General features: G+C 38.1%; 3 protein-coding genes across 7 annotated transcripts; 2 read left to right on the top strand and 1 right to left on the bottom strand.

Moving 5' to 3' along the window:
• Positions 1-32,676: 32,676 nt before the first annotated feature.
• Positions 32,677-93,863, top strand: LOC103543037 (fibronectin type III domain containing protein 3C1-like). 3 transcript variants are annotated; one of them, XM_070605796.1, is made up of 28 exons: positions 32,677-32,784; positions 34,562-34,643; positions 47,295-47,411; positions 48,101-48,223; positions 48,554-48,629; positions 50,104-50,180; positions 51,500-51,776; positions 52,389-53,402; positions 60,365-60,417; positions 60,754-60,896; positions 62,736-62,795; positions 63,155-63,293; positions 63,825-63,878; positions 63,993-64,114; positions 64,195-64,369; positions 65,103-65,189; positions 65,425-65,563; positions 66,181-66,249; positions 66,674-66,792; positions 71,685-71,790; positions 72,479-72,585; positions 72,792-72,905; positions 73,883-74,032; positions 89,548-89,822; positions 90,176-90,388; positions 90,830-90,996; positions 92,260-92,381; positions 93,084-93,858. In XM_070605796.1, exons 3-28 carry the CDS (start codon positions 47,331-47,333, stop codon positions 93,420-93,422), a joined length of 4,401 nt encoding a protein of 1,466 aa, XP_070461897.1. In that variant the 5' UTR covers positions 32,677-32,784; positions 34,562-34,643; positions 47,295-47,330; the 3' UTR covers positions 93,423-93,858. The 3 variants fall into 3 exon arrangements, with proteins under 3 accessions (XP_070461897.1, XP_070461895.1, XP_070461894.1); XM_070605794.1 differs by lacking the exons at positions 32,677-32,784; positions 34,562-34,643 and adding an exon at positions 46,579-46,642 and having other exon boundaries at positions 93,084-93,863; XM_070605793.1 differs by lacking the exons at positions 32,677-32,784; positions 34,562-34,643 and adding an exon at positions 46,579-46,642 and having other exon boundaries at positions 47,295-47,417.
• Positions 93,864-111,911: 18,048 nt separating this feature from the next.
• Positions 111,912-135,411, top strand: TAF9B (TATA-box binding protein associated factor 9b). Of its 3 annotated transcripts, XM_070605801.1 has the most exons (8): positions 111,929-112,300; positions 112,907-112,988; positions 113,312-113,448; positions 113,525-113,659; positions 114,421-114,496; positions 117,260-117,370; positions 121,615-121,698; positions 135,317-135,411. In XM_070605801.1, exons 1-7 carry the CDS (start codon positions 112,250-112,252, stop codon positions 121,662-121,664), a joined length of 642 nt encoding a protein of 213 aa, XP_070461902.1. In that variant the 5' UTR covers positions 111,929-112,249; the 3' UTR covers positions 121,665-121,698; positions 135,317-135,411. The 3 variants fall into 3 exon arrangements, with proteins under 3 accessions (XP_070461900.1, XP_070461902.1, XP_070461901.1); XM_070605799.1 differs by lacking the exons at positions 121,615-121,698; positions 135,317-135,411 and adding an exon at positions 118,279-120,336 and having other exon boundaries at positions 111,912-112,300; XM_070605800.1 differs by lacking the exon at positions 135,317-135,411 and having other exon boundaries at positions 112,159-112,300; positions 121,615-121,907.
• On the bottom strand, positions 124,174-143,332 carry PGK1 (phosphoglycerate kinase 1). The gene is made up of 11 exons (XM_070605797.1): positions 143,117-143,332; positions 137,150-137,200; positions 134,039-134,194; positions 133,778-133,922; positions 130,193-130,296; positions 129,430-129,549; positions 127,207-127,321; positions 126,776-126,955; positions 125,397-125,574; positions 125,013-125,111; positions 124,174-124,660 (listed from the first exon to the last, which is right to left on the bottom strand). Exons 1-11 carry the CDS (start codon positions 143,179-143,181, stop codon positions 124,620-124,622), a joined length of 1,254 nt encoding a protein of 417 aa, XP_070461898.1. The 5' UTR covers positions 143,182-143,332; the 3' UTR covers positions 124,174-124,619.
• Positions 143,333-144,179: the final 847 nt, after the last annotated feature.

Raw genomic sequence — 144,179 nt, 5'->3', positions numbered from 1 at the left:
GTGAAAAACTGAAAGCCATCCTTCTGAGAACAGGAACAAGACAAGGGTGCCCACTCTCACCGCTCTTATTCAACATAGTACTGGAGGTTTTGGCCAGAGTGATAAGGCAAGAAAAGAAATAAAAGGTATCCAAACTGGAAAGGAAGAAGTGAAACTCTCACTGTTTGTGGATGCCATGATTCTATATATAGGAAACCCTACAGAATCCACCAGAAAACTATTAGAATTAACTACAGCAAAGTTGTGGGTACCAAATCAACATACAAAAATCAGTTGCTTTTTGATACACTAATAATGAACTAGCAGAAAGAGAAGTCAAGAATACAATCCTAGGGGCCAGCCCGGTGGTGCAGTGGTTAAGTTCACACATTCCACTTTGGTGGCCCAGGGCTCACCAGTTCAGATCCTGGGAGCAGACTTATGCACTGCTTGTCAAGCCATGCTGTGGTAGGCATCCCACATATAAAGTAGAGGAAGATGGGCACAGATGTTAGCTCGAGGCCAGTCTTCCTCAGCAAAAAGAGGAGGATGGGCAACTGATGCTAGCTCAAGGCTAATCTTCCTAGAAAACAAAATACAATCCCCTTTACAACCACAACAAAAAGAATAAAATATCTACGAATAAATTTAACCAACTAAGTTAAAGCCTATAACCTGAGGAAAGCCTATAAACTGAAAATTCTAAGACATTATTGAAAGAAATTGAAGAAGATATAAAGAAATAGAAAGATATTCCATGCTCATGGATTTGAAGAACATAGTTAAAATGTCCATATTACCTAAAGCAATCTACAGATTCAGTGCAATTCCAACCAGTACCCCAATGACATTCCTCATGGAAATAGAATCAAGAATCCTAAAATTTATATGGAACAAGAAAAGACTCCAAATAGCCAAAGCAATCCTGAGGGCAAAAAACAATGCTGAAGGCATCACAATCTTTGACTTCAAAATATTATACAAAGTTATAGTAATCAAAACAGCATGGTACTGGCAAAAGAATTAACGCGAAGATCAATGGAACAGAATTGAAAGACCAGAAATAAAACCACACATCTGTGGATAGCTGATCTTCAACAAAGGAGCTGAGAACATACAATGGAGAAAGGAGTCTCTTCAGTAAATAGTGTTGGGAAAACTGGACAACCACACACAAAAGCATGAAAGCAGACCATTATCTTATGCTATACACAAAAATTAACTCAAAATGGATTAGAGACTTGAAGGTTAGACCTGAAACTATGAAACGCCTAGAAGAAAATATAGGCAGTACACTCTTTGACATCAGTCTTAGCAGCATCTTCTCAAATACCACGTCTACTCAGGCAAGGGAAACAAAAGAAAAAATTAACAAATGGGTCTACATAAGACTAAAAACCTTATGCAAGGCTAAGAAAACCATGAACAAAATGACATCCAACTCGACAACAAAAAACAATCAACTCGATCAAAAAATGGGCAGACACTATGAACAGACATTTTTCCAAAGAAGACATACAGATGGTCAACAGGCAGATGATAAGATGTTTGACATCGCTAATTATTAGGGAAATACAAATCAACACTACAATGAAATATCACCTTACACCTGTCAGAATGGCTATAATTCAGAAGAAAAAATAAGAAATGTCAGAGAGGATGTGAAGAAAAGGGAATGCTCATACACTGCTGGTGGGGATGCAAACTGGTGCAGCCACTATGGAAAACTGGCGACTTCTCAAAAAATTAAAAATAGAAATATCATACGACCCAGCTATATTACTACTATTTATCCAAAGAACTTGAAATCAACAATCCAATGAGATTTATGTACCCCTATGTTCATTGCAGCATTATTCACTATAGCCAAGATGTGAAAGCAACCAAGTGCCCATCAATTGATGAATGGATAAAGAAGATGTGATATATAGATGTGGTGTATACATATATGGAATACTACTCCACCATTAAAAAAAAGACAAAATCGTCCCATTTGCAACATCATGGATGGACCTTAAGGGTATGATGTTAAGCAAAATAAGCCTGACAGAAAAAGACACACACTGTATGATTTCACTCATATGTGGAAGATAAACAAACACAGGGACAAAGAGAACAGATCAGCGGCTACCAGAGAGGAAGGGGAGTTGGGAGGTGAGCAAAAGTGGTAAAGGGACACATACGTATGGTGAAGGATGAAAATTAGACTATTGGTGGTGAGCATGATGCAGGCTTTATAGAAACTGATAATAGCATACACCTGAAACTACAAAATGTTATAAACCATCATGACCTCAATAAAATAATTGGAAAAAAAAAGACACTCAAAATAAAGGGAAGTGTCCCCAAGCAATAATAATCATAACAATGGTGGTTAACCTTCAAAAAAACAGCATAGAATACAATACACAAACACAAACTAATGAGTACAAGTAGAAGTGGGGAAATCTAAATAAGATTAATGGATTGTATCCAGAGTAATATCTTGATTGTGATATTATACTGCAGTTTTGCAAAATGTGGCCATTGGGGGAAACTGAGCAAAGTGTTTAAGAGATCTCTCTCTATTATTTCTTACAACTGGATGTGAATCTACAGTAATCCAAACTGTAAAATTCAATTAAAAATAGAAAAAATAAATATTTCTTAAACTTAAATATGTATGTTGAAATAAAATGGTAACTTTATGAAATATTAACAATAATATAGGAAATTTCCAATGGGTTATCTTAGAATATTTGTAAGTTTCACTTAAGTTGGAGGGTATTTTCCCATGGAAATATTATCATAAAGTCATGTTAGATTCCTAGGGTATCTCAAAATGCTATTGAATTTATGAGAAGGCTAAAATTCTGTGATTTTGCAATATAAAAATAGTAGAAAACAGCACTGCAATACATATAATTTGAAAAGACAAAAATGTCAATGACATTTTTCACAGAAATAGAACAATCTTAAAGTATGTATGGAACCACAAAAAACTCCAATAGCCAAAGCAAACTTGAGAAAGAAGAACAAAGCTCAAGACACCACACATCCTGATTTCAAACTATATTATAAAGCTATAGTAATCAAAACAATATGGTGTTGGCATAAAAAACAGACACATAGATCAATGGAACAGAATAAAGAGCCCAGAAATAAACCCATACGTATATGGTCGATTAATTTAGGATTAAGGAGCCAAGAATATCCAATGGGGAAATGACAGTCTTTCCAATAAATGATGTTGGGAAAACTGGACAGCCACATGTGAAGGAATAAAATCAGACCACTATCTTACACCATACACAAAAATTAACTCAAAATGGATTAAAGATGTGAACATAAGACATGGAACCTAAAACTCCACAGATCCTGGCAGTAATTTTTTTTGAGGTATAATTTACATACATTATATTAGTTTCAGGTATATAACATAATGATTAGTAATTTGTATTTATCGCAAAGTGATCACCACGATAAACCTAATTAATGTCCATCACCGTACATAGTTAACAGAATTTTTTTTCTAGTTATGAGAAATTCTAAGATTTACCCCCTAGCAACTTTCAGATATGCAATATAGTATTATTAACTACAGTTGCCATGCTGTACATTACATTCACATAACTTATTTACTTCATAACTGGAAGTTTCTACCTTTTGACTCCCTTCACCCATTTTGCCCTCCCCCAACACCCCACCTCTGGCAATCACCAATCTGTTCTCTGTATATATGAGCTTAGTTTGGGGGGGGTTCTTTAGATTCCACCTCTAAGTGAGATCATGTGGAATTTTTCTTTCTGTGAGTTAATTCTCAGCATAATGCCCTTAAAGTCCATCCCTGTTGTTGCAAACGGCAAAATTTCATTCATTTTAATGGCTGAATAATAGTCCATTGTGTATATATATGTATATACCAAATTTCCTTTATCCACTCATCCATTGATGGACATTTACATTATTTCCTTATCTTGGCTATTCTAAATAATGCTGCAATGAACATGGGGGTGCATATATCTTTTAAAGCTAGTATTTTTGTTTTCTTTGGATAAATAAACAGAATTGGAATTTCTGGATCATATGGTAGTCCTATTTTTAATTTTTTGAGGAACTCCCATACTGTATTCTATAGTGCTAAACCAATTTACGTTCCTACAAGCATTGCACAAAGGTTCCCTTTTCTGCACATCTCCACCAAGATTTGTTATTTCTTGTCTTTTTGACAATAGCCATTCTATCAGGTATGAGGTTAGATCACTGTGTTTTAGATTTGCATTTCCCTGATGATTAGTGATATTGAGCATCTTTTCAGTGTTTATTGGCCATCCGTATGTCTTCTTTGAAAAAATGTCTATTCAGATACTCTGTGCATTTTTAAATTGGATTTTTTGGTTTTGTGCTATTGAGTTGTATGAATACTTTATATATTTTGGATATTAACCATTGATCAGATATACGAGTTGCAAATATTTTCTCCCATTCAGTGGGTTGACTTTTCACTTTCTTGATAGTGTCATTTGCTGTACAAGACCCTTTTAGTTTGATGTAGTCCCACTTTCTTATTTTTGCTTTTGCTGCCTTTGCTTTTGGTGTCAAATTCAAAAAATCATCACCAAGACTGATGTCAAGGAGCTTACTGCGTATGATTCCTTCTAGGAGTTTGATGGTTTCATGTCTTACCTTCAAGTCTTTAATCCCTTTTGAGTTTTCTTAGGGGGGCAGGTATTGTGTAAGATAATGGTCCAGCTATATTCTTTTGGGTGTAGCTGTTCAATTTTCCCAATACCATTTATTGAAGAGATTATCCTTTCCCCATTGTATATTCTTGGCTCCACTGTTATAATTAATTGACCATATATGCGTGGATTTACTTCTGAGCCCTCTACTCTGTTCCTTTGATCTATGTTTCTGTTTTTATGCCAATACCATACTGTTTTGGTTACTATAGCTTTGTAACATCATTTAAGATCAAGGAATGTAATGTCTTCACCTTTGTTCTTCTTTCTCAAGATTGCTTTAGTTATTCAGGATCATTTGTGGTTCCATACAAATTTTAGAATTGTTTTTCTATTTTTGTGAAAAATGTCACTGGAATTTTGATGAGGATTGCGTTGAATATATAGACTGCTTTGGGCAGTATGGACATTTTAGCAATATTAACTCTTCCAATCCATGTGTATGAAATATCTTTCCATCACTTGTGTCTTCACTTTCTTTCATCAATATCTTGTAGTTGTCAGAGTATAAGTCTTTCACCTCCTTGGTTAAATTTATTCCTGGACATTTTATTCTTTTTTGATGCAATTGTAAATGAGATTGTTTTCTTAATTTCTCCTGCTGATAGGTCATCATTAGTGTAAAAAGTGCAACAGATTTCTGTATATTGATTTTATATCCTGCAACTTTACTGAACTCATTTATTAGCTCTAACAATTTTTTGCTGGAGTCTTAGGGTTTTCTAGATATATCCTGTCATCTGCAAATAGTGACAGTTTTGCATCTTCCTTTCTAATTTGAATGGCTTTTATTTCTTTTTTTGCCCAATTGCTCTGCTAGGACTTCCAATACTATGTTGAATAAAAGAAGTGAGAGTGGGCATCCTTGGCTTCTTCCCAATCTTAGAAGAAAATCTTTTAGCTTTTCACCATCGAGTATGATATTAGGTGTATGCTTGTCAAATATGACCTTTATTATGCTTAGGTATGTTCCCTCTATTCCCACTTTTTTGAGAGTTTTTATCACAAATAGATGTTGAATTTTGTCAAATGCTTTCTCTGCATCTATTGTGATGATCATGTGATTTTTATTCTACATTTTGTTAATGTGGTGTATCACATTGATTTGTGGGTTTTGAACCATCCATGCATTCCTGGTATAACTCCCACTTGATCATGGTGTATGATCCTTTTAATGTGTTGTTGAATTCAGTTTACTCTTAGTTTGTTGAGGATTTTTGTATCTATGCTCATCAGGGATATTGTTCTGCAATTTTATTTTCATGTGGTATCCTTGTCTGGTTTTGGTATCAGGATAATGTTGGCCGTATAAAATGAGTTTGGAAGAAGTCCTTCCTCTTCTATTTTTTGGAAGAGTTTGAGAAGGATTAGTATTAATTCTTTGAATGTTTTATAGAGTTCACCAGGGAAGCTCTCCGGTCCTGGACTTTTGTTTCTTGGGAGGTATTTGATTACTGATTCAATCTCCTTACCAGTAATGGGTCTGTTTGGATTTTCTATTTCTTCATGATTCAGTCTTGGAAGGTTGTATATCTAGGAATTTATCCATTTCTTCTAGGTTATCCAATTTTTTGGTGTGTGATTGTTCATAGTAGTCTCTTACGATCCTTTGTATTTTAGTGGTATATGTTGTAACATCTCCTCTTTCATTTCTACTTTTACATGTTTGAGTCCTCACTGTTTTTTGGTAAGTCTAGCTAAAGATTTTTCATTTTGTTTATCTTTTCAAAGAAGCAGTTCTTGATTCATTGATCTATGTCTTTTTAATATCTATTTTATTTATTTTTTCTCTGATCTTTGTTATTTCTTTCCTTTTATTAATTCTGGGCTTTATTTCTTCTTCTTTTTTGTAGTTCCCAGAGGTGTAAAGTTAGGTTATTTTTTTGAGATTTTTTTGTTTCTTGTGATAGGCATGTATTGCCCTGAGCTTCACTCTTAGAGCTGCTTTCGCTGCATCCCATAAGATTTGGTATGTCATATTTTCACTTTCATTTGTCTCAATGTTTTTTATTTCATTTTTTATTTCTCTTTTGATCCACTGGTTATTCAGTAGCATGTTGTTTAATCTCCACATATTTGTGAATTTTACAATTTTCTTTTTGTAATTATTTTCTAGTTTAATACTCTTGTGGTTGGAAAAGATACTTGATATAATTTCAATCTTCTTAAATTTGTTAAGACTTGTTTTGTGGCCTAAAATATGATATAGCCTGAAGAATGTTCCATGTGCACTTGAGAAGAATGTGTATTGTGCTGCTTTTTGATGGAATGTTTGTATATATCTGTGAAGTCCATCTGGTCTAACTTTCATTTAAGGCTGATGTTTCCTTATTGATTTTATGTCTGGATGATCTATCCATTGATGTAACTGAGGTATTAAAGTCCCCTACTATTATTGTATTGCTGTCTATTTCTCCCTTTAAGTGTGCTAATATTTGCTTTACACATTCTGGTGCTCCTATGTATAAATATTTATAAATGTTATATCCTCTTATTGGTTTGAGCTCTTTGTCATTATATAATGCCCTTCTTTGTCTCTTATTACAGTCTTTTTTTAAAATTCTATTTTTTCTGATATAATTATAGCCAATCCAGAAAACTAAGAAAACCATCATAGAAAACTATCTAACTGAATTGGTAGTCCGAAATACAGGGGATGAGAAACAAAGGAAATGCAGGAGAACTGGAAAATGAGCAATAAAATGGCAGCATCAAGCCCTCATATATCAATAATCACCCTAAAATGCAAATGGATTGAATTCTCCAATCAAAAGACACAGAATGATGAGATTAACTAAAAACCAAGACGCAACAATATGCTGCCTCCAGAAAACACATCTCAGCTCCAAAGAAAAGCATAGGTTCAGAGTAAAGGGATGGAAGACGAAACTCGAAGCTAACGGCAAACAAAAGAAAAAAGATGTTTCCATACTTATACCAGAGAAAACAGACTTAAAGATAAGACAGGTAAAGAGAGACACAAAGAGAGGCAGTATATAATGACAAAAGGGACACTCCACCAAGAAAACATAACACTTATAAATATCTGTGCACCCAACACAGAAACACCAAAATACATAAAGTAACTATTAACAAACCTAAAAGGAGATATTAACAACACGATGATAGTAGGGGACCTCAACACCCCACTTACACGAATGGATAGACCATCCAGACATAAAGTCAACAAGGAAATAGTGGAATTAAATGAAAAACTAGACTGGATGGACTTAACAGATATATAGAGAGAACATTCCATCCAAAAACAGAATACAAATTCCTCTCAAGTGCACATAGAACATTCTCAAGGATAAACCATATGTTGGTAAACAAGGCAAGCCTCAATAAATTTAAGAAGACTGAAATAATATCAAGCATCTTTTCCAACGAAATGCTATGAAGCTAAAATCAACTACAAGGAAAAAGCTGGGAAAGGGACAAAGATGTGGAGTCTAAATAACATGCCACTGAATAACAAATGGATCTTTAATGAAATTAAAGGAGAAATCAAAAAATATCTGGAGAAAAATGAAAATGAAAATGAAAACACACCATACCAACTCATATGGGATGCAGCAAAAGTGGTATTAGGAGGGAAATTCATTGCAATACAGCCTCACATAACAAACAAGAAAAATCTCAAATAAGCAATCTCAAACTACACTTAACAGAATTAGGAAAAAAAGAACAAACAAAGCCCAAAGTCAGTAGAAGGAGGGAAATAATAAAAAAGCAGAAATAAATGAAATTTTTTTAAAAGACAGTAGAAAAGATCAGTGAATCTAGGAGCTCATTCTTTGAGAAGATAAACAAAATTGACAAACCCTTAGCCAGACTCACTAAGAAAAAAAGAAAGAAGGATCAACTAAATAAAATTAGAAATGAAAGAGGAGAAATTACAATGGATACCACAGAAATACAAAAGATTGTGAGAGAATACTATGAAAAACTTTATGCCAACAAACTCGACAACTTAGAAGAAATGGATAAATTCTTAGACTCTTAAAACCTCCCAAAACTGAATCAAGAAGAAGTAGAGAATCTGATCAGACCAATCACATGTTAAGAGATTGAAACAGTAATCAAAAACATCCCAAAAAATAAAAGTCCAGGACCAGGCAGCTTCTCTGGAGAATTCTACCAAACATTCAAAGATTTATTACCTAATGTTCTCAAACTATTCCAAAAAATGGAGGAAGATGGAACACTTCTTAACACATTCCACAAGGCAAACATCATGCTGATACCAAAGCCAGACAAGAACAAAGCAAAGAAGGAAAATTAGAGGCCAATATCACTGATGAACATAGATGCAAAAATCCTCAACAAAATACCTTAAGGGTATGAGGTCAAGCAAAATAAGCCAGACAGAAAAAGACAAACACCATGTAATTTCATTCATACGTGGAAGATAAACACACGGATAAGGAGAACAGATTAATGGTTAGCATAGGGATGGGGATGGAGGATGGACAAAAGGTGTAAATTGGCACATATGTGAGGTGATGGATAAAAACTAGACTATTGGTGGTGAGCATGATGCAGTCAATACAGAAACAGAGATATAATAATTTATACCTGAAATTACACAATGTTATAAACCAATATGACCTCAATAAAATAATTTTTAAAAAAAGAAGAAACAGAGAGTGAAGTCAGCGACATGGTGGACTAAGCTCACCCAGGACTCTATCCCCTCCAAACTACAACCAAAATGGAACAACTGAATTTCAACCAATAACTCTAATAATACAGAGATCATCAGAGACCCACAGCAACCAAAGGATGGAGGGCGGAGAGGCTGGAGCCACCCCTGGAGGAGCTGGAACAGGGTAAGAGAGAACTTCACTCCCTCCCCTAGAGACTGAGATCGCTGCTGTGTGTGAGGGAAGGAGTGGAGGAGGGGCCACGTGTCTGCGGGATCATCTAGGACTCCCACCACCCACCCAAAGAGTGGAAATCTGCTAACGGGGGAAAGCTTTCACATGTGGGGACCCCATCAAGCCAGGGCCCTGGGAAACCAGGGAGCGAGAGATGATCGGAATCCAGGTCTGCACGTGAGAGAAAGTGCCCCTCCTCCCCCAACCCACGCTGCGTGCCTCCATCACAGCTGAAGGCAGAGGGCTCAGAACGTGTGGCTCTCGACCCCATCTAGTGGCAACAGGCTGTAACTGCAACCAAATAATAGCATCATGTGGGAAAACTGCTCCTCTACCATTAAGCAATTTATAAAAGCTCCAGACCAGGAGGAAAACAATAAAAACACAGAAGTAAGTCCTGAGGACTTGGAAATAGGTAAACTAAGTGAAAACGAGTTCAGAGTAGCTATCATCAAAAAACTCAATGAGGTAAAGGGAAATATAGAGAAACAAGTCAACAAGTTCTGGAGTTACTTCAGAAAAGAGATTGAAACTATAAAGAAGAATCAATCAGAAATACTAGAGATGAAAATACAATGGCTCAGATAAAACAGAATACAGATTCCCTGAATGCACGTGTAGACACCATAGAGGAGCAAATTGGCATAATCGAAGATAGACAGGCTGAATGGCTCCAGACAGAGGAAGAAAGAGAACTAAGAATTTAAAAAAATGAAAATAATCTCTGAGAAATAGCAGATTCAATGAGGAAATCCAATTTAAGAATTATCAGAATCCCTAAGGGCATGGAAAAGGAAAATGGAGAGGAAAGTGTGCTTAACGAAATTATAGAAGAGAACTTCCCAAATCTAGGGATTGAGGGAGAAATGTGTGTGGAGGAAGCTTTCAGATCTCCTAGATTTGTCAATGTAAAAAGACCTATTGCAAGGCATATAGCAGTAAAAATGGCAAAAATGAATGACAAAGAAAGAATACTCAGGGCAGCACGACAGAAGAAAATAACCTACAAAGGAACCCCCATCAGACTTTCAGCAGATTTCTCTACAGAAACATTACAAACTAGGAGAGAATGGAATGACATATTCAAAACTTTAAAAGATAAAAATCTTCAGCCAAGAATACTCTATCCAGCAAAAATATCCTTCAGATATGAGGGAGAAATCAAATCTTTTCCAGACAAACAAAAGTTAAGGGAATTTGTAACCAAAAGACCTCCACTACAAGAAATCCTCAAGGAGGCTCTCATACCTGAAAAAAGAAAAAAATGGAGAAAGGGGCCACAAACCACAGAGTAGGGAGACAGATAGAAAGAACCAGAATAGGATAGCAAATATTCAACTATAGCATTAGGATAAAGGGAAGGAAACCACCAAAGCAAAGATGATCTTATCACCCTAACCACAAACACATAACACGAGTTTCAATAAGAGAGGAAAATAATAATTTAGGAGGGGAGGAGGAAAGGGACTAAATCAATCTAGGCCAAGTAAGAGACCACCAGAAAATGGACTATATTATACACGAGATTCTAAATACAAACTTCAGGGTAGCCACTAAACTAAAAAACGGAACAGAGACACAAAACATAAGTAAGGAAAAATCTAAGAAACCCAGCATAAGAAATTGCAGAAGTCAATGAGTAGGCTAAAACACACAGGACAAGAAACAAAGGTGATGCAGGAAAACTGGATAACGAGTGACAGAATGACAGCATTAAGCACTCATGCATCAATAATCACCCTCAATGTAAAGGGATTGAACTCTCCAATAAAAAGACACAGAGTGGCAAAATGGATTAAAGAACAAGATCCAACAATTTGTTGCCTCCAGGAAACACACCTCAGCCCCAAGGACAAACACAGTCTCAGAGTGAAGGGATGGAAGACAATACTCCAAGCTAATAGCAAACAAAAGAAAGCAGGTGTCGCAATAGTTATATCAGACAAAATGGATTTCAAAATAAGGCAGGTAAAGAGAGACACAGAGGGACAATATATAATGATCAAAGGGACACTTCATCAAGAAGAAATAAGTTATAAATATCTATGCACCCAACACAGGAGCACCAAAGTTCATAAAGCAACTATTAACAGACCTAAAGGAAGATGTTAAAAATAACACAATAGTAGTAGGGGATCTCAACACCCCACTCACATCAATGGACAGATCATCCAGGCAGAAAATCAACAAGGAAATAGTGGAGCTAAACGAAAAGCTAAAACATTTGGACTTAATAGACATATATAGAACACTTCATCCAAAAACAACAGAATACACATTCTTCTCAAGTGTGCACGGAACATTCTCAAGGATATACCATATGTTGGGAAAGAAGGCAAACCTCTACAAATTTAAAAAAAATTGAAATAATAACAAGCATCTTCTCCAATCATAATGTATAAGGCTAGAAATTAATCACAAGAAAAAAGCTGAGAAAGGCACAAGGATGTGGAGACTAAACAATACACTATTTAACAAGCAATGGATCATTGAAGAAATTAAAAAAGAAATCAAAAAATACCTGGAGACAAATGAAAATAACATGACATATCAACTCATATGGGATACAGCAAAAGCAGTATTAAGAGGAAAATTCATCACAATACAGATACATCTTAACAAACAAGAAAAATCCCAAATAAGAAATCTTAAGCTACACCTAACTGAATTAGAAAAAGAAGAACAAAGCCCAAAGTCAGCAGAAGGAGAGAAATAATAAAAATCAGAGCAGAAATAAATGCTATTGAAACAAAAAAAAAAGGCAGTAGAAAGGATCAATGAAACAAAGAGCTGGTTCTTTGAGAAGATAAATAAAATTGACAAACCCCTAGCCAGACTTACAAAGAAAAAAAGGGAGAAAGTTCAAATAAACAAAATCAGAAATGAAAGAGGAGAAATAACAACAGACTCTGCAGAAATACAACAGATTATAAGAGGATACTATGAAAAACTATATGCCAACAAAATGGATAACCTAGAGGAAATGGATAAATTCTTGGACTCCTACAATCTCCCAAAGCTCACTAAAGAAGAAGCAGGCAATTTGAACAGACCAATGACAAGGAAAGAGATTGAAGCAGGAATCAAAAGCATCCCAAAGAATAAAACCTGAGTACCAGATGACTTTCATGGGGAATCCTACCAAACTTTCAGAGATGATTTAATACCTATCCTTTTCAAGCTATTCTAAAAAATTAGGGAGGATGGAACACTTCGTAACACATTCTACGAGGCCAACATCACACTAATACCAAAGCCTGACTAGAGCAGCACAAAAAAAGAGAACTACAGGCCAATATTGCTGATGAACATAGATGCAAAAGTTCTAAACAAAATTTTGGCAACCCGAATTCAGCAATTCATCAAAAGGATCATACATCACAATCAAGTGGGATTCAAACCAGGGACAGAGGGATGGTTCAACATCCATAAATCAATCAACATGATACACCACATCAACAAACTGAGGAATAAAAACAACATGATCATCTCAATAGATGCAGAGAAAGCATTTGACAAGATCCAACAGCCATTTATGATAAAAACTCTGAACAAAATGGGCATAGAAGGGAATTACCTCAACATAATAAAGGCCATATATGACAAACCCACAGCCAACATCATACTCAATGGGCAAAAACTGAGCACCATCCCCCTGAAAACAGGAACGAGACAAGGATGCCCTCTCTCACCACTCTTATTTAACATAGTACTGGAGGTCCTGGCCAAAGCAATCAGGCAAGAAAAAGGAATAAAAGGAATCCAAATAGGGAGGGAAGAAGTGAAACTCTCGCTGTTTGCAGATGACATGATCTTATATATAGAAAACTCCAAAGAATCCATTGGAAAACTTTTAGAAGTAATCAACAACTACAGCAAAGTTGCAGGGTATAAAATCAATTTGCATAAATCAGTAGCATTTCTATACTCTAATAACAAACTAACAGAAAGAGAACTCAAAAACACAATACCATTCACAATCGCTACAAAAAGAATAAAATACCTCAGGGTGAATTGAACTAAGGAAGTGAAAGACCTATACAATGAAAATTACAAGGCCTTTCTCAAAGAAATGGATGATGACATAAAAAGATGGAAAGACATTCCATGTACATGGATTGGAAGAATAAACATAGTTAAAATGTCCATTATACCTAAAGCAATCTACAGATTCAACGCTATCCCAATCAGAATCACAATGACATTCTTTACAGAATTAGAACAAAGAATCCTAAAATTCATATGCGGCAACAAAAGACCCCAAATTGCTAAAGCAATCCTGAGAAAAAAGAACACAGCTGGAGGCATCACAATCCCTGACTTCAAAACATACTACAAAGCTACAGTAATCAAAACAGCATGGTACTGGTACAAAAACAGGTACACAGATCAATGGAACAGAATTGAAAGCCCAGAAATAAAACCACACATCTATGGACAGCTAATCTTGGACAAAGGACCTGAGGGCATACAATGGAGAAAAGAAAGTCTTTTCAACAAATGGTGCTGGGAAAACTGGAAAGCCATATGTAAAAGAATGAATATTGACCATTCTTTCTCACCACCCACCAAAATAAACTCAAAATGGATCAAAGACCTAAAGGTGAGACCTGAAACCATAAGGCTTCTAGAAGAAAATGTAGGCAGTACTCTCTTTGACATCAGTATTAAAAGGATCTTTTCAGACACCATGTCTTCTCAGAGAAGGGAAACAATAGAAAGAATAAACAAATGGGACTTCATCAGGCTAAAGAGCTTCTTCAAGGCAAATGAAAACAGGATTGAAACAAAAAAACAATCCACTAACTGGGAAAAAATATTTGCAAGTCATACATCTGACAAAGGCTTAATATCCATAATGTATAAAGAACTCAGACAACTCAACAACAAAAAATCAAACAACCCGATCAAAAAATGGGCAGGAGACATGAACAGACATTTCTCCAAAGAATATATACGGATGGCAAATTGGCACATGAAAAGATGTTCATCATCGCTGATCATCAGGGAAATGCAAATCAAAACTACACTAAGATATCACCTTACACCCATTAGAGTGACAAAAACATCTAAAACTAATAGTAACAAATGTTGGAGAGGTTGTGGAGAAAAAGGAACCCTCATACACTGCTGGTGGGAATGCAAACTGGTGCAGCCACTATGGAAAACAGCATGGAGATTCCTCAAAAAATTAAAAATATAACTACCATACGACCCAGCTATCCCACTACTGGGTATCTATCCAAAGAGCTTGAAGTCAGCAATTCCAAAAGTCCTATGCACCCCAATGTTCATTGCAGCATTATTTACCATAGCCAAGATGTGGAAGCAACTTAAGTGCCCATCAACAGATGATTGGATAAAGAAGATGTGGTATATATATAGAATGGAATACTACTCAGCCATAAAAAAGAAAAAAATCATCCAATTTGCAACAACACGGACAGACCTTGAGGGAATTATGTTAAGTGAAATAAGCCAGATAGAGAAGGACAATCTCTGTATACCTCCACTCATATGAGGAATTTAAAAATGTAGACAAAGAGAACAGATTAGTGACTACCAGGGGAAAGGTGGGGTGGGGTGTGGGCACAAAGGGTGAAGGGGTGCACCTACAACACGACTGACAAACAATAATGTACAACTGAAATTTCACAAAATTGTAACCTATCATTAACTCAATAAAAATTTTAAAAAAGAAGAAACAAAAGAGACCAAGTCAACCAAAACATACTGCACAGCAAAGGAAACTATCAATAAAATGAAAAGGTAACCTACTGATTGGGAAAAGATACACACAAATCATACATCCAATAAGGGGTTAATATGTAAAATATATAAATAACTCATACAACTCAACAGCAAAAAAACAAACAACCCAATTAAAAAATGGGCAGAGGATCTGAACAGACACTTTTCCAAAGAAGATATACAGATGGCCAACAGGCACATCAAAAGATGTTCAACATCACTAATTATTACGGAAATGCAAATGAAAACCACAATGAGATATCACTTCACACCTGTCAGGACGACTATTATTAAAAAGACAAGAAATAACAAGTGTTTGAAGGATGTGGAGAAAAGGGAACCCTCATACACTGTTAGTGGGAACATAAATTGGTGCAGCCACTATGGAAAATAGTATGGAGAATCCTCAAAAAATTAAGAATAGAATTACCATATGATCCAGCTATTCCATTTCTGAGTATTTATCCAAAGAATACAAAAACACTAACGCAAAAAGATATATGCAGTTTTATATTCATTGCAGCATTATTTACAACAGTCAAGACTTGGAAACAACCTAAGTGCCCACTGATAGATGAATGGATAAAGAAGATGTAATGTACATATACAATAGAATGCTACTCATAAAAACGTAGAAATCTTGCTATTTGCAACAACATGGAGGGACCTTGAGGGTATTATGCTAAGTGAAATAAGTCAGATGGAGAAAGACAATTACCATTTGACTTCACTCATGTGTAAGATAAACAAACAAATGAACACATAGATATGGAGACTGAATTGGTGGTTACCAGAGGGGAAGGGAGTGGGGGGAATGGAAAGGGCAAAGGAGCGTATGTGTATAGTGATGGATGGCAACTAGATCTTTGGTGGTGACCATGATACAGTCTATACAGAAGTCAAAATATAATGATGTACACCTGAAATTTATATAATGTCATAAACCAATCTGTCCTCAATAAAAAAAAGTGGTATGTGTATATATATATATATATATATATATATATATATATATATACACACGCACACACAATGGAATACTACTCAGACATAAAAAAGATGAAATCTTACATTTGTGTCAACATGAATGGACCTTGAGAATATTATGCTGAGCAAAATAAGTCAGATGGAGAAAGGCAAACATTATTTGACTCACATGTGGAAGATAAAAAATAAAAACATAGGGGCCAGCTCTCTGGCTGATTGGTTAAGTTTGTGTGCTCCGCTGAGGCGGCCCAGGGTTCAGATCCTGGGCGCTGACATGGCACCACTCATCAGGCCACGTTGAGGCGGAGTCCCACATCCCACGACTAGAAGGACCTGCAACTAAGATATACAACTGTGTACGGGGGGGATTCAGGGAGATAAAGGAGAAAAAAAAAAAAGATTGGCAACGGTTGTTAGCCCAGGTGCCAATCCTTAAAAAACAAAAACAAAAAAAAGGAAGATTGGCAGCAGTTGTTAGCCCAGGTGCCAATCTTTAAAAAAAAAATTTTTTTAATAAAAAAAATAAAAACATAGACACAGAGAACACATTGGTGGTTACCAGAGGGGAAGGGGGATGGGGAGGGTGAAAAGGGTAAAAGGGGACATTTGTATAGTGATGGCTGGAAACTACACTTCTGGTGGTGAACATATGTAATGTATATAGAAGTCAAAATACAATAATGTATACCTAAAATATATATGTTATAATCCAATGTTACCTCAATAAAACATAATATTTTCCAAAGTGAGCAATTAGTATTGAGCTTTTATCATGGGCCATTTTATTTAATTTTCATAGTAACCTGTGATGGGTATATAATTATTATTTTCTAGGTGAAGAAAATAACACTAATTATTAACCTTGCAAAGGCAATACCACCAATAATTTGCAGAGCTAGAATTTGAACCCATACCCATATGACTAACACCAATGCCTCTGATTTCTACTACATGCCTTTGCCTTCAGAGGGGGTTAGCTGCTACTCAAAAGCTTAATAACGTTAAGGTGATAATCTTGAGAAATAATGAAATATAAGGCAGAAAATCTAGATAGAAGAACAGCTGGGAGGGTCATGAATGACAAGCAGGATTCCTAAACACTTTTATCAAGAGCTACTTTGCATTTTCTTACTGTTATTCCACAAGAGAAATAAGGGGTGTAAACACCAAGTTAGGGGGCAAGGGGTCTTGAGTGAAGCAGGTAAGAAGTCCTGGGCACTCTCCTTCTCACTGGTAATCCAAGCAAGTCAAATAAAAGTAGGTAGATAAGATAGACAGCAGCAACTTCTAGTTAAATACTATTTAAAGCACTAGTTTTTATTTCTCTTTGAGATGATATTCCAGTAAAGATTTTTCTCAAATTTACTGCATGTTGGAGTGGAGATTATATTCTAAGATACTCTACTCAAAGTCTCTTAAGAAGATGTAACATAAAATTCACTCATACAACAAAGATATATTGATCACCAGCTCTATGTATGATATTCTATGCTGGGTGTTATTGGATGTACAAAGAGAAAAAAATATATAGTCTTTGCACTCAAGGAAGGGACATAGAAAAAAATATACAAAATGGAGAAAACAGTATACAAAAAGTAGTTTATTATATTTACACAAATAAAAGGTGGAATACAATTAGTGCTATGAGAAAGTCAAAGCAAAAAAATTCATTATTACAGTAGCAATCCTGAAATGTGATTTTTGTTATTGTGTTTTGTATTTTTTAAGTATTTTCTGTAATCTAGTTCAACACTAGTGGAAATAATATGCAGACAAGTAAACAAAATCCCTCAAGTTTAAACTTGGACATAAATGGTAAAAGTTTGAGTTAGAGTGGCATCACCAAATACTGCAGAGCAGAAAACTCCAGGGCTCTGTCCCATCCAAAACAAAAACCAAATAAGCTAGCAAACTCTGCCAGAATCAAATTTTGCAGAACTGTAGAATTTATTCAAAAACTTAGAACAACCAAGGGAAAGTGTAGTGAGGAAAGAAGCTACTGCAATCAATAAGGGAGCACTATGGCATTTTAAATTTATGCCTACCATCTCCCACCCCCTAGTTTGGCAGTGGCCATGAAGACAGCAGTCCATGCTCCTGATGCAAGTTACTAGTGACAGAGGAAGAACTACAGGTCTTATTTTCAAAAAATTGTGGGTATGTGTCTTGAACTATCTGGTGGCTTGCTCAATGACCATTAGAAAGTCTTGCCTTTGCTTCCACTGACTTGGACCAATATTAGTACTGTGGTGGCTTCTGGGGCAGGTTTTGTCAAAAACATTTTAAGGCAAAATCATTGGACACAGCAGCCTGGGAGAGGATAGACCAGTTGGGACAACCAATAGACAGACCAGAAAGCTTGGGAATGAAGAGGTTGGAAAAAGACAAAAGAAGTGGAGGAAAAGGAGCTTTTAAACCTCTAGTGTATACTAGAATATCAAGAATGTCACATCCATACCCAGGGCTGAATACACATTCAGAAAAGGCTTGAGAAGAGCCTAGCTTTCATCTATGACTGACCTTTAGATTCAGTGAAAACAGGAAATAAATGCTAAGGCACAGTTGTAAATATCCTGGCTAAGCATTGAAAGAGTGTCTTGAGGCAGAAACAATCTGTGAAGAATAGGTGAGTATTTTTTTTCTCTTTTTTCTTGTCTCCAGACATTTAAGAAAAGTATTTCAAAGCCTAGCTGACCACTAAGATAACAGAACGTTGACTTCAGTGGCCACACACAATGAAAAGTACAGAATTTAAACGAAGGGCTTACAAAAGACACTAGAGTAACAAACAACACACAATAAGAAGCAACAACAAACCCAAGGGAGAGAGAAGAATCTGATGTCCATAATATGATTTCAAGAGTAGCCACATTATAATATTCAAAATGTCCAGTTTTTAAGAAAAAATTATAAGGCATACAAAGAAAGAGGAGAGTATGGACCAGTCAGAGGAAAGAAAGAAGTTAATAAAAGCCATCTCCAGTGAAGCCTAGGCATTGGACTTACTTGAAAAAAACTTTAAATCAACTGTCGTAAATATGTTCAAAGAACTAAATGAAATGAAGAGAATGATGCCTCACCAAATAGAAAATATCAATGAAGAGCTTATAAAAAGAAGTCAAATAGAAATTCTGGAGCTGAAAAGTACAATAACTGAAATAAAAAATTCACTAGAGGGGTTCAACAGTAGATTTGAGCAGGCTGAAGAAAGAATCAGAGGACTTAATGATAGGTCAATTGAGATCGTCCAATCTGAAGAACAGAAAGAGAAAAGGGTGAAGAAAAATGAACAGAGGATAAGAAACCTGTGGGGCACCATCAAATACACCAATATACACATAATTGGAGTCCCAGAAGGAGAGGAGTGAGAAAAGGGATAGAAAAAATATTTGAAGAAATAATGGCCAAAAACTTCCCAAATTTGATGGAAGACATGAATAAACACATCAAGAAGCTCAATGAACTTCAAGCAGGACAAACTGAAAGAGATCTATAACTAAACATATTATAGTCAAATTGTCAAAAGACAAAGACAAAAAAAGAATCTTGAAAGCAGCAAGAGTGAAGCAATTCATCACATACAAGGGATTCTCAACGAGATTATCAACAAATTTCCCTTCAGGAACTATGGAAGCTAGAAGGCAGTGACAGGACATATATAATGTACTGAATAAAAAAAACTGTCAATCAAGAAATTTATATCTAGCAAAATGATCCTTTAAAAATGATGGATAAGTTAAGACATTTCTAGATATACAAAAACTAAGAGAATTTATTACTAGACCTGCACTACAAGAAATATGAAAAGGAATCTTGCAGATCAAAATGAAAGAATACTAGACAGTAACTCAAAGTCATATGAAAAAATAAATAACAGTAAAGGTAATAATATAGGTAAATATAAAACTAGTATTATTGCATTTTTTATTTGTAACTCCTCTTTTATTTGCAATGAGATTTAAAAGATGAATGCATAAAAAATAATTATAAATCTATGTCAATGGGTACACAATGTATAAAGACATAATTTGTGAAAATTACACAGGGAGTAATGGATCTATAAAGGTGCAGAGTTTTGTGTACTATTAAACTTTCATTGAAAGTAATTCAAACTTGACTGTTATAAAGTTAAGATGTTAATTGTAATCCCTAGGGTAACCATGAAGAAAAAATCTTTAAAATCTACAAAAAAAAAGGAGATCATGAAAATTGTACACAAGAAAAAACAATCTCAAAATAAGGCTATAATTTAGTAATTGAGAAACAAAAAAAGATACAATATATAGGAAACATGTCAAATGGCAGAAGTATAATCCTTACTTATCAGTAGTTACTTTAAATTTAAAGGATTAAACACTCCAGTTAAAAGGCAGGGATTGGTAGAATGGGTTAAAAAAACATGATTCAACCAGATGATGTCTATAAGAGATTCACCTTAGATTCAAAGATGCAAATAGGCTCAAGAAAGGATGGAAAAATATATTCCATGCAAATAGTAACAGAAATAGAGCTGGTGGGCTATACTAATATAAGACAAAATAGACTTTAAGTTAAAAATTGTTACAAGAGATAAAGAAGGATATTATAGATTTTTAACAGGGTCAGTCGATCAATTTAATCAATCAATATAATTTATCAATTATAAATATATATACACCTAAAAACAGAACTCCAAAATATATGAAGCAAAAATTGACAGAATTGTAAGAATAGACAGTTCTACAATAATAGATTTCAATATCTCACTGTCAGTAATGAATAGAACAACCAAACAGAATATCAATAATGAAACAGAGTACTTGAACAACACTATAGATCAATTAGACCTAACAGACATATACAGAACATTCTACCTAACAACAGCAGAATACATATTTTTCTAAAGTACACATAGAACATTCTCCTGGATAAACCATAGTTTAGGCTGCAAAAAAAAAGTCTCAATAAATTTTAAAACACTGAAATCATGCAAAGTATCTTCTCCAACCACAATGGAATGAAACTAGAAATCAATAACAGACGGAAAACTGAAAAATTCACAAATATGTAGAAATTAAACAACACGGACTTAAACAACCAAAAAATCAAAGAAATTACAAGTAAAATAAGAAAATAATTTGAGATGAGTGAAAATGAAAACACAACACACCAAAACTATAACAGTGCTCAGAGGAATTTTTAGCAGTAATATCTATATTCAAAATGAAGATTCCAAATCAATAACCGAACTTTACACCTTAAGTAGCTAGAAAAAGAAGAGCAAGCCACACTCAAAGCTAGAAGAAGGAAGGAAATATCAGAGATTAGAGCAGAGACAAATAAAATAGGGACTAGAAAAAAGAGAGAGAATCAACACAACAAGTTCATTTTTTAAAAAGATCAGCACAATGACAAATGTTTAGCTACGCTGACAGAGGATTGAAAGAGGGAACATTACTACACACCTTACAGAAATACAAAGGATTATAAGAGAATATTTTCAACAATTGTATGCCAACAAATCAGATAACCTAGATGAAATGGAAACAAACTACCAAAACTGACTGAAGAAGAAATAGAAAATCTGAACAAACCTATAACAAAAAAAGAGATCGACTCAGTAATCAACAAATTCCCAATAAATTGACATCACCAGATGGCCCCACTGGCTAATTCTACCAAGCAAAAAAAGAGGAGTTAACACCAAGCCTCTCAAACTCTTCCAAATAATAGAAGAGGAGGGAACATTTCCTAACTTATTCTATGAGGCAAGCATTACCCTGATATCAAAGCAAGACAAAGACACCACAAGAAAAGAAAACTACAGAGGCAGATCTCGTCAAGATGGTGGTGTGAGCAGACGTTAAACTCGTCTCCTCCCACGAACACAACCAGGTTACAACAATTTTTGGAAGAATTACCCTGGATTGAAAACTGAAAGCTGGATAAGAAGAACCCCCACGACAAGGGACAGTCCTGATGAAGGCAGAAGAGGCAGTGATTACTGCTGGAGAGGAAAAAAGCCACCTTTGGGAGCAGCGGAGCTTCTCACCTGGCCAGGCACGCAGCCCTCCCTGGAGTAGTGAGGTCCGGAGCGGGGCAATATAGCTATAAGCATCCTTCAGACTCAGCCCAGCCCAACTGAGAGGGGGGTCTTACTGTCTGGCTTTGCTGGCTATTGACTGCAGCAGGGACACTCCCAGAAAAGCTATCATCCTAAAGCCGAAAACACCTGGGTCTTAAAGGGCCCACGCACAAACTCACTCATTACAGCAAACTAAAATCACCAGAGAGAAGACTGACAGTCCTTTGGTGAAACAAGACTCACCTGGTGGGCTCTGGGGGCATCTTGGTGAGAGGATGATCCTCTCTGGAGACTGAGACATTGGTGGAGACCATTATTCTGAGCTGGTCCAGGTGTGCTGATACGACACTGGTGGGGGCCATTGAGGTTCATCCCTTGGGCTGTTAGCCCAGGGGTCTGCCACACCCACTAGAGCACAGATTTAATCCAGTTCAGCCAGGGCAGGCAACCTGCCCTAGGGGCTGGCCCCACCTAACAGCAAGCCCTCAGGCTACTTTTCAGCCTGCATTGACTGGGTGCCTGGATCCTCTACAGGCAGGCAAGGGTGTCTGCCTCTGTGGGGCAGGGCCTGTGTGAGGACCAGGTGAACTGTGTGGGGCATTGGTGGAGAGGTAGGGGCCTCTGCAGTGTGGTGTCGGGGCATGCTCCAAAGGGTTGAGAAGGGTGCACAGACCAGGACTGTGTTGACAGTGTATGTGGTCCAGATGGGGGTGAGGCTTATCAGCAGCAGAAGACTTGTGCTTCACAAATAGCCATGAAAAGGATCAGCCCCACCTTCCAAAGCCTGAAACAACTGAGTGCCCCCATGCCAAGGGCTAGCCCCACTCAGCTTCACTCCTAAGAGAACTGACAACAGCCTTGTTGGCCTGAGGCCTATCACAGCTGTATGCCCCTGACCCTAGCAATCAGCTACACTGGGTACCAACGCAACTAAGGGGAAAACTGCAATAAGAGACTGCTGAAAGACTTTGTAGCCAACAGTGCTATACGCCAACAAATTGGATAATCTATAAGAAATGGATAAATTCTTAGAAACATACAACCTTCCAAAACTGGGCCAAGAAGATGTAGAAAATTTGAATAGACCGATCACCAGTAAGGAGATCGAAACAGCAATCAAAAACCTCCCAAAAAATAAAAGTCCAGGACCAGATGGCTTCTCTGGAGAATTCTACCAAACATTCAAAGAAGACTTAATACCTATCTTTCTCAAACTCTTCCAAAAGGTTGAAGAGGAGGGGAGGCTTCCTAACTCCTTCTACGAAGCCAACATCATCCTGATACAAAAACCAGATAAGGACAACACAAAAAAGGAAAATTACAGGGTAATATCACTGATGTACATCAATGCAAAACTCCTCAACAAAATACTAGCAAATCGAATACAACCATACATTAAAAAGATCATACATCATGATCAAGTGGGTTTCATTCCAGGGATGCAGGGATGGTTCAACATCCACAAATCTATCAACGTGATACCACATTAACAAAATGAAGAATAAAAATCACATCATCATCTTAATAGATGCAGAGAAAGCATGTGACAACATACAGCATCCATTTATGATAAAAGCTCTAAATAAAATGGGTATAGAAGGAAAATACCTCAACATAATAAAGGCCATATATGACAAACCCACAGCAAATATCATTCTCAATGGAGAAAAACTGAAAGCTATCCCTCTAAGAACAGGAACCAGACAAGGATGCCCACTGTCACCACTCTTATTTAACATAGTATTGGAAGTCCTAGTCAGAGCTATCAGGCAAGAAAAAGAGATAAAAGGGATCCACATTGGAAAAGAAGAGGTGAAACTGTCACTCCTTGCAGACGACATGATTTTATATCTAGAAAACCCTAAAGAGTCCACTAAAAAACTTTTAGAAATAATAAAGGAATACAGTCAAGTCGTGGGATACAAAATCAACATACAAAAATCGGTTAGCGTTTCTATACACTAACAACAAAGTAGCAGAAAGAGAAATTAAGAATACAATCCCATTTACAATTGCAACAGAAAGAATAAAATACCTAGGAATAAGCTTAACCAAAGAGGTGAGAGATCTATACACCAAAAACTATAAAACATTGTTGAAAGAAATTGAAGAAGACACAAAGAAACGGAAAGATATTCCATGCTCTTGGATTGGAAGAGTTAACATCGTTAAAATGTCCATACTTCCTAAAGCAATCTATAGATTCAACGCAATCCCTATCAAAATTCCAACAACATTTTTTACAGAAATAGAACAAAGAATCCTAAAATTTATATGGAACAACAAAAGACCCCGAATAGCCAAAGGATTCCTGAGAAAAAAAGAACAAAGCTGGAGGTATCACACTCCCTGATTTCAAAATATCCTACAAAGCCATAGTAACCAAAACAGCATGGTACTGGCACAAAAACAGACACACAGATCAATGGAACAAAATTGAGAGCCCAGAAGTAAACCCACACGTTTATGGACAGCTAATATTTGATAAGGGAGCCAAGAGCATATGATGGAGAAAGGAGAGTCTCTTCAATAAATGGTGTTGGGAAAACTGGACAGCCACATGCAAAAGAATGAAAGTAGACCATTCCCTTATACCATGCACAAAAATCAACTCAAAGTGGATTAAAGACTTGAATGTAAGACCTGAAACCATGAAACTTCTAGAAGAAAACATAGGCAATAGGCTCTTTGACATGTCTGAGCAGCATATTTTCAAGTCCCATGTCTGAACGGGCAAGGGAAACAAAAGAAAAAAATGAACAAATGGGACTACATCAAACTAAAAAGCTTCTGTACAGCAAAGGAAACCATCAACAAAATTAAAAGACAACCTAACAATTGGGAGAAGATATTTGCAAACCATATATCAGATAAGGAGTTAATATCCAAAATATACAAAGAACTCATACAGCTCAACAACAAAAAAACCAACAATACAATTAGAAAATGGGCAAAAGATCTGAACAGAGATTTCTCCAAAGAAGCTATACGGATGGCCAACAGGCATATGCTAAGATGCTCAATATCATTCGCTATCAGGGAAATGCAAATCAAAACTACAATGAGGTATCACCTCTCTCGGGTCAGAATGGCCATAATTAACAAGACAGGAAACAAGAAATGTTGGAGAGGGTGTGGAGAGAAGGGAACCCTTGTTCACTGCTGGTGGGAGTGCGAACTGGTACAGCCACTATGGAAAGCAGTATGGAGTATCCTCAGAAAATTAAGGATAGATCTACCATATGATCCAGCTATTCCACTGCTGGGTATTTATCCAAAGAACTTGAAAACACAAAGGCATAAAGATACTTGCACCCCTATGTTCATTGCAGCATTATATACAATAGCTAAGACATGGAAGCAACCTAGGTGCCCATCAAGGGACGAATGGATAACAAAGATGTGGTATTTATACATGATGGACTAGTACTCAGCCATAAGAAATGACGAAATCCACCCATTTGTGACAACATGGATGGACCTTGAGGGTATTATGCTGAGTGAAGTAAGTCGGAGGGAGAAAGTCAGATACCATATGATCTCAATCATAAGTAGAAGATAACAACAACGACAAAAAAACACATAGCATTGGAGATTGGATTGGTGGTTACCATGGGGAAGGGAGGAGGGAGAGGGCAAAAGGAGTATTAGGCTCACATGTGAGGGGATGGACTATAAATAGTTTTCAGGTGGTGAACATGATGTAATGGACACAGAATTCAAAATATGATGTACATCTGAAAATAATAAAAAAATAATAAACAAAAAAATTTAAAAGAAGAAATAAAAGTGCTTTTCTGAACGTAAAAAAAAAAGAAAAGAAAACTACAGACCATTATCCCTTACAAATATACATGCAAAAATCCTCAACAAAAGGCTAGCAAACTGAACCCAGCAGCATATTAAGAGGATTATATGTCATGACCGAGTGATATCCCAGAAACGCAAGCATCGTTCAACATACAAAAATCAGGTAATACCCACATTAATAGAATGAAGGAAAAACACCATATGATCATCTAAATTGATACATAAAATGCATTTGACAAAATCCTTATCCTTTCACGATAAAGGCACATAACAAAATAGCATTAGAAGGGAGCTTCTTCAAGATTACAAGGGCATTTATGAAAAACCAACAGCTAACACTTTTCTCAATGTGAAAGACTAAAAGCTTTCCCACTAAGACCAAGAACAAAATAAGGATGTCCACTTCCACCATTCTATTCAACATTGTATTGGAAGTTCTAGCCAGAGCAATTAGGCAAGAAAAAATTAAAAGCCATTCAAATTGGAAAGAAAGTTAAACTCTCTCTATTCACAGGAGACATGAGCTTATCTATAGAAAAGCCCTTAAAATCCATGGAAAAAAAGTATTAGAGCTACTAAATGAATTCAGCAAATTTGCAGGATACAAGCTCAACACACACAAATCAGTGTATTTCTATACATTACCAAAGAATAATCCATCAAGGAAATTAAGAAAACAACTCCATTTACAATAGCATCAAAAAGAATAAAATATTTAAGAATATTTGTAAGCAAGAAGGTGCAAGACTTGTATGTAAACCGAATGCTATAAAACATTGCTGAAAGAAATTTTAAAAGACCTAAATAAATGGAAAGACACCCCATGTTTATGGGCTAGAAGGCTTAATACTGTAAATATAGCAATAATTCCCAAAGTGAACTAGAGAATCAACGCAATTCTTGTCAAAATGCCAACAGCCTATTTACAGAAATAGAAAAGCTGATCCTAAAATTCATATGGAAATATTAGGGGATCCCAAATGGTCAAAACAATCTTGAAAAATAAAAACAAAGTTGGAGATTCACACTTCCCAATTTCAAAACACACTACAAAGCTATAATAGTCAAAACCATGTGGTAACGGCACAAAGATAGATATATGAACCAACGTAACAGAATTGAGAGCCCATACATCGATGACCAATTGATTTTGACAAGGGTGCAAAGGGCATTTAATGAGGAAAGAATAATCTCTTCAATTAATGGTGCTGGTCCAATTGCATGTTCATATGCAGAAAAATGAAGTGGACCCTTACCTCCCACTATATATAAAAATTAAATCAAACTGGATCAAAGATCTAAATGTAAGAGCTAAAACTATAAAAGTATTAGAAGATAACACAAGAATAAATCTTGTGACCTTGATTTTAGCAATGGAATCATAGAAATGACACCAAAAGCACAAGCAACAAAAGAAAAAATTGGACTTCATTAAAATAAAAATTATTTGTGCATTAAAGGACACTATCAGGAAATTGAAAAGAAATCACAATAGCAGAAAATATTTGCAAATAATATATGATATGGGGTTAATATCTAGAATATGTAAAGAACTCTTACAACTCAACCACAAAAAGGCAACCGATTAAAAAATGGGCAAAGGACTTGAATAGACATTTTTCCAAATAAGATGTACAAATGACCAATAAGCACATAGAAAAATACTTGATATCATTAGTCATTAGGAAAATTCAACTCAAAACCACAATGAGGTATCAATTCACATCCACTAGGATGACTATAACAAAAACATATTAAACAGGTTTTGGCAAGGATGAAGAAAAATTGGATCATATATTTCTGGTGGGAATGTAAAATGGTGCAGCTGCTGTGGAACAAGTTCCATGACCCAGCTATTCCATCCCTAGGTATATACCCCAAAGAACTCAAAACAGGCATTCAAACAACAACTTGCATATAAATGTTCATAGCAGCACTATTCTTGTAGACTGAAAATGACAAAATATTGCTGAAAGAAATTAAAAAAGACATGAATGATTGGAAAGACACCCCATGCTCGTGGATTGGAAGACTTGATATTAATATGTCAATACTACTCAAAGCAATCTTCAGATTTAATGCAATCTTTATGAAAATACCAATGGTGTTTTGTGCATAAATAGAAAAAAATTTATCCTAAAATTCATATAGAATCTCAAGGACCCTGAATAGCCAAAACAATCTTGAAAAAGAATAAAGTTGGGTTTCTCACACATCTCGATTTCAAATCTTATTACAAAGCTACAATGATCAAAACAGTGTAGTACTGACATAAAGACAGATGTATATACCATAGAATAAAATAAAGAGCCCAGAAATAAATTCTCACATATATGACCAAATAATTTTCAACAAGAATACCAAAACCATTCAGTGGGGAAGGACACTCTTTTCAACAGTGTTAGGGATACTGGGTATTCACATGCAAAAGAATGAAGTTGGACCCTTACCTTACACAATACACAATAATTAACTCAAAGACCTAAATGTAAGAGTTAGAAGTATAAAATTATCAGAAGAAAACACAAGAGAAAACTTCTTGACATTAAATTTGACAATGTTTTCTTGGATATAATAGCAAAAGCACAGGCAACAAAAGTGAAAAAAAAAGATAAATTGGACTACATAAAAATTAAGAACTTCAACTAAATCAATCTACAGAATGGGAGAAAATATTTGCAAATCTCATATCTGTTAATGGGTTAATATCCAGAATATATAAAGAACTCCTACAACTCAAAAACAACAAACACAAAAAATTTGATTAAAAAATGGACAAGGGCTTTGAATAAACATTTCTCCAAAAAAAGATATATAAAAGGCCAACAAGTACATCAAAAGATGTTTGACATCACTAATCACTAGAGAAATGCAAATCAAAACCACAGTGAGATACCACCTCACACCCATTAGGATGGCTACTATCAAAAAAACAGAAAGTAAGCATTGGCAAAGCTATGGAGAAATTGGAACCCCTTTTCACTGTATGTAGGAATGTAAAATGATGCAACCATTATAGAAAACAGTATGGTACTTCTCAAAAAATTAAAAACAAGAGTACCATATGATCCAGCAATTCCACTTCCTGGTATATACCCAAAAGAATGGAAATCAGGGTCTTGAAGAGATATGTATACCCCTGTCATAGCAGCATTATTCACAATAGCCAAAAGGTGGAAGCAACCCAAGTGTTCATAGATGGATGAACGGGTAAACAAAATTGGCATACACATACAATGGAATATTATTCAGTCTTAAAAAAGAATGAAATTCTGACGCACGCTACAACATGGATGAACCTCAAGACATTATGCTAAGTGAAATAAACCGACTGGTCAAAAAGACAAATATTGCATGATTCCACTTATATGAGACACGTAGAGTAGTCAAATTAATAGATATAGAAAGTAGAAGGGTGTTTGCCAGGGGCTGGAAGGAAAGGGGAATGAAGAATTGTTGTGTTAGGGGTATAGAGCTTCAACTTCACAAGATAAAAAGAGTTGCACAACAATGGGAATGTACTTCCCACTACTGAACTGACACTTACAGGTGGTTAAGATGGTAAATTTTGTTCTCTGTCTTTTACCACAATAAAAAAAAAAAAGGATTTGCTTTTTTTGATGTACTTTGTTTACTCCCAAGAATTATTTTAACTTGGTCTTCATTTTGGAGCTTGATAGGTGATTTGAGGGGAGCTCCTTTAGAGTTTAATCCCCATTTATACCACAATTCCTGTGGATAATGTTGTTGTTTATAAAATCGTTTTGAATAAGACTCACATTTCCGAGATCTCAGCCCAAGTCCTATTAAATGGAGGTGTGTGCATCTATTTGGATGATGTCACCGTTTGCTAGGAGTGCACTTCTGGCTTCTAAGAGTTCTTGGCTACTGAGTTAGTCATGCCCAACTTGGCCACTAAGCTTCGCTGAGGGTGTTTTCAGTATACCATCTCCACATTCTACTTTTCCAAATTCTCTCAGTTTTCATGATTGCCCAGACGTAGACTAAATTCTGTTGGTGGTAAATCCCTGTGAGTTGTTTGCCATTTGCCTGGCAAATAAGTTAGCTGTCTCTGCACACACTTTCAAATGTCTCCACTGAGAAACCTTGTCTAAGGTCACATATAAGCATACCCTTAGCAAGAAAAACAGCTTAAAGGGAGCCCCTAAGCACGTTCCCCAGCTTGATCTTACTATTCCTTGAGTCATTTGGAGGCTACCACCCAGGAGATCGCGTGAAAGGGGTAGAAACATGAGTAAGACATGGTTCCTGCCCTTTGATAAACCAACAATTTTTCCCTTCTTTCAACTGTGGCAGCCCTCCTCAAGTCTAGAACCACCCTTAAATTAGGCAAACTGCAGTGCTGCGAAGGGAAGTGCAGACTTCTTTCGCCTACACCTTGAGGGTGTGAGTGGTGGAGAGCACAGGGTTGGGAGTCAGGAGATCAGTCTTGCCACTAAATAGCAAGTTCCTTCGCCTCACTGGACTTTACTTCCCCCCTTAAATTTCATGTTTGGACAGCCCCTGGTTCAAAGGTTCACACATTTGATCTCATAAGTAAGTTAAAACTAGATCTGTCAATATTCTTCATTTCATTTTTAATTGTTTTCCTGCTCAGGTCTCTTCCAGACTCCTTGTTTCTCCTCCAGATCAGACAGGTTGGCTGCTTCAGCAGTCTAAGTCTTGGGATTCCCTTGGCTTTCTTGTTAGCTGCCCCTTCCCAATTCCCACAGTCCCAGCCTGGTGCTCTGTGAGCTCACTTTGTCCTTGGCTCTGCCTGCAGCCTCCCTTTGCACTGGTCCCACCTTGGTCTGTTTGAGGCAGGCAGCATCCAGCTCCATTCCCCAGAGCTGTTCCAGCTTACCTGATGTCTCAGATCTTGCTGCCCACACAGATACTCTTTAACCTCCCACACTTTTTCACTAAGTTGCCTCAGTTTAGGCAGTTGGGAACGCATCTCACCTCTCCCTAGCAACATCCCTCTCTCTGATTCCAGCAGCAGTAAACTCTCAATAAAGGCAGTGATTTGAGTTGACTGAACTCCCCTCTGAGAACCACCATTCCCTAAACTCAGCTCCTGGCATTTGTCTCCTGTCAAACATTAGCATCCCTACAACTGTTAAAGACATTTTGTTTACTCTGGCCTCAGCCAGGCTTCGGAGACTCTCAAATCAATTTATGTGAGAGGATGGGGGATTGGCCGGGAAGAGGGAGCCTGGCCATACCGTTCATTGTGAGTTATAGTGTTTTTTAAGTGCCCCTGCCCTTTCCTCTCACAAATCCTTTTGTTAGTGAACACTTGTGTCCAATCCTATGATTCAGCAATTTCCTCGTTCATTCGGGGCCGCAGCTGCCGCAGACCCTTAAGAAACAGAATCCACACAATGAAACGGACAAGGAGACAGGTTTGCAAATTGGGAACGCTAATCTCAAGAGAACGGAAGAAAAGGTTGGCGGGTCCCACGACTGCGCAAATGAGTGAATAGCCTGATACAATGAGGTAACGGTCCTGCTGTCAAAGAACTCTGGAGCAGTGGCTCTCTATTCCCGGGCCTGGGCAGGCACACACTGAGTCAATGTCCTTTGATGTCTCTCTTTCAAAGGGCGAGGCTGCAGCGACTGGCAGTTGTGCCGGACAAATCTGGGAAGGACCTGGGAGGACTTTCTGAGTCCCAATAGTCTCAGAACCCTTAGCCACAAGAAAAGGGGGCTGCTCCACAGTCACTCCTAATTCCTTGGCTCAAAGGACTAGAGAAGAACGCGAAAGGGCTACAGAGGGGCCCGCAGAAAAAGTTCCGTCCGTTGTTTAACTTTCCCTGAAGCACAGTGCTTTTCAAGGAGCCCCTTTCTTCCAACCTGGCAGCCTGAGGGGCTCACTTTGCCCTGTCCAACGCTCAGAAGCAGAGACGTGCCACGTGGAGGTCGTCCCGTGCCCACTGCTGACTCAAGGCGCTGAGGTCTGGGAGCAGCTCCGTTCGCCACCCCAGTTCTTTCCTAGGTAACGTTGCGTGCCCAATCCCAAAGGTGAAGTCCAGGAGTTTCGGGCACACTTAAGGGCATAAGTGCAGAGACGGGGAAGATGGGAAAGAATAGGGTCTCTTTCAGCACTCTGGGAGGGGAGGCAGCCAAGGAACCACCGCCATCCCCTTCCCCCTGACCTGGTGACCTGTCAGGGTTCGCCCTGGGTCTGTGACCTTGCTGAGGCCACAGGAGGCCACTCTTCTTTTTCTTTTCCTCTTTTTCCTTCTTGCCCCTCCCCTCGTAGGAACAGCTGCTGTTGTGGCTCCTAACTTTGTGCCTTTCTTTTGCCCCCAACGGCTGTTGGCATGCTTAGAGATGCCAAGGGGGCGTAAACAGCCTCCGCGAGGACTTCCGCGCGGGGACTCGTGCGCTGGGAGACCACACGGACGACGCGGTGGCCGGATGGAACGCGCCGAGTAGCATGCGGCGGCGGTGGGGCGGGGGCGGCGGGGGCGGCGGGGGCGGGGGTTGGGAGGGTGTGGGGCGGGGCCGCCAGGCCTGGAGCTAAGTTCGCCTGTTGCTGGGATGCTGATGGATAGGATTACATGGCTGCTGCGGCCGGTTCAAGGAGGTTAGGGGATATTTTTGGAGGGAAGAGTTTCCGAGTTGAGGGGGAGGGTGAGGGGAGACCAAGGGCTCCTTTTACATCTGGAGCCTCATTTAGATTGGGACCTTATGAAAGGCAGGTTCCCTCGCCAGCCATTGGGTGCCGCGTGGAAGGACCTTCCTTCCACCGCCCCCAACGCCGCGCGCCTGCCGCTCGGGCTACAGAGGTCCCGCCCGCTCCTCTCTTTCTTCGCTTCACCGTTTGTCTTTGTACTTGGTGATTGCTTTTCCAGCCCAGTCTTTTATCTTTCCTAATATCGGACGGGTCACTGTAGCTCGGTCTCTTTTCCTATTCGGAACGCCCTGTCCCGACTAGGAAATACCTGGAGAGTGACCTGCTTTGGGAGAGTCATCTTTTCTTCTGCTTTCTATGTTCCTGGACTTTGCAGCAACTCCAGTGTTCTGTGCAGTTAGTTATAGAAATCTGGAGCTCCTAGGGTTGGAGGACGGTTTTCAGGAAAGACTTCTCTGTTTCTGCCCAGTGTTGATTTTAATCTTGCTTTTCCCCCCCTTTTCCGTAGACATTGACTGGTAAGTGAACCAGGTGCTTATTTTATTGAAGGGAGAAATGTAGATTCCTTGCGGAATGTACACAAGAGCATTGCCCAGCTCTTGGCATATTTTTTTTTTATTTAACCACCTAAGGGATCAGTATTTGTGGCTTAGGGTGGAGAGGTTGATTTGTTTGGAAATCATTGGGATTTATTTCTTTACCTTTGCATCACACCTTGAGGGCACCAGTTATCATTTCCTTGAATGTTGACTACTTTTCTAAAGCTAAAAGGAAAACTAACTGGTCATGCCCTTGTTTTATCTACCTGTACTTTATTATTATTATTATTATTATTAATTAAAAATTTGAATAGGCACCATGTGAAATCCTTTGAATCGAGTTGTCTAGGTTTCTTTCAGTGGTATACTTGCAAGTTTTTTCTTTCCCAAATTTGTCCTTATATAAGCAATACCTTGACAATAGGACAAATTAATTGTTTTCAAGGAGTTTTGTTGATGCCGAATTCATTTAAGAAAGTAATTATCAGTATCCTATCAAATATTCAAAGGGATCAAGGGCCATAAGCATTAATTCATAACTTACCTTACAGGGAGAAATCAACCCTTTCCTCCCTCTAGTCTCCAGGCACCACTACCCGCCCGCCCCCCCCCCCCCCCCCCCCCCCGCCCCCGCCCCACTGGCGCCGGCAGCCCCTCCTTGGACATGCTACTCTCTTAGAAGGTTGAAAACATAATGAATATAAGTGAAACGGGATTCTTAAAGTAGTATCTGTCATAAAGAGTGGCTAACAGAAATACCAAGGAGCTTTTATGATTTATTTTTGCAAGTGACCACCACAATTTTTTAATGTACTTTGTTACTTAAAAAAGCTTTTTTGCAAAGAATGGAAAATTAAACTCTAATTCTTGGAAACTTTTGTTTATATTTTTCTCCACAAGTGATAATATAAATCGCTTTTAATCAAAAATAAAGCAATAAAGTATTCAGGGAGGGAGGCAGATTAAAGATACAGCTAATTTGCACCTTGAGAATACTTTTAAATAACTGTCCTTAATAAAATTAAAAAGTTTTATTTTATACTGCTTTGCAAGCCCAAAAATAGATGACTTATTTGAAAAGTTCCCAATGATAATTTTTCATTGAACACCAAATAGAAACCTGAATGGCTGAATTAGCAAAGCATGGCTTTTTTTGGTAAGTATTTCCATCTGTTTTGTGTCTATCTCAGAGCAAGTGTGTGGTGAAATCTTTCCAGACGGAGGTGGCTCCATGCAGCTCATCACTGCTGAGTGCCAGACTTCAGCAGAAGAGTAAGTACCTTTTGCAGCGTTGACGTCTTTTATTAAACCCTTGAAGCGCTTATTGAAAAATCACTTCCAGCTCCTAATTTAAATTGCTCTGCTTGTCAGCGCAAACCTGACTCATCAGTAGAAACCTGACGTTTTAGGTCCCCAAATCCAATTTTAAACTCTAGGCAAAATTCCTTGTGTTCCCTTCCAGTAGAATTAAACCGACAAAGAAATTTGAATCTCAACCAACTTTCTACTATATTTCAACTGTGCTATAAATTGAAATTGCACTTCATAATGCAATTTGTTCTGGAAATATTGAGGAAAAGTAGATTTATAATGATAAACTTGCCAGCTTTCAAGGTCTCTAAAATCTTAAGATACTGTGTCTCTGTGTGTGGTGGGTTTTATTTGTTTTTGTTTGTTTTGCTATGATTTAGATTTAGAGTTTGGCTCTATCACCAATATTTTCACCTCTAAGTGAAAGTAAAACGTTTCACAAACTCTCCTTGGGTTTTAATTATACTACTTAGTGAATTAAATATTCTAAAAGGAAAAAATGGTGAATTTAAATTTACCAGATATGCTCACTTGGTTTATTTGTTCACTTATTTTTTCTAAAAGTAAGTAGAAAAGGTCTTCTTTCTGCTCGCATCTTTCAACAATTAAAAATAATCCACTCATGCTAAAATTTAAATTTTTGGCATGACTTAAATATACAGTCTTTTGCTTAAGATAATCTATTTTGTCACACATTTTAATGTTCAGCATAATTTTATTTGTAATGATAATTTGAGAACATAAAGTTAGTAGCCTTTCTAAAATTAAAGAATTAATGGCATTTAAAATAACTCTTTTTAATGATAACATCTTGTTTCTCTAATACATAAATGCTATTCTCTTCAACAAAAAAATTAAATGTTTTTTGGAGATTGAAATAATTTTATATAGTCGGAATTATATCACACCAACACAAGGAATGTATATATAGGTATATCAATCTGATGTAATAGTTTGTAACGCTTTCATTCTTTAAAACTATTTCGCCAAAAAGTATCATTAATTTCATCAAAGGTTTAAAGGGCCACAACCTTCAAACAGAAACTCAAGAGTCTGTCTAGGAATAATAACACATGCAACATATGAATATATGACACCACGGACCTTTGCCAGAACTGAACATTAGTTTTGAATTGTGACTGACATTTGTAGTTCTGGCTTTTCTTGCAGGCCTTAGTTAAAAAAAAAAACTCGTAACTTAAGTTTCCTTATGGAGAAGCTTTGGAGTTAGAAATGCCATACTAGAGCAGCCAATGATTATCCACTCCTGTGATTCGTGGTGACACCGAAAAACACTTCACGAAGACTATAACAACCTTCTATGACATCAGCCTCCGAAGAGTGTGTATCCATCACATACATCCTCAGCTTCCATTAATAACCCAATATTGATCATCTTGGAATTTTCTCCAGTCCTTTCTCAAATCTATTGAGGTACTATATACATATGTATTTTCTATCACAAGTTCTATATATAATCTCAAGTAGGAGTACTACTTGGATGACGTATCCTTGTAGTTCTTCTTTTGATTTGCCTTTTTTTATTGCAGTAACACTGGTTTATAACATTATATAAATTTCAGGTGTACATCATTATATTTCGATTTCTATATAAATTGCATCATGTTTACCAGCCAAAGACCAATTAGAATCCATCACCATACACATGTGCCTAGTCACCCCTTTGGCCCACCTCCCCTGCCCTTCCCCACTGGTAACCACCAACCCAATCTCTGTCTCTATGTGATTGTCTGTTGTTGTTTTTATCTTCTACTTATGAGTGAGATCATACCGTATTTGACTTTCTCCCTCTCACTTATTTCACTTAGCATAGTACCCTCAAGTTCCATCCATGTTGTCACACATGACTGGATTTCATTGTTTCTTATGGCTGAGTAGTATTCCATTGTGTATATATATACCACATCTTCTTTATCCATTCGTCCCTCGATAGGCACCTAAGTTGCTTCTGAGTCTTGGCTATTGTGAATAATGATGCAATGAACATAGGGGTGTGTGTATCTTTATGTATTTGTGTTTTCATGCTCTTTGGATAAATACCTAGCAGTGGGATAGCTGGATCATATGGAAGTTCTATTCTTAATTTTTTAAAGAATCTCCGTACTGTTTTCCACAGTGGCTGTGCCACTTTGCACTCCCACTAGCAGTGTATGAGAGTTCCCTTTTCCCCACATCCTCTCCAACACTTGTTGTTTCCTGTCTTGTTAATTATGGCCATTCTGATGGGCGTGAGGTGATATCTCATTGTAGTTTTGATTTGCATTTCCCTGATAGTGATATTGAACATGTTTTCATGTGCCTGTTGGCCATCTGTATATCTTCTTTGGAGAAATGTTTGTTCAGATCTTTTGCCCATTTTTTAATTGAGTTGTTAGTTTTTTTGTTGTTGAGACATATGTGTTCTTTGTATATTTTGGATATCAACCCCTTATCACATATATGCTTTGCAAATATTTTCTCCCAATTGTTGGATTTTCTTTTCATTGTGTTGATGGTTTCCTTTACTATGCAGAAGCTTTTTAGTTTGATGAGGTCCCATTTGTTTATTTTTTCTATTGTTTCCGTTGCCCAATCAAACATGGTACTCGACAATATGCTGCTAAGACCAATGTCGAAGAGCATACTGCCCACGTTTTCCTCTAGGAGTTTTATGGTTTCAGGTGTTACTTTCAAGTCTTTAATCCATTTTGAGCTAATTTTTGTGCATGGTGTAAGATAATGGTCTACTTTCATTCTTTTGCATGGGGCTGTCCAGTTTTCCCAGCACCATTTGTTGAAGAGATTTTCCTTTCTCCATTGTATGTTCTTGGCTCCCTTGTCGAAATTTAGCTGTCCACAGATGTGTGGATTTATTTCTGGGCTCTCAATTCTGTTTCATTGATCTGTGTATCTGTTTTTGTGCCACTGTCATGCTGTTTTGTTTACTATAGCTTTGTAGTATATTTTGAAATCCAGAGTGTGATACCTCCAGCTTTGTTTTTTTTCTCAGGATTCCTTTGGCTATTCGAGGTCTTTGATTTGTCTTTAAAACCATTTCTTCAGCCTTCAAGTCAGGGGAGAGGAGGATCTTGATTCTGGTATTCCATTATTTGCTGTACAGATGCAAATTTGTACTAGATTTCCCTCTCATTTCCTCTTTTTATGAAATAATGTGTTTTAGTTTTGAAAGTTAGAGTAATTTTAGAAAATTTGAAAAATAGAGAAAACTTATTTTTAAAAATATATCACTTATAATCCCACCCAATCAGCAATAGCCACTGGTAAAATCTTAGTATATTTCCATCTAATCTATTTTCTATGCATATATGTATATACATGTGTAAATATATTAGTCATAATTGGATGCATGCTATGTATAGTTTTATATTTAGTCATATTTACCCAACAGTGTCTCTTGGGTATTTTCCCATGTCTTCAGAATTTATTAAGCTCCAGTGGTACTCATTCCTTCTCATCCTTTTGCTTTCTATACCAAAGTCCTAACTTTTGAAGTCAACCTTTAAGTATACTTGTTTTATTGATATTTGGGATCATTTTTGTATCTCAAATGATGAGTTATTTCAATATATATTTCACTGATGTGCAAATATAGTCTGCTCAAGAGTTGTTTGTGTCTCTTTTGGTTTAACATTGCCTGTTTATGAAAGTCATCCAAAATACTTAAATTTTATGTAGCGTTTTTTAAAATTATTCTCAATATCTTTCAAAATGTATTCTAAGCAAAAATTTTTAACCAGAACCCCTATTAGAGTTTTGACTTTAAAATTCTGTTTTCACTCATATAAAGTAATAATAGCATATTAAATCTCTGGCTTTAAAAAAATCCATTCTTTACATTTATTTTTTAATTTTTATTTATTTATTTATTTTGAGGAAGATGAGCTTGGAGCTAACATCTGCTGCCAATTCTCCTCTCTCTCTCTCTTTTTTTTTTTTTTTTGCTGAGGAAGATTGGCCCTGAGCTATCATCCATGCCCATCTTCCTCTATTTTATATGTGGGATGCCTGTCACAGCATGACTTGATAAGCAGTACACAGGTCCACGCCTGGCATCCAAACCAGCAAACTCCAGGCCGCTGAAGCAGAGCATGTGAACTTAACTGCTGTGCCACCGGGCTGGCCCCTAATTTTTATTTTTTTATTGAAATATATTTGACATATGACATTGTGTAAATTTAAGGTGTACAGCATGTTAATTTGATACATTTATATATTGTAGTATGATTGCCATTGTAGCAATAATAAGCACCTCTGTTATGTTATGTAATTATCCCTTTTTTAGTGGTTGGAATAATTCTAGTCTCTCAGCAAGTTTGATGATTATTACACAATATTGTTGTCTATATTCACTATACTGTTCATTAGATCTCTAGGACTTATTTACTACTCATTGCAAGTTTGCACCCTTAAACAACATCAGTTCTATTCCCTCACCCCTCATCCCCTTGTAACCACCATTTTACTCTCTGTTTTTAGGAGTTCAGCTTTTTTAGATTTCACATATAAGTGATATCATACAGTATTTGTCTTTCTTATCTATGGCTTTTGTCTGACTTATCTCACTTAGCATAATGTCCTCAAGGTCCAAAAAATCCATTCTTTCTAATTGCACGTAGCAACTTGAAAATTTAAAATACTTTATGTGAATTTTTTACATTTTACTCTCCAATATTACCTCTTGTGTCCACTTTTAGGAAAACATCTCAATGATATTTATTCTTTATAATTCTCATCCTAATTCTTTATTAGAATATATTTTTATCAACCTACCCATCTGAGTGAGAAGATGGCACAATAAATGATAAAAAAATTTATATGTGACTTTTTTCTGAAACAATTATTATTTTTTCAAAATTCTGAAAACTTTATCAGTCAAGCCACAATCATTCGAATGTTATGAATAAGCATTTGTAAAGTTAAGTAGTTTTGAAAATCTTTTGGTTCACTATAGGTGATATATATGTGTATACAGGCATAGTGTGTCTGTGTGTATGTATCTGGCCTGTGTCTGTCTTGGTACTATGTCATTGATCTTTCACATTCTCCCAGGATTGCTCTAAATTCCAATGGGGCCTGTTGGGGGTATTTCAGTAAGAATAACTTTATTCCCTCAGAGGCCCTTATTTAAAGCAGAGCAGCACTATTGAAGTAGGAAGACAGTGATTAATAGGCCTCCAATTTTAGGAAAGGAAATTTTAAAGTTAAGGGCTATAGTAATTGCTCTATATAACAACAAAGAGGCTCTATATAACAACAAAGAGGGTTGAAACTTTGGAGAATTGTTACTTGCATTCCGTGACTTCAGTGTGTAAAAGATTATTTTGCTTAATATTTGTATATATTGTTATTTACTTTACATTATATAATCTATATATTTATATACTTATTTTCTATTCAAATTCCATATAAATATTTACATATATATTTATAGTATATGTATACTTCATATAATCTTCTAACCTAGTTGAACATTCATAAGATAACAAAAGGCCTTTGATCTTAGTTAATAAACACATTTCCCAGCTCACTTAAAATCTCATTTATCTGTGATAATTTCAAACACCGATCCCTCCCTTTCCTGACTAATTCTGAACTTATTGTCTGTATCATATAATTTAATTTTTCAATTTATTCAGTTAAGCATTTTGATTTATATAGGTGACTCCCATTTTACAAACAAGTATATTTTTTAAATGTGTAGGCTTATGAATCTTGACCCCATCGTGCATTTTCCAAAAGAAATAATGTTATAAGATGGTAGAGTCCAGGGCCAGCGCCAGAAAGCTTATTCAACACATCATGAAGCCAAAATGCTCTATATCTGTAATGACAAATAGGAAGAACATAGTATTCTTACATTGTTAGTAACTAAAACACGGGAGACGCAAAGTACTTTAAAATCCTTTGTTATTGAAAATTGGATAATGGTACATGAGGGGAGAAAGAGACTAAATTAAAGGACAATGAAAAATTAGTAGCTGAAGACATGGGAATTCTTAGGAAACTTCTGGGTAGGTGGGGGTGGATGGCACTTATCGGCCATATATAATTTCACTTTTAAACTTAACACTTTGTTTTAGATTTATCACCAGAACTACTCTTTATTAGAAATATAATAAGGTTTTTTCCTTCCTTAGGCCCACAAATTACAGAGGAATTTTCTGGGGGACTTGTGCAAGAGTTGGGAGACCAAAGAAATAGGATGTAATGTGAGAAAAAGCTTGTCTGTGGTGGAATTAACTAAATGGAAAAACTATAGGCTACAGGGTGAACTAGTTTAGGGGATGAATTGGATAGAAAATGATCTTAAGTCAATTATCTTTTTGGCCAACAGATGATATCAGGCCCAAGAGTTAGGCTGGAGGGGTGTGGGCAGGGCAGGAGACAGAACTCAGGAAATGACTACATTGTATTGTCTTATTTGTTTTATTTTTAAACACCCTTCCACAAAAGAAAAACTTACATTTGAGATCAGAAAATGTACAGTATCTTTCTTTTGTATCCCACACCATACAAAACACAAGCTAATCATATAATATATGCTCAACATGTAACAGCACAATAAAATGCCTACTTCATAGGTTTATTGTTAGGATTCAATGAGTTAATGTATGCATAATACTTAGAACAGTGCCTGGCACATGGCAAGAGAGCAATATGTGTTTATTATTATTATAATTATTACTACTATTACTATTACTACTATTATTAGCTTTCTTTGATTAAACCTCTTGCACACATCCCTGTGAGTTAAAAAGATGAAATTTGACCAGCCAACCTAATTAGAAGTTACCTTACAGTAGATGCAAACTTTAACCTTGGCCTCAGAAATAAACTGGTCTTTTGAATGTGGAACTGAGGTTGGGCTGAAAGAAGCATGGAGATAAGCTCCAACTATATCATCTGACGTTGACTGACTTCTTTGTGCCCTCTTAGTGAAAACCTAGAAATCTTGACAATTTTGCGTTGTTCCCATGGCTGCATCCCTCACAGCCCATTTCCATGATCCTGATCCAATCATTTTATTCATGAGAAATTTTACTTGAAATGTACTTCTGATAGGTAATAGTAGACAATTTTACTTTTTACTTCTTTGGTTTAAATGAAATAGACTTCTCTGAAAAAAGCCACCTATAAATTTTAAAATGTGTAATACATACACTAGATGGCTTTTATAGACCTACTTTTATCTTCAAAGTGGTGACTTTTCATTTTTAACTTTGAAACACATACATCTGTTAATCTTAGATATCAATAAATCAGAGACTTTAGAGACAATTATTCCTTTAGATATTACACTATATTTATTATTTAAAGTGTTCTCCCTTCCTTGAAAATTGAATATTTGATTTTGAATATTTGTAAATAGGAATATTTTTAAATTATTGCCTACTGGAGTACGACATTTTCAGGTAGAAGATTCATTATTTGTTCAAAATTTATTTTTTCCAATTTTATTGAGATATAATTGGCACATAACATTGTGTAGGTTTAAAGTGTACAGCATGATAACTTGATATGTGTATATATTGTGAAATGATTGTCACAATAGGCTTAGTTAACACATTCATTGCCTCACATAATTACCTTTTTCGTGTGTGGTAAGAACCCATAAGATTTATTCTCTTAGCAACTTTCGTGTATATAATATAGTATTGTTAACTATAGTCACCGTGCTGTATATTAGATCCCCAGAACTTACTCATCTTATAGCTGGAAATTTGTACCCTTTGACCAACATCTCCCCAGTTCCCCCACCTCCCTGGCAACCACCAATCTACTCTATGTTTCTATGAATTTGGTTTTTTTAGATTCCACATATAAGTGAGATCATACAGTATTTGTCTTTCTCTGTCTGAGCTATTTTAGTTAACATAATGCCCTCAAGGCCCATCCATGTTGTCACAAATAGCAGATTTTCTTCGTTTTTATGGCTGAATAATATTCCATAATACCAATTTTTTTTTTCACACATTCATCCATTGATGGATACCTGGGTTGTTTCCATGTCTTGGCTATTCTTAATAACACTTCAATGAATGCAGGGGTGCAGATATCTCTTCAAGATAGTGATTTTATTTCCTTCAGATATATACCCAGAAGTAGGATTTCTGGAACATATATAGTTCTGTTTTTAATTTTTTGAAGAACGACCATACTGTTTTCCATAGTGACTGCACCAATTTACATTCTCACCAACAGTGCACAAGGGTCACCTTTTCTCCACATCCTCACCAACACTTGTTGTACCTTGTCTTTTTGATAATATCCATTCTAACAGGTGTGAGGTGATATCTCCCAGACTTCCACATTGGCACTCTTGTCTGTGGGTGTTTGTCAAAATCGGTGCTTTTTTGAAGGGATGAGGATGGTAAAAAAGACTCTTATTCTGCCATGTTAGTGACATCACTCCATTTAACATTTCTTAAGTGCTTACTATGTTCTAGGCAATGCAGAATACAAACATAAACAAGACTTGCCTAATAAGGGGCAAAGCAGGAATGCGACCTCGGGTCTTTTGACTCTCAGACTTACTGCTATATAATCTGCAATTTTACCTTCTCTGAGAAGAAACTCAAATAATGATAATATGATCACGTTTTCTTTCACTAAAATTCAGTTTGCCTGATCAGTGGCTTACATAAGTAATATTGATTTCAAGGGAAAACAGAATATACTTTTTATCAAGCTAGAAGTTAAATTTAAGCTGCAGTTCTTTGGCAAGAGTACATTCTAGACATGGTTTCTTAAAATAATTTATTTCCAATTTTAGAAACAGTTATTTGTGACTTTAGAATTGGACCTTTAGGGGCCAGCACAGTGACGTAGTGGTTAAGTTCATGTACTGCACTTTGACGGCCCGGGGTTCACTGGTTTGGATCCTGGGCACGCACCTACACAACTGCTCATCAAGCCATGCTGTGGTGGAATCCCACACAGAAGAACTAGAAGGACTTACAACTATGATATGCAACTATGTACTGTGGCTTAGGGGAGAATAAAAAAGAGGAAGATTGGCAACAGATGTTAGCTCAGGGCCAATCTTCCTCACCAAAAAGCATTCCTTAAAAAAAAAAAAATCTGGGGGCTGGCCCCGTGGCCAAGTGGTTAAGTTTGCACGCTCTGCTGCAGGCGGCCCAGTGTTTCCTTGGTTTGAATCCTGGGCGCAGACATGGCACTGCTCATCAAACCACGCTGAGGCAGTGTCCCACATGCCCCAACTAGAAGGACCCACAACGAAGAATATACAACTATGTACTGGGGGGCTTTGGGGAGAAAAAGGAAAAGAAATAAACTCAAAAAAAAAATCTGACTGCTGAAATTGGACTTTTAGAAGGTTGTTATAGGGAACTTTATCTGAAGAATGATACATTTGAAGGAAAAAGTAGGAAACACAAGTGCTTATGGACCAAAACTATGTATTCTGAATTGAAATACCCCAATTATGAAGTTGTATGGAAATTCTGAGCCTAAGATTTAATTCTGGAAAATAAACATTGCTTCTTAATCAGGCTAAGTATTTGTGGTATTTTCCCACTTTTTAAAAAGGTTGAAAATAGTGTCTAAGGTTCACATATTTCTTTCAAAATGATCGTACATGGCATAATATAAAGTGTGTTTAAATTAATTCTGAAGTTATACTTATGTTGTAGCACATACACAACTGGACGTTAATCTATTTTTAAATCATTTAAGGATGTCTATTTTCTCACTATAAGATAAATGTTTAATATTGGCATCTGACCAATAATTGAATTAAACTCTATGAAAATTCAACTCTATGAAAATTCATAAATCAGAGTACTTCCTTGTAGTCCTTGCCCTATTGATACACTCGATTTTAGTGCTTCTTGTCTATAGTCACATGGTTTAGCTTGGGCTTCATGCCGTGAGGCACAAAAACCCTTTATTGCAACATGCAGTAGGGCATCAACACTGTTTAAGTGTAGCATTCTCTATGCATTTATGGAACTGTGAGGGTACTTAAGTTTAGACTCAGCTTGAAATTAAAACTATCAGAACTAGTAAGAAACCTGAGTCTGTCTATTTTAACATTTTTCTCCCCAGGTTATAAGGGGGTTTTTTTTGTTTCTAAGGAAGCTAGGTTTTTTCATTTTTCTGTGTTCTGTAATTCCTTGTTTCAACCAGAGTTAATGATTTTGTTCATACACAGAGTTTATTAAGACCGATGTTTGAGGATTTGTGTTTCACTTGTAGTAATGCCACTCAACATTTTGTGCTTTTTCTCATATAGTATTTTCTCTTGTTAGAGCTACTTCGTGTTAAAACATCACATATATAGTCCAACTCCAGTGCAAAGTAACAGGGTAATAATGGTAAATTTGTGAAGAGAATAGAACAGCAAAGTGGAGGCTTCCATGGTATTTCATCAAGAGATTTCAAGAGTCTGAAAGGAAAAATTATTAAAGCTGCATTGAAAAAGGTAGTTCACCTTATAAAGTAGCCTAGTGACCTACCTAATGAGATGGGAAATAGATTTTGTTGGGGAGAGGTATTTAATGAAGCAACCCTAGAAATTCTCTACATGGGAAAAAAATCTTCGGCAACCAAGCTTTTGTCAAATTGTCCTTCATTATGTAGTTATTTATCTTACTTGAATATAATGGATAAAAGCTGCACTTAAAACAGATGTTGAATTAGGTTCTAAATAAGAAAATTATATGTTATATTGCCTTTATTCTACCTTTTTACGTAATAATACTGATATATCTATAAAAATTACTAAGGTCTATAGTTTCTGCATTTTGATTATTCAGTATTTTTATTGTATATTCCAAAAAGGATAAATGTATCTTCATAAAAAAGTAATTGTGATACCATCCTTACTCTTAAATTTTGGTTGTTCTCATATAAATAATTGGTCATAACATTGATAGAAATTGAAGATCTAAACACGAATTTAGCATTTAACTTTAAAATGATAAAAGTAATGACTAAAACATAAGGGGAAAGAACAAGAAGTTCTCCAACTTCTAAAAGGAAATTTGCTCCTTTATGTAATAGAGATCATTTAGCCTGTAAAACTGAGGTACTGAGAACAATCTCTCTGAATGGGGCACTTAGTCATATATAACATTGACATGTTAACAGGTAGGAACTTTTAAAGCATTTGTGTTTTAGGGAATCTAATATCAATTAGTTTTAGTTTTAAAACTTCTCAGTTTTTGCTGAAGGAAAGTTATGTACCTCGGGCTGTCTACTTTGAATCTGTTGATGTATGGATGTCACCCAAGATTGAATCAATGATTAAATTAATTCTAGCTCTAAGTTGGTGCACAGCTATAGAAAAGATAAAGAGGTGAAACAGTAAAACCTATTAATTTGACAGACCACGTGTACCAATGATTGGAAGTTCTGATGAAACTTTCCAATAAGTTCCAATAAGGGATGGGAGGGGATATATATCTACACACAAAAATAGTTGTTGCCACAACTATTTTTTAAATGCCGTTGTAGGTTGTTTCAAATCTTGACCAATCTAGTCATTAGAATGAGCTAGAGAGCAATGACTTTTGCCATGAATGAAGCAAATTTTCTGGTGATGCAAGAGAGATTTAAATTAGCCTAAGGTGCTTTTCACTGTTGAATGGAAATTTAAAAACATTAAACTCATACCTATTTCGTATAACCCTAACCTAAGAGAACATTCACATTTTCCTGCTAGATACATTCCGTATTTCTTTATGACTCTCAACAGTTTTCTTTTTAAAAAAATTAAGTCTTTCGTTTATGGAAACCTGTATTCACAAGTAAAAAGTCTCCTAAGACTACATCAAAAACCTTGATAAGGAAATGACTCAGTAGTGACTAGAATTATGACATAGTGAACATTCTTTGCATCAGCGTTACCAAGGAGTTGTAGAACCACAGCAGTCACTGCATTGGGAGGACTCGCCTACCTCCAAGAGATTCCCCTTGTAAGTATCCTCTTTCTCTACCTTCAAAGTCATATTTTTCTTTTTGGTTTTTGTCCAAGTGTTTATGGAATCAAGGACCTAGACTATTACACCATATTCTGTCCCTTGGTGCCATTTCCACATGAAGTATTTGAATCTGGAAAATATTTTAAAAGTTTGAGTTTGAAGCTTTGGATTATGTTTAAGATATTCGGTTTTAGTATCTGAAAGAGTTAAGGTAAATATCTATGTTCGTATCATTTTTAAACAGATCTAGTTAATTTGAATAGCCTTCTAATCAATGTGAAGTCATATTTGGCAGTTAACATCGTAGACTGGAAATTAACTGAACTTTATCTGAGTGGATCAAATGACCAATGACTTGATTAACTAAACCATTCTTCACACTGTGAAATGGAGTTATCTTTATTTGTCTTCATGAGTGAACAGTGAACAAGTCAAAACTCTTGACTCCAAATTTTATATTCTTTCATTTATGAAGACCAATGATTATTCTGAAATGTTGCCATAAAACAATTTCAGTTAAGCAAACATTTCTGGAGAGAAAAAATATTTAAGATGGCTTTTCTCGGGAGTATTTCATCAGGTTTTGTCATTTAAAATCACTAATTTAACTTCATTTGATTAATTTAAGATTCCACTTTCTTTTTAGAAACATCACTTATTGTGAAAGCCAGTATTTTTAGACATGACTGAACAGGGGCCAGCACCTACTCCTGCTGAAATACCTCCTGTAGCTCCAGTTATCAGTTGGGATCCCGTGCATCACGTAAGGGTAGTTTTACTTTTCTTTTTCATTATAACTAGTCAGATTTTTCTTGATCCAGTGTTAGCTTCTATTTAGAAAAAGTATGTTTTTATGACGGGTACTTCTTATGATTGGTCACTTAGTTTGGAAGTTTTTAATCTTTTCACCAACATTGATTTATCTTCCTTGTAGCCTTTTTAAAATTGTTTGAGAGGCATTTACCACCAGCTTAGGTCACATATAACCTCCTTTGGGGTTGATTTAGCTACTTTTTCAGCCTCCCCTGATCAGCTCAAAAGTCATGGTGTTGTATCTTAAAGTTTATACTACCCACAATTTCTTCTGATGAATAGTTTAAAAATATGACTCTGTTGCAGACTAAAGTTCCTTCATACTCACTCACAGCACTGAGTTCAACTTTCTAATATTTACAAGTATTGTTTTGAGCAGCAATGACTGCTACCTATGGGATTGGTCTACAGAAAGAAAGAGAGGGTATAGTTTAGATTTAGCATTTACTCATTTAATCTATTCAAGAAAAGTCTTATCTACATATGTAATGTCAAGAGAGTGCTTCACTTTTCTTTGGAGTTAAAAAAGAATCAGCAAATAGTGTACTTCTAACTTATACTTTTGTTTGACATCACCACATCAAAGTGAACTGAGATAAAAAATGATCTTACTGAAATTAAAATTACTTTTTTTACTAGATGGAGAATTATCCTATGGACACCACTGTTGCAACACAGTATACTAGTAATTATTCACAAATGATGACTCATCCCAAGAGATATACCAGATGGCCTTCTGGTCCTCAATACCGGATACAACAAGTATGTCTGAATTTTACCTTCAGATAAGTTTTGTTTTCTGCTTTTCATGTTTTGAAGGGCTTTTCGGGGATGGGGGTTGGTCTTCCCATCTCAGTGCACCTATTTTTTATGACCTTATATTAAGTTTTGCTTGGATGGGGGAAGACCTGTTCTTACTTAGGGATATTGAATTTCTCCTAAGAGTTCGTTAATCCAATCGTACCCTTCTCCTTGAACATTTCAAGATTCCCAATAATTAGTGAGTCTGAGTATTTTTCAAAAAAACAATAGTGATTTTTTCATAGATTAATTAACAGAAAAGTACATCATCAAAGAATGGTTTATTTCTAGATTATATTGGTGCAAGTTAACCCTGGGGAGACCCTCACCATCAAGTCTAATGACGGGAACATTCAGAATATTCAAGGTGAGTAAAAGTATAATTAGATGTGTGTTGTTTGATATCAAATAGACTGAACTTAAATATCCGTGAAATGACTTTACTAGCAATCTATTCCACTAATATCCTTTCCTGTTTGAGCCAGATTGAATGCTCTTAAATTTACACGTTCCTAATAGCAGCATAGCATCAATAGAACCACCAAAGCTCATTTTGCTCGTCTTACTAGAGATCCTCATGTAAGGTACTTTTAAAAATTGAAGATTAATTCAAGAATTCTATTTGAAAACGTCCAGATTTTGGAGATATTGACAGCCACGGATAGTTTTGGACTATTCTCCTATAGGAGATGACTGCTGAGGACTTCAGACAGCTCATTCATTCATGCATGCAACAAGTATTACTTTAGGGCCTAGCATGTTCCAGCACTATACTAGACATTTAAGATAGAACAATGTACAGGAGGTGATAAAATTATTTATATATGTATATGCATATGTGTATGTATATATGTAGATATGTATACGTATACATATATAAAAATTTTCTATATATGCATACTATATATATAGGAAATGTATAGCATATAGAATCGCTTCAGTAGTAACATAAAATTAATAAATATTTACTTCGTATAAGATTTACTATTATTTCAGAGTGAAATGATTGTGTCTGTTTTTATGCCAATTATTTTGTATCCTAAAGTGATGTTGAGCTGTCTTGAAAATTTTTCAAAACGTTATCATTTAGCAATGGATTCCATGTAGCAACTATGTAAAGTTTATCATGAACTCATACTTATTATTTTCCTCATTATTAAAAGCAAATTACCATTCTAGGACTTGACAGCCACATATATTTTTAGAACTAAGCACTAATTCTAATAATTTCAGATAAACAAAAAAATGATGACATATGAAAGTCTCCATTGTGTGTTGTATTTCTAGTTCCTATGTGAACTGTATGTTTAAGACAGTAAGAATATCTAGTAGAAAAGTAGGGTATCACATGAATAACATTGTATCCTCTATATTGTGCTGTTTTCTAAAAACTACTTCACTTTATTATTATAGGTGAAAAGACTTAAAATGAAAATTGATTTAACTTTCATTATGTAACCTCACTGTAAGAAATATATTTTATGGTACAGAGTAAAATTTCTATCACTCAGTATATAACTATGATAAGTGAAAAAGAATGGGTAAGTAAAAGTACAATTATACTGAAAGGCTGTAGTTCATTTTTATTAGCAGTTAGAATTTGTTGACACTTTTATAATATAAATGTACCCAATCTCCATTATGTGCTTTGGTTATTTTCCATCTGTTGTGCTGAATTTGCATTGATTCATCTACATTCTTACCTAGTCTCCTTTGCAAGTAAACACTTTCAAAATGGCTGGCTACTGTTAATAAAGCTTAGAGATGATTTTCACTGTGCAAAGTTAAATAAACTTAGTTTAAAGTTATTAAAGAATTTACTAATTATAATTCTCTTTTAGGACCCGCTGATGTACCTCTGATGTCACCAAGTGGTACTTTGCCACCAATATATCTTCCTCCTGGTTACATGTCTCAGGTAGACTACTGTGGTTTTATTTGGTGTTTAGCACTAAATCATCATTTAACAGCTTTCATTATGTCTATATGTTAAGGGAACTTCTGGAATACTATTTATTCATTTTGTTATCATCATTGCTAAAAAGCAATTGCAGTGATGTTGAACAAAACCACCCTTAGATTGCCTTGTAAATAATGCCTTATTCATCTAATGAATTCCTATCTCTCCATATTGATTAATCGTGCTTTGTTTTTCGTTTCTGAGCACTTTAACCAATCTTAATTATCTATTACAATTGCTACAGTAATGGCTTCTGATAGTGTGTGGACTTAGGTCCCTAAAATTACTAAGTATTTTCAATTCACTAGTATTTCATTCTCAATTGCCAGACTACAGATGTACTTTTAAAAAATTCCTCAAATATTTATCAAGCACCTAATATAGGCAGGGAGATATGGTTCCTATAGAAGTTAAGATATTCCATGGTCTCAGAAATTTTGTAATTGAGAATATGTCTTTTTCTGTTGCACAGCTGCCGAGATCAAGAACACACCAAATAAGTTGATATAATATGGTTTGATTCTCAACGGAATTATCTATTTGAGCAATATCTAACAAAAATACAAATGCATATACCTTTCCACCCAACGATTGCACTTTGGGGAATTTATCCTACAGATGTATTTTCACAAATCTGGAATAATAAATGTACAAGATTATTCATTATGATGTTGTTTGTAATCACAAAAGGCTGGAAACAACCTCTTGCTTGTTAACGGGGGACTGTGTAGTATATTGACACAGTGGAGCACTGTGCAGCTGTGCAAAATAAAATAGGGAAGCTGTATGTACTGATATAGAAAGGTCTTCGAGATATATTGCTAAGTATGAAAAGCAAGGTACAGAATAGTACAAATAATGCTACCTTTTATGTAATAAAAAGGAGGAAAAATAAGAATTTGTATCCTTATTTGCTTGTATACATAAAGAAATTCTGGAAGGAGTCATAAGAAACTAAGAACAGTAGTTATCTACTGGGGGCATCTAGCAGAAAAGGGTTAGAAGGGAAACTGTTCATGTGTATTTTTTATACTTTATGGTTTTGAATTATGTCAATATATTATCTATTGTCAAAAATTACCTTTTTGAAAACTATACATGTGGGAAAAAGGAAGAATTACCTTGCCTCCTGTTTGACGTAGTTTCACTTGACTGTTGGTTTTTGATCCTTTAGGTTTTCTAAATTAAGAGCACGGGATGTAAATCAAAAACTTAGTAGGAAAAATGCTGATTTTATGGATTCTAATATGTTTATATGATCCTGTCTTCTGTCTTAGGTGGTGGAAGAGAATGGGATTCGCAAAATTATCGTTGTGCCTCAGACAGTAGACTATCACAGGACCATGCCTCCTCCTATACAAAATGTATCACACTTCATTGCACCACCCTCTTCTCTGTATCCACAAGCCCCTCAGCTGATGTATCCCCCAGCTCAAAGGGAATTTCCACCACCTTACATCCAAGAGCCTGTGCCACAGCAGCTGCCACCACCACCACTGCCACCCCCACCCCCATTGCCACCACCAGCAACATTTGTATACCACGAGCAAAATGGTAATATGTAATTTTCTTAAAAAGGAACTATTTTGAGTTTCTTAAAAGTAACAGCTTTGGGCAATTATTAAAGTGAAAAAAGTAGAAGATAGTAACATTTCCATGAATGATTGCATTTCACGCATGTATATTAGGATTGATGACAGTAAGTACTGGCTTGTGTCTCAGGCAAAATGCTCATAAACAGAATTTTCTATAAATTTTTTATACTTTGATATAGCATGTGATTTATTATATTTACTTTTATTTATTGGGTCTATAAAATCATATTAGAAAAAATAAAAATGTTTTGATTATTAATGCTATACAGTGGGAATATAAAAGATACTAATGGGTCAACATTACAGTCACCTTAGGACCTTAAAATTTTGAAGTGGAGTTATTCTCTAGGAAAACATTATCTGTATTTGCTCACATTTTTCTTTCTATATGTATCAGTGCATTATAAAAATATGCACACACACACCCCTCTAATATCTATATTAAAGGAAAAATTTTAAAAGTAAAGCGTGGCTTATCAGTGCTTTTTTGTTGGTTTGAAAAAAAGATTTCAAAGACTTTGAGATATGTAATTATTATAAATATTAAATAGTATTTCATTGTCTCTTTTAGAAACCTATTCTCATGGAAGAGCAAATTATAACCAACTTGATAAAAGGGCTGATAAAATGGGAGAATATAGGAAGGAAAAAAAGAGAGAATGCCAAGTTGATGGACACAAGAATAGCTATATGGTTAACAACACCTCTTTGCTTGTGAACAAAACTAATGATTTTTCCAGTATTCCTGGTATTCCCAGCACTTACACTGTGGACTATGCTCCTGGTACCTATACTGTTGACAATACTTTGAGCACCTTCACTGCAGACAATGCTCCGCACACCTACACTGGTGACAGTACTTCAAGCACCTACACTGTGGATGATACTTCAGGCGCTTACACTGTAGACAATGCTCCAAGAACCAATATTGTTGGCAATTCTTTGAGCACCTACACTGTGGACAATGTTCCATGCAGCTACACTGTTGAGAATACTTTGAGCACCTGCACTGTGAACAATACTTTGAGCACTCACACTGTGGACAGTGCTCCAAGTACCTGCACTGTGGACAGTGCTCCAGCCACCAACACTGCAAACAACGCTCTGAACATTTACACTGCTCACAATACTCCCAATACTTACACTGTTGACGACCCTCCAAACACTTACATTGCTGATAATACTCCCAGCAATTCTTCCACTGACCATGCTCCTAGTACTTCCACCACAGACACTTCTCTGCCCCCTTCCACCATCGATAGTGTTCCGAGCCCTTCCAGCACTAATTATGCCCCACAGACGTCCACCTCTGATGGTACTCTCACACCATCATCTATTGATGGTACTCCAGGTTCTTCCATTTCTGATAGTGCTCCTGACACTCCCACCTCTGAAAATGCTCCCAGCATTCCTGCCACTGATAGTGCTCTTGGTACTTCCAATGCTGCCAGCACTTCCAGTGCTGCCAGTGCTCATGTTGAGACTAGTCATGGAAAGAAACAGAGTACTACAGGAAGCCGAGACATTAAGCAGAAACCAGATGGAAAACAAAGCAAGAGCCCATCATCAAATGCTGCAGAAAAAGGTAAGGTCAAGAGTTTGGTTTTGTTACCAATCAATAAACATCCTAATATTTAGGAATTTTAGTAAATTTTAAATACTTAGGTGCCATTTTCTGCTTCCATTTCCTCTTGGCTTCTTTGTATCCCTCCTTCTAAATTCTTAAGGAAACCACAATTAAGCTGCCTTTTTTTATTATTATTAATGTTATGATAGATTACAACCTTGTGAGATTTCAGTTGTACATTATTGTTAGTCATGTTGTGGGTACACCACTTCCCCCTTTGTGCCCTCCCCCCACCCCCCCTTTTCCCTGGTAACCACCGATCAGATCTCCTTGTCAATATATTAACTTCCACCTATGAGTGGAGTCATATAGAGTTCGTCTTTCTCTGACTGGCTTATTTCGCTTAACATAATACCCTCGAGGTCCATCCACGTTGCTGCGAATGGGCCAATTTTGTCTTTTTTTATGGCTGAGTAGTATTCCATTGTGTATATATACCATATCTTCTTTATCCAATCATCAGTTTCTGGGCATGTAGGTTGGTTCCACGTCTTGGCTATTGTAAATAATGCTGCGATGAACATAGGGGTGCAAGGGACTCTTGGGATTTCTGATTTCAGGTTCTTAGGATAGATACCCAGTAATGGGATGGCTGGGTCATAGGGTATTTCTATTTTTAACTTTTTGAGAAATCTCCATACTGTTTTCCATAGTGGCTGTACCAGTTTGCAGTCCCACCAACAGTGTATGAGGGTTCTTTTTCTCCACAACCTCTCCAACATTTGTCGTTCTTGGTTTTGGATGTTTTTGCCAATCTAACGGGTGTAAGGTGATATCTTACTGTAGTTTTGATTTGCATTTCCCTGATGATTAGCGATGATGAACATCTTTTCATGTGTCTATTGGCCATATTCATATCTTCTTTTGAGAAATGTCTGTTCATGTCCTCTGCCCATTTTTTGATCGGGTTGTTTGTTTTTTTGTTGTTAAGCAGTGTGAGTTCTTTGTATATTATGGAGATTAACCCTTTGTCGGATAAGTGGCTTGTAAATATTTTTTCCCAATTAGTGAGCTGTTTTTTTGTTTCAATCCAGTTTTCCCTTGCCTTGAAGAAGCTCTTTAGTCTGATGAAGTCCCATTTGTTTATTCTTTCTATTGTTTCCCTCATCTGAGGAGTTATAGTGTCCAAAAAGATTCTTTTGAAACTGATGTCAAAGAGTGTACTGCCTATATTCTCTTCCAGAAGACTTATTGTTTCAGGCCTAATCTTTAGGTCTTTGATCCATTTTGAGTTTATTTTGGTGTGTGGTGAAAAAGAATGGTCAATTTTCAATCTTTTGCATGTGGCTGTCCAGTTTTCCCAGCACCATTTGTTGAAGAGACTTTCTTTTCTCCATTGTAGGCCCTCTGCTCCTTTGTTGAAGATTAGCTGTCCATAGATGTGTGGTTTTATCTCTGGGCTTTCAATTCTGTTCCATTGATCTGTGGACCTGTTTTTGTACCAGTACCATGCTGTTTTGATCACTGTAGCTTTGTAGTATGTTTTGAAATTGGGGATTGTGATTCCGCCAGCTTTGTTTTTCTTGCTCAGGATTGCTTTAGCAATTCGCGGTCTTTTGTTGCCCCATATGAATTTTAGGATTCTTTGTTCAATTTCTGAGAAGAATGTTCTTGGGATTCTGATTGGGATAGCATTGAGTCTGTAGATTGCTTTAGGTAGTATGGACATTTTAACTATGTTTATTCTTCCAATCCATGTGCATGGAATGTCTTTCCATCTCTTTATGTCGTCGTCAATTTCTTTCAAGAAAGTCTTGTAGTTTTCATTGTATAGATCCTTCACTTCCTTGGTTAAGTTAATCCCAAGGTATTTTATTCTTTTCGTTGCGATTGTGAATGGGATTGAGTTCTTGAGTTCTTTTTCTGTTAGTTCATTGTTAGTGTATAGAAATGCTACTGATTTATGTATGTTGATTTTATACCCTGCTACTTTGCTGTAGTTGTTGATTATTTCTAATAGTTTTTCTATGGATTCTTTGGGGTTTTCTATATATAAGATCATGTTGTCTGCAAACAGCGAGAGTTTTACTTCTTCGTTACCTATTTGGATTCCTTTTATTTCTTTTTCCTGCCGAATTGCTCTGGCCAACACCTCCAGTACTATGTTGAATAGGAGTGGTGAAAGTGGGCACCCTTGTCTTGTTCCTGTCCTCAGAGGGATGGCTTTCAGTTTTTGTCCATTGAGTATGATGTTGGCTGTGGGTCTGTCATATATGGCCTTTATTATGTTGAGGTACTTTCCTTCTATACCCATTTTATTGAGGGTTTTTATCATAAATGGGTGTTGGATCTTGTCAAATGCTTTCTCTGCATCTATTGAGATGATCATGTGGTTTTTGTTTTTCATTTTGTTGATGTAGTGTATCACGTTGATTGACTTGCGGATGTTGAACCATCCCTGTGTCCCTGGTATAAATCCCACTTGATCATGGTGTATAATCTTTTTGATGTATTGCTGTATTCGGTTTGCCAGAATTTTGTTGAGGATTTTTGCATCTATGTTCATCAGTGATATCGGCCTGTAGTTCTCCTTCTTTGTGTTGTCCTTGTCAGGTTTGGGGATCAGAGTGATGTTGGCTTCATAGAATGTGTTAGGGAGTACTCCATCTTCCTCAATTTTCTGGAATAGTTTGAGAAGAATAGGTATTAAGTCTTCTTTGAATGTTTGGTAGAATTCTCCAGAGAAGCCGTCTGGTCCTGGACTCTTATTTTTGGGGAGGTTTTTGATTACTGTTTCTATTTCCTTACTTGTGATTGGCCTATTCAGATTCTCCATTTCTTCCTGATTCAGTTTGGGGAGGTTGTAGGAGTCTAGGAATTTGTCCATTTCTTCCAGGTTGTTCAATTTGTTTGGCATATAGTTTTTCATAGTATTCTCTTATGATCCCTTGTATTTCATTGGTATCTGTTGTGATTTCTCCTCTCTCATTCCTAATTTTATTTATTTGCGATTTCTCTCTTCTTTTCTTGGTGAGTCTGGCTAAAGGTTTGTCGATTTTGTTAATTTTTTTGAAGAACCAACTCTTCGTTTCATTGATCCTTTCTATTGCCTTTTTTGTTTCAATATCGTTTATTTCTGCTCTTATTTTTATTATTTCCCTCCTTCTACTGACTCTGGGCTTTGTTTGTTCTTCTTTTTCTAGTTCTGTTAGGTGTCGTTTGAGGTTGCTTATGTGAGCTTTTTCTTGTTTAGTAAGGTGAGCCTGTATTGCGATGAATTTCCCTCTTAGGACTGCTCTTGCTGCATCCCAAATGATTTGGTATGTCGTGTTCTCATTTTCATTTGTCTCCAGATAATATTTGATTTCTTCTTTAATTTCTTCAATGATCCATTGTTTGTTCAGAAGCGTGTTGTTTAGTCTCCACATTTTTGCACCTTTCTCTGCTTTTTTCTTGTAGTTGATTTCTAGTTTCATAGCATTATGATCAGAAAAGATGCTTGATGTTATTTCAACTCTTGTATTTATTGATGTTTGCTTTGTTTCCCAAAATATGGTCAATCCTTGAGAAAGTTCCATGTGCACTTGAGAAGAATGTGTAACCTGCTGTTTTTGGATGAAGTGTTCTATATGTATCTATTAAGTCCATCTGGTCTAATTTTTCATTTAATTCTATTATTTCCTTGTTGATTTTCTGTCTGGATGTTCTGTCCATTGGTGTTAATGGTGTGTTGAGGACCCCTACTATTATTGTATTGTTGTTGATGTCTTCTTTTAGTTCTATTAAGAGTTGCTTTACAAATTTTGGTGCTCCTGTGTTGGGTGCGTATATATTTATAAGTGTTATGTCTTCTTGGTGGAGAGTCCCTTTTATCATTATATACTGTCCCTCTTTGTCTTTCTTTATCTGTTTTGCTTTGAAGTCTACCTTGTCTGATATTAGTATAGCGACACCTGCTTTCTTTTGTTCATTATTAGCTTGGAGTATTGTTCTCCATCCCTTCACTCTGAGTCTGTGTTTGTCTTTAGGGCTGAGGTGTGTTTCCTGGAGGCAGCATATTGTTGGGTCTTGTTCTTTGATCCATCCTGCCACTCTGTGTCTTTTGATTGAAGAGTTCAATCCATTTACATTTAGAATGATTATTGAGATGTGGGGGCCTACCACTACCATTTTATGTCTTGTTTTCCGGTTTTCTTCAATTTCCTTTGTTTCTCGTCCCATGGTTTAATCTGTTCTGATGAAGAGCTGCTACTCTCTGTTGTTGTCCTTCTACTTATCTCCTCTGCTCTTGGTTTTGTAGCCCCTTTCCTTTTTTTGATTTTTCAGGAATGAGGGTTTTCCTGAGGATTTCCTGAAGAGGAGGTTTTGTGGCAATGAACTCCCTTAATTTTTGTTTATCTGGGAAAGTTTTTATTTCACCATTGTATTTGAAGGATATTTTCGCTGGGTAGAGAATTCTCGGCTGTAGGTTTTTGTCCTTCAGATTTTTGAATATATCATTCCACTCTCTTCTAGCCTGTAAAGTTTCTGCTGAGAAATCTGCTGATAGCCTGAGGGGGGTTCCTTTGTAGGTTAGTTTCTTTTGCCTGGCTGTCCTTAGTATTTTCTCCTTGTCGTTGACTTTTGCTAGCTTCACTACTATATGCCGTGGGGTTGGTCTTCTTGCATTGATAAAGTTTGGAGATCTGTTGGCTTCTGTCACCTGAAGATCCATCTCTCTCACCAGATTTGGGAAGTTCTCAGCCATTATTTCTTTGAATAGGCTTTCTGCCCCTTTCTCCTTCTCTTCTCCCTCTGGTATACCTATAATCCTTACGTTGCATCTCCTAATTGTGTCTGATAATTCTCGGAGAGTTTCTTCATTTCTTTTTAGTCTTACTTCTCTCTTCTCCTCTGCCTGCAGCATTTCTATATTCCCATCTTCCAAATTGCTAATTCTTTCCTCCATATTATTGGCCCTACTGTTCAGTGCATCTAGATTTTTCTTAATCTCCTCTATTGTGTTCTTCATTTCCAGTATTTCTGTTTGGTTCTTCTTTATCGTATCAAACTCTTTTGTGACATAGCTCCTGAACTCGTTGAGTTGTCTATCTGAATTCTCTCTTAACTCCTTGAGTATTTTAATGATGGCTGTTTTGAAGTCATCATCATTTAGGTTATATATCTCATTTTCTTTGGGATTGTTTTCTGTGTATTTGTTATTTTCCTTCTGTTCTGGAGATTTAATGTATTTTTTCATATTGCTTGATGTTGTAGATTTGTGCCTCCACATAGAGATAGAGTTTAGTTGCTCCTTCCACTTGTTTCTGTTGCTGTGGTGGGGGAGCAGCTGTTTATACTGCACCAACCAGGAACCCTATCTGCAGTTGCTAACTGGGCCTGGGCCCCTCCTTGTAGCCACAGTGGTCCTTTGGATTCCCTCTTCTGCCATGGGGGCCGTCACGGGGGGGCTTCAGGCTGCTGGTGCCTACTGTTGCAGCCCACCTGGATGTGCTCCCTCCTTGGGGTCTGCAATGGTGTTATGGGCTTTTCCAGCGGCCAGGTGTAGGATCACTTATATTTGCCGCTCTGTCACTGTTGGCACCCACAAAATCTCACTTGTCCACTATGGGCCGCAGCAGAGCTATTGGCATCTTCTACAGTCTGTGGTTAGCTCACCTAGCTATGCTACTTTTGTCCCGGGGTCTTCCAGCCTTGTGGCTGCTGGATGGGTGCTCTCTACTAGTGCTGTGCAGAGGCTTTCCCTGAGGCTGCTGTGAGCCTGTAGGGTTTCCCCCTAGGCTACGGAGCTGGGTCGCTGGAACTCCACCCAGCCCCAGTCCTGTTCCCCAGGAACTCAGGGAGCCCTTTGCCCTGTCTGGGGGATAGGCGGAGATCCTGATTTCAGTGGTAGCTGGTCAGCTGCTGCCCTGCCTGATATTCTCCTCTCCGGGACCCTCCCGGTGTTGTGGATGCTGGGTGTAGCCCCTCCACTAATGGCAGTCAGAGAGGTTGTCTGCTGCCCGGGCAGAGCTCTGGAGCTTCCCCTCCGGGGCGCAGAGCCAGCCTCTGGAGCTTCACCCAGCCCCAGTCCTCTCTGAGATCTCCGGCAATCCCTTTCCCCACTGTGCAGGCAGTGGCAGCCGGGGGGCCCGTACCCTCTGTGATTCTCTCTGGGACCCTCCGGGCGCCATGAACACTAGGCGGGATCTCCCCGCCAATGGCGGGGCGAAACTCTCCCCGCGGGCTCAGATGTGTAACTCTAGAGTTTCCCTCTGCATTTAGGAGTAATTGCGGGGGGTTTAGGTAGGGTTCTGGTCACCTGTTTCCACCATCGCTCCTCTGGTGTGTGCTCGCTCCTGCCCTGGTTGTGTGTTGATCTTCTGGGGGCGTCCGTTGGAAGAAAGCCGCTTGCAGGTACTAGGCTGTTCGGTCAGGGTCGGAGAGTTTTCACTTATCTCCACATCCTCCCGGAGGGAAGTCCATCCGCCTTCCGATGTATAGTCACGTGGGTCTCTCAGACGTCCTGAGATGCTATCTGGATACCCTTTGTTAAGCGATGAGTGTCCAAATAATTGTAGACTCGAAGGGGGAGAGACAAAGAGGACTACTCACGGTGCCATCTTGGATCCTCCTCCTTAAGCTGCCTTTTTAAATCATGCACCATCCTCATGCAAAATGTGTCAGGTATCTTATATGCACACCACATAATTTTTTCTACCTGCCTGCCAGTGAAACATTGCAAATTACTCTACAGTCCTAACTAGTTCACATGATTTTATTTAAGTTGGGAGGTTTTGTTTGTCTTTTTTTAGAGGTTGTTTAATAGTACGCACTTTAGACTGCTCTCTTCTTTTAAAACTTTTAATGTAAATTGCTGCTAGGTGTTTAGTAGATCTCTTGGTGATGATGTATTTTTAATTGAATAACAGATATCTAACTTCTTTCTCTTGTTTTTGCCAATGTAATATCTTGTTTGGGGGTGGTTTTTTTACTTTTAGAATGCAGAACAGAACATGGAAGATCGTGCTGTCTCAGCATTGAGAAACCTGTAGTAAGTAACTGAAGTGAATGTTTAAGTATTCTTTTTAATTTACTTTGTCACTCTAAAACATGCAAATTCCCTGATATTTTTCTCTAGTATAGTTTAATTTGAATCCTTTACCTAATTAAAATTTCATAATCTCCTTTAGCTATTCAATACATAAATATCCAGTGTGGCTTTGTTAAAGATAGTATTAATGGCTCATTGTTTAATCACAGTATTTAAGCACCTAATATGAGGAGAACAATATACTTAGCATAAAACAAGACTTAGGGAAAGATTATATCATAAATTACAGATTATCATCTTTAAGTGGCCTGCTTGAATTTTTGTTATTTATTTTAGGTTTCTGATATTCAATCAAGATCTGCTGTTATTTCATGGAAACTGCATGGTTCTGAGAAATGTGACCATATTAAATCTCCTGTAGTATTTGAATTGGAAATATCTCACAGCAGTAAAAATGGAAAATATAAAAACGTGTATACGTAAGTCTCTTTTTATTTAATCATCTGTCATTTCTCATAATTCAATTAAAATATGCTATCTAAACATGTAGACCTCAACTTATACCTAGGCTGAGTTCTAAAATTTTTGTGCAATTTTTCCCAAGCTTTGAATGCAATTTTCTACAGAAATCATTTTATAAATGGTGGTAGGTTGTAGGGTCAGTCCTTGGAAATTCACTGAATCATAAATCATGCACCACATAATGATGGTTTCTGTCAATTACAGACCGCATACATGACAGTGGTCCCATAAGATTAGTGCCATAAAGCCTAGGTGTGTAGTAGGCTATACCACCTAGGTTTGTGTAAGTACACTCTGTGATGTTCGCACAACGATGAAATTACCTAACTATGTATTTCTCAGAACATATTCTCATCGTTAAGCGATGCATGGCTATGTTAGAGCTGAGGGGGACCTTTAATATCAATTGGTCCATTCTTTTCAGTTTACACCTTTCCTATTTGACAAGTTTAGACTCGGGGGGAAAAAGATTCCCTCTAATTCTCCTTTCTTTTTTTTCACTTAGGTCATTTTAGGGAAAAACGAAGTTTCACATGATGGTAGGCCTTTGGGTACACAGGAAAGGTATTTACATTGCACTGGGAATTTAAGACTTGGGCTCTCCTGGGCATTTCATTACCGGAGCTAGTTGTAGGTGGAGCTGTGATAGTAGCAGGATGAGCTCAGGAATGTGCTCAGAAGATAGGACCAGGACTAGGGAGGATACAATGGAGGACACAGCAAGAACATACTCAACTACTCCCAACAAACAGTTTCTCGAGTAAATAGGGACATGCAATCTGAAAGAGAGCAAACTGAGAGAGGCAGAGTGGAAAGGACATTCCAAGAGGGGAAGAAAGAGAAATTCATTTGCTCACCAAACAACTAGGCAAGATACAAATCAGAGATCTGGAGCTGTCTGTACAGCACTTTAAAAATCCTAGCACATCTTAAACTTTGGTTGCTAGAATTTGTCATCTTTATTCAGAGACTCAACGTGAAAATCTGAATGTAATTAGTTATTATCTAAAGTTTTATTGCTTTTATAATTAGTAGCTAGAAATTTTAAATTTTAGAATTGCAATACACAATCTGTATTGGGTAGAGGGATGGGGAGATGTAAAATGCGATGAAAAACTTTTTATAAAATTGTCTTGCATGAATTTACATGGTGGCGTATGTATTTCACAAAAGTCAATTTAAAATATAAACAATTCTTGCGTATACCTCTAATCACTCTACAATCTTGAGTACTCTTTGCTTAGAAGTATAAGCCTTCGCTTAGAATTAACAATCTTTTAGCTCTTTCAAAGACTATTTCAGGGTTTAGAGCCTGAAGGAGCTCTTTGAGGTGATGGATTACACCTAGGAACTTATGACTGTTTGCTCAGGAAGACATAGGCGTGTGGGAGCACAGCCACTCTATCCACTGTAGCAGATAGGTGCCCACCTCAGAAAGATTGCTACACGTGACTGAACGAATAAACTGCATAATGCATGGTGTCTTTGAGGCTTTTCATATCAACACTATTTAAAATAAGCTAGTTAAAGACAAATCTGTATTATTACAGTATGAACAAGTTGCAGTGGTAAAATGATAAAATTTCATTTCTTAAAGCTATATTAGTTTGGCATGCCAATGAATAATTTTGAATAATTAATATCACTTTTTTGCATTTATATAAAATGGATTAAAGTTATCTAAACTTCAAGGAAAATTGTCTTCTTTGTTTATCAGTTGAATATATAAGATAAGGACTGTTACTTAGCTTTTAAGTATGTGTGAGATCCATTATAAACAAAGGTTATCTTCACAGTGGTGATGAAGTTACATTTACTCTACTTGATCTACAGCCATCCATGGCCTATTTTGTAAGGTAAGAACTCCATTCTACGCAACCTCGCCCCACGCTGTAGCCAGCCAGACTCCCCAGTCTGTATCAGTTCACTACTTATGATTCCTGCAGTCAGCCTTGCTACTTGCCAGCAGAGTGGCCTTTCCCTCAAGCTTCAAAACAAGCCCCTCCAATTCCAGCAATTACTTCACTTTTATTCATTTAGAACAGGTGAGAGGGTGATTTGGGAGCCGTCATCTGCAAGGATACGGCTTTACTCTATTAGAAAATGTTTTATAATTAGCTTCTAAGAAATGTATCTGGAAACTCATGTATGCAATTTAGTACATATGTTAGGATAAATATTTGAAAGCTTACAACAAGTGTCATTACATTTTTAGAATTACAAGCGTAAGAGGCTCAACACACAGAATTGTGTCTGAAGTGGTTAGCTTCGCAACTCCAGGTTGCAAACCAGACCCTCCACTTGCACCCAAACTGATTAACCGATCCAAGAGCAGCCTGAATTTACAGTGGAAGGTAAGGCTTTTACTGCCAAAAGCTCCTTAACATGTTTTTTTTTTATTTAAAAACATTCTTTCTACTTTGTTCTGAATTTTAAATATGAAATTATGCATGCCTTATTTGACCTATTTCCCTAGCACTTTTCCTTCTCTGTAATCATCTTTCTTTTCTTTCTATATCAACCATCAAGTAAATTGAGAAATGTCAATCAGAATTTCAATAATTAGCAAAACTTGGAGTGTCAATTTCTACAACCTAAATTTATTTATAATTGTAGTTCCCAATAAGTATACCTCTCAATTTACTTAAGTATTAACTTTCTTCATTGCACAAAGTTTGGAAAACACAACAAAACATAGAGTTTGGGCATGTTTAGAGACTGTAAAAAGTGAATTTTAACTTTAAAATCTGGATTGCTTCAAAAACAATGAAAGCAGATTAATTTACAGTAATTTATGTCACTTTAATCACATATAGTATATATATACACACACATATACTGTGTAAAAACAACCCATCATAATTTTATCTTTCTGATACTTTTAGGCTTCCAATGAAAATGGTTCCAAAATAAACAGCTTCCTTTTGGAATGGGATGAGGTAAGCAGTTTTATTTTTAAAAAGCATTTGTTTGTAAATTACTATTAATATTCTGATGAATTTTTGTATTTGTAGCATTTTGTAATATTCTAATATTTTGTGTCTATTATTAAGGGCAAAGGTGAAGACTTCAAAAGTTGCTATATGGGTACCATGAAACAGCACAAGCTCCTGAAACTGAATGCTTCTACAAAATATTCATTCAGATTAGCTGCCAAAAATAACTTTGGCTTGAGGTACATTGAATTACTGCAATGTTTAAAGGCCTATACTTCAATAAGAACCTGAAACTAATTTTTCCATCTTTATTTTTCAGTGATTTCAGTGAAATAGCAGTCTTTCATACATCAGGAACTACGCCTCCAACACCTTCACCTCCGAAGCTAAAAGAAGCAGGAATCTATAATATGACATTAGAATGGTGTGCCCCAACCAACACAAACCCTAATGACAGTCTTACTTATGTACTAGAAATGGAGGAAGCAGGATCCGTAAGTTTTCTTTTCATATGCTTTAATCTTCGATTTCAGTCTCAGGTACATTTTATATGCATGTTACACTGAAAAAAATTTAAATTTGATCAATTTAATTTCTATCAATTACTGTATGATTCCTGAGTCTGTGTTTTCTGGATGGGACCAATGCAGACCCACGGTTAGGCAAGCCTACACAGGGAGATCTGAAGGTACCTAAGTCTCTGCAAATTAGCTAGGAGCAGCAGTAGCCACAACAACAGAATAGAGACTCATAGAAGTGTGTTAGTTCTTCAACTTCGGGCCTATCCCACATGACCTTGCATGGTCACACAGGTCTTTTGTATACTTTTACCAGCGTAAGCCCTTTCCTCATCTCCCTGGATTCCTGATGTGGGTGGGCAAACTGCTTCATTCCATTCTGAACTTTCAAGTCTATACTGGATAGGCTAGTAAACTTAAAAAGCAGCTGTGAATTTTATGTTATGCATATTTCACCACATTTGAGATAAAGCAACTAATATTTAAAGTGTAAGTAATATGCTAAGTGCCTTCATATATATTATCTCATTACATCCCGAAAAAAAGGAGCCCTTTAAAGTAAAAATTATCTCTACTTTTTTATGTAGAGAAAGTGAGGTTCAGAAAGACTAAGGTACTCGCTCAAGACCACCCAGATGGAAAATAAGTTGAAGCTGTAACTTGAGCCCAGGCCTGCCTGATTCTTAAGTTCATTGTTTTTCATTTCCAGGGATTGGGTTTTAAACCTAAATACAATGGAGAGGACCTCTCATGCACTGTAAGAAATCTTCAGAGAAGTACTACATACAAGTTCAGGGTATGTGGCTGTAATTTCTAAATTTGTATCATGTTTTTAATATATAATTATACTCTTCACTAGAGATAAAAATGAATGCCTTTTTCAGTTGAAATTAAACCTTATTTTGCATTTAGTTCTCAGAAATTTTCAGTCAAATAACTTGCTTTATAATATTATTTGCAAACTGTGCACATTTCCAAATCAGATATTTATTTCCAGCGATCAACTAAGATATTCTCTTTTACTCAAATAGATCTTTTCCTACAATATGGAAGGAAGGAGTAACCCCAGTGGAGAAGTAAAATATAGTACCTGTCCTGATAAGCCTGGATCCCCTAAAAAACCATACGCAAAGGGAAAGATCCATGCGCACAAAGTAAAAATTGGATGGGGTAAGTAATATTTTTGCATTTAAAATCCTGTCTTAATATTAACTATTGAAAAGAAATCTTCTAATTGCCCTCAGCTTTCTAAAATATTCTCTTAATCATTTTTATATGAAATGTTTCACCATATAAATGAGTTTAGTTGTAAACAACAGTTTTTTCGAGTTCTCTATAGAGTTCTCTATTGCTATCTCATTAATTCACACATGAATAAACTTCTGAACTTTATATGGGCCTTTAAAAAGTACAGTTATTCCAAGTAAGATTATATCAAATGTAGAGGCCACAATTAGAAGGACACATCAATGATAAACTGTCAACTTGACAAGAAATTATATTTATACAAATTATTTTGCCTCTTAACTGGCAAAATCAACTTTAAGGTGCATATACTTAGCATTTCAGTCTCTTCCAGAGAACTTTAAAATATTACTTAAATGTTTCATGTCCAGTATTCTAAGCATGTAACTGGGATTATGTTTTATCCTCTTTACTATTATCCCAATATTAATGTCTTATTAAGGTTAATGTTTATATTTTTTCCTCAATGAAAATTTTTAACATTCCAGTGAAACACTTTTAAGTTTATTTGATACTAATTTCAATTTTATTTCTCTTTTCAGAACCACCCAAAGACAATGGTGGGACATACATTTCAAGCTACAGTTTGGAAGTTAGTGAAAATTCAGATGGTAAGGCATCATTATTTTTTTTTAAGTTTTTATATTGAAATAATTTTAGACTTACCTAGAAGTTGCAAAAATAATCAAGAGAATTCCCCAGTATAACCACTCAGCTTCTCCTAATATTAGTATCTTACATAACGATAGTGCAATTATCCAAGCCAGGAAAATGCCTTTGGTACAATACTACTAACTAAACCTCAGAACTTACTTGGACTTCTACAGTTTTGGGTAATAAATCATGTTTAGTTACTGATCTTTTATGATTTCATGGCCAATTCTACAGGAAATATAATTATTTGACTATTGTAAATAGGTAGTTGCACCACAGTTAATTTCCAAAATGGTTATTTATTAGCATATAGATAACAGCAACCCACAAATTTATAAGCTACCTATAAATAAATTGCATAAATTTGCTTTATCCCTTCAGTGAATTTCTGGAACATAATCTACAATGGAACTACAAGGGAATTTCTATATGATCACCTGCAACCTGGTACTACATATAAACTGAGGGTCTTTTGCACTTCGCCTATAGGCCAAAGCCAGGTGAGGAAAGAGAAGGAAAAGTTTTTAAATTGAGGATTGAAATGAACTGTATCATATTACTATAGGCATACCTCAGAGATATTGTGGGTTTGGTTCCAGACCACCCCATTAAGCCAATATTGCAATAAAGTGAGTCATGAATTTTTTGGTTTCCCAGTGCATATAAAAGTTATGTTTACACTACACCATAGTCTATTAAGTGTGCAATGGCATAATGTCTAAAAATAATGTACATACCTTAATTAAAAAATACTTTATTGCTAAAAAAGGCTAACTGTCATCTGAGCCTTGAGAGAGTCATAAACTTTTTGCTGGTGGAGGGTCTTGCCTCGATGTTGATGGCTGCTGACTGATCAGGGTGGTGTTTGTGGCAGTTTCTTAAAATAAGACAACAATGAAGTTGGCCACATTGATTGACTCTTCCTTTCAAGAATGACATCTCTCTAGCATGCAATGCCATTTGATAGCATTTTACCCACAGTAGAATTCTTTCAAAATTAGAGTCAATCCTCTCAAACCCTGCCACTGCTTTATCATCTAAGTTTATGTCATATTCTAAATCCTTTGTTGTCATTTCAACAATCTTCACGGCATCTTCAGTGAACCAGGAGTACATTCTCTCTCAAGAAACCACTTTTCTTTGTTCATCCATAAGAAGCAATTCTTCATCCGTTAAAGTTTTATCATGAGATTGCAGCAATTCGGTCCCATCTTCAAGCTCCACTTCTAATCCTAGTTCTCTTGCTCTTTCCACCCCATCTGCAGTTACTTCCTCCACTGAAGTCTTGAATCCCTCAAAGTCATCCGTGAGGGTTGGAATCAACTTCTCCCAAACTCCTGTTAATGTTGATATTTTGACCTCTTCCCATGAATCACAAATTTTCTCTGCATGTTTGTGTTTTGTGTGTGTGTGTGTGTGTGTGTGTGTGTAGGTTTTTTTTTTTTTATTGAGGTAACATTGACTCTGTTCTGAATTTTGGTTTTGTGGCTACCATGTGGTTTGTGTAAAAGATCTCATAGAGGAGATAGTCCTTTTTCTGTTGATGCCATCTTATCTTCATTTGCATTTGCAGGTTCCATCCTTTTCCTCTTCCCCTTCTATGCTTTTGTTGTCACAAATTATCTCTTTTGTAGTGTGAGTTTGTTACCAAATTGAAGTGTTTATAGTTATTTTTAATGCTTCCTTTGTCTTTAACCTTAATGTTATATTTAAGTGTACACTATTGTATCATGATACAGATTTGCAATTTTCTGATTCTGTCTATCTATTTATCACCTTGCTCAAAGATTTATAAACCTTTACCTTTTTGTTTCAGGTAGGAGAGCTCCTTTCAACATTTCTTGTACTGCAGGCTTAGTGGTGATGAACTCCCTCGGCTTTTGTTTGCCCGGGAATGCCTTTATTTCTCCTTCATATTTGAAAGATAGCTTGCTGGATAGAGTAATCTTGGCCCACTGTTTTTAATCTTTCAATATTTTGAATATGTCATTCCACTCTCTTATAGCCTGTAGTATTTCTACTGAAAAATTTGCTGATATCCTAATGGATATTCCTTTGTACATTGTTTTCTTTTTCTCCCTGATCTTTGACAGTTTTATTATCATGTGTCTTGGAGGAGGTCTTTTTGCATTGAGATGATTGGGTGTTCTGTTTGCTTCAAGGATTTGTACATCCAGTTCCTTCCCCAGGTTTTAGAAGTTCTCAGCTATTATTTCTTTAAATAACCTCTCTGCTCTTCTCTCTCTTTTCTTCTGGGATACCCATTACCCTTATGTTGCCCTTCCTAACGCAGTCAGATAATTCTCGTAGAATTTCTACTTTTTTTAAGTCTTGCTTCACTCTCTTCTTCTACCAGCACCATTTCTAGGTTTGTATCTTCAAGCTCACTAATTCTCTCTTTCATATGATCTCCTCTATTTCCAATACTTTCTAGTGCATTCATCCGTTCATTTATTGAGTTATTCATCTCCAGAATTTCTCTGGGTTTTTTTTATAGTTTCAGTCTCTTTGGTGAAGTATTCCTTCTGTTCATTGATTTTATTCCTAAGTTCATTGAATTGCCTTTCTGAGTTTTCTTATAGCTCATTGAGTTTCTTCATGACAGCTATTTTGAATTCTCTGTCAGTTAGCTCACAATCTTCCATGACTTTGTTTAATTTTTGTAATGCCATGATACTGTGGCTCTTTGTGATGTTTGCTGAGTTATTCCTCTGCTTGTGCATTTGTTGTAGCAAACTTGTTTTTTATTTAGGCATATCTTTGTTTTGATTCAAACTTTTCAACTGCTTAGAGATTAGAAGCCTTTCTTTTGTTTTTCAGTAGGTGGCACTATAGTGCTAGTTTTGGGTTTCTCTTACCTGAGCTGCCTCTGGCTAAGGATCTGCCAGAGGATCTGCACATTCCATACTTTACCACCTCTATTTGGGGTGTCGCTGTTACTCTTGTTTTTACCACCTGCACTTCTGGAGGTCACTGATGCCTTGCTATTGTTGGTGTCATTGCAGTCACTGGCTTTGCCATCTGGGGCAAAGGAATGGCTGACACCTCAACCACATCCAGGACCACCTGGGCTGGAAACTCTGCCACCCATGGTTGCGGACAGAGGTGGGTAGGGAGGGAGCCTGGTATGTGTGGCACCATCTCAGTTGTTGCCTGTTACCTTGTGGTCACTGGAACCACGGCAGTTGGGATGTAGGAGTCCTTTGTGCACCTCTGCTGCAGCCACCAGGCTCCAAGCCACAGCCAGAGGGCTCAGGATTACAGAGTTCCACCTTCACTGATCCTCTGCTTCCTGTGGCCATAGGTGCCACCATGACTGCTTGGCTGGTTGGAGTCACATGTGTACCTCTGCTGCTTCCCACTTAGTTCTCTGGGGCTGGGGGCAGATGGCTCAGCCACTGTGGCCAGGGATCCAGGATCCTGGGCTCTCCATCTCCTGTTCCCCCATTTAGCCTCTTCTGTGTGTTCCAATTCACTCACCTTTGTATGTACCGATTGTGGATCTTTCCAGCATCCTGGTGTATTGTTCACTGTAACCTTTGTTGGGTTATGGATGTTTCACTTGCTGTAGATTAAAGGGGAAAGACAAAGGGATCCTCTCACACTGCCTTGATGTCTTGATTTATGGCATTATTTTATTACATTATTAGAACAACCAAGCCAAATCCGTTGAGATTTGCCCCAGACAGCATTCATCATATCATTGTTTACTTGGTTTTATATGGAATTGGGATGCTTTATAAAGCACAAATGTTCTTAACAGCGTCTAGAAAGGTGAATCCTTTCCAGAAGGTTTTCGATTTACTTTGCCCTGATCCATCAGAGGAATCACAATCTATGTCAGCTATAGCCTTACAAAATGTATTTCTGTAATAATTAGACTTTAAAGTCGAAATTATTCCTTGATCCATGGGCTGCAGAATGGATATTGTGTTGGCAGACATGAAAACAACATTGATCTTGTTAATATCTCTATCAGAGATCTTGGGTGACCAGGTGCATTGTTGAACAGTAATATTTTGAAAAGAATCTTTTTTTCTGAGCAGTTGGTCTTAACAGTGGGCTTAACATATTCAGTCAACCATGTTGTAAACAGATGTGCTGTCATCCAGGCTTTGTTGTTCCATTTATAGAGCACAGGCAGAGAAGATTTAGCGTAATTCTTAAGGGCCCTGAGATTTTCAGGATGATAAATGAGCATTGGCTTCAATTTAAAGTCACCAGCAGCATTTGCCCCTAACAAGAGAGTCAGCCTGTCCTTTGAAGCTTTGACACCAGGCTTTGACTTCTCCTCTCTAGCTATGAAAGCCCTAGATCACATCTTCTTCCAATGTCAGGCTATTTTGTCTACATTGCAAATCTGTTGTTTAGTGTATCCACCTTCATTAATTATCTTAGCTGAATCTTCTGGAGAACTTTTCTGTGGCTTCTACATCAGCACTTGCTGCTTCACCTTGTGCTTTTATGTTATAGAGATAGCTTCTTTCCTGAAACCTCATGAAACAACGTCTGCTGGCTTCAGACTTTTCTTCTGCAGCTTCCTCACCTTGCTCAGCCTTCATAGGATTGAAGACAGCTAGGGCCTTGCTCTGGATTAGGCTTTGCCTTGAGGGAACGTTGTGGCTGGTTTGATCTTCTATCCAGACCACTAAAGCTTTCTCCATATCAGCAATAAGGCTGTTTTCCTTTCTTATCTTTCATGTGTTGACTGGAGTAGCACTTTTAATTTCCTTCAAGAACTTTTCCTTTGCATTCACAACTTGGTTCACTATTTGGCACAAGAGGCCTAGCTTTTGGCCTGTCTCAGCTTTTGACATGCCATCCTCACTAAGCTTAATAATTTCTAGCTTTTGATTTAAAGTGAGAGACATACGACTCTTCCTTTCACTTGAACACTCAGAGGCCATTGTAGGATTATTAATTGGCCAAATTTCAATATTGTTGTATCTCAGGGAATGGAGAGGCCTGAGGTGATGAGGAAAGAGACAGGGAAACAGCCAGTCAGTGGAGTAGTCAGAACAAACACAGCATTTATCAGTTAAGTTCGCCATCTTATATGGGTGCAGTTTGTCTCACCCCAAAATAATTACAATATTAACATAAAACATCACTGATCCCAGATAATCATAACCAATATAATATTAAGGAAAGGGTTTGAAATATTGTGAGAATTACCAAAATGTGACACAGAGACAGGAAGTAAGTAAATGCTGTTGGAAAAATGACACCAATAGATTTGCTTGACTCAGGGTTGCCACAAAACTTCAATTTGTAAAAAATGCTATCTCTGCGAAGCACAATAAAGTGCAATAAAATGAGGTATGCCTGTAAATGTTTTACAAAACTGAACTTGAATTCAGTATAGTCATAAGGTGTTTTGTATTTCTCTTAGCCTTCAGATATATTGACTATTCAAACACCTCCTCTTTCTCCTGCATCTTGCTGTCCTCCACCTTTGAATGGTAAAGCAAAGGCCAAGGAAACCAATGTACAATGTGGTGAGGCTTCTTGTGTGATTGGAATGACTGCACCTAAATTTCCTGTTTTGTAACCTCTGATTTTATATATTTAGTGTTATCAAGTTGGAGCAAATTGTTATCTTTTACCACAAAATCAAATAATGTTTAGAAAATTGTTTCTTACTTACTTGAAATCGCAAATTTTTTTTTTATATAATGGCTGGGCATTTTTCTTTTTAAAGATTGGCACCTAGGCTAACAACTGTTGCCAATCTTCCTTTTTTTTTTTTTAAGGATTGGCACCTGGGCTAACGACTGTTGCCAATCTTTTTTTTTTTTTCCTGCTTTATTTCCCAACCCCCCACTCCCCTCCCCCGCCCCGTACATAGTTGTATATCTTAGTTTCAGGTCCTTCTAGTTGTGGGATGTGGGACGCCGCCTCAACGTGGCCTGACAAGTGGTGCCATGTCCGCACCCAGGATCCTAACCCTAGGCCACCACAGCGGAGCACGAGAACTTAACTGCTCAGCCACGGAGCTGGCCCAAAATCACAAATTTTTTAAATGTCTGGAAATTAAAAAGTTAATTGACACAGACTAATGTAATTTGACTTTTTTGTTACTTTATTGTGTTTTAACATAGAGTCTTCTTAAATTATTTTGTATTATTTTAAACATGCATAAAATTATTTGCAAATTTTTTTAGTTTATTTTGTATATTTTTGTAGACAATCCTCCTGATAATGGAAACTCTAAAGCACGTGCACGTGTCAAAAAGGCAAAAGGTAACCAAGATGACAAACAAGGGCGCCCTGACTCTGAAGCGAGATGCATAGTGAGTAAACTAATTCCTGAAGAATTCACAGTTTCTGGTTAAAAGCTGCAAATAAGGCTGGGGAAGTTATACTGTTCAGTTGACCCCTTTGTACTACATTTCAATTGGGATAAACATGTGCTTCTACTTCCTGTCAAGGTGGGGAGTGACCATGCCCCATTCCTGCACAATCATTCATGTGTTTGCTTATTTATGTTTATTTGTAGTTTGGATCTCATTCAATGAAGTGTGAAACTGCGACAGTCCCAAGCCCTCCTTCCCAATGTGGAACACCTGTGCTAACCTGCAAGGGTCCAACTTGTGTTGCTGTTAGTTGGGAAGTATGTTATCAATTTATTTTTATTAATTTTTGTGATATAAGAAGGTAGTAATTGGCTTAGAAATATGTTAGAACATCTAGAACTCCCTAAAGCATTAGAGTTTAGATTAGGGTTTCACAAATCTTGGACCGTGATTCTAGAACACACTTAGGACCTAATACTAGTGCTATTAGGAGGTCTAAAGCTATGGTAATCCTGCTTTTCAGATCCTTTATTTATGGAGGATAATAAATTTGGAAAACCAAATAGACTATTAATAGGTAACTAGTTGAATTTTTAAAACCAAAACAAAGAGATAATAAAATTAAAGCAATTTATAAACATAGTATTTTTTTTAAAGTTTCATTGGGAAATCTCTGGTAGTGTGTGTTTGTCTGTAACTGTACAGTATGATACATAAGAAATGTGACTATGAGGTAAAGAAGCTTAAAAAACCACAGTTTTTACATCCATGTGAATATCTTTTCATTCAAACTAATCAGGCTCAAAAAGTAAGATTTGGCCTAGTTATTATCCACCTAAGTATCTTCAAATTTTTCTTCCCTTTTTCTCAGTCTCTAGCAGAGGTTTTTTTAGCATTGACACAAAAGCTCTAGTCTGATAATAATAAATGATGGGTATGATTACATCATTGCACACATGCCAGAGTACTGGGGTCTGTGTTTGATCCCACTAATCAATAGTAATATTAAGCAACATTAATATATCTAAGTTTACTCTTTTTTAAGTAACCTATTTGATAATAATTTAATAAATTAAAAATAAGAATTAATCCTTTCTCTTAATTTTATTTGAGCCTTTTAATGTTAATTATAATGTTCTGCCTTATGTTTAATTACTTATATTTATCTATATCTCATATAATGTAATAGATTATAAGCTTTAACATTGAAAGGATCATGTTGTAGCTCTCCACAGTATCTAGTGTAGTAACCATTTATAGAAAGAACTCAATTTCTGTTTGTTGCATCTTTCAGATTCCTGTATGTAATGGTGCTGAAATCACTGATTACAGACTAGAGTGGGGACAAATTGAAGAATCGATGCACTTGATTTACACTGGCCCTTGTCTGAATTATGAAGTTAAAGGTCTCATTCCTGCAACTACGTATTTTTGCAGAGTTCAGGTAATCTTAACAGTTCTTATGTAAACAAAAGAGTGGTTATGAGCCTGTGCTATCCACATTCATAACATCGGCATCATTTCCAGTGTAGAGACCAGAAGGGAGTCATAGACTTCCAAATCTTAAATGTTCCTCATATTTAGTAACAATCTTCTGAGCTCCTTCACCTGCCATTCAAAGCTCCACATACTCTGGCACCTGCTTTCTATTCCAACTTGATCTGCCATTATATTCTCTACAGTTCTGTGTTTCCCAAATTTCCCTGAACTTAACAATCACCTGAAATGCTTGTTTAAAACACTGATTCCTGTTCTAAAGCCATGCCACCCTGAACGTGCCAGATCTCATCTGATAAAACACTGATTCCTGCACCTCCACTCAGACCTATTGAATCAAAATTTCTATCCAGAGACTTGCTAATCTGTATATTTAAAAAGCACTCAAAGTAATAATTATCATCAGTTAGGAAAAACGGCATAAACTATTTGAAACGAACAAGTCTGCCACCACCTCCAAGTATGTCTTGTACATTTGTTCATACTGTGTTTTCTGTCTATCTTGTCCCATAAAACCAAGCTTTTGCATGAATGCTTCCTTGAAAACTTTAGCTGGAAGTGATCTCTTCCTCTTCTGAACTACTAGAATTATAAGACTCATAACTTTAAGGTTTTGGGAGACAGTCCAAATTTAAAACAACCTGATATGTTGTCCCCATCAAGTTAAACCATCAGATCCTAGGAGCCCTAATACTGGGTATCTAAGCTAAATCTCCCAGATTGCCTTTGATGATTGGAAGTTGTTTTTTTAAAAAGATGCATGAGATTTTTTGGGTGTCCCTATTTTTTGTATTAGAAAAATGCTCTTACAATATATATTTATCAGTTAGAAGGCCACAGCAATAGTCCAAAGGATAGGTGAGGTTATGAACATTAAATCTGCTACAGTGGGAATGCTGAGACATTAATGGATTTGAAAGATATTAGAGAGGTAAAAATCAATGGAATGGGTTCCTGCCAAGACAGGGTATTACCATACTGCCCAGGTCCTCCCTCTTACAACTAAAAAACCCTGAACACAATACAACAAACAAGCATAGGAAGACTCTGAATGGTGGAAAGAAAGAAAGATGTGGAAAGAAAAAGATCTTTCCAAGTTGTGAGGAACCTTGCAACTTGAGGAACAATACAGTAGTAAGCCCCCGGGGTTTTCTTATCACTTCCCATATATCCCAAAAAGGATATGGGAGAAGCCTCCAACTCAAAACCGCCAACAGGGACAGACAGAAAAAATCTTCAAGAAATGCCTGCCTCCCCTCGCTCCCCCCAAGCAAAATAACTGGGAAAATGGTAGCCTAACAACAGAAAATCTTTTAGGCAATACCTTACTCCAGGCAAACATCAACAGAAAAATCACACACCCCTGCCCTTCCCTACCCCTAAAGTTTCAACAGACCGAGTGGGAAGATGACCATCCAATTCACTCCAGAAGCAAGCAACATGCTCCACTTTCCCTACCCAGTGGTTTCAGTTTTGGCAGGGCCAAGCAAATAGTTAATATTCCATCCCCTGCCTGGCAGAAGCAGGCAGTGCTTTGCTTTCATTCCCCTGCTGACTGGTGCCAGTATGGCCAAGCAGGGAACTTATGATCTTCTATACCTCCCTGACAGAAGCAGGCAGTAACACTCTAATTCCCGTGCAGGGATAGTGTTGGCAAGTTGAGCTTCCACCCCCAGCCAGCAGCAACAGACTGAACAAGGTGGTGTGATTGAAGCTAGATAGCATTCTATGTTCCTCCTATTCCTGTATCAGTGAGGCCTAGTGAGAAGCTGAACCTACATTTCCACTTACCAGCACTGAGAATGAAAGAGGATATAGGAAGCCAGGCTAATCAGCACTCAGATTGCCCCTTCACCTGCTATCAGTAGTGTCCAGTGGAGAGCTCAGCCTCCATCTCTACTCAGCATGGAGGAGGCGGATCTAGGCGGTGAGACGCTATGCTACTTAGGACGCCACTCCCCTCGCTCCTTGCCCCTGGTGTCATTAAGACCCAGCTGGGAGCTGAGCTTCTACCCCCCCCCCCACCCCCGCAAGAACACAGAGGTGTTAGTCAGTCCTCCACTTCCCCCCTCCATGATATCAGCAGGGCCCAGTGGGGAGCTGAGCTTAAACCCACACTCAGAAACAGTGATGCAGTGCAAATAGTTTCCCCACTTTTCCTGGAAAAGTATCAAAGGCGCCTAGACAGGAGCTGAACTTCCACCCTACCCAACCTTTGCAGTATACCTCTAGACATGCCACAATAAGCATCACAGCCTTTGAATTAAGCACAACCAAGACAAATTTCCATAATACCTGCCTTTGCTGGCTTTTAAAACCAAGGGGAATACCCTCAGAAAAACTATCAAAATTCAGAGAAAGAAAACCCTGCTCTTAAAGGGCCCAGACACAGATTAATCCATTCCAGAAACCAACACAAAATCACTAGAAAGAAAAGTGCATAGTCTTTTGGCAAAAGAGACTCACTTGATAAGCTCAGTGCATCTCAGACAGGTAGGAGGTGACTGGGTCCACCTCCCCAGGGACTGAGACACAGGCAGCAGCCATTATTGTGACCTAGTGCAGACATGATGATATGGACACTGGCAGATGCCATTGGATTTCTTCCTCTGGCCTGTTAGTGCAGAGGGTTTTCCCTGCCCACTAGAACACTGATTCAATCAAGCACAGCAAGGACAAGCAGCCTGCCCGAGGACTGGCCACACCCACCAACCAACCCACAGGGAACTAGTGGGGCCCACATAGGTAGGGAGTGTGGGACCTCTGCAGTGGTGCGAGTGGGTACACATTGGTGGGGCAGGTGATGCACATGGGGCAGGACCAGTTGACAGGGTTTGTGGGCCTGCAGGTGGTGGGATGTGTTGGCTATAGAAGACTTGTGCCACTGGCCATCTCCAACAGCCACACAGAGGATCTGCACCACCTTCCAATACCTGAAATTACTGTGTGCCTCCATGCCTGGGGCCAGGCCCACCCAGCTGCACTCCGGAGAGAGCTGACAACAGCCCCGCAGGCTGGAGGCTTACAGCAATTGTGAGCACCTGAGCATAGCAACCAGCCACACTGGGGGTCTAACTCACTTAACAGCAAAATAGCAGCATGTTTGTGCTATTAGACCTTGCAGCCAGTGGTGTTGGGGCTTCCCTACCCAATAAAGTGACTAAAGTGACCACAGCAGCTGAATGTGGCTGAGCCATACAACCAGCCAGCCCAGGGGCTATCCTAGCCTACCTGTGCATTCACAGCAAGAGAAACCCCACCACAACAGAAGGGTACATGGAGCCCACACAAGGGACACTCCTGGAACATCTGGAACTGGTGACGAGAGGGAAGCATATTGCTGGGCCCCATAAGGCTTCTCTTGCGTAAGGCCACTTCTCCAAGATTGGGAGATGTAGCTGATCTACCTAACACATAGATACAAACAGAGAATTAAACAAAATGAGGAGACAAAGGAATATGTTCCAAATAGGAAACAGGACAAATCCTCAGAAAAAGAACTAAATGAAACAGAGATAAATAGTCTACCTGATAAAGAGTAGAAACTAATAGCAATAAGGAAGCTAGCTAATCTTGGGAGAATAGATGAATAAAGCAAGAATTTCAACAAAGAATTGGAAAATATAAAAAAGAACCAATCATAGCTAAAGAATACAATAATGGAAATGAAAAATTCACTAGAAGGAATTAACAGCAGAGTAGATGACACACAAGAATGGATCAATAAGCTGGAAGAAAGAGTAGAGGAAATCACCCAAGCTGAACAGAAAAAAGAAAAAATAATTAAAAAGAACAAGGATAGTCTAAGGGACCTCTGGGACAACATCAAGTGTAACCAACATCCATATTATATTATATATTGTATACTATATATTATCTGGTGTCCCAGAAGAGAAGAGAGAGACAAAGGGGCAGAGAACAGATTTGAAGAATTAATCTCTGAAAACTTCCCTAATCTAAGGAAGAAAGACATCCAGGTACAGGAAGCACAGAGAGCACCAAACATGATGAACCGAAAGAGACCCACACCAAGATGCATTATAATTAAAATGTCAACAATTAAAGATAAAGAGAGGACCCTAAAAGCTTCAAGAGAAAGACAGCAAGGTACATATGAAGGAAACCCCATAAGGCTATCAGCTGACTTCTCAGCTCAAACCTTACAGGCTAGAAGGGAGTGGCATGATATATTCAAAATGCTGAAAGGAAAAACATACAGCCAAGAATACCTGGCAAGGTTATCATTCAGAATGCAGAGAGAGATAAAGAGTATGCCAGACAAGCAAAAACTACAGAAGTTTATCACCAAGAAACCAGTCTTACATGAAATGTTAAAGGGACTTATTTAACTGGAAAAGAGAAGACCACAAATAGGAATAAGAAAATTATCAAAGAAAAAAAATCACAGGTAAAGGCAAATATACAGTAAAGGTAGTGGATCAACCACCTATAAAACTAATATAAAGGTCAAAAACCAAAATTAGTAAAAATATCTATCTTCATGATAAGAAATTAAGGTATATACACAAAAAAGAGGGTAAATATGATATCAAAAACATCAAACATGGTGGGAGGGGAGAAAAAGTGTAGGACTTTTAGTAAGAGGTCAAACTTAAGAGGCCATCAGCTTAATATAGATTGCTATTTACACAGGTTATTATATATGAACCTCATAGTAATCACAAACCAGACACTTATAACAAATACACAAAAAATAAAGCGAAAGGAACCCAAAGATATTACTAAAGAAAACCATCAAATCAAAAGGGAAGAGAGAAAGAGAAGAAAGGAACAGAGAACTACTGAAACACCCAGAAAAAAAGTAACAAAATGGAAATAAGTACATACTTATCAGTAGCCACTTTAAGCATCAATGAACTAAATGCTCCAAACAAAAGGCATAGGGTGACCAATTGGATAAAAAGCAAGACTCATATATATGCTGCATACAAGAGACACATTTCAGACCTAAAGATACTCACAAACTGAAAGTGAAGGGATGGAAAAAGATATTCCATGCAAATGGCAAAGAAAAGAAAGCGGGGGTAGCAATACTTATATCAGACAAAATAGACTTTAAAACATAAACCGTAACATGAGACAAAGAAGAGGCTACAGAATGATAAAGGGAACAAGAGGACATAACACTTGTAAATATCTATGCATGCAACATAGGAGCACTTAAATATATAAAGCAATTATTAACAGACGTAAAAGGAGAAATAGACAGGAACACAATAACAGTAGGTGACTTAAACACTCCACTTACATCAATGGATAGATCATCCAAACAGAAGATCAATGAGGAAACACTGGCCTTACGTGACACATTAGACTAGATGGACTCAGTAGATTTATACAGAATAGTCCATCCAAAAATCACAGAATACACACATTCTTTTCAATTGCACATGGAACATTCTCCAGGATAGATCACATATTAGGCCACAAAACAAGTCTCAATAAATTTAAGAAGATTGAAATAATACCAACCATCTTTTCTCATCACAATGTTATGAAACTAGAAATCAACTACAAGAAGAAAACTGGAAAAGTCACAAACACGTGGAGATTAAACACAATGCTACTGACCAACTATTGGGTCAATGAAAATCAAAGGAGAAATAAAAAAATACCTGGAGACAAATGAAAATGAAAATATGTCATGCCACAATTTATGGGGTACAGCAAAAGCAGTACTAAGAAGGAAGTTTATAGCAATACAGGCCTACCTCAGAAAACAAGAAAAATCTCAAATAAACAATATAAAGTGCACCTAAAGGAACTGGAAAAAGCAGAACCAACAAAGCCCAAAATCAGTAGAAGGAAGGAAATAATAAAAATCAGAGTGGAAATAAATGAACCAGATATTAACAAAACAAGAGAGAAAAAAGCAATGAATCTAAGAGCTGGTTCTTTGAAAAGATCAACCAAATTGACAAACCTTTAGCTAGACTCACCAAGAAAAAAAGAGAGAATGCTAAAATAAATAAATTCAGAAGAGAAATGTGAGAAATTACAACAGACACCTCAGAATACAAAGGACTGAGGGCAGTGTCAAGATGGCAATATAGGCGGACTCTGAACTCACCTCCTCCCATAAGCACAATGAATTTACAACTACTCTTGTAACAATTACTCCTGAGAGAGAACTGAAAACTGGATGAAAAGAACTCCCACAACAAAGCACAGTGCTGACAGAGATGGAAGAGGCAGAAATTCCTTTCTGGAAAGAAAAATACCACCTTTTAGTCATGGCACTTCATGGCCAGCCAGGAGCAATCCTAAGGTACAAAGCCTTTCCTGGAGGAGCGGGAGAGCTGAGCTGGGGAGCATTACCACAATAAGCAGCTCTGGACTCAGCACAACTGAGACAAGTCTCATAATATCTGATTTTGCTGGCTATTAACAACAATGGGGAATATCCCCATAAAAGCTGTAAGACATAAGGGGGGAAAAGCCTGCTCTTAAGGGGCCCAAGCACAAATTCACTCATCTCAGAAAGCAACCTAATATCACCAGAAAGGCACACAGTTCTTTGGTGAAAAACGACTCACTTAATAGGCTCTTGGCATATCTCAGTGAGAAGTGAGACACCCCCAGGCTGGGACCACCTCCTCAGGGACTGAGACATTGGTGGCAGCCATTATTGTAACCTAATTCAAGTGTGCTGACACAGATGCTGTGTTGACGCCATTAGAGTTCTTCCCCTGACCTGCTAGACCAGGGGTCTGCCCTACCCACTAGAGCACCAATTTAATCCAGCTCAGGCAGGGCAGGCATTCTGCCTTAGGGATGGGCCCAGCCAATAGCAAGCCCTTGGGCAACTTGTGGGCCCACATAGGTGGGATGCCTGGAACCTCTGCAGCTGGGTGAGCATGTCTGCATCCACAGGGCAGGTCATGTGTGAGGGGGAGGCCTGCTTTGATGGACTGTGTGGGGCCCCTGGCGAGAGGCAACTGGGTCCACTTAAGTGGGTCAGGGCATGCACATGAAGCAGGAATGTGTTGATGGGGTGTGTGGCCTTATGAGCAGTGGGACTTGTCTGCTGCAGCAGACTTGTGCTTCTCAAAAAAGTCACAAAGGAGATTGGCCCCAGCTTCCAAAGCCTGAAATAATTGAGTGCTATTAGACCTTGCAGCCAACTGTGCTGGGGCTCCCCAAGCCCAATAAAGTGACTGATGAGTCCATAGCAGCTGCACACAGCTGAGAATTACAACCAGCCGGCCAGAGGGACAGCCTAGATTCCCTGGGCATCTGCAGTAAGAGCAACGCTGACACAACAGAAGGACACAAGTAGCCCACATAGGGGACACTGCTGGAACATTTGGAACTGGTGATGAGAGGGAAGCACCCTGCTGGGCCTCATAAGGCATCTCTTACATAAGGTTGCTTCTCTAAGATCAGGAGACATAGCTGACCTACCTAATACACAGGTATAAGCACAGAGTAAGAGGCAGAATGAGGAGACAAATAATACATTGCAAGTAATGGAACAGGACAAAACCCAAGAAAAAGAACTAAATGAAACAGAGATAAACAATCTACTTAACAAAGAGTACAAAATAATAGTGAGAAAGATGCTCACTGATGTTGGGAGAAGAATAGATGAACTCAGTGAAAAGTTCAATGAAGAATTGGAAAATATAAAAAAGAACCAAGCATAAATGAAGAATACAGTACTGGAAATGAAAAATTCACTAGAGGGATTCAATAACAGAGTAGGTGACACAGAAGAACAGATCAGCAAGCTGGATGAAAGACTAGAGGAAATCACCCAAGCTGAAGAGATAAAAGAAAAAAGAATTAAAAAGAATGGAGACAGTCTAAGGGGCCTCTGGGACAACATCAAGCACACTAACATTCGTATTATAGATGTCCCAGAAGAGAAGAGAGAGACAAAGGGGAAGAGAACATATTTGAAGAAATGATAGCTGAAAACTTTCCTAGCCCAAGGAAGGAAACAGACATCCAGGTACAGGAAGCACAGAGAGCACCGACAAGATGAACTGGAGGCAGGCACCAAGACACATTATAATTACAATTTCAAGAATTAAATATAAAGAGAGTCCTCAAAGCTGCAAGAGAAAGGCAACAAGTTACATAAAGAAGGAAACCCCATAAGGCTATCAGCTGACTTCTCAGCAGAAACCTTACAGGCTAGAAGGGATTGGCATGATATATTTAAAGTGCTGAAAGGAAAAAACCTATAGCCAAGAATAAACTACCCAGCAAGGTTATCATTCAGAATGGAAAGAGAGATAAAGAGTTTCCCAGACAAGCAAAAACTAAAGGCATTTATCACCAAGAAACCAGCCATACAAGAAATGCTAAAGAGACTTATTTGAGTGGGAAAGAGAAGACCACAAATAGGAATAAAAAAATAATTTTAAAAAAACAATAAAATCACTAGTAAAGACAAACATACAGTAAAAAGAGTAGATCAACCACCTATGAAAAAAATATGAAGGTCAAAAGACAAAAGTACTAAAATTACCTATTTCAATGATAAGAGAGTAACAGATATACATGCACAAAAAAGAGGTTAGATATGATATCAAAAACATAAAATATGGGAGGAGGGGGTAAAAGAGTAGAGCTTTTAGCAAGAGGTCAAACTAAAGAGACCATCAACTTAATATAGATTGTTATATACATAGGTTATTATATATGCAGCTCATGGTAATCACAAACCAAAAACCTATAATAAATACACAAATAATTAAGAGAAAGGAACCCAAACGTAATACTAATGAAACCCATCAAACCACAGGGGAAGAGAGCAAGAGAAGAAAGGAACAGAGAAAAACTTCTAAAACCCCCAGAAAAAAATAACAAAGTGGCAATAAGTACATATCAACAGCTACTTTAAGTGTCAGTAGACTAAATGCTCCAATCAAAAGACATAGGTGGCCAATTGGATTAAAAAACAAGACCCAGGGGCCAGCCTTGTGGCACAGCAGTTAAGTTTGCACATTCCACTTCGGCGGCCTGGGGTTCGCCGTTTCGGATCCCAGGTGTGGACACAGCACCGCTTGGCAAGCCATGCTATGGTAGGCATCCCACACATAAAGTAGAGGAAGATGGGCAGGGATGTTAGCTCAGGGCCAGTCTTCCTCAGCAAAAAGAGGAGGATTGGCAGCAGATGTTAGCTCAGGGCTAATCTTCCTCAAAAAATAATAGTAATAATAAATAAATAAAAATAAAAAACAAGACCCACGTATATGCTGCATACAAGAGACACACTTCAGACGTAAAGACACAACAACCTGAAAGTGAACAGATTGAAAAAGATACTCCATGCAAATGGCAAAGAAAAGAAAGCTGAGTTAGGAACAGTTATATCAGACAAAATAGACTTTAAAACAAAAACTGTAACAAGAGACAAAGAAGGCACTACATAATGATAAAGGGAACAATCTAACAAGAGGATATAACACTTGTAAATATCTATGCACCTAACACAGGAGCATTTAAATATATAAAGCTATTATTAACAGACATAAAAAGAAAAATAGACAACACAATAGTGGTATGGGACTTTAACACTCCACTTACATCAATGGATAGATCATCCTAACAGAAGATCAATAAGGAAACATTGGCCTTAAACAACACATTAGACTAGATGGACTTAGTAGATTTCTACAGAACAGTCTATCCAAAAGCCACAGAATACACATTCTATTCAACCGCATATGGAACATTCTCCAGGATAGATCACATATTAGGCCACAAAACAAGTCTCAATAAATTTAAGAAGATTCAAATAATACCAAGTATCTTTGCTGATCACAAAGGTATGAAACTGGAAATCAACTACAGGAAGAAAATAGGAAAAGCCACAAATATGTGGACATTTAAGAAAATGCTACTGAACAACGATTGGGTCAATGAATAAATCAAAAGAGAAATCAAAAGATACATGGAGACAAATGAAAATGAAAATAAGACATGCCAAAATCTATGGGATACAGCAAAAGTGGTTCTAAGAAGGAAGTTTATGGCAATACAGGCCTACCTCAACAAAGAAGAAAAACCCCAAATAGGCAATCTGAAAGTGCATCTAAAGGAACTGGAAAAGGAAGAACAAACAAAGCTGAAAATCAGTGGAAGGAAGGAAATAATAAAAACCAGAGCAGAAATAAATGAAATAGAGACTAAAAAAATAGAAAAAAATCAATGAAACTAAGAGCTGGTTCTTTGTAAAGATAAACAAAATTGACAAACCTTTGGCTAGACTCACCAAGAAAAAAAAGAGAGATGGCTCAAATAAATAAAATCAGAAATGAAAGAGGAGAAATTACAAAGGACACCTCAGAAATACAAAAGATTATGAGAACACTACAAAAAACTATACACCAACAAATTGGATAAGCTAGAAGAAATGGATAAATTCTTAGAATCATACAACCTTCCAATACTGAATCAAGAAGAAATAGAAAATTTGAATAGACTGATCGCCAGTAAGGGGATCAAAACAGTAATCAAAAAGCTCCCACAAAATAAAAGTCCAGGACCAGATGGCTTCCCTGGTGAATTCTATAGAACATTAAGAAGACTTAATACCTATCCTCAAACTTCCAAAAAAGTGAAGAGGAAGCTACCTAACTCACTCTGCAAAGCCACCAGTAGCCTTATACCAAAACCAGACAAGGACAACACAAAAAAAGAAAATTACAGGGCAATATCACTACTGAACATTGATGCAAAAATCCTCTGGAAAATCAAATACAACAATACATTAAAAAGATCGTACACCATGATCAAGTGGGATTTATTTCAGGGATGCAGGGATGTTTCAAAATCCACAAATCAATCAATGTGATACACCACATTAACAAAATGAAGAATAATCATCACATGATCATCTCAATAGATGCAGAGAAAGCATTTGACAAGATACCGCATCTGTTTATGATAAAAACTCTGAATAAAGTGGGTATAGAAGGAAAGTACCTCCACATAATAAAGGCCATATATGGCAATCCCACAGCTAATATCATTCTCAATGGAGAAAAACTGAAAGCTATCCTTCTAAGAACAGAAATCAGACAAAGATTCCCACTTTCATCACTCTTATTTAACATAGTATTGGAAGTCCTAGCCAGAGCAATCAGGCAAGAAAAAGAAATAAAAGGGATCCAAATTAGAAAGGAAGAAGTGAAACTGCCACTATTTGCAGATGACATTTTATATATATAAAAGGCTCTTTAGAGTTTATTTAATCTACAGAAAACTATTAGAAATAATAAATCAACACTAAAGTTGCAGGATACAAAATCAAATATGAAAATAAGCTATATTTCTATACACTAACAACAAAGTAGCAGAAAGAGAAATTAAGAATACAATCCCATTTACGATTGCAACAAAAAGAATAAAATATCCAGGAATAAATTTAACCAAGGAAGTGATAGACCTGTACAATGAAAACTATAAAACATTGTTGAAAGAAATCAAAAAAGACACAAATGGAAAGATATCCCATGCTCATGGATTGGAAGAAGTAACATAGTTAAAATGTTCTTACTTCCTAAAGCTATCTACAGTCAATGCAATCCCTATCAAAGTTCCAATGACGTTTCACAGAAATAGAACACAGAATCCTAAAATCTATATGGAACAACAAAAGACCCCAAATAGCCAAAGTAATCCGGAGAAAAAAAGAGCAAAGCTGGAGGTATTACACTCCCTGATTTCAAAACATACTGCAAAGCTATAGTAATCAAAACAGCGAGCTACTGGCACAAAAACAGACACAGAGATCAATGGAAAAGAGTCGAGAGCTCAGAAATCAACCCAAACATCTACAGACAGCTAATTTTCGACAAGGAAGCTGAGAACATACAATGGAGAAAGGAAAGTCTTTTCAATAAATGGTGTTGGGAAACTGGACAGCCTCATGCAAAAGATGAAAATAGACTATTATCTTACACCATACACAAAAATTAACTCAAAATGGATTAAAGACTTCAATGTAAGACCTGAAACCATAAAACTCCTGGAAGAAAATACAGCTATTACACTCTTTGACATCAGTCTTAGCAGCATCTTTTCGAATACCATGTATACTCAGGCAAGGGAAACAAAAGAAAAAATAAATAAATGAGATTACATCAGACTAAAAAGCTTCTGCAAAGCAAAGGAAACCATGAACAAAATTAAAAGGCAACCCTCCAACTGGAGAAAATATTTGCAAGTCATATATCCGACAAGGGGTTAAATTCCAAAATATATAAAGAACTCGTACAACTCAATAACAAAAAAACAAAGAACCCAATCAAAAAATGGTTGGAGGATACGAACAGACATTTTTCCAAAGAAGATACACAGATGGGTAACAAGCACATTAAAAGATGTTCACCATTACTGCTTATTAGAGAAATGCAAATCAAGACTACAATGAGATATCACCTTACACCTGTCAAAATGGCTATAATTAACAAGACAAAAAATAGCAAATGTTGGAGAAGATGTGGAGAAAAGGGGACCCTCACACACAGCTTGTGGGAACGAAAACTGTTGCAGCCACTATGGAAAACAGTATGGAGATTTCTCAAAAAATTAAGAATAGACATACCATATAATCCAGCTATCCCACTCTTGGGTATCTATCCAAAGAACATGAAATCAACAATTCAAAGAGATTTATGCATCCCTATGTTCATCACAGCATTATTCTCAATAGCCAAGACATGGAAGCAACCCAAGTGGCCATCAATGGATAAATGGATAGAGAAGAGTGGTATATATACATACAATGGAATAGTACTCAGCCATAAAAAAGACAAAAATCTTGCCGTTTGCAACAACATGGATGGACCTTTAGGGTATTATACTAAGGAAAATAAGTCAGACAGAGAAAGACAAATAGCGTATGATTTCACTCATATGTGGGAAATAAACAAACACATAGATAAGGAGAACAGATTAGTGGTTACTGGAGGGAAAGAGGTTGAGGGGAGTGAAAACAGTAAAGGGGCATATATGTATGGTGATGGATAAAAACTAGACTATTGGTGGTGAACACGATGCAGTCTATAAGGAAACTGAAATATAATAATGTACACCTGAAATTTACACAGTTGTGAGCCAATATGACCTCAATAAAATAATTTTTAAAAAACACAATACCATTTACAATCACTCCAAAGAAAATGAAATATTTAGGTATAAATCCAGCAAAACATGTACTGCACTTGTATGCTGAAAATTACAAAATCCTGATTGATCAAAAAGACTTAAGTAACTAGAGAGACATATGTTCATAGATTAAAAGACTTGACATAGTAAAGATGTCAGTTTCCCCCAAATTGATTTCTAGGTTTAATGCAATTCCTATCAAAATCCCAGCAAGATCATTTACAGATACATGCAATCACATTCTAAAATTTATATGGAAAATTACAGGACCTAGAACAGATAAATCAATCTTGAGAGAGAAAAATAAGGTTGAAGAAATCACTCTACCTAATGTATACTATATACTACTATATGACTACAGTAATCAAGACAGTGTAGTATTAGTATATGGTCAGACACATAAGTCAATTGAACAAAAGAGAGAATCCATAAATAAACCCACACAAATATGCCCAACTGATTTTTGACAAGATGCAAATGAGTTAAGGATACCCTTTTCAACAAATTATGCTGAAGAAACTGGATATCCATAGGCAAAAAAAAACTAAAATCAACCTAATACACACCTTAGATAAACAGTTACTCAAAATATACCATAGAAAACTGAAAATTCAAACATTAAACTATAAAACTTTTAGGAAAAAAACCCAAGAGAACATCTTCAGGATGTGGTCTAAGCAAAGAGTTCTTAAACTTGATACCAAAATCACAAGCCATAAAATGAAAAATTGATAAATTTGACATTCTCGAACCTAAAAACTTTTACTCTGCATAAGGCCCTGTGAAGAGGATTAAAAGACAAGCTACAAACTTGGAAAGAATCTCTACAAAACATGTATCTGACAAAGAACTAATATCTATAATATAAAAAGAACTCCCAAAACTCAACAGTTAAAAATCCAAACAACTCAGTTAGAAAATGGGCAAAAGACATGAACAGACAAAATTCACAGAAGAGGATATACAGATGGCAAATAAGCACATGAAAAGATCTTCCACATCATTAGCCATTGGGGAAACGCATAATGAGATACCATGACACACTTGTCATAATGGCTAAACTAAGTAGTGATAACACTAAATGCTGATAAAGATGTGGAGAAACTGGATTAGTCATACATTTCTGGTGGGAATTACATCCACTCTGAGTATGGCAGTTTCTTACAAAACTACAAATTACAAACATCCACTTACCATATGCCCAGCATTCTTGGGCACTTATCCCAAAGAAATGAAAACTTATGTCCACAATAAAAACCTGTACCTGGATGTTCATAGTACTTTTATTTGTAAGAGCCAAAAACTAGAAATAGCTTAGATATCCTTCAATAGGTAAATGGTTAAACAATATGTAGTGCATCAATACCATGGTATACTTTCAGCAATAAAAAGAATCGGACTACTGATGCATACAACAACTTGGATGGATTTCAGGGGGGTTACGCTGACTGAAAAAAGCCTATCTGAAAAATTTACATACTGCATTATTCCATTTATATAACATGCTTGAAATAACAAAATTATAAGGATGAAGAAGAAATTACTGGTTGCCAGAGATTAGAATAAGTGGGGAGGGAAAGAGGTTGCTGTGGCTATAAAAGGATAGCACAAGGCATTCTTGTGATGGAACTTCTGTATCTTAACTGTGTTGGTGGTCACATAAAGCTACACGTGTGATAAAACTGCATAGAACTAAATACATACACAAATGAGTGTGTGTAAAACTGGTGAAATCTGAATCTTAATGGATTTTATCAATGTCAATTTCCTGATTGTAATATTCTACTATAGTTATGCAAAATGTTACCTTTGGGGATAAGTAGGTAAAGGGTACATGTGAATCTAAAATGATGTAAAAATAAAAAGGTTTGACAAAATCAATGAAATTTACTGAATAGATGTGAACTTCAGGCTACCACCAAGAAAGATAGAAACTGCAAGATGAAGAAAAGGAGGAAAGTTCAGTGGGATAAATGATGAGTTCGGTTTGGGTGTTTTTCCTGAAGTAGCCATATTAGCGCTCTTCACTTACCTTATCATATTTAGACTCTTCACCTTCCTAAATATGCAACCTAAAGATTTCAGCATGTATGTCAGCATCTTAGAACTATATTGTTTCATAGTGCAGTATATAAATGAATCAAATCAACATACATCTTAAACTCGCACAATGTTATATGTCAATTATATCTCAAATTTAAAGAAAGAACCATGTTGTTAGAACTTGAGTTTTAGAAAATTTGTTTTTATGCAACAAAATGATTTATGCACGGAAACAAAATAATGATGAATCTCTAACAGAGTATACTTTTTCAGGCCGTAAATACAGTTGGAGTTGGAATGTTTGGAGGAACTGGCATAGTAACCACACCAGCAACTGTACCAGCAGTAGTGCCAATGCTGCATGAAGTTGAAAACAAAGTTCCCGCCAAATTGGCATCATCTTGCATTGCTATTGAGTGGGAGGAACCAGATTGCCATGGCTCTCCAATCACTGGATATAATGTTGAATATGGAGACAGAAAACTTTTGACTGTTGATAGAGTAACAGAGTGTCTTCTGAAAAATCTACAGCCTGATACCACATACAAGTAAGTTGCTTACATCTTACTTTGCATAGATGGAAAGCTTTTTCAGAATTTTGAGCAAATCTACATTTGTATGTTTTATATAGTCTACATAATATTTCCTTTGAAAGTGGGCTCTACTGTTTTAGAAATACTTGGCACTACTAACAGCCAGTTTCTCCTTCCCATCAAGAATTGCCAGTAGTGATTATGCAAATTCAAGATTTTTGTCTCAAAAATTTGTTGCTAATAATTAGTATAATATGATGGTCACTATCCTAAATAGAGTTACCAGGGATTTAGCTTAAATGTAGAAAATTCTTTTCTTTTCTAAATCTAAATTAATATAGTTTAATTTTTTTTCTTCTCACCACTAGAATCAGAATTCAAGCTATCAATCATTATGGACTAAGCCCTTTTAGCCAATCAATAAGAAGCAAAACCAAGCCACTACCCCCTGAGCCTCCACATCTTGACTGTGTGGTCTATGGCCACCAGAGCCTCAAACTGAAATGGGGTAACTCTTCAAGCAGAGGGTTACTTTCCAACCTTATAAGCTACAATCTGCTAATGAGGGGTCGATCTGGCAGGTAAACTGTTTTTACAATTTAACATGTATTATAATAAAAATGTTCTAAAATTTTCTATCTTAATCCTATAATCCAGAGTGGTTTCAATGAACTCATAGATGTGAAAGCAGCCCATTGTCATGTTAGATATACTTTCTTACATTCCAACTGATAACTTAGCTCTCTATTTTTGTCTCTTCCAAAACACTTCTTTCTTTACAGAACATATGTTAATACCAGGGAATAGAAGTTACCAAAGAAATATGAAAGCCAGCACCTTGCCATTATGATATTTACAACTTGATTTTTTCTATTGTTTTTTACCTATCAGGCTTCAAGTTGATTTGTTTAGGCCTTATTGAGGTTTTAAAACCAGTTCTAAGGCAGTTATATAGAGTTATTTGTACCTGTATGATTGTTGATTAATAATATTGCTTCCCCCATCTCAATTCTCACTCCCAGATTTTCTATCATTTACCATGGACCTTGTCAGACTCACAAAGTACAAAGACTGAGTGAATATACTGAATACAAATTTAAAATCCAGGCATGTAATGAAGCTGGTATGGGACCACTGTCTGGTATCTATACTTTCTCTACAACCAAAACCCCACCAGCCGCACTTAAAGGTAAGTGTTATAAGCCATGACAATGAAGGTTGCGTTAATTTGAGTTCCAATAGCTCATACGTAAAACTATACAGTAGGTTTATTTTAAGTATTCAGCAATGTAATACCAAAATAAACTACTACTCAATTATGGATTCAAAGGGCAATGTAGAATTTAATGAAACTCCCAAGATGATAATATTTTTTAAAATATCTTTGAGATCAACTAATCCGGCCAATCACTCTATCACCACTGCCATTTTTTAAAAGGAAGAAACTAAGTCCCCAAAATGGAAAGTTACTTAGCTAAAGGACACTATGAGCCAGTAGCAGAGCCAAAGGTAGAATTGTAGGCTCCTGATTCTCATCATACTTCTCCTACCATTTTGTCATGATATCCAAACCTTGCTATCTCTTACATTTTCTCAAATGGATCAATACACAAAACTCATCAACTCATAGGTGTGATTATACTGATTAAAGCTGAAAAAATAAGACTATGTAAACTTAGTATTTGGTACATATTTGTACATACTTAGTACAAATTTGTAATGTCAAATTTTATATTTGGTAATTTCTGAACTGTGAATTTTTTCTTCTTATTTGAACAGCAAAATAAACTGCTGTCTATATTACATAACAAGGCCAACTGGCAGTCATGAAAGCTTGAACTTTGGTGATTTTTTTTTCCTTCCCAGTCTGAAATTCAGTTGTTCCAATCCATCCATGCATGAGTCCAATCACTATTATGAAATAGTTTGTTTTCAGTGTAAAGCTAACTAGAACATGTTGGAGTTAAACATGACTTAGACCACAATAATGTGTTGCTCTCTTTATATTTAAGCCCCATTTTCCTGAAATGTAGGGAGATTAATAACATGAAATAAAGATCCTGCCCTACACAGTTGCTGGATCATAAAATAAAATTATTAATATATGTGAAAATGCTTCCAAATGTATGATACACCATATAAATATGATGCAAGAGATTATACCAGTGGGATTAAACAATAGTAATAAAAGTTGTAATAAGATATTACTAGAAAAATGAAACATGCATTATTAATTGCTAGCTTTAAGTTCTTAAAGATTTTATTACAACTTTTAATATGCCTGATGGTATAGCAAAAGGCTTTACAATAAGAACTACAACTATATATTTCTAAGATTTAAACTACACAGGCAGCCTTTTAATGACAGTGAAAAACCGTATGAGAAATTTCAATGTATTCAAGACAATTTAGGAAAAATGGAATCCTCTAAACTGAAATTCTCTTTTTCTAGCACCTAAATTACATCAGGTGAATAGCAATATTTGTGCAATCAAATGGAAATCTTTGGAGCCAATAAAAGGAGATCCCATTGTTTACAATCTTCAACTCATCAGTGACAAAGGAACTGACGTGGTAAATTCTTGCAAATTTAATCTCTAAAATTTTATAGTTTTGGGGCCAACCCAGCGGTGCAGCAGTTAAGTTCTCACATTCCACTTCGGCGGCCTGGGGTTCGCCGGTTCAGATCCCGGGTGGGAACAAGGCACCGCTTGGCAAGCCATGCTGTGGTAGGCATCCCATGTATAAAGTAGAGGAAGATGGGCATGGATGTTAGCTCAGGGCTAATCTTCCTCAAAAAAAAAAATTTATAGTTTTATATCCTGCTTGGGACTAAGTTCTTGTCAAGGAGTAAGATATTGTTTTAGGATGTTTGAAGTAACTAAATCTTATGCAAAAGTCCTATCTGGTCCCTAAAGTTTTATGTACATGATACTTATTTTGGGATAATCAGCTTGTTCATTTAATTAACCTATTACCATTGAATGATTTGGCATTTCTAGGTTCCACTGACCACATGCACAAGTCATTCCAAACCAAATGCCATTAAAATTTAACAATTTTAAGTCTTTCTTATTTTTTACATTGAACAAAATTACCTAAATGGTACTGGGCCCTCAGGACATTAGAGACTGTAAGAGTAAATTTTTATTTTTCTTGTGAACATATTCATGAAATGAATGGATTAATTCACTTTTTTTCTGTTGTCAAAAACTGTACCATATTATTTTATTTGGGAAGAAAATATAATTTTTACTTTAACTCCTTTTCCTTTAGATTTACAAAGGACCGAACACGTCATTCTCCTTTTCCAACTTTCTCACAAATTCACATTATCGCTTCAAGGTCTGTGCTGGACGCCAATATCAGAATTCTTCTGGGATACAAGAGCTCTGGGGACCATATAGCCCCACTGTTCTTTTCTCAACTCGTAAGCAACACCCAGGGCATGGCAAAGGCAGTAGAGGAAAGGGAAAAAGCAGTCCTAGTGAAGAAAAAGATGAAAAGTCCAAGATAGAGATGAGTGATGATACGTTTGTTCTAATCCTTGTGATAGGATTTGCACTAGTTGCCATTCTGTGTGCTGTTTCAATTCAACACTTCCTAATCAATTAATCTATTTTTATGCATTTTTACTTTTTAGGAAGTTCTAAAATAAATTACATCAAATATAGAAATTGCTAGATACACTTCAATTCTTACAAATAAATCTCATTTAGTAGAAATCCCTACAAACATTTACCTGACACCAAAAGAACTGCCTTACTTTCAAGAAAATCTATGTGACAGTAGAAGAGAATTTTTTAGGAAATAGGTTTATTTTGAATTTGAGAATTTTAGCAACAAAAAAACTTCCACTATTGTATAAAACTATCTACAACCTCTCATGATAATTATTCTCTGCCTTAATTTTTCAAATGAATATTTTGCAAACTTTTTAGAATTATGAGAGGATAGCAGCATTTTGGACTTTTATTTAGAACAAAGTGGGAAAAATCAATTATACGTGTCAACTTACATTCGTATGGAATAATAAAAAAGTATCTTCCAACTTTCTGTGCTGTAATTTTTTCAAAGTATCATATTCAGTTGTTTGGCTTGTGCCCTGATAATTACTTTGATAGTGTGAAATAGTGATTTACAGCACTTTGGGAGTCGAAGTAGCAAAGCAGGGAGCCATTTTATACCATTCCAAACTCTTTAAAATACACACAGTGTTGATCACCTTCTAATCAGGATGATTAAACATTATACATATGATGACTCATATTTTTACATGGCGTATTAAAATGATTTCTTCTGAAAATGTTTGTGTTCACATCCATTTCTAGTTACAAATGAAGCGTCTCTTCTATATTACCACAATTCATCCTCCAGGAGCTGTTTTGGCCATCCTGCAAGGGAGACATTACCCATTCCATTCCAAAAGACTATTTCTTAGCTTTATTGAAAAATTTTAAATATTATCTCCTATTTCAGAATTTGCTCTTTGTGTTTCAAAACTGAAAATCATAAACTGGAGACGAAAGTGTCAATTTTTATGTGAGCTAATAATTTTGGCATATCCAATGAAATTATCTTTCATTGAATATTGTACTGATATGTGGTATGTTATAAAATATTTACTGAGGTGGTTGCTGTTCAGTTTAGAGCTTGAGGTATTGTTTAAAATATGGAAAGCATAAACTAGTTTTGATCATGGATTGGAAGAGTAAACATATTAAAATGTCCATATTACCTAAAGCAATCTAAAGATTCAATGCAATCCCAGTCAGAATCCCAATGGCATTTTCACAGAAATAGAACAAAGAATCCTAAAATTCATATGGAACAACAAAAGACCTCAATTAGCCAAATAAATCCTGAGAAAAAAATAACAAAGCAGGAGGCATCACAAACCCTGACTTTAAAATATACTACAGAGTGACATCAGCATCACGGCAGAGTGAACTTGCCCGGGACTCTTTCCCCTCCAACATACAACCAAAAGGAGCAACCATACTCCAACAAAAAATATCCTAACAACACAAAAACCTCGGAGAGACACGCAGCCACATGATGGAGGGCAGAGAGGCTGGAGCCCCCCTCAGAGGAGCTGGAACAGGGTAAGAGAAAACTTTGCTCCCTCTCCAAAAGACTGTGGTTGCTGCCACGGGAGGCTCCGTGAGGGAAGGAGTGGGGGAGGGGTCGCACATCCACGGGATCACCCAGGACTCACTAGGGTCTTCCAGCCTAGAGGGAAGCCCTCTAACGGGGTGAAAACTTTCATGCGGGGTGACCTCATAGAGCCAAGACCCCAGGAGACCAGATGGCGAGAGCTGATCGTGAAACCTCGGACTGCATGCAGGAGAAAGTGCCTCTCCCCCGACCTGCACCACACCATCTCGGCTGAAGGTGGAGGGCTCAGAATACATGAGTCTCTACCGCCACCCAGTGGCGATAGGCTGTAACTGCAACCAAATGATATCAGAATGAGGAAGCGCCAACCTTCCAACATCAGACACTACATAAAATCTCCAGACCAGAGAGAAAACGACAAGCACCCAGAACTCAGTCCTGAGGGCTCAGAAATATGTAAGCTAAATGACAATGAATTCAAAATAGCTATCATCAAAAAACTCAATGAGGTAAAAGAGAATATAGAGAAACAATTCAACGAGTTCACGAGCTACTTCACAAAAGAGATTGAAACTATAAAGAAGAATCAATCAGAAATATCAGAGATGAAAGACACAATGGAAGAGATAAAACAAAATATGGATTCCCTGAATGCTCGTGTGGACATCATAGAGGAGCAAATCAGCATAAACAAAGATAGACATGTTGAAATGCTCCAGACAGAGGAGGAGGAAAGAACTAAGACTAAAAAGAAATGAAGAAAGTCTCTGAGAAATATCTGACTCAATCAGGAAATGCAACATAAGAATTATAGGTATTAAAGAAGGAGAAGGAGAATGGAGCAGAAAACGTGCTCAAAGAAATAATAGAGGAGAACTACCCAAATCTAGGGAAAGAGAGGGAAATATGTGTGGAGGAAGCTTCCAGATCTCCTATATTTGTCAATGTAAAGACACACTGCAAGGCATATAATAGCAAAACCGGCAAAAATGAATGACAAAGAAAGAATACTCAGGGCAGTGAGGCAGAAGAAGATAACCTACAAAGGAACCCTTATCAGGCTTTCAGCAGATTTCTCTGTGGAAACCTTATAAGCTAGGAGAGAATGGAACAACATATTCAAAATTATAAAGGATAAAAATCTTCAGCCAAGAATACTCTATCCAGCAAAAATATCCTTCAGATATGAGGGAGAAATTAAATCTTTCCCAGACAAATAAAAGCTAAGGGACTTCATAGCCATGAGACCACTCCCCACAAGGAATCCTCAAGAAGGCCCTCATACCTGAAAAAAGAAAAAAAGGGAGAAAGGGGTCATAAAACACAGAGTAAGGAGATAAATAGGTAGAGAGAATCAGAATAGGATAGCAAATATTCAACTATAGCATTAGGCTAAAGGGAAGGAAAACATCAAAAACAATCTTGTTACTTTAACCACAAACTCACAGCAAAAAGAGGAGGCTTGGCAGCAGTTAGCTCAGGGCTAATCTTCCTCAAAAAAAAAATAAGAATACAATTCCATTTGCAATCGCAACTAAAAGAATAAAGTACCTAGGAATAAATTTAACCAAGGAGGTGAAGGACTTATACAAAGAAAACTGTAAGACATTACTGAGAGAAATTGATAATGACTTAAAGAGATGGAAAGAGATTCCTTCCTCATGGACTGGAAGAATAAACATAGTTAAAATGTCCATACTACCCAAAGCCATCTACAGATTCAATGCAATCCCTATCAGAATCCCAATGACATTCTTCATGGAAATAGAGCAAAGAATAATAAAATTCATATGGGGCAATCAAAGACCCCAAATTGCTAAGGCAATCCTGATAAAAAAGAACAAAGCTGGAGGTATCATAATCCCTGACTTCAAAATGTACTACAAAGCCATAGTGACCAAAACAGCATGGTACTGGTACAAAAACAGGCACACAGATCAATGGAACAGAACTGAAAGCCCAGAAATAAAACCACACATCTACAGACAGCTAATCTTCAACAAAGGTGCCAAGAACATACAATGGAGAAAAGATAGTCTCTTCAATAAATGGTGTTGGGAAAACTGGACAGCCACATGCAAAAGAATGAAGGTAGACCACTATCTCACACCATACACAAAAATAAACTCAAAATGGATCAAAGACTTGAAGATACATCCTGAAACTATAAAACTCCTGGAAGATAATACTGGTAGTACACTCTTTGACATTGAACTAAAAAGGATCTTCTCAAACACCATGGCCTCTCAGACAAGGGAAACAAAAGAAAAACTAAACAAGTGGGAATTCATCAGACTAAAGAGCTGCTGCAACACAAAAGAAACTAGGATCAAAACAAAGAGACAACCCACCAATTGGGAGAAAATATTTGCAAATCATATATCTGACAAGGGGTTAATCTCCATAATATATAAGGAACTCACACAACTGAACAATAAGAAAGCAAACAACCTGATCAAACAGTGGACAGATGAGATGAACAGACGTTTTTCCAAAGAAGATATACAGATGGCCAATAATCACATGAAAAGATGTTCAACATCACTAATCATCAGGGAAATGCAAATCAAAACTACACTAAGATACCAACTTACACCCGTTAAAATGGCTATAACAAATGTTGGAGAGGGTGTGGAGAGAAGGGAGCCCTCATACACTGCTGGTAGGAATGCCAACTGGTGCAGCCACTATAGAAAACAGTATGGAGATTCCTCAAAAAACTAAAAATAGAACTACCATATGACCCAGCTATCCCACTACTGGGCATCTACCCAAACAACTTGAAATCAACAATCCAAAGCAACATATGCACCCCTATTTTCATTGCAGCAGTATTCACAATAGCCAAGACATGGAAGCAACCCAAGTGCCCATTGACCAAAGATTGGATAAAGAAGATGTGGAATATATGTACAATGGAATACTACTCAGCCAGAAAAAAAGACAAATTCATCCCATTTGCAATAGCATGGAAGGACATAGGGGGAATTATGTTAAGCGAAATAAGCCAGTCTGAGAAAGACAAACATCGGACAATTTCACTCACATATGGAATATAAACAAGTATTCGGACAAATAAAACAATTCAGTGGTTACCAGGGGAAGGGGGGTGGGGAGGCAAAGGGAGTGAAGGGGCACACTTATGTGGTGACAGTCAAGAAATAATGTACAACTGAAATCTCACATTGATGTAAACTATTATGAACACAATAAAAAATACACTACAAAGCTATAGCAATCAAAACAGCATGGTACTGGCACAAAAACAGAGACATCAACCAATGGAACAGAACTGAAAGCCCAGAAATAAAACCACACATCTATGATTAGTTAATCTTCAACAAAGGAGCCAAGAGCATACAATGGAGAAAGGAAAGTCTCTTCAATAAATGGTGTTGGGAAAACAGGACAGCCACTTGCAAAAGAATGAAAGTAGACCATTATCTTGCACCATACACAAAAATTAACTCAAAATGGATTAAAGACTTGAATGTAAGACCTGAAACCATAAAACTCCTAGAAGATAATATAGGCAGAACACTCCGTGATATCAGTCTCAGCAGCATCTTTTCGAATACCATGTCTACTCAGGCAAGGGAAACAAAAGAAAAAATTAACAAACGGGTCTACATCAGACTAAAAAGCTTCTGCAAGGCAAAGGGAACCATGAACAAAATAAAAAGACAACCTATCAACTGGGAGAAAATGTTTTCAAATCATATATCCAACAAGGGGTTAATTTCCAAAATATATAAAGAACTCATACAACTCAACAACAAAAAGCAAACAATCCAATCAAAAAATGGGCAGAGGACATGAACAGACATTTTCACAAAGAAGATATACAGATGGCCAACATGCACATGAAAAGATGTTCAACATCACTAATTATTAGGAAAATGAAAATCAGTGCTACAACAAGATATCACCTTATACCTGTCAGAATGGCTGGCTATAATTAACAAGACAAAAAATAACAATTGTTGGAGAGGATGTGGAGAAAAGGGAGCCCTCATACACTGCTGGTGGGAATGCAAACTGGTGCAGCCACTATGGAAAAGAGTGGAGATTTTTCAAAAAATTAAAAATAGAAATACCAGATGATCCAGCTATCCCACTACTGGATATCTATCCAAAGACCTTGAAATCAACAATCCAAAGAGATTTATGCATCCCTGTGTTCATTACAACATTATTCACAATAACCAAGACATGGAAGCAACCCAAGTGCCCATCAACTGATGAGTGGATGAAGATGTGGTAGATACATACAATGGAATACTACTCAGCCATAAAAAAGACAAAATCCTCCTATTTGCAACAGCATGGATGGACCTTGAGGGTATGATGTTAAGTGAAATAAACCAGAGAAATACAAACACCACATGATTTCCCCCATATATGGAAGATAAACACATGGATCAAGGAAACAGATTAGTGGTTACCAGAGGGCAAAGGAGCTGTGGGGTGGGCGAAAGGTGTAAAGGGGCACATATGTATGGTGATGGACAAAAATTAGACTACTCATGGTGAGCACGATGCAGTCTATACAGAAAGTGATAAATAATAATGTACACCTGAAATTACACAATGTTATAGACCATTATGATCTCAATAAAATAATTGAAAAAAATACATGCACAAGTTTGCAGCACTGGTAGTAATTTCAAAAACTGGGAAACAACCTTAAGGTCAAGCAATACAGAAATATGTAAAATAAGCATGGTGCACTGATACAAGGGAACATCATGTAGTGGCTAAAAGAATAATAATGGATCTATACATACTTTAAGATATATTGAAAAATCTCCAGACATGTTAAATCTTTTTTTAAAGATTGGCACCTGAGCTAACAACTGTTGCCAATCTTCCTTTTTTTTTTGCTTTTTATTTTTTTGCTTTTTTTTCCCCAAATCCCCCCAGAACATCGTTGTACATTTTTTTAGTTGTGGGTCCATCTAGTTGTGGCATGTGAAATGCCGCCTCAACATGGCCTGATGAATGCCATGTCCATGCCCAGGATCTGAACTGGCGAAACCCTGGGCCACCGAAGTGGAGCGTGCGAACTTAACCACTTGCCACGGGGCCAGCCCCCTGTTAAATTTTTTAAGTGACTGATGGAAATATATATGTAGTAGGGATTGATTGATTTACTTTTAAGCACACACATACACACATGCACAAATACATGTATTCATACAAAATTTATGGAAGGATACACAGAAAAGCCCGATGAGTCTGGGGAGGGGCAAAGAAAAGAATAAGTTTTACTTTCACTCTTGGAAGTTCCTCTGATATTCCAAATCTGTCAGACTGTCATTTTTCCAAATCAAATGTAGGGTTTTGATTTTGGTTTCTTTTTAAGGAAGGCTGGTTCTTGCTGGGACCTAGAGGAAATATATGACTGAAACAAAACTGTAGGAATAAATGAGCTGAATCTTTTTCCTGGCTTTCAAGAGGATTTTTTCTTTTCCACTCTCTTAGTTTGTTATTGATGGCAATTTGTCTTACCTCTAGCTTTATTTTTGGTTAGAAAGATGAAACTGTTTCTTCTATTTTTTCCTTTCTTTTTGTGTACATCTGGTATAGGGAATTGGATTAATCATACTCCTCAGTTCGTAGTACATTATCATCACTAGTTGTGCAAGGCCATTCTCCTTTTGATTACTTATTTTTCTTTTATTTCCATTCCTTACCATAGGCAGCCATTTTAATATGTTTCATGTGTGTCCTTTTTATTTTGCACATTCTTGCAAAACATGTATGTTTTATGTGCAAGTATTTCTAACTTACATAAATCATTATTTTATATATCCATCACTTCCTTCTCCACTCAGCATTATGTTTTTAAGATCTATCCCTGTTATTATGTTAACATCTAGTGCATCTAAATACTGCACTGTGTTGCCTATTTTACTACATTTCATTCATCTATTCCCCTAGTGATGGACAACCTCAACAGCCTCCAACTCCTTCAATCACAAGTAACATTACAGTACATACCCTCGGCATGCTCCTTAAAGTGCCCTTGTAAGAATTTCTCTGAATAATTCTCAAAGCAGAATTGTGGGGCATAGTGTGTGCATGTGCCTAATTTGCCTCAGGAGTACCAAATCATCCTCTAGAATGGCTGCTCCAGTTTACACACACACCAGGAAGCAGTACTTGAAGGCTCCTGCATCCCTACAACCCAAACAACACTTGGCTTTAGTCAGCTCTCTACTCTTTGCTAATCTGATATGTATAATATCTCTTTTTTTGTTTGTTTAAAGAGAGAGGAAAAGATGAACCACATCATTGTTGCCAACCACCCCTGTTTGCTGCCAATGCATTAGTCTACCCCTTAAGTCAGGTGTTTGCCTTTAAACTCTTAGAAAGCAGCAGCACAGGAAGGAGGCACATTTCCTAGGTTGGAATCCCACCAGAGCTGGAAGTTTGGAAAAGAAACTGTGATAGAGGAAATGCCCATGGACAGCTGGTCTTCCTAGACTGTTTCCATTAGCTACTCACTCAAGCAGGGCCTTTTGTTTTGTCCTGATATGACTCAGCTGACACTGGCAACCAGGTCTATTGATGACAAATTTTGAAGTGAGGGAATAGACAAAATTTTCCCAAGACAAGGCTGAGAGGCAACTTTCATCCAACTGTCCTATCACTTTTTCCCCTTCCACTCTGCCGCCTCGACTGCTGCCACTGTCCACACACACACGCACACACGCACACACATTTATGGAGATTTCTTATGGTTTTTGCTTTAATTCCTCAGATCCATGCTTCCCTCCCACTTCTATGTTTTTTCCATAGTTGGTTTTGGGAGAGGGAAGCAGTAGCCTATGCTAGCTCACCACTTTTTCAGGAGTCAGAAGTCACTGTTTTTCTTGCTAAAGAATCTTCCTCTTTTCCTTGAAAATCTATGAGAAAAAGAGCAGGATGTCAGACTTCCTGGAGTCTGAAAACCTCATGTTTCTCTCTCATCAAACAGGAGAGGGTTCTCTTGCTATTAGGAGAATGCTCCCTAATTTCCCCTTTTCCTGTCTGTGCTCTCAATTAAGGAGCCTATCTGGCTGAATCCTTTATATGATACCTTGTTAATTAATTTACATCCCTGCCAGAGCTTCATACCACCTGATTTCAGTTATACCAAAACAAGTCTTCTAAGAAACAGAACCAAACTTAGACCAAATCAGAAATTCTGGGGGAAAAAACATTACATCAAAATCCCTTTTTCTTTCTTTCTCTCCATGAACAGTCAGATAGTGAGTATGTAGTACTCTGCGTGCATAGTCTGCTCATCAGGATGTTAGGCGTGGGGGCTGTTAGGAATCCAAAGATGGTAAATTGAAGTCCCTTCCCCAAGGAGCTCACAATCTACTTGGGGGGAATAGGACATATACATGGATAACTTTAATACTACTGCATGGCAATATAAAATAAGTAAACTAATAGCACTACAACCAAAATGCTATAGACACTCAGAAAGAAGAGACATCCTTTCTGGCTAGAATCATGCAGGAAGGCTTTATGGAAGAACTAATTAATAAAACTTCATTGAGCTGGGCCTAGAAGGAGGGAAAAGGATATTTCTTCCCAGGGCATCCTTGGCAAAGGGATGATCAGCATGATCCTTTTACACAGAATATGTCCAATAAATATTGTTTGCATTCATTAGTGAGCAATAGTGCAGAGGCAGAAAAGAGTAAGGAACATTTGGGAAAAATGAATAATCTAACTTAACTAGATTACAGACACATATGGGGGAAATAAGGGTCAAAAAGTCAGGAAAAGTAGGTTGAAACTACTAGTGTCGTATTCCCTTCTCTAGTCCCAATGCCTTGTACACAGCCTGACATACAGTAGGCATTCAATAAATATTTGTTGAACAAATAAATAAGTCTCTGGAAATCTGTAGAGATTTCCCTATCTCCTTGGAATTCAGAAATTTCATCAGGTTTTCTTTAGGCATTTACTTTTTTGACAACGAAAGTTTTAGATTTGCCTATATCCTTTGGCAAGTCATGGTCTTCACTCAATTCCCAGACCTGAATTATTTTAAAAACTCAGATTCTTAAGGTGAGAGCCAGTACTCTTGAGGAAAGACTCTGTATACCATTATAAGCATGTAAAATAAATCTTTCTCCTAATTCTCTCCAAAGATGACTGCAGCTATTTATCAGGGTGACTTTGCACTGGAGAAAGAGAAATACCTTGGTGTTTGGGGAATTATTGGACATTGGCTCTGACATAATGCTATTCCCAGAACACCACTGCTGTCTACTGGTCAGAGTGGGAGCTTGATGGAGATTCATGTGATAAAGTGTTTCTGGCCAAGCCCATTTCTCAGTGAATCTGGTGGCTATGTGAATCTATCCCATGATTATTTTCCAAGTTCCTGAATGTATATTTGGAGTAGACATACTCTACAACTGGCAGAATCCCCATTTTGGTTCTCTGACCTATTACAAAGATGGCTGTCAGCCTCTTTCCCAGTCACTCCGGTGCTTTCTCAAAGTGGCCATGGTGGCAGGGATAGAGATTATATATATGATCAATAAAATGGAGGAGGTCAGCATCATCAAGACTGATCTGGCTACCTCAGCTGCTGAATGACTGTTACAGGTTAGGCTCCCCAGCAAGCTGACTCAAGATAGAAATTAGCAAGCAGGACATTTATTCTGGAATGCTCTTGGGATCAACACCTGTGGAAGAGAAGGAACTGAATCTTGTATATAAGCAAGGAAACAAAATTTGGCATAAAAAGAAGTCAAGCTGTGAAGCAGTCCCAACAAAGTCCTCAACTGGCCCCATAGGGATCTCTGTACCTGGAATGGCCCTCAAAATTACCCCAAACTGAGGAAAGGGTACCAAGACCTTGTACTCTCACTTCAATCACTCATTGAATACACAGTGCCCATGGAAGGAGGCACGATCTTGGGCAAGGCAGTTTTCTTCAGCCAAGACAATCCCAAAGGAAGCTGACAGCTGAGGACCATCTTCCAGCAGCACTTTCAGCAATAAGTGAACTAACTCCTTCATTCTTGAAAAAGGAACTAGGTGGGACATCCCAGCATGTACCACAATGTCCAATCTTTCAAGAGTCCATGATGCAGCCCCATATTCCAGCAGGACAAGCCTGGTGGCTAGTTGATTACATTGAACTCCTCCCATCATGGAGGGGAAAATTATTTGTCCTCACTGAAATAGAAAAGCATTCTGGATATATATCAGCTTTCTCTAAGCACCATGGTTCTTCCAGCAATATTATCCATAAACACAATGAATACTGCAGTCACCACTGTAGTATCCCACACAACAGTGCTTTTTACCAAGGATCTCATTTCATAGCAAAAGAAGAAAGGAAATGGCTGATGCCCTAGGGACTCATGGCTTTTGTCACGTGCCCCATCATGTATAAGGAGCTGGCATGACAGAGAGTGAAATGGCCTATTTAAGGCTGAGTTATGACCCCAGTAGAAAGAAACTCCCTTGCAAAATTACATGCTATCCCACAGGATGCAGTATATTTGCTGAACAAGCAATGAATATATGGTGTTCTTTCTCTAATGTGCAAGATATATGGCCCAGAAACCCAGGGTGAAAAAGAGAAGCACTTTTTAATTTTTTTATCTAATGACTCATAGTAAAATGTTTGCTTTCTGTCACTGTGACTTTGGGATCTGCTGTTTTAGAGGTCTTAGTTCCCAAAAAAGGAATGCTTCCATAGGAGACAAATCTCTTTTTACTTTTATTGGTAGTTCAGAATGTTAGATCTCTTTTTCACCATAAAGTCAAACCTACCTGAGTATATGATTGCAATTGGAAAAATAAGGGAAAGAATCAGCTATTAGTAAATTTTCTAAATCCCTGTTTGCATGCAAATTTTATAAATATGGAAACACAAAGCATTAATGGAAGACAAAATGATTGAGTGAACAAGGTTATTAAGTTTAACTTAATAATTATAAAGAATGTTAAAATGCTCTGGATTAAGAAAATCATTTCTTAAATTATGACATTATAGTGTATGCACAATAATTTCTCAGCACTATCAAGTCCTAAATTGCTCCTGTGATCACTGTACTGTATATTTGAAATACTAAATAAAGCTCACTTTGATGATTGCAGGGGAGCAAGATATGGCTTATTTGTCTTTTTATCATTGGGATGTAAGAGGTCTTTATATATTCTAGATACTTCATCCAACAACAGCAGAATACACATTCTTCTCAAGCTCACATGGAACATTCACCAAGATAGACAACATTCTGGACCATAAAACACACCTTAACAAATTTAAAAGAATAGAAATCATGTGAACTGTGCTCTCAGACCACAATGGAATAAAACTAGAAATCAATAACAGAAAGATAGCTGGAAAATCCCAAAATACTTGCAGATCAAACATATTTCTAAATAATACATGGGTCAAAGATTCAATGCAATCTCTATCAAAACATCAGGAGGATTTTTTTTTAAAAAAAGTGACAATATGATCCTAAAATCTTTAGGAAAATGCAAAAGACCAAGAATAGACAAAACAATTTTGAAAAAGAACAAAGTTGGAGGATTCACACTTCTCAATTTCAAAACTGACTACAAGCTACAATAATCAAGACAGTATGGTACTGGCATAAGGATAGAGGTACAGATGAATGAAATAAAATAAAGAGCCCAAAAATAGACCCTTAAATTGTGGTAAATTGATTTTCAACAAAGGTACCAAGGCAAATCAATGGGGAAAAGATTCTTTTCCAGCAAATGGGACAACTGGATATGCACATGCAACAAGATTAACTTAGACCCCTACCTCACACCATATATAAAAAATCATAGACTTAAATATAAGAGCTAAAATTATAAAACTTTTGTTAGAAAATATTCAAGACTAGGAGCTAGGCAAATCCTCCTTACAAATGTCACCAAATGCAAGGTCTATTTTAAAAATTGATAAATTAGACTTTCTCAAAATTAAAAACTTTTGAGCTTTAGTAGACACCACTAAGAGAAATGAAAACACAATCCATATACTGGGAGATAATATTTGCAAATCTGATAAAGGACTGGTATCTAGAATATATAAAGAACATTTAAAACTATATAATAAGAAAACAAACAATCCAACTCAACAATGAGCTAAAGAGATGAAGAAGAGACACTTCATCAAAGAGGATACGTGGATAGCAAATGTTAATGCCTTCCAAGCCAAAGAGCACCAAGAACACACCTATGGCTGAACAATTGGGTTTATTACTCACTGCAGCATGGGAGAACATATACCATGGGAAACTACAGGGAGTCTCAGTAAGAAGGTCTTAGAGGGTCTAAGGAGAAAGGTATTCATTCTAGATTAGGTGCTGTCAGAAAGTAGGGGCAACTCTATGACTGAATATTGCAAACAATCTTATCTATAGGAATGGCAGACTTACAAGGATAAAGCTATAATTGGTAAAGAAGTAGCAGTTACTCATAGAATCTGAGTAAGGGGGATGTTTGGTATTTTATGGGTCATTATGACCTTGTTTTTGTCTGTACTTAGACAAAGTTATGAAGTGGGCTTGCCATGTCTCACTTTATCATGGTCCCAGAGGGATTTTGTCTGATGTTAGTGTTCTTTGAGATTGTTTGTGTTCAACAGGACAATAACATGGCCTAGCTACAAGCACCAGGCAAGCTTCTAACAACACTGAGGCCTAGCTGTATTAGACCAGTTCCTGGCTGTCAGAGGATGCTTTTTTGTTTTTGTTGTTAGTTCTTCCTTTTGGCCAAGGGAAGATGAAGTCAGGCCACAGAACTTTAATCCATGATAACTAAATTTTCACCATCACCAAGATTTTGTTGATCAAGATCAGAAGAGTATTGATTAAACACAGTCTGTAGGTGAACGAGAGTTAATCCTTCATTCTCCTTTTGTTGTAGGATGAGTTATTGAAGCATCTGACAAGACAATGGCTGTGCAGTAGCATTTAAGACTCTGGATACACTGGCCAAATTGTAACACAGGCAATTATCAGAAACAAAATGATTATTGGTCCTTGTAACAAATCTCAAAGCCATGGACCAAGATTCTAAAACCCAGGCAATTAAATGATGTCCCAGAATCCAGCTGGGTCTCTTTTAGACTCAGCTTTTTGTTTTTCTTTTAGGCTAGTCACAAACTGTTCTACTTGTCCTATAGTATTTTTATAGGTATAACAAGAAGTATTTGCTATAGTATAAATTGTAGGTTGGTTAGCCAAGGGGAAATCAAGGGCTCTATGACTGTTGATAAGAACTCTAGATGATGAATTATCTAGTTTTTTAAATTATTATTACTGAAGATCATGGATGATCCACTAGATGGATGGTAGTTGTAAATATCTGAAAATCTCTAACAATTATTTCAAATACACAGGATAAGTTAGTGTGCAGTAGACAGGTATAAGCCTGATGTCTACATAAAAAGTAGAATCCTAGTGAAGCACAGATTATATTGGGAGTATAAGTATCATTCATTGCAATAAGAGTGAGACAATTTGTGTCCCTCAAGTGGGGTTTCTTTGTGCAAGAATGAAAATGTTCTAAAATACATGGTGTAATGGTTGCAAAACTCCATGTACACCCTTAAATAGGCGAACTGTACAGCATCTGAGTTATATATCAATAAAGCTGTTATTTTAAAATAATAATGAGGTAGTTCTATAGGTATTGATAAGGAATAGATGTCAGTTTCAGAAGTTTTAATCAGAATGCAGATCAGTGATAGGGTGACTAACTATCCTGGTTTTCCCAGGACTATCTTGGTTTTAGCACTGAAAATCCCACATCCCAGGAAATCTCTCCCTGGGATACGAAAAATCCCTGTTTGGGGTGATAGGTGTAGACATTTGGGGATAAAGTGCAACACTCATATAGTGGCCAAAAAAACAGAGGTTTTTATGAAAGCAACACTGTTTTTAGTGTCAAATGGATAAGGCATAGATTATCTGCCTTCTGTAGCCACTGTCACTGTTTTTCCCCACACCACCAATGTTGGCCTCAGTGTTGCCTCACTCCAAGTGATATGACTTAAGAGTCCAAATTAAGTGGGTTGTAACTGTGAACGTTACCAGTACATCTTTGACTTGGCATATAGATTAACTGCTGTGCTTTGTATCAAGATAATGCTTGTTTGATTTTTAACTTTGTTAATATTGTGACCATGTTTCCTAAGAGTTCAAATAATGAACATGAGAACAATACCAATGGCAGCATGACCCAGACATCACCAAAAAAGGCAGAGAACCATCATTTTAATGGCAGAGGGAAGGACATATACAACTGGATTAGGAAGGTAAATAACCAAAATAGAGCATACTGCACAATATGCAAAAAAGAATATGAGATTGGGTATGGTGGAGAAAGGAATGTAAAAGCACACATGGAGACTGAACCTCATAATCAATCAAAAGTTTTCTCATTTCCCAATAAGACGCCAACATTCAGTTTACAATAGCAACCATTGAATTAGCCTGGGGATTCCATATGAATGAACACATATTATTGTCAAGTTGCCTCGCTTGCTCTACAAAACTAAGTTATGTTTCCTGATTCAGAGGTTGCAACTAAAACGTCCTGTGAGCAAACAAAAGGGAAAATTTTGAAAACAGATGTGCTGGCTTCTTATAGTGTAGAGCTGATTCTGTCAGATGTTACCAATGATCATACTTTCTACAAGTTTATCGAGCGATGCATCAAATCATGGCGACAACAACAAAAATTGTTCCCCCTAGTTCTTAGGAACTCCGACTTGAAAAATGGAGTTTCAAATTTTCCTCTTGAATTCTATGGAGGTATTAACAAAAAAATACAGAAAACATGGAACCAAAGAATATTGCCATCTTGTCCAAATACAAACTAGATTTTGCTCATCTATGTTCATATTCAAGCAGAGTGCAAATATAAATTTTGGCACATTCCGTTCAGTCTGTAAACTTTGTACCAAAGAAAATGAAAAGATCTTATCTGCTAAATGTACTGTGCATCTTGTACACAATATTGCTTAAAAAAAGGGATGTGATTTGCTTACCTGGGCTATTGAAGCTCTCATAATGAAAGTTTCGGGTCACTTTTCAGTTTTTTCAAAAACTGCAGAAGCACCTAATGAGATTTGTTACTTTATTGAAATGGAAGGGATAACCTCCATAAGACAGGATGGCTATTATTGTAACTGGCCATAGAAAAGATGTTAAAATTTTGGCTGGCTGTAAACATATGTTTCAAAATGTGGGACAAGAAAAATGTCCTTTAATTTGGAAATACATTGATGATGAGAATGGAGAAAAGGATTACAGTAAAACAGAGATGTATATGCTGTTCCTCTAAAATGGCTTGATGATCTTTCAATAGGCCATAAGGAGGCTAGAAAAGGATCAACTGACTGTGCCCAAGTTCTCTGATGTTATGTGTAGGCTGTGACAAAAACTCATACAGGAAAAAAAAAAGAGATGGAGTTTTTGGAAATGAGACTCCTTCAGAGCTAAAAAAAAAAAAAAAAAAAAAAAAGTCACCAGAAAGGCACCAGAGTTAAATAGGATTTTCTCATTTCTTGACTAACATTTTAACTTATTTGGAATCCAACTTCAACTTCACAGGTTTAAATTACCTCTGTGCTTTAAAACCTTTTTCCCTGAGAAAGAAAGGTTTAATTTATGATGACATCTAATGTGTTTCAGAGTGTTCAAAAATGATGGACGTTTTAGTGATGGACAGCCTACATGACAAACGTATAGATGCAAAGGACCTAATTGACTGACAAATAGCTTGTCTACTAACACGAGCCTCTAGCACTAAGTGAACAGGCATTTTTGGAGAGCTGAAAACGAATTCCTACAAGTCTAAAAACCTGCTGCTCCTAGTTAGTAATACTTAGGAGTATTCCATACTCAAACATTTTTTTTGAAAGGATATTTAGCCTGATGCCATCACACTGAACTGACACCAAGAATCAGTCTGATGTGGGCTTGATAAAAGCAGAGATGTATATCAAAGTGAATATTATGTTTGACTATATTCAGTTTTACCACCACATAAAAGAAAAGAAGGACTTCCTAAAGGATGCAGGCAGTTCAGAGAAGTATTATTGGAAAAGAAAAAGAAAGAGTAAAAATATCGTACTGTACCATGAGGTCAAAAGAAATATTTCATTTCTTTAAATTAAATATAGGTGATAGATGATAGCTGTTTGTCTTATTGTATTTACAGTCTTCCTTTTTTAACATCTCACATTTACGCATATTAAGAATATACAATAACATGACCTACAAAATTTAAATATCCAAGAGTTAAATAAGTTGCCATGACGGAGGATAGAAATATGAAAAATATTATTATATTTTCTCACATATATTGTTTAATTAGTCTTACTATTAATTACTACTAATTGCCACAGTTAATTAGTCCTATTGTTTTGTTTAAATAACAGCATGTATGTAACAGAAAAGTAAATAGAAAAACATAATTTAAAATGAACATCTATTTTCACATTTTTATATTATAGCAATAATACATGTGTGCAATTATTTATTATATACTATGGTCTTTTCATCTAGTACCGCTGTGTCCCAGGCTCTCTGAAGGTTGGTAACCCCAAAGATATGGTACCATGGGGGGGGGGGGTGGGGAGATAAGATATAAAGAAGGTAATATTTGTAAATTACATGGACAAGAAACTGGTAAACAGTGGTGCCTTCTGTGAAAGTGAAATGAGTGGCTGGAACAAGCCAGAGAGGCTTTCTCTTTCTTGTTTTTTAAACGTATTTTTTAAATTTGTACCCTCTGCATATACTACCTATTCGAAAGGGAGAAAAGCATTATTAGTCTTGCATAGAGGTTGCCCATGGTGAGCTGGGCAAGGCGCTTCCGGAGCGTGGAGATCAGGGTCGTACCGGAAACAATGTATTAAGAACACGTGGTTCATGGGGGACCTCCCGAAAGTTCAAGATGGCTGCCTGGTGGACAACCGAGTCAGACGAGTCCGATGAGGTGAGCTGATACCCAAAACTCAAGAGCCCATTAAGCCCCAGAACTCAGTAGGAATTTGTGTGTGTGAGGGAAGCCATTAGAGGGATTTAACGAAAGGCATACAATTATTTGGTTTATGACTTAGAGATCTCTCTGGTTGTGTAAAGAATGTCGGGGAGGCACTATTTTGGGGACCAATTTCTGTAGTCTTGGAAAGTAAAGCTGTTGGCTTGGACTGTTAGTGTAGTAGCACCAGATGGAGATGCGGAGACACAGATAGACGTGGTGTGACTTTGGGAGATGGCCCTGACAAGACATGCTGCTAGATTGAGTGTGGATTGTGGGGGAAAGAGCGACACATGGCTAACTGCTGTTTCCGGCCTGAGGGCGGGGGGGGGGGGGGGGGGGGCGGTCAGAGTGCCTTTTCTTAGCTTGGAGAACGCTAGGGCGTTGGTGGATTGTGGAAGAGTAAGAAAGAGTTCTCTTTGGGACACTTTAAGCCAGAGACGGTTAACTCTTGCACGTTTTCCAAAAGTCATTCAGGCTGTTCTGTGGAGAGTGGGGGAGGGGAGGGCATCTGGGAGGCAAGTGAGGGTCATGGATGGGCCTCAGCAGAGACAGAGGCAACTACTCTGGGCCAAGGTACAAGGCTGGAGGGGCTCCGGTGGGGAATCTTGCAGGCATTCAGAGGTATTAGCTTTTCATCTGTATGAAATGGGCAACCACGACAGGCCTTTGAGTGTGACGAGAGATGACCCAAGGCCTGCTGTGTGGACAGCACGCTCTAGGGTAGAGTTGCCAGATTTAGCAAGTAAAAGTACGGAATGCCCAGTTAAATCTGAATGTCAGATCAACAACAGAGAATTTTGTAGTATTACGTATACCCTGTGTAATATTGGGGATATACTTATGAAAAAAATGTATTCGTCGTTGATCTGACATTCAAATGTAATTGGATGCTCTGCATTTGACCAGGCAACCCTACCACGGGGCAGGTGGAGGCAGGCCGGCGAGCATTCCAGGGAGACAGAAGGAGCCAGGGTGGCAGCAGGGGACGCGTGAGGAAGGGCCCCAAAAACGACAAGGGTGGCCCGATTGGTGCACTTTTACAGATAGCTCTGGGAAGACGAGCTTCTTAGCTCTTCCAAGTGCTGACCGAGGGCGCCTCGAGGAAGGCTTAGCCGACTCTCCAGGCTCGCCAAGCCGGCCGCAGCCTCCTCGGGCGGGGTGGAAGCGGCTGCCGGCGGGGCGGGCGCGCTAACCCCGCCTTCCGCACCCCGCAGGGGCGGAGCCTGAACCAGGAGCCCGCGAGCAGCCCTCGCTCCCCGGATGACGAGTGGCCGGATAACATGGAGTCGGGCAAGATGGCGCCTCCCAAGAACGCTCCGAGAGATGCTTTGGTAAGTGCGAAGGCTGAGAGGCGGGGGGTCGAAGCTCCGCGCGGCCAAGGACCTGGGAGGCAGGCCCAGGCGGAGGGCCTGAGGATGGGCTCGCGTGCCAGTTTCATCCCAGCCGGGGCGGCCAGGGGCAGGGGGAGATGGGGGTGCCCTGGCCCCCCGGGTGATGTCCTGCCACCCCGGCAGCCCCTCCGGAGTGCACCCGCTAGCCACCCGGTTCCGTCTGTTGGGCCTCGGGCCCTGGCCGCCTCGTCGTCTCGCCCTGTCTGCGAGCCCTGACTCTCGCGGGGTCCTGATGCTAGCTTCCACCGTCGCCACATCCGAAAATGACAACCAGCTGTAGCCACCTCTACCTCTCTGCTGCGAAAGCCAACCCCGGCCTTTTTCTTCTCTGCCCCCGCCCCCGCCAAAAAATTAAAAGTTTTCCAGCAAAGAGAGTACGACGAAATTTGGTGTGATCCTGACACTCATTTGGGAGGAAAGGGATGAGTACAAGTTTGGAACCCAGAGAAAGGGGACCTTGTATTATAAATATAGATACTACCTTCGGTCCAGTCTTGATTTCCAATACCTAGATTATGCATCTGGCGCTTTTATTTGAATCCACAGGTGATGGCACAGATCCTGAAGGATATGGGAATTACGGAGTATGAACCAAGGGTTATAAATCAAATGTTGGAATTTGCTTTCCGTAAGTTAACAATACACCAAAAATTTGCCTAACTTCTGAATTTGAAAAGATCATTTTATTGTATAAGCATTTTCAACTAAATTACTTTAACAGTTACTATCACAGAATTCAGCCTAAAGCAGTAAAAAGGAGCTCAAGCTAGGGGACAGTGGTATTTACGTGGTGATATCTGTTCAAAATTGATCATATAGAAAGGTCAATTAGATATTAGAACCAAATTTGATAAACTTTCTAGAAACTAGTGGAACCTTCCATTAAGAAAAGTGGCTAGAAATATTAAGCTGTTTTCATATGTTTAAGAAAATAATGTTTTGTTCTTAAAGGATATGTGACTACAATTTTGGACGATGCAAAAATTTATTCCAGCCATGCTAAGAAACCTAATGTTGATGCAGATGATGTGAGACTGGCAATCCAGTGTCGTGCTGACCAGTCTTTTACCTCTCCTCCCCCAAGAGATGTAAGCAAACTTTTATTTGAAGTTCATTTTACTTATAATTATTTTAATTGTTGTTCTAATAACAATTTTTTTTTAGTTTTTACTGGATATTGCAAGGCAGAAAAATCAAACCCCTTTACCACTGATTAAGCCATATGCAGGACCCAGACTGCCACCTGACAGATACTGCTTAACAGCTCCAAACTATAGGCTGAAGTCCTTAGTTAAAAAGGTAAGAATTTTTAGTCAACTTAGCTTTTAAAAAAGGTGAGATGTGTTAGGGGAATTTGTAAAAAGCAAATTCCTATAGATAATGCAGTAAATTAAAGGCTGAAATAATTTACTAGGATTTTTTAAATGTACTGGCTTGAAAATACCATGTCTGCAATTAGCTGCTATGTTAAAATACAAAATATAAGATGCAAGATTTTTAGAGCTAAAAGGAACTTTCGTGTTGATCCAACCCAACACTTACTTTTCACATCAGGAAACTGAACCTGAACTCATCTGTGGAGTTAGTAGCAAAGCTAGGACTCATGCCCCGGTCTCATAACTCCCCACCTCTCCGCCTATACCATAGTTTTTGAGTGAAGCCCACTAACAGAGTAAATGCTATGCCATCAAGAATTGGACTTGCTTTCTCAAAGAGAACCTAAGGCTCTGCCACCACTGAAAAAGTTTTCTCCACGTTGGGCTGCCTTTGTTGTCTGAAATTCCACTATAAGAGAATTTCTTTTTGGGTTAAGATGTTGACTGGTTAAGATTAAGATTAAAAATCATAAGGAAGTTATACTTTACTAAACTCTTTACTAAACTTTATACTAAACTCTACTTTAAACTTAAATACTATATAGAATTATATATGTATGTACATATGTATACTCATATCCATGTTTATATAGATATGTATTATGTTTGTATTTTATATATATAAAATCCTAACATGTCAAATCTGAACAACATTAAAAGTAATTTGTTTTCTAAATCCCCCAGGGAGCTAACCAAGGAAGACTAGTTCCACGGTTAAGTGTTGGTGCTGTTAGCAGCAGACCTACCACTCCTACTGTAGGTAAGTGACAGAGGGAAATGGCTTTTCTGGCTGTTAAAGAAGTGCATTAGCACTTGATTTTGAACTATAATGCAAGTCAAAAGGTAAGTCAAAAAACTCGCGTATGTGTTGCCAATGATACATTTACTTTTCCTCTAGTAAAGCTATAAACATGTATTTTATCAGATTTCAAAATAAGAAAGCCACAAGGAATATCTGATCCCAAATGAGTATAGAATTGGACATTACCCACCATTGTTGTTGGTGTAAAGTATGATCCCCAAAACAGGAGTTTAAGCTGTGTTCTTTCTATACAAATGATGTTGCCAAACGCACTCATGGCAGTAGCCTACTTATCAGAAATTAAAGAAATTTCTGAGTAAATTGGCAAGAGAATGCAGTCAAAAGAAAGAAGTTTAAAATGTACAAAAAGCTTCAGAATATCAAAGAAAAAGTCATTCTGTTTTTAATACTAACCTTTTCAAAAGTGGTGCTGATTGTCCTATATGGTCGGGGGAGCTCCTTCAAGCCAGCTCCTGTGTCCTTTGTGACAAGTCTCCGTCATTCTTTGAGCATTTCTTGCTTTCTGGCACAAGATGTTCCAAGCTCGTCTTATATTTTCCTTAGCCCAGTCCTAGAATCAGCCATTTCTCCAAAAAGCCCTAATTCCTTTTAGTGGAGAATAGTATTTAGAAACCATTATTTGTTTCTTTTTAATGCCGTTGTTTAAGTAATGAGGAAAACATAAATAATGGATTTAGATTTCCTGATTTTTTTATCCTATGTTTCTGCTGGCTTTCTTTCCTAAAGTATTTTCAGAAAAAATCCCCTTCTCTTTGACCAGCGTTGTTTTTGGCTCTTACTGCTGATAACTGGAGTCCTGTAGATGTCCCATAGCTGGAGTAGAAGCAGCGTGTGATTTTTGAGGTGTGTAGACAATCTCTTCATAGTCTCAGGATGTGAATTTACATTTCAGCATTTTAAAATGAGCCTGGTATAGTATTCGTTGTACACTTCTAACTACCTGCATGTGACCTTTGAGGAGAGAGATTTGCATATATAATTTGTGTAACTTTGATCATATTCTGTTTATCTGTGGATTCATATTACTTAAGCTAATACTAATTTTTTAAAAACTCTAGGCTGTGGCAATCAGTTACACGTGTTGACAAGTTAACCAATTTTAGTTATCAGTTGTGATTTTTATTCCTAGACATTTACAGTACATATTTTAGCGATTATTAAAATATAGAGTGAGGGAGCTGCTAAAAACAAAGAGGCAAGTTTTAAACTTTAAAAAAATTTAAAACGAGTTTCATAAAGCATGAGACCCAAGCATCTGCTGTGTTCAGTTTTAAAGCCTAAACTCCATACTTACTTAAATGTTAATAATTCCTTATGGTAATAGCCAATAGTAATAATAATAAACATCTACCTACTGTGAATTTTGACAAAATACTTCTATTGCTTCATTAAGTTTCACCAAATTCTTTGGACTGCTCCTTAATACATGGGAAAACTTGCCTAGGGATGGAGATATGTTAGAGTTAAGGCCTCACCTTCTGGGTTTGGGAGAGAAAGCACTAAAACCCAGATTCCTGGGTACCTTTGGGCTTTCTTCCCCTATTTAGGCTCTCTTCTCCTTTGGCCCTGAAGATGATGATAGTTGTGATTTTTTTCAGCAACTCTATCCCTGGGCAGACTATTGGTTCCAGGGAAGAGGGATGTATGGAAAGCCTGCATCCCCAAAGAAAAACCTAGGAACAGACACATTTCCACAAATGTAGTTTTTGAGAGAGCTGGACATCAGTATACATACTAAGTCTTTGAGTCTTGCAAAATTCATTAAGCAAATATTTTTTGAGTGCCTGTTAGGAGCAAGACACAAAGCCATGTGCTCACAAGGATAAAAAATGTTAGCCAAGGCTTGTAGTTTAGTGAACGAGATAAGATACTAATAATAAGGCTCCTGTGATGCGTTAAGAGAATTTCTGAGGCAGGCAATGACTTTTCAGCAAATCAAAGAAATTTTATAAAATAGGGTGGTATTTGAGTTGTACCTTGGAGTAATGGGTAGAATTAAGATGAGGGGGGTTTGGACTAAGTTATCTCTAAGATCCCTGTCTGCTTAAAAAAGTATCCGGATATAGAAAAAGAGTATGATTTTTGTGCCCACCTGGGGACCCCAAGTGGTGCATTTGATAGGCTTTTGTTAGATGCATGTTGATTTAGTTTCATGGGCATAATAGACATCTAATTCTCAGCAAGTGACAGAGACTAAAAGTGCCACCTAAGGTAATTAATAGAAAACTTGGGTCTTTATTCTGCTAGTTTATTTAAATGCTCAACTTCATGACTTCATGTAGCTAAAATTCAGTGCCAGACACTGTTTGAAGAGCTTTACATAGATTATTTTAATTCTCACGAGAATCCTGTGAAATAGGTACTGTTATCCCCCATTTAACAGATGAGAAAACTGAGGTACAAAAAGTTTTAAATAACTTGCCCATGGACACTCAGTTGGTCATAAAGCCTGGATTCAAACTCAAGCAGGTAGGCTCCAGAGCCTACATTCGTTACACTATCCTGAATTTTTAGCTTCTAACCTACTCAGCTTGTAAACATTTTTGAAGTTACTTTGCTCTTATTTCTAATGATGTTTTTTTCTCACTTTTCATTAGTTCCCTGTGCTTTGAAGGTAGTTTCTGATAAGCTAAGGAGTACAGAATATGACCCTGTATAGCAAGTCATCTAACTAACATGGTCTGTTAATTACAACTACAGCAACCCCGCAAACAGTCTCTGTCCCAAATAAAGTTGCACCTCCAGCGTCAGTGACAAGCCAAAGATTTACAGTGCAGATTCCACCTTCTCAGTCCACACCTGTCAAACCAGGTAATGTGATGGGCAGGGGTCGGGGGTGGGTTGTAAGTGGTTCTTTTAAAATATTTTTTCTGAACTTTAAAATTTGTCAATAATTTGTGGTTATAGAACAGTTTGTGTTCCTATAGCAAGAGTTAAATTGTTTAATATCATAACAGGAAGGTGGCAGTAATGCTGCAAATCAGGGGTCTTCATAGAGGGTCTCTGAGCCCACTAAAAGTGTGTGAAATTTTAATATATGTAATGTTTTGGAGGGGAAGGGAGAGTATTCAGTGTGATCATCAGATTCTCTAAGAACACTGTGAATGAAAATAAGGGTCCACAAATCTAAGGTATCTTCAGGGAAAAGCACTTAGGGTTAAAGCTCAAGAAAATACTACAACTTAGCATACATCTAATGAAAATTGTAACTTTACTCACTTTATGGAAGGATACTTAGAAAGTTGGACTAATATAAGTAGAATTTTGTTACAGCATAGTTTACTAATGCGTATGTTTAGATTTCACATCTTCTGAAACCTAACTACACACAGTAAACTACTTATATAAAATGTTGGCCTGTAAGGGAATCACGAGTCCTGACCTTGACCATGTGCTTTTAATGTGTGCTTTAATGTTCCATGATGAACTCCAATGTGCTGCTTCCCATGACTAATTGAAATTTTAGGTAGTTAAGTTCAAAAAGAAACCTAACAGAACTTCTTTAACCTTGTACTAGATACTAATTTAAGTACTTTAAAGTATTAAAAATTTTAATTTAACTCTTAATGCAGTATAATTACCTGAGTTTCTTCTATGACATAGTTGCACTTCATGCTATTGAAATTATTAGAATTAAATTCAGCTTTGTTGAATACTTTTTACCATGTTTCTGATTCTGGGTAATTCATAGTATCGGGTGTTTTCTCCTCTGTTTACAGTTCCTGCAACAACTGCAGTTCAAAATGTTCTGATTAATCCTTCAATGATTGGGTCCAAAAATATTCTTATTACGACCAATATGGTTTCATCACAGAACTTGGCCAATGAATCAAACCCATTGAAGAGAAAACATGAAGATGATGATGACAATGATACTATAAAGAATATAGTCTAGATGCATTTCACACATGTAGTTGGTTTTGAGCCCAGTATACTGAACTAGAACCTTCTAGATCTTCTCAAGTTTTATGTTAGAAAACTTAAATGTAGCAGCAATATTTTTCACGTTAGTTAAAACTGTTAGATTTCTTAAGGGTACCAATGTTTTTTCTTTAGGCTTTAAGTATAAAAAGCACTTGTTTCTTAATAGTTTTGTTAACGTCGAGTCCTACTCTGGCAATTCTATTTTTGGAAGCAGTTCTCTGCCGGGTACCACTGATAGCAGCACTTACGTTTCAGTTTCAACACTTTGATCAGTGGAGTAATCTTTAACAGCATCATTTCTAATGTACATTTAAATACTTTCTTTTGTAAAGTAAAATAGTCACTTTTGTTGTCACCAACTTTTTTGACCAAATCTCTCAATTTAGAAAACACTTTTTGGAGAGGATGTATTTAAAGGGATTCTAAATCCATTTTGAACGTATTTAAGTTGTTTCTTGGTGTTCCCTAACCTCCCACCTCCTCAACCCCGTTTCTAGATCCCATTTGTTTTCTGCACCACCTCCCCCACGTAGGCTTAAGTTACTCCCCATTGCTGTTAAATTTAAAAGGCCAAAACTGGAATTTTAAAAACATCATTCCTGATAATACAGCTCAGTATCATTTTCATATTTTTAAAACCTGCTTTACATGCCTGATGTTCTGTGGTTCACTTTAACCTGAAGGTTTGCATTTGCTTTGTTTTTCTCTCCATACTAAAGCACTTGAGTTTTATCCCTTGCCTTTTATGCCCATTAAGCTTAACTTTGCTTTTTACATCTAGTTTTGGGTCAGTTACGTTCAGTTCCTCCATCTTATATTCCAAGTTGATAACCCCACCATATTTCACGTTTCTAAACTTAATGTGGAAGATGCTATAGCTTAAATCTGCCTTGATAAGTATATTTACACTGGACCTAAGCAAAACCACTGAAGAGCAACTGTTTTCTTCCTTTTTACCACATGCACTTATGCTTTGATCACTACTGCTTGGACCCTCCTGTTGGTATAATTCAGATCATCTTTCTAGCTTGTTGCTGAGGATGTCACACATAAGATGGGATCAAACCTGAAAGTTTTCTAATAGTTGTCCTTCTTCTAGAAGGCCAACAACAAAAACAAATTTGTGTGATATGACTTGCATTTAGGTGCACTCTGCATAGGTTTCCCAGGAATGTTCTACTGTTGCTAAACACCTTTCCCTACTTTCCATTTATACACATCGAAACATCTTACTGGGAAAGATTGCAAAGCTTCAAAAATATAGAGGCTTGTGTTGTTTTTGTTTAAGTAAGTTTGACATATTCAACATAGGAATACTTTTGCAGAACTTTCTAAAATAAATTTTCATATCATGATTTAGAACTTGTAGCCAAGGATCCTCAAAACTTAAAACACAAGTAAGTTTCATCTTAGGATGGTGCTTGATACATCAAAGAGAAATAGTCCGGTAACAGGGAACAAACGTCTCATCACAGTTTGTTTTTGGATGTTTGTTAGGAAAAGGTGGTATCAAACTTATAAAAATAGATCTGATCAACATCATAGGAGAAAAATTTTCATTCTAGGATATCATTACTTGAATGTTCTCAGGGAGGCGGCATGTCAAAAGGCCTAGGTTCTAGTCCTGGTTCCATCATTTACCAACTGTGTGACCTTACTTCACCTCTGAGCCTTGTTCTCCTCACTAGTTTAACAGGAAAATAACACCAACCCTGCCTACCTCACAGGGATGTTGTGAGGGTTTAATTGGTATGTGTGAAAGCTCTTTCGAAATTATAATGTGCTATATAACTCTAAGGAATTGTTAATGTATTTGTTCCAAGATTATTAATTAAAAAAAATTGAACTTATAATTTATCTTTCATTTTTGACTTATGGGATTCAAAGAAGATGAACAAGGCCCAGTAATTCTGAGGTCCAAAAAGCAATTAAGATTTGTCTAAGTGATGAATTAAGTATAAATCAGGGAATTGCTTGCTTTTATTTGGAATCAGCAGGTAACTCGTCATAGTAAAGCAAAATAAAAGTGAAAGGATATGGGTTTAAATCGCTTAAAAATGTAGCATGCTCTGTCTTTGGGGGGAATTTGTACATATAATTGAGCTTGTAATCTGAGTCAATGTTGACTTATTAGGTCAGCCAGTGGGTGGTTTGCCCATTCAGATGAAGGCTGCTTTATCTAGCTTGCAGATCTCCCTTCCCTAATTACATCCACCTAATCTAGCTTCAAGAATGACTTAAGGCAGCTCTTATCCTCCAGCTTCTAGGTGGAATCTTTATAAAGATGTACTGATGGTAAATGGGGTGAGGACACTGTCATCCCAAGTTCTTCCTTTTACAAGCAGGAAACAAGTGTCTTTGATCTGAGTATGAATATAGGAATACAGCCAGCATTCAAAGAGAATGGAAGATGTAATGCACGCTGCAGTCTAAGGAGTCCAGAGTGAAGGGAAGTACTTATGAGGTAGGAGAGAAAACACTAATCAGAGCAGCAGGTACAAAGCAGTGTGTATAATATGCCACCATATATATTTTAGCCAGCCCTGGTGGTCTAGTGGTTAAGAGTCAGTGCTCTCACCACTGTGGCCCGAGTTCATTTCCCGGTCAGGGAACCACACCACCCATCTGGTGGTTGTCATATTGTGGGAACTGCAAGTTGCTGTGATGCTAAAAGCTATGCCACCAGTATTGCAAATACTAGCAGGGTCACCCATGGTGGACAGGTTTCAGCAGAGCTTCCAGACTAAGACAGACTAGGAAGGAGGACCTGGCCGTCCACTTCCAAAAGGAACAAATCAGCTGTGAAAACCCTACAAAAGGCAGGAGAGCACTGTCGCATATAGCACTGGAAGGGAAGAGGATGGCACAAAAAGACCAGGCAGGGTTCTACTCTGCTGTACACAGGGTTGCTAGGAGTCGGAATCGACGACACCAAGAAAAATACATATTTTAATATATTTATATGTATATACACACATGGATATGCTTTTTATATGCATTAAGTAGCTCTAGATTGAAGGAAACCAGTCTTAGAGTCGTTGCTTCTAAGGAAACTGTAGCTAGGGGACTGAGGCAGGAAGGAGTCTTCTCATTGTAAACCCCTTTTTGACTTCTACATCATGTGCCTCTAGAGGGAAGTTCTGGACATAAAAAGGAAAAGAAGGGAAGCAGGAAACACTGAACTAAAGAAGAGATTGAATTTGTTTATGACAAAGGTAATTTTTTCCATATACAGGCATATATATATTGTCTGGGCGTTAAAAGTGAATATGCTACACTTAAGCCTAAAGTTTGCAATGTTAATTAATTCATAATTTTATATTAACAGGAAGCACATGCTTGTACTATTCTAGCTTATATGCTCATAAGTTGTCTGTTATAAACTATCTTCCTCAACTAGGTTATAAATTCCTTTCAGAACACAGATGCTATCTTATGTTCTCTCCATTATGTCCTAAGCATTTAGCAGTCACTCAAATATTTGGCTATTTACATTTCCCCATTCATTCTCTGGGTTAATGATGCAAATAAATGGAGAAAGATCCTGTAGGCAGACTCTAGTAAAAAATACTTAGGGGCCAGCCCCATGGCCTAGTGGTTAAGTTCGGTGTGCTCTGCTTTGGTGGTCCAGGTTCACAAGTTCAGATCCCAGGCACAGACCTACACCACTAGTCAGCCACACTGTGGCAGTGACCCACATACAAAATAGAGGAAGACTGGCACAGGTGTTAGCTCAGCGTTTATCTTCCTCAAGCAAAAAAAAAAAAAGCAAGATTGGCAATAGATGTTAGCTCACGGCTAATCTTCCTCAGCAAAAAGTACTTAAAAGGTACAATCAGGGATTGATGGGTAGATGAACCAGCAGTTGTAGAGTCTAAGTGCTAGGTTTATGGGTGTTTACAGTTCTTTGAATTCCTCTGGACATTTGAAATAATAAAATGTTGGGGGAATGGTAATCAGTAGGAGAAAAAGTCATCAGTATGCTAAAGTTCTTGCCCAGCTGTGACATTAATTTGCTGAATCTATAGGTAGCATCTCTAGACCTCATCTACAAAAAGATTGGACTAGAATTCCTACTTCTCAAACGAGGGTATAGCATACCATTAGAGGTGTGCAGAAACATGGTGCATTTTAAAATTAACTACAACTATGGGGACAGTATTAATGAAAATACAAATGAATTTCTAAGAAAAAGTTCAAGCCTTCAAATCTTTTGTTGTGTTTAAAGCAGCCACCAAAATTTTCTTTTGCTGTTCTCTCCAGAGTCAAGCAAAAAAGTCCTAGAACAGAAGGATCATTTCAGGGAGTGAGGCACAATGAAAAAGCACCAGCCTTTGGAATCAGAAAACCTGGATTTGAATCCGCGCTGTTATTTACTAACTCTCTGATCCTGTCCAAGAGTTTATTTCTTTATCCACAAAGGTGAAATACGTATCTAGTTTGTAAAATGCCCAGCAGAGAAATTCCAGTTAAATATGGCCTTTTTAAGTCATGTGTTTACCTCTGATCACTCCCAAAAGCCCATGAAAATGACAGGAAAGAGAAAAGAAGGGAAAATTACAAGGACAAGGAAGACTCAGAATGTCATTAGAATAGTTTCTTGGCTTTTCGGCTCGGATCAAATTGAGACTGTCACTGGATTTTCAGCATTGACAAGGAAGCAAATCCTTCAAGTCTGAGAAGCGAATATGTAGGCTGAAATTCTACATATAGCCAAATGGGCAAGTATAAGGGTTGAATAAAGACATTTCAGACAGATAAGGTCTCAAAAATTTTACCTCCCAGGCACTTATTCTCAGGAGGCTAATGGGGTCTTGTGTTTCACAAAAGGGGAGTAAATTAAGAAAGGGGGTAAAATGGATCCAGCAAAGGGGAGGTCTAACACAGGAGGTAAAGGGAATCCCCAAGGGAGTTATCCCGGAGGGATATCCTCTAGAAAAAGAAAACACCAGAACAACAGCTGTCTAGCAAACCTAGAGGGCAGCCAGGACAAACGAGCAGGAGCACAAAGGGCTCCATGAGGGACATCTCTAATAAAAATGAACTGTCTCATATGTTTGAATATATTGGGAATGAAGAGTGATAGGTACGTAGAAAAAAAGAAACATGTTTTAAACTTCAAAGAAAATGAAAAAGTACATAATATAATCATAGCATACAACATAGCTCAGCTGTGAATACTATTTGTAATCACAATGTAGACTACTGAGCTAGAATTGTGACAAAACTATACTGGCAGAATGAAGGGAAAGTATATGTGGGACAGAGGCTCTAAGACAGCTAAATCTTCCCATGTATGAAATTATATCATTTTTTTAAAGATCAAGAAGTTAACAGTATAAGCATGGTACTTAAAACATAGAGATAAATACCAGAAAAAAGCTAAGAGTTGAAAGCAGTCACCTCTGAGGAGTAGGAATCACAAATGCGAGGAATGGGCTCAGGCCTATTTTTCTTGTTATAGGCCTTGACTTTCTAAATGATGGTTATGTGTAATAGATAAAAATAAAACTTAAAATATCCCAATGCCTGCCATAAAGTAGGACCTTGATAAAAGAGTAGACATTTGTCTAATCCCCCCCACCTCCCCACTGCTGCAGCCCCATTTCTTGCATTCAGAAATGTAGATGATTTGATCCCTTCCTCAAGATTCTGTTCTCACCCTAACAAAGTATGACAGGAAAAAAATCCCAGTTTCAATGGATACTTTTATTATTTATTTAACAGATCACCAACTTCACCTCCCTCCCTACCTACAATTGGAATTACATTTTGTTTCCATGCTGAGTAGTGAAACAATGACAAAGCTAATCAGAATAAGCTACTTCAAAAAGAGAACTAGGCTAACAGCTCACTTTCTTTTAACAGGCAAAATATAAATACATGCATTCTAGAATGCACAATGGTTTAGTCCCTAAGAAATGCAAATGGGATCCTGAAGAATGTAGGCAAATCCAGAGTGCAGTAAAGACGAGCTGAGATGCTGTGCAACTGTTTAAGGGTTCCTGGTGCTGCATCTCTTAGCTGCTAGCTGAATCTTGACATGGGGGAAGATTTTAGCTAATGCCAAGTAGAGATGTGGAAAGCGCTAAGTTGACTTAAGGGCTGCGCACAGGAACCAAAAGGCAGGAAAGTACTAAACATTGCTGAGAGCATCCACCCCAGGAAGGACTTTACCTGTTTTTGAGAGAGCACACACACAGACAGCATTACTATAAGACCCACTAAGCCAGATCTGCCCCCTTCTACCTTCCCAATAGCACGTCCACTCTTCTTCAGGATACACGGCCAGGAGTTGGGTAACTTACACTTTGGGTCCCAGATCTACTAGAGTGTAACCTCTTTGAGAATAAGTCTTCCTGTCTGCCCCTCTCTACTTCAAATGGATGCCAGGAGCTTTAAGTTCCTCTGTTTGTACTGTGCAGCTAATAATAACACTACCTACTATCTCCATTCCACTCCAGCCACCTCTCACTGCATAACTCCCATCCTTCCCTCAAACAAGCTGAAAAACAGGGAAGAACCTCACCTTCCAGGAGCTCTAAACTGGCACCACCTCCAGTGCTCACATGGCTGACTTTATCCTCCGTGTTCCATTTGGCACAGCAAGTGGCAGTGTCTCCACCACCTGTTGAATGAAAGGCAAGTAAAAAGGGGAAAGGAGAGAAAAGAAAAGAAGAAAAAGGAATGGCACCAAAACCATAAGGCAGTCTGCTCTCAAGCCCAAAAGGTAGCTGATGAACCCCCAACTCCATCTCATTAAGAAGCTCCTCCATGAACTATACACCCGTTTAGCTCTCAAGATTCACCCGGCACCAAGAAACCTAGGAAAAGCTAACCACTTCCCCCTTCTTTCCTCTGATCAGAATTCTTCCGGCTGACACTGGCATTAGCCTTTTACAGGACCCCTTACCTATGATGGTGATGCAGCCCCTGGAAGTGGCTTTCACCACCTCATCCATGAGAGCTTTGGTTCCTCGGGCAAAAGCTTCCCATTCAAATACACCCACAGGTCCATTCCACACAATCTGTTTAGCCCGAGCAACAGCCTCAGCATACTTCTTGCTGCTCTCAGTGCCACAGTCCAGGCCCTAAGGGGTGATTAAAAGAGACGATGAGCTAACAAGAAAAGCTACTTAGAGGAGCAAATACCACCTCCACCAAGACCAGAACTCAAGACTGAATACCAGAGTTTCCTTCTAGAACCAAAAGATACCCTTCAGTCTTTAAAATTATAAACCTATTCATGCCCTTTATGGAAGATCAAGTCTAAGGGAAAACCTCAGAAGTTATTTGATAAAAACATTCTTAGCGACACTACTTACAAGTGTGAAGCACAAGATGGGTGGTTTTCAACCAGGGTCAATTCTGCCCCTCCCCAGGGGATGTGTGGTAATGTCTGGAGACATTTTTGGTTGTCACAACTTGGGGGGGGGGTGCTACTTGGCATCTAGTGGCCAATGATGACTTAAACATCCTACAATGCAACAGCCCTCCACCACAAAAACTCCCTGAGATGTCAACAGTGCCGAGATTGAGAAACACTGAACTAGATGAGTGCTTCTCAACCTTTGGCATGCGTCAGAATCACCAGGAGGGCTTGTTCGAGCACCAACTGCCGGGCCCCAGACCCGCAGAGCTTCTGATTCAGTAGGTCTGGGGTAGGGCCCAGGAACTTGCATTTTTTAGTAAGTTCTGAAATGCTGATGCTGCTATTCTTGGGAGCAGACTTTGAGAAACACTGAACTAAATAAAACCCATACCTAAAAAAAGGAGAATGACTAAGCAAACTAGTATAGCAACATAATAAAGTTTTATACAGCTATTAAAATGATTAATACGTGGAGAACACTACAATCAACTATTTAAATTAGTATTTAATATATACATACATTTTTCCCTCTTGTAACCAGTATTCTACTATCTTCATGTTTTCATAAAGGAAAGATTTCTTAGACAGGTTTCTAGGCAGCAACATAAACTGGAAAAGCCCAAACCAAAAGAGTACACAGCACTGTCCCTAGCACATACTTAAGTACTTAATAAACAAACAGACGAAAAAACCAATGATGGTTTTGCCCCCACATTACTGATGAAGACAGCAACAATCTGATACCATTGCTTTTCCTCTATGGATTCTCCCCCAATGAGGGCCTCACTGCAACATGTGGAGCCCTGACAGAGATCTCCTGCAGAGAGTCTCCTAAAATGCTTGTTGTTCAGTTGAATGATGAATGAATGATACCAAAATGTTTCTGTTCACTCACACTACCAACCACGCAAGTGACTCACCATCCAGCCAGCAGGTATGCCAGAGGCCACAGTGGCTTGGCCTGTCTTGGCATGCTCATCAAACTTGTCAGCAGTGACAAAGTCAACAGGCAAGGTAATCTTCACACCATTCTTCTCAGCTTTGGACATCAGGTCTTTGACGATCTTGGCTCCCTCTTCATCAAACAGAGAAGTGCCAATCTACACAGGGAAGCCAAGATGATGGTCAGCCTCTATACTAAAAACATGATTACCTCACAAGGCAGACAGGAACAAGATACAATATAATATAAAGGAACAATTCAAAGACAAAAGAAAAAAAAACTTGCCAAGATAAATAAAAATGAGAGGTTTTAAGGGTCATGTCAGAAGCTAGTTTTCCTTTTAAATTTATATAACCTGCTATTTCTCATGGAGAGCTATTTCACATCCACTTGGCATTGGTTTCCTACCTCCATGTTGTTGAGCACCTTAAGGAAGGTAAAAGCCATTCCACCACCAATAATCATCTCATTGACTTTGTCCAGCATATTATTGATCAGCTGGATCTTGTCTGCAACTTTAGCTCTAGAAAGGAAAGCAAGAATCATCACCAAAAGAACAAAACAATGGACTAAGAAAGTGCTATTACATAGAGCCTGAGTTTTTATATCAAGGGACAGGAACAGAGAAATGTCCCACAAAGTGACAAAAGTATCTCACTTGTAAAGATTGGTCATCACTAAGGATAAGAATGGATTAACTGTTATACACGCAAGAGAGAGAGAGAATAAACAAATGAATACATAAATAAGATGGAGAAAAGAAAAGAGACTCAACCTCTTCTAAAGGATGTGGGATATTATACAGCTCAAATGCTCTGCTTCTTCAACAAATCAATGGAATGAAAATAACAAGGAAGAGGGGACTATTATAAAATAAAAAGTACTTAACAACCCAATGCAATGCATGAAGTTCAGTGGATCCTTAGTCAAATAAACCAAGCGTAAAAAGACATTTCTGAGATGACTGAGAACTTCTGAATACAGACTGGGTATTAGAGGTTAGTAACAAAATTGTTAAATTTCATTAGGTATAACATGGTGGTTATTTAAAAGAAATTTCCTTATCAGTTATGAGATCCATACAGAAGTATTATAAGTGAAATTATGTGATGTCTAAGGCTCGCTTGAAAATACTGCTGACAAAAAAGGATAAGGGGATAGATGAAACAAGACTGGCAAAAATGTCAGTAATTGTGGAAGCAGGGTGACAAACACCTGGAGAATTATTACACTATTCTCTCAACTTCTGTACATGTTTGAAGTGTTTCCACAATAAAGTTTTTTTAAGAAAATGTAAAATTTTCCCCAAAATTACTAGTGGCATAAGGATACTACACTGCAAGAAAGGTGGCAAAAAAACCTCCACATCAACTTCCCCAAAACAGCTATTTCAGGCTGAATCTAAAACCTAATCAGAACCACGAGGTGGCACTCACTCCCATATTCCATGTCTACAGAAGTTTGGAGAACAAAGTCCGACAGCTCAAATCCTAATCTCCAGGGAAGCAAAGATCAGAGTCTGACCTTTATAACCCAGTGCACAGGAGGGGCAATGCTTCCAGGACACAGATTACAACCTGTACCCACCTGAATTATTTTTAGGACCCTGAAACTGGGCTCATGAAGCCTGGAGAGCAACTATGCTAGCTGAAATTGACACCCAACTCCAGTCAGCTTTCTTGGGGAAATGCTGAATGTGTTCAGTCCCGTGGAAAAAAAAGCTCTGCTCTTAGAAGGGTCAGAAGCATCCAGCCTTAAAGAGGCTGCTACCTAGATAGCCAAGCCAAGTGACAGGAAGTTATCTTATCCAAGCAGTCCCAGGTCCCTGTTCCTACTCTATCACCTAAAAATTATCCTCCTAGCCTCTTGACCTGCAATTCTGAAATTTCTGTTTTCAACTAAGCCATTAAAATATCATTATCCACATGGTACGTTTTGCCACAGGAGAAAATGTAAAAAGGTATGTGATCTGGAGATATGAATTCTAAATGATATATTAAACACAGATGAGGAGGTTTTCATAGTTACTCCTTGCCAGATTGTATGTATGTGAAAGGCTCAAGTACTTCAAAAATTGTTAGATGAGCACCTAAGTTGCATCTTTCCCATTCTTCCCTCCAGAACCATTTTCTATTTTTCTTGGCCCTGTTCTCTGTCCCAGGAGGCTGACCTGCATGGACTGCATCAAAGGGCTCCTTTTCCCTCTGGCCTCCACTTGGGTTGCAGTCAGTTGGGGGTGGGAGGAGCTACATCAGTGGGAGACTGAAGGGAGATCAGAGTATTTATTTCCCTGGCTCCCTCCCTGCCAGATGACTATCCCTACATCGCTTGACCAAAGTGTACAGTTCCTATCACAGGGCCCTCTTCACACAACTGCCGTCTCTGGATTCTGGCAACCATTCCTTCCCTTTGTCCCTCCAGGCCTAGGAATGGTGATAGCTGTTGCTACCCCCACATTACTGTACCGTCCCTTTGGGGTTTCCCCAAACCCTACCCACAGTTTTGTAGATAGTTCCTTTGTTAAATTCTCCTCAGTTACCCAGTTTGTGCTATCTGACAGTAAACCACCCAAGTTATAGCCTACTGGCCAAACACACTACTTAAAGCATGATCTTGAAGAGATCTTCATACCCGCCCAGGATGGCCAGGAATGGTCGCTCTGGGCTCTCCAAGGCCTTGGCAAAGTAGTTCAGCTCCTTCTTCATCAAAAATCCTCCAGCCTTCTGTGGCAAATTAACTCCCACCATGGAGCTAGAAAAGACCAGAAACATTCAAATTTTACTCAATGCCCACCAATTCTCCCAATTCTAGAAGCCATCTCCTTATCATTGAAATACTCTCATTTTTGAGACTCCAGGAAACCATGGTTTTCATCCCTAAACTGCAACAAAAACACTTAGGTACAAAATAAGGTTTTTGACTAATAGTGCAGGGTCAAGGGGGACAAGTAAAAAGCAATGACCTTATGTAGAATTTAAGATACCCGACTAACAGTCTTCAGACCAAGGGTATAACCACAATAAATAATCAGCCAACTGATGACCACAGGAGGGGATTCCTCAATTTACTTCCTACTGACAGCATAAGCTTCTGATCCTACAATGTTCACAAAGGGCAAGACCTCTACGTGAAATATCCAAAGTGAGAAAGAGCAACCTCTTCCTGATGGTCAACAAAAAGCTCCGCAATTCTCAACATTTTTTACTTTTATTTCCTCTTTGGATCAGGGATACTCAACACGAGCCACAGTCTAACTGGTGGTTCCAATTAAGAGACAGAAGCCGAAAGGATGACAGTATAATCAGAAGTTTCCAAAAGCAACACAGAGCTTGGGCTGCTCGAGTAAATACAGGAATGCTGCTCTCAGCTTGACATTGAACAAGACTCTTAGTACCTGTGGGCTCGGTGAGCAGTGCCAAAAGCATCATTGACATAGACATCCCCTAGCTTGGAAAGTGAAGCTCGGAAGGTTTCTATTTTGGCTGGCTCAGCTTTAACCTGCAGAGAAAAACAAAAAATGGAAAAACCAACACAGGAAATGCTGATGGCTCCAAAAACAATCGTAAAAGCATTTCATACCAAGAGTCCTCTTGAACATCTATGTCTAAAGACCCTGAGTTGGTGGGACAGCAATTTTTACAACTAGCACGAGATCTGCTCTTTCTTCCAAACATTCCAGGTCTTTTGGTCATTTCTGCATGTTTCTGCTCTCCTTCACCTTCCTTCAAATTGCAAACCTAAGATTCCTGTACCATGGCTTAACCTGAAGCTAACCATATCCCACTGACCTCTCCCCAGCTTCCAGGACAAGATTATGATTATCCTTCCCTCTCCTTATCTTGACTCTTCCTCTTTTTAACATATTCTCCTTGTAAAAGTTAGGATTATACTTGACTCAAGCTGCTGGCTACGAAGGCCTTCCTGTAAAGGGAAAGAGGCCCTGACACATACTCCTCACGAAAGCAACAAGGGCAGGCTGAGACAGAAAACGCAGATGGAAAGATGACAACAGAAGAGGACCTCAGAAACATTTCATTCTGATTAAATGGATGTATTTTATATAGCCTTCCCTGGAAGTTAGGCATCTGAGAAAACAAGAAATATACTGCAAAAAAGAAGGATAAAAAAGTAGAAATAAAACATAGGGCTTTGAAATTTCAGCTCACTATCCAGGGATTCCCCCCGCTAAAAGGGACAGAAAGTAGATAGCAGGATGAACAAGGAGTCTCCAGCAGGAAACTAAGCAATGATGCACAGGAAGCCAGATGAAGGGGTCATGGCACAGAGAGTACAGAGCACAGAGCAGATATTCATTTTACTCACTGTCCACTCCCATCCTCCTATGTATCAAGGTGAAAAAGGCTGCCACAAAGAACAGGGGCTGTCCTCTAATGACCCAAAGAATGCAGGGGCATTAATGCTAAAACTAAAAGGTGTAGAGCCCCCGTAATCTCTCTAGAATAGAATACCATCTGCCACTAGTGACAGGAAGATGCTTCATGTAGTAACGAAACATTGCCTGAATGGCAGGAGACTGGGGCTCTAGGCCCAGGTCTGGCACTAATTCACTGTGTCACCTTCGGGAAGTTGCTCTCTGTCCCTGAAATCCTCCTATTTATTGAAAAGGTGTGATAAGCCGTCTACTTAAGAATTACTTGAGGAAAAATGGGGCAAATCGAAAGCTCCTCATGAAAAAGGTCCTATAAAAGTTAATAATAATCAGAACCCACTTCTCATTTCTGATCTGCCAATAACTAAAGGGAAGAGAATGCAACTAAAAGACCAATATGGGCACACAAGATAAAGGAAAAAGTTTACGTCCTCACTTTGTTTTTTAATCCATTCTGAAGTTATGACTGGTTCCTGAAATGTCAAGCACTGAAAGCCATTGGACACTAAATGTAAAGTTAACTAACTCAAAAAGTCATAGACTAGCAGAGTTGGTTCATCATTTCCTGAATGAAAGATTTTACCCCAATTTGCCAGCTGCCTCCTGCCATTTCTAAGCCCTAGAGTCTGTGCAGCTTGAGTTTCAGTCTAAAAGGGCATCAAATTTTAGGTCAGCATTTAACTCCTACTACTGTAGCAAGGCCATGCCAAAGGCAGGATAAGGCAAGACCAGGGCCTGTGGTGCTAAGAAAAGAAACTGCCTGAAAGCAGGCACTCGGATGACCTTAAGAAATGTCAGAAGTATAACATGAGATTGAGACACTAGCCTCAGAGCATCTTGTTCCCCAAGACACTAAAGATCTTAAGAGTGGAAAGTACTAAAGGGTACCTTCATCTTCCCTTCTACCAATGGGCAAATTCCAAATCATCCTCAAAGAGCCAGCTTTATCATTTAATATTTGAATTCTGATTGTCAGGTCACAGTAATCTGTTTTGCCAGTTACCTTTGGCTGCTTTTCTTAATTTGTTTCTTTCTATGGTTGCTTTTACATGATAATGGCAGAGTTGAACAGTTCAACAGAGACCATATATGGTTGTGACTGACTGTACGGCCCACAAAGCCTAAATATTTACTGTCTGGCCCTTTACAGAAAAACTTTGCTGATCTAACGGACTGACCTATATATAAGGCCCAGCAACAGTACCACTGACTCTAACTTGACTCTGACGACTGCCTTTCTGAGACTTAGTTTCTTCATGAAATCATGATACCTGTGCTTCCTTATCTTAGAGAGGAATTCAAAGAAAAATGCCTTAAATCCAAGGCAATCTCATCATGACCATAATTTACCCAACTACAATCAATTGTCCCAAATAGTCCCTTTCTACTTGACTTAGAAAAGTACTTTTTCTGCTCATGTAATTGTTTTATAAGAAAAATCCCAATTATATCAAATTTAATTTACTGTTTTAAAAGTACCAAGCTCAAGCTTCAAGTTAATTCCCCTTCTAAATAAGAATACAGATTGGGGCTGGCCCCACGGCATAGTGGTTAAGTTCAGCACACTCGGCTTTGGCGGCTCTGGTTCGCAGGTTTGGATCCCAGGTGCAGACCTACACCACTCATCAGCCATGCTGTGGTGGCAACCCACATATAAAGTAGAGGAAGACTGGCACAGATGTTAGCTTAGGGCTAATCTTCCTCAGGCAAAAAAAAAAAAGAAGACTGGCAACAGATGTTAGCTCAGGGCTAATCTTCCTCAGAAAAAGAAAAGGGGCCAGCCTGGTGGCACCGCAGTCAAGTGCACACGTTCCACTTCTCAGCAGCCCGGGGTTCGCCGGTTCGGATCCCAGGTATGGATATGGCACCAGCTTCACAAAAAGCCATGCTGCGGTAGGCGTCCCATGTATAAAGTAGAGGAAGATGGGCATGGATGTTAACCCAGGGCCAGTCTTCCTCAGCAAAAAGAGGAGGATTGGCAGTGTTAGCTCAGGGCTAATCTTCCTCAAAAAAAAAAATACAGATTGCCCTTCCATAACACACTAGGGCCTGTTGCTTAGAAAAACCGTTCCAAGCTTGACCAACAAAAAATCTAAAACTAGCTCTGCTGGGGGAACACCTAGTGTAGCATGGATATTCACCGCCACGTCCACCTGTGAATGTCTTCTTGCAGCACTTGGCAATCACAGCCTACCCTTTGATAGGATTATCACATGTCAGAAAAAAAATCTGCATGTATCACAGGCCAGGTGTGCAACAAAGGGACAATTAAAAGTAGCATGTTCACTGAATACTCTTACCCCCAAATGGTATTCATGTATTTTTCAAAGGTATTTCAAAACCTCTTGAGCAGAAAGAGGGCTTCTGGGATGCTGGCAATATTCTATTCCTTGACCTAGGTGGTCGTTACACAGGTGTGTTTACTTTGTGAGTAACTCACCAAGCTGTGCATTTGTGCAAGTTTATACGTTATACTTCACTAAAAGGGTGTCTAAGGAAAAATAAACATGAGCTTCCTCTCTTCTTCCATCAGTCTCTCATAGATTTAGCCCTCCTCGCCCCTACTAATGTCAAAATCACAGGTCCTACCTTGTTCCCAGAAGCATCTTTGCCCTTCCCTTCTTCCTCCACATGAAAGCGAAGGTTCTCCAGCAGGATGACAGACCCAGCAGCTGGGTCAGCACAAGCTTTCTCCACTTCTGGGCCCACGCAGTCCTTCAAGAACAAAACATCCCTGGGGAGAGCACGAGATGCAGACACTTGAGCCGTCTGAAAGTTAAGAACCAGTGACAACGTGCTGGACAACATCGCCTGTCACAGAGTCCCCCAGCATCAGAGCCTGGCACTTACTTGCCCAGCAGAGACTTGAGTTCAACAGCAACTGGCTGCAAGGAATATTTGTCAGGCATGGGGACACCATCAGGCCGGCCCAGGTGGCTCATAAGAACAACTGACTTGGCTCCATTGTCCAAGCAGAATTTGATGCTTGGGACAGCAGCCTTGATCCTGCAACCAAAAAGAGACAGCAAGTAGAGCAAGGTTACTCCTAGGAATGAGTATGAAACACAAAAACCCCTTTTCTTCTCCAAATTCCTTCACGTTTACTGTCGGCAACTCAGGGATGGTCCTCAGGCTTAAGTTCAGGGGAAGAAGTTAATTACGATGCCAACCCTCCACCTAGAATTATACAATCTCATTATGTTTTGCCCCTTGTGCAGAAGAGTTAATATAGCAGGCCAAAACTGCTACCTTTAGAAGGACCCGCTTGCAAGGCTGGGCCTTGGCTGGTGTCTGGGAACTTGGCTTTTGAAGTGGTCCCTCAGTTCTCTAACTGACAAGGGCCATTCACTGTTCCTAGACTGTCTGTACAAACAAAGTGATTTATGCTAAACACCTGCTTCCCTCTAGGAGTCTGGAATTTTGGTAGTTGCTAGGTAGAGGGTACCTATGTGACCAGCTCCCAGTATAACCCTGGGGGGCTGAGTCTCTAATGGGCTTCTCTGGGCAGAAACATTGCACACAATTACTGCATTGTCAGTGCTAGAGAAAGGAGCACACTTGGGTGTGTCCCCTCCCAGGAGGGACAAAGCATCAGAAGTCCATGCACGGATTTCTCCAGGTTCTGCCTGTGACTTTTTCCCTTGTTGATCCTGTCATACATCCTTTCACTGTAATGAACTTTAGCAGTGAGAACTATATGCAAAGTCCTGCGAGTCCTTCTAGTGAATCACCAAACATGTGGGTGGTCTTGGGGGGCCCCTGAAACATCCCTCTTATGTGACCGTGGAACAAATATAAAATTCCCAAATATTGAAACCATTAAAGGAAATTTGGGAAAAACTGAAAAATGTGTAGTAACTTTTCTGCACCCATTATAGATCCTAAGTCACTTTTTTTATGTAGGAAAAAATAAATGCATTATACAAACCGTGGTTTACACAATGCTTCACGTTTACTACATTAAAGTTTAACCAAAAAATTACTCAACTTCCTTTAAACATTTCAAATTTTTGTTCCAAACCTGATACTAACTTTCCATTTTTGCCAGTCTTTTAGAAATTAAAATTGACAACGAAGAAAGTCATTTATTTATTCACAAATATTTACTGAATGCTTCTTTTGTTCCAGGCGCCATTCCAGATTCTGAGAATACAACAGTAAATAAAACAGTCTCTGCTCTCATGGAAGTGAAAATTCTAACAGAGGGAGAGACAATAAACATATGCGTGTGTGTGTGTGTATTTCTCAAATGGTGGTAAGAGCTATGGAGAAAACAAAACAAGGCAGAGGGACAAGAATGACTGGGGATAGTGGTAGAAGAGATTTAGATAGGGTGGGCAGGGAAAGTCTCTCTGATAACGGGCCTTTTCACCAGAGAACAGAATAATAAAAAAACAAGTTATGTTTCTAAAATACGTTATGCTATTTGGCAGATATAAAAATTCATACCAAATAAAGAAGAAACCTTGATCAGGTACAAAGTTTGCCTAATGAAAGCAAATTAATCTTCAGGGCTATCCCTTATTGACAAGTTCTAATTTTCTAATGCTTCATTTTGTTAATCAACTCCATGGGTTTCTGAAAATGAAAAGGTCTACCAGACATGTTTCTCTGCTTTTTGTTCATAAAATAACTTGATAGCATATTTCCAATCTTTCTTGTGTGCTGCAGAAAATAAAGAAAATCAATAAGGATCAGAGCTGCCTTACACAAAGACCTTCCGCTATGGTGCAGCAGGATGTGCTTGGCAGAATGCCAGGCTCTATTCTGGGGCCAATATCTGAAAATATTTTGGGTCTAGACCTGCACTGGCCAATATGGCAGCCATCAGCCACAGGTGCCTCTTGAATACCAGAAATGTGCCTAGTCCAGATTGAGACGTGCTCTAAGTGTAAAATACATGCTGGATCTCAAAGACTTAATACTAAAAAAGTTAAATGTCCCTTTGATTAATTTTTTTATTGAAATAATTTTTAGACTTAATGGATTAAACAAAATATATTATTAAAATTAAGTTCACCCATTTGTTTTCATTTTTTTTAATGTGACAAGTCAAAAATTTTAAATTACATGTGGCTCATATTATATTTCTATTAGGACTTGTCTAGATCATTGGAAAGCACCTCTCCAGCTCAAACCCTTCATTTCAAATTTAAAATAAAAACCTTCATTTACAATTTAGTCAAAAGCAAGAGCAGTACCATCAGTTAAAATTTCTGCTTCTGACTAGGAGCCAAGACATTTTGAGCAGCCTAAACTGACTGAAAATATTACTTCTGAGGTCTTTTCCCTTAAATCAAAACTCTCAACTGATTTTAGGGGCCGGCCCAGTGGCATAGTGGTTGATTTCACACGCTCTGCTTCAGCAGCCTGCGGTTCACTGGTTCGGATCCCGGGCACAGACCTGTGCGCCATTTATCAAGCCATGCTGTGGCAGGCGTCCCACATATAAAGTAGAGGAAGATGGGCACAGGTGTTAGCTCAGGGCCAGTCTTCCTCAGCAAAAAAGAGGAGGATTGGCAGCAATGTTAGCTCAGGGGTAATCTTCCTCAAAAAAAAAAAACCTGATTTTGTCTGGGCCATGTGGGGCTTGTAAAACTACCTGTAAGCTTAATAACTGGTGGTATTAAAAAATCCTTCTCTTGCACAGTTCTTCATTTTGCAAGGGAAGCCAAGTAACCTTAAACTTTGATTTTATTTAAAAAAGTATAACTCCAAATTCTTCAAATTTTCAAAAAATGGGAAGAGAAAAAAAATCACTTTCTAAGACGATTTTTTTCAATTTCTACATTCTCATAAGAAAGCAGACCAAATGGTGGGTTGGGTTGGTGGAATGCCAAAAGCGTATGGCTTAAGTTGCTACAATTCTAAAATAAGCAAGGAAAACCATTTCATGCCATATATTCATACCCACACCCATGCACGTCTTAAACCTAGCTCAAGGCTTAGCAGGTACCTTACCTCTGGTTGTTCGTTATCTGGTTGTTCTTCATAGGAACGTTGAAGTCCACTCTAAAAAAGAAACAAAGTTTCAGATTCAGAGTCATGATCAATTTATTGTTCCCTCAAAGATTAGGAGAGGCACTTTCAGTGAACCAGTTAAATAAACTGGAAGCTTAAAACTCAAAAAAAATCATCCGTGGGGCCGGCCCTGTGGCCAAGTGGTTAAGTTCGTGCACTCCGCTTCGGCAGCCCGGGGTTTCGCCAGTTCAGATCCCGGGCATGGATACGGCACCGCTCGTCAGGCCATGCTGAGGTGGCGTCCCACACAGCACAACCAGAGGACCTACAACTAGAATATACAACTATGTATTGGGGGGCTTTGGGGAGAAGAAGGAAAAAAAAAAAAGACTGGCAACAGATGTTAGCTTAGGTGCCAATCTGTAAAATAAAAAAAAAATAACCATCATCCATATCAGAAGTCAAGAAAGTGGTTAGCCATGGGGAGGATGGTGGGAGTGGCGACTGGGATAGGACACCAGAGGGGGCTTCTGGTGTTCTGGTAATGTTCTATTTCTTGACCTGGGTAATTGCACAAATGCGCTTGTTGTGTGATAATTCTTTGAGCTTATGATTTGTGCCCTTTTAGGTATGTACCTCATACTTTAAAAGAGAAATTTTAAAAAATAAAATTAAAACCTAACTTAAATCACAGGAACTAGCCCTGAAGACCTGGGAAGCTAAAACCAGCTCCATCTACAGATTTCTATGTGGGCCTAGCATGATAGCATCTAATAATAGCAGCAGCTGAAGGGGTGAAGGGTAATAAGGAAGACATCTTGATTCTGATTCCTTTGATATTATTTCTGGGCCCTAGTGAAGCTAACATCACTCAAAAGAAAAAAAAACTGGAAAAATAAAACACATCAAGAGAGTATCATCCTTTTTGGAGAAAGCCTGGGGCCTTGAGACCAGAAAGAAGCCCAGTGTCCAAGACCGAGTTCACACAGTATACTTTTCAAGCAAAACACAGAAAATAAAAGTTAGACAGCCTCTTTCAAAAAGACTGACAGGAGAGGGTGGACCATGTGACCCTGCCCGCCTAACAAATAAGCAATTAGAAGAAAAGTGATCAAAAGGGCACAAGCAAATGATGTACGGCAGTCTCTCTTTCTTACCCAAGAGATTACTGCTTTACCATTTTTAAGAACTGCTAATTCCTTTCCCCTTCTTCTGAACTCCTTGGAATCTCCGCCCACTTCAATCGGACTGAAAACAACGATGTGTGGTAGCTATTTGTAAGGTCTAAGTTTTGCCTGCCAGGATCCTTTTTAAGTGATTTCTTTCTCATCTGTAAAATGAGAATGATTGTATCTACCTCACAGCTACTGTGAGAATTAAATGAGTCTGCAATTTGTAAAGGGCTTAGAAAAGTACCTGGTACATAGGAAGGGCCCTAAAAGTGGTAGCTATTATTATATATGTTAATGCTTCTCCAAAATGTATTCTCTGATTTAAAAGACAGATCAACCATTACTAAAAACAGCATCAAAAGCTAAGGGACTACAGGGAAGGTATGACCTGGTCAAGACGACTACTGCTCTGCTTGATCATACAGCTCCATCACTAGTCCTTCCTCTCTAAGGCTGAGGCTTGGCAGATGATTATAAAATCCTAGACCTACTAAGAAGACCACCGATTTCCCATATCCCCTGTGCCTGTACTGCCATCTACCTCACTGAAGAGCAGCCTTTCCGAAGGTGGGTTGAGGGAAGAATTCTCTATTGCAACATTTTAATTCAAGAAAGTCTTCGAAAATAAAGGCAGTATGCCTCTGAAGAAAAGAAATACACTCTACTTAGTTTCAGGCTACTTGATTCTGATTCTAAGCATCTTCTTTAAATATCCTGAGCAAGGCTCTTGCCAGCCCTAAAGGGCATTCCAAAGAAGATCGAGTATCCCATTACCACGGGTCACTTGTCCCCCTGCAGCCTCCCAGAAGGCCCATGGGCAAAAGGGCTAATGGCAAAAGGCTGGGAACAAGCCACCCCCTTTGCAGTGCTGCTCCCTACGCTCAAGCCCTTACAGGGAGGAAATTCTCTGGGCAGAAACACTCGAGAATCTGTATTGCCTATCCCAGGTGCCATGACATAGCTTACTGATGAGAACTGGACTCGTACTCTCCTCAGTGCCTGTGGATTACCCACCCCTCATCATCTCCTAGACTCTCAGCAACAGCTCTGCTCTTAGCTTCTCCTCTCTGAGGACTCCACCACCGAAACTGCTCTTGCTGCGCAATTCCACTTGTTCCATTCTATGTAAAATCTGCACCTCTTCCTTTTCCACTTCCCTGAACACTCCCGAGCTTAGCCTCAGGCTCGAAATCAGACATCACTATACATCTATCAGAGTGGCTGAAATAAAAAGTAACAGCAACACCAAGTGCTAGCGAGGATGCAGAGAAACTGCTCACTCTCACACTGCTGGTGGGAACGTAAAATGGAGTGGCTGCTTTGGAAAACAGTCTTGGAATTCCTCAAAAGTTTAAGCATATGACCCAGCAATTCCACTCTTAGGTGTTTACCCAAGAGAAACGACAGCAGATGTCCATACCAAGACTGGTGCATGAATGTTCAATGTTCACAGCAGCTTTATTTGTAATAAGCCCAAAACTAGAAACAACCCACAAGTCCTTCACTGGCTGAATGGCTGAACAGACTGTGGAACAGCCATACCACAGACTACTTCTCAGCAATACAAGAACTGCATTATTGATATATGCAACAACTTGGATAAATCTCGAGGGCATTATGCTGAGTGAAAAAACCCAATCCCCAAAGGTTACATACTGTGTGATTCCACTTACATAACATCTTTGAAATGATAAAATCTTAGAAGCAGAAAATAGCTTAGTAGTTACCAGGGGGTAGGCATGGAGGGAGGGGGGCCCTGACTCTAAAGGGGTAGCATGAGGGAGATCCTGGTGGCGATCAAACAAAACAATAATTTTTGTATCTTGATTGTAGTAGGAGTTACACAAATCTATACATGTGATAAAACAGCATCCAACTATACACTTTATTCCAGCGTCAACTTCCTACATTTGCTATTTACTATAATTATGTAAAATGTATCCAACAGGGGAAACTGGGTGAACCCAAGACTTCCCTGTACAAGTGCTTCAGGACCTCTCTGCAACCTCCTGTGAATCTATAATTATTTCAAAACAAAATGTTAAAAATATTGATGTGGTTGAGATAATATCAAGTCTCTATCACTTGAAATCTCAGGAGTCCAGGCCCAGTTCCATTAAAAGCTCTCAAAGGAACCATGCCCACCCCTGCTTCACTGCCCTGACTGGCAAAGTGAGGTATTATGGCTGTCTTAGAGCCTTTCTTTTTTTCCTCTGCTCTCAGTTTTTCCTCTCCATTTCTTTTTCTGCTACATCAAGGCGGTTGCTTAACAAGTTACAACAAGTTGGTGAAAAACAGTGAGGTGGTAAAAAACGGGGGGAACAAGCAAAAGGGAAGTGCTTCACAAGTCGGCAAAGGAGTATGACTGGCAACCTATGAGAGGAAGAAAGGAAATGACATCGCAAAAATAAGCAGGAAGTTTACTCAAAGGGCTGTAAAGTCACTCAAAGGGCTGTAAAGACAACTGGAGTCTTAAAAAACTGAGGTGGAACCTGGTAATTACCTAGTCAGAGGCTTCTGGCTATCTAAGGCTCAACAAATCAGTCAATTTCCCTTGGCAATTCAAAGCAGGAGCCAGAAGACTCAGCAAAGGTCAGAGTTCTCTTATGCAAGATAAGAAGAGGAGGCAAGTGAGAGCAGCCGCTACTCAGGAGGCCCCATTTCTGAAACACTGCCAGCAACCACCACATGAAGCCATTGAAACAAAAAGAAATTTGAGCTGACAATGCATGGCTGACTAGGATCTTCCAAAAAGTAGTCCTACAGTGTGACTCTCTGTTTGAAAGAGATACATTAATAATGAGGGAACAAAGTAACCTCCTGTCCTCAGGCCAAATAAGTAGAATTTATCCAGATTACATGGGGAAAGTTATTGATTGTAACCTTCAGCAGACAAAAGGTCTATTTTAACCTGTCCCTGCTTACTACGAATATTCAGAGGATCTGGTTTGTAGCCAAGGAGATCCACATTCTAGTCCTGACTCTGCCACCAACTTGCTAGTTCAGTGACCTTGGACAGGTCATTTTCCATCCGCAAAACAAAACTAGCCAATCATTTCAAGGCTCAGGGTTAATCTGTGTTAAATGAAACTTTGAGCCTTTGCGCAGAAAGATATTTCACATGAGGTCCAGTGGGAGAAAGATAAGAACCTCCTCTAGTCCTACTCCCAGCCAGCCCAGTTAATTGTTCAAGCCAATTTCCCTGGAGAGAGAGGAGATAAGGGCCAAGACTGCAGTTGTAGGAAGTTGACCAGCATCATGCCCCACCTCTTGTCTTTCAGCTGGTGCATGCATCTGGAAAAGTCAAACCTGAGCACAGTGGAGATGGGAAGAAATAATTAAAACCTAAGATCTAGTTGTCTGACAATGTCCACTTGGGCTGTTTTTCATAGGGTCTTATCCCCTTTCCTTAAAATCATCTGAGTAGAAGAGGCCCTTATCTAATACTAGGATGGCTGTGACTCCTACTTTGTCCACCAGGTGTTTCTCCCCGCCACAAGCTATTGAGTTCTGACTATTTCCACAGCAAGGCAGAAAAGACCGCTTGCAAACTAATAGTGACCATAATGAAATGAGAGGGAAGGGAAGAGCTACGTGAACTTTTAGGGTGCCCATACACTTCTCTAATGCACAGTGTCCTCATGTTTAAGCCCAGGGTAAAGGGAGATCCCCTTCTACCTTACGTGTCTGTTAATATCCAAAAGATGCCCTCATTTGAACCAGCCCAAATTGGGAAAGGGGCTGGATCACACCATTCACATGCCTGCCCATCAATCAACCACTGCCCAAAAAGGACAAGACTGCACAAGGCTATCAATTCAAGCCCTCATGGCCCCCAAAAGCACTAAAATCGGATCCTGGGAAGGTTATGAACAGTCAAGTCCATCAGTTACGTACCTAACTGTCCTCCTGCACTTTGCTCCTGGCATGCACAAATGTAGCACACATTACAAAAAGGATAAATATAAAAGTTCCATACACCATACTAGTAATTTTGGCAGATAAGGGAGAAACTATGTTCCTAAGTGACCAGGGATCCACGTGTGCAGAGTAAGAGACTCCAAGGTACATGAAGAGCCCTCCCCACTTCTCATATCCTGCTTCTCTAGCCACATCTCGGGGTGAGGCTGGAGATCAGCAAGAATGAGCAGCCACACCCTGCTCCACCACTACCCAGCATGTGTCACAATCGTGATGCAAACCCCATGGCCTGGAGCCCCACGACACTGTAGGCCCACCTCACCCTCCCACCCCCAATTCTTTAGGGGGTTCTAGTCCTGAACATCTAAATCAGCACCCTCTGGGGAAGATTTCCTTTTGCGCAGGGATCTTTGAAATGTGGGCCTTTTCTCATTTGTCGAGGATGGTCTAGGGCGGTGGGGGAAGGGAAACTAACCAAATGACCTTTCAAGGTCCCTTCCTTGGGGCCTAGGATTTTGCAGACTAAGCATTACGTCCCACCTCGCCGACGGGGAGCTGGAGGCGACGGAACTGCATTTCAGGAATAGGAAAGAGGGCAAAATGGGTCCCCGCAATCTGAGCCCTTCCTCGGTGGATCCACCCCTAAAGGGCAACTACAGCTCGCTTTCTGGGCTGGGGAAAATGAGGGTAGAAACCGCCAAACCCGGGCAAAGCCTCCGCCACAGCGGTGGACAGCCTCGCCCTGCGTGGCTAGGACCCGTGGGGCCGAGCAGAGGCCTAAAGGCAACTTTGGGCAGGCGGGACGGCAGGTCGGCCCCGGCCGCAGAGACTGCGGCAGAGCGGCGAGGGCGCGCAGGCAGTCGTGCGGAATTACCTCATGACGACCCGCTTCCCCTTCACGTTCAGCTTGTCCAGCGTCAGCTTGTTTGAAAGCGACATCTTGGCAACACGGCGGCGGAAAAAGGCTGGGGGCTCAGAGAGCGGCGTACTAGGTTGCCGACTCGCGCTGGGGACGCGTGCGGAATGCCGAGCTCCGCGCGGGCCCTGCCGCCCCGCCTCCGCCCCGCCCCTTCCCGGCCGCCCCGCCCCGCGAGCCGCGCGCCGCAGCGGCGATTGGCCGAGGCCCGCGGGCGCCCGCGCTCTGCCATTGCTCCGAGGCGCTGTCCGTTTGCTGGGGCGCTGGGGCGACGTGCCGCTTCCATTTGTCACGTCCAGCACGCAGCGAGCTGCTGCGAACCTTCGCGATCAGGGGCGGGAGCGGAAGGCGGTGCCGCGGGGCCTGCCAGTGGTGGGGAAGGGAGTCGGGTGGCGTCAGGGAGCGGACGTGGAGAGAGTGAGAGAACCAAGGGCGCCGCCCCGGTCCCCGCCGCCGCGCCCAGGGCAGCTACAGCGCCGCCCAAACTCACGGCAGTCTGCGGAAAAGCACCGCCTTCCATCCCCTGGAATTCCCGGCACCCCTGCCAGGATCCATGCAAATGGCACCTCCTTTTGGAAAACTTCTCTGGTTTTCCAGCTCCCCAAAATGGAATTCTACGTCAGGCTGCTCAGTGGCTTTAATAATCGAGACCTCTCAGAAGTCGGGAAAGGCCCAGGACCCCCGCTCCTCCTTTCTTATAGTAAAAAGTGCAATGTAATTCTTCTGGTTACAACGCAGTTAATGCTAACGGCAAACACATGTAGCATTTTTCATATATTAACTAATGCTGGCAAAACTCGGAAGTAGGTACTGTCACCCTCATTTTACAGGTGATGCGTTGTAGGGCCTGGGCCTTGCTTGCTCAGCGGAAAGCACCAGGCCCGTTGCAACCATGTGTCCTGGCGCCCTTCTGGGCAGGCAGCCCAGCTACCGAGATTTGTAACGATCTGGGCCTGGCTAACCTGGATCCTCCCTTGAGGGGAACATCGGGTCTTACAGGGACACACAGCCCCTCCATGTG

The sequence above is a fragment of the Equus przewalskii genome, chromosome X (assembly GCF_037783145.1).
Source record: "Equus przewalskii isolate Varuska chromosome X, EquPr2, whole genome shotgun sequence".
Taxonomy (NCBI): domain Eukaryota; kingdom Metazoa; phylum Chordata; class Mammalia; order Perissodactyla; family Equidae; genus Equus; species Equus przewalskii.
The sequence above is the reverse complement of the archived record's forward strand: the minus strand, read 5'-3'. Positions and strand labels throughout refer to the sequence as shown.

Excerpts from the sequence above, each read along its gene's own strand:
- LOC103543037 (XM_070605793.1), top strand. The coding sequence starts at position 47,331 with ATGACTGAACAGGGGCCAGCACCTACTCCTGCTGAAATACCTCCTGTA. Across the intron at positions 60,897-62,735 it reads AAATATAAAAACGTGTATAC|TGGTGATGAAGTTACATTTA; the intron begins GTAAGTCTCTTT and ends TTATCTTCACAG. Across the intron at positions 63,879-63,992 it reads TCCTTTTGGAATGGGATGAG|GGCAAAGGTGAAGACTTCAA; the intron begins GTAAGCAGTTTT and ends TCTATTATTAAG.
- TAF9B (XM_070605799.1), top strand. The coding sequence starts at position 112,250 with ATGGAGTCGGGCAAGATGGCGCCTCCCAAGAACGCTCCGAGAGATGCT. Across the intron at positions 112,301-112,906 it reads ACGCTCCGAGAGATGCTTTG|GTGATGGCACAGATCCTGAA; the intron begins GTAAGTGCGAAG and ends TTGAATCCACAG. Across the intron at positions 113,660-114,420 it reads TGAAGTCCTTAGTTAAAAAG|GGAGCTAACCAAGGAAGACT; the intron begins GTAAGAATTTTT and ends TAAATCCCCCAG.
- PGK1 (XM_070605797.1), bottom strand. The coding sequence starts at position 143,181 with ATGTCGCTTTCAAACAAGCTGACGCTGGACAAGCTGAACGTGAAGGGG. Across the intron at positions 130,297-133,777 it reads AAGATGCTTCTGGGAACAAG|GTTAAAGCTGAGCCAGCCAA; the intron begins GTAGGACCTGTG and ends TTTTCTCTGCAG. Across the intron at positions 126,956-127,206 it reads AGGTGCTCAACAACATGGAG|ATTGGCACTTCTCTGTTTGA; the intron begins GTAGGAAACCAA and ends TTCCCTGTGTAG.